Here is a 144,179-nt window from a genome sequence, read left to right on the forward strand (position 1 = left end):
ATTGTTAAACCTGCTATTGTTTTCTCTTTTTCTGTTTTCACAACTGTGATGATAAGAGCATATTAGGAGATGAATGCAAGTAAATTTGTAAAATATGTTTTACTAGAAATAACGGTAAATATATTTAGAAAAATAAATTATAAAAAATATTTAAACCTAGGCCAGAAGGAAACTCCAGGAGGAAAGTGGTCAGGTGGATTTACGCAGTTCGTGTGTCCAGCGGTGCATCACTCTGCTGGTCACTTCCACGTGGATCAATGCCATTGGTTGTTCACACTCTCAAATCAATGCTGCCGTCTCTCTAATGGCCCTTTTCGTTTTCTCATTGACCACGTCACTACGTACGGTTACTACCTTTTCGTGTCTAAGAAGCACCACGCCCTCGCGTACACGAACCCCAGTTACTCGCCACCAGTAGCTCATGCAACTCACAGTCCAGTGGTCACAGTCCTGCGCCATCCACGTGCCATTCTCCCAGAGCGAGTTCAGAGGCTACCCATACTCGAGCGAGTGGTCACGGATTTCCACAATGGCGCGACACGACTCAAAAGCCGAATGGCATTTCCGATATTTCACAGCATTCCAGGGTCAATTTCAAAACCCATAAAAGGAAAAGCTGAATAAAAGCTTTTCTGTCAAAAATAGCTCTTTGGCAAACTTACTTCGAATCTCATCCGTCCACGTCATCAAGTTCTCAATCTCCACCGTCCATTTTCTGTTTCCGGATCACGAAACCATGACCCAAATTTATTAGTCATAGGGCCGCAACCAGAGAAGCGAAATCTCCACCACAGATTTCTAATCAGACGGCCCAGATCATCCTCAGTAGTTTCACATTATTTTCATTTCATTATTTATTTATTTTTATTTTTATTTTTTGTTTTACAATCTAAACCCTTCTCGCTCTCGTGAAACCAAAGAAACCCTAGCATTCTCTCTCATCTCTTTCTCTCTCTATTTTTTTTTTTAAATAAAAAATAAAAAATTATTCAAAAATCGACTTAGGGTTTCGGTTCCCAATCTCAGATTCGAACCCTAATTTTGTTCGGTGTTGTGATCTTGGCGGTTTGGTGGAGAAATCGATGTTTCGTGTTCGATGTTTACGCTTTGATCCAGGTGCGAGCTTGTATGTTTTTTTTTTTGTTTGAATTTTGGTGAATTAATTAAAGTTTGTTTTTTGGGAATGATTTAATTTTCTGTGTAAAATGAGGCTTGATCGGTGACAATCGTTTAATTTTGTTTTTTGGGGGGTTTTTGGGCGATTTTTTGGTGCTTCAGATCTGGATTCTGTGTAGAAATATGTATGATGGAATATAAAAGTTGGTGGTTTGGGTTTGGGCTGTTTGGTTTGAGGGATTGTTGATGGAACATAGCGTAGAAAACTCAGGTGGTAGTGAAATTTCGAAGAAATCGAGATCTTTAGATCTTCAGAGCATATATAGATCTAAGGTTTCACAAGAGGGTGATAATAAGATCTTGAAGCGAAAACATAGTTCAGAAAATGATGGGGAGGTTGAGTCGGGACAGGGGAAGAAGAAAAGTAACAGTAGAAAAGCCGTATCTCTGAGTAGTCTGAAATCCCTTCTTAAAAACAGTCACAAGAGTTTAGATGAAGTGTACGCTGATGGGTTGGGATCGGGCTCAAGTTCAGGTTTGCCTGATTCAAAGAAGAAAGAATTGGGGCTGAGTCAGAAATTGGATGACAATAGTGGGTTAAATAGCATTTCGCGTAATTTGGATAATAATGTTATTCGAATTCCAAAACGCCCACGTGGCTTTGTACGGCGGAGGAGATTTGATGGTAATCAGATGTTGCAGCCAGGGAGGTCATCACCAGCTAGTAGTAAAGATGTGTTTGTTGATCAGATAACTAAGTTAAGTGATGATTCGGCCACTCGGGTTGTCCCTTTGAAAGTTAAGCGCAAAAAGGGTTTTGATGATTTTAAGGAAAATAGGTCTAGTGGGTCTAGTTCAGCTCCACACTACAAGGAGGGTGATGAGGTCAAGGTTGTAGACAATGGCAATTCATCTTTGAGAAAGAGAATGCCACGGAAGAAGCAGGTGAAAAGGAAGAATTTGTCATCAGAAGGTAAAAGTATTGTGAAGGAGGAGGCGGTGCCTTTAGTTGATAATCCTATTAAAAATTGTGATGAAGAGGATGAGGAGAATCTTGAAGAGAATGCAGCAAGGATGCTTTCATCTCGCTTTGATCCAAACTGTACTGGGTTTTCGTCAAATGGCAAAGCTTCAACACCTCAATCAACAAATGGACTGTCCTTTTTGTTATCTCCTGATCGGGATTGTATGATTCACAGGATGAATTCTCTTGCTGGTTCTGAATCTGCATCTGTTGATACTGCTGGCAGAGTATTACGACCACGAAAACAGCACAAGCAGAAGGGTCTCTCAAGGAAAAGGCGTCATTTCTACGAAATTTTCTCCAGGAACTTGGATGCCTACTGGGTATTGAACCGAAGGATCAAAGTCTTTTGGCCATTGGACCAGAGTTGGTATTTTGGTCTTGTGAAAGACTATGACCCAGAAAGAAAGCTTCATCATGTGAAGTATGATGACCGAGATGAAGAATGGATTGACCTGCGACATGAGAGATTCAAGCTCTTGCTACTTCCTAGTGAGGTTCCTGGTAAGGCTGACAGGAAAAAAATGGAAATGGGAGATAAATGTCCTGATGATGAAAATGAAGAAAGAAAGCGCAGAAAAAGAGGAGGAAAGAGAGACTTGCCTATGGAGGATGATAGCTGCATAGGCGGATACATGGACTCAGAACCCATCATCTCATGGTTGGCTCGATCTTCCCGTCGGATTAAGTCTTCCCCTTTTCACGTTATGAAGAAACAGAAAACATCTTGCCCATCTTCAAATGCCGTGCCATCACTGTTATCTGATAATACTGACAGCAATGCACAAGGGTGCCTTGATGGCAGCTCCCTGAAAAGGGATAAAGATAGATTAAATAATTCTGCAATGCCTGATGAATTTACTGATGCTGAAAAAATTGAGAAGTCTGTTCCTGGAAGCACCATTTGCTACAAAGATGAAAAAGTTCCAATTGTTTATTTCAGGAGGCGATTGAAGAGGTTCCAGGGACTGCATTATGTTTCTGAGGTTCACAATGTATGCGGAAGTGCATCTGAACTGGTTCCTTCACCTGTTCCTGTAATTGATAGGTTGGGGACATTGGAAGAATTCCTTCTTTCCTTGAGACAGTCTGATCAATTTGCGTTATTGTGGTCCAGTGATGGTGCTGGGTTACTAAAATTATCTATCCCAATGATAAATTCTAGGCATTTCAGATTTGAATTTAGTCTCCCTGCACTTCCAGTTCTCAATTGTGCATTTGGAGCAGAGAACTTTTGGTTGTTTCACACTGTGTTGTTACATCAGTATGGTGTGGTGATGCCTAAGTGGCCAAAGGTTCGTTTGGAGATGCTTTTTGTTGATAATCTTGTTGGGTTGAGGTTTCTCTTGTTTGAAGGTTGCTTGAAGCAGGCTGTGGCCTTTGTTTGTCTGGTCCTGACAATATTCAATCAACCTAATGAACAGGGGAGGTATGTTGACCTGCAATTTCCAGTAACTTCAATCAAGTTCAAGTTGTCTTGCGTTCAAGATCTTCAAAAGCAGCTTGTATTTGCCTTCTATAATTTCTCTAAAGTGAAAGACTCTAAGTGGTTCTACCTAGACTGTAAGCTTAAAAGATATTGCTTGCTCACCAAACAACTACCTTTGTCGGAGTGCACATATGATAACATTATGGCGCTTCAAAGTGGAACAAATCCGTTGTTTCTTACTTCTGCCTGGGGTGAGCCAGCCTCAACTGAGGTATGCTTTTTATTTTTATTCCCTTTGCAAATTTGTTTCTCTGTGATCTCTGTTTTTTTGAGTCCTATCTTAATTTATTTATTTTTTGTTTGATCTTTGTCCTATCAACTGTATGCATCCTTCTTGCTTTCATATTCTTAATGAGTTTACATATCAACTAAATAGAAAAATTATCCTTGCTGTTGCGTATTTAGGCATTGAAATTTTTGTAATGCAATCAATTGTATTTGTTTCATATTTGTTATTGACTTTTGTTGGTTGTTTTACTACACAGTGTCTGCGGAAGAGGTCTAGGCTGGGTGTTATCCACATGGGGGTCTCCAGAGAGTCCACTTTTGTGAATATGAGCCAGTCATCTTCTAGTTTGGATGTGAATCAAGGAAAACTTCCTCCATTTGCCCTATCCTTTAATGCTGCACCTACTTTTTTCCTGGGCCTCCATCTCAAGCTGCTCATGGAACACAGAGTTGATAGTACATGCTTGCATGATCACAATCCAACATCCCCAAAGCAAAATCTGGAGAGTCTGACAGAGGATGTTACTTGGTCTGGACAGTTTTCTGGTGCTAACCCTCAGATTGCTAAGCAGGCTCAATCTGCATGCAATGATGATGATCGGATAAATTCCTCCCAGAAATATGAAAACAGCAACCTTAATGTTGCTGGAACCTCTGCCTGTTCTGAAGATACTGGAGAAACCGGAATAGATGCCATTTTCCAATTGCAGGAGCAGCAAGGGTACCATTCAGAAGCAGAACAATGCATTCTATCTCCCCAGCCTTTGCTTCTCAATGGCCATTCTTCTACTGGGAAGTCCAATGTTGGGTGCTATTCCCGTTTGAATGGTATCAGTGTTCAAATTCCAACATTTGACCAAGTTGAGAAATCTTTTGATAGGGGAGCAGATATCAGTATCAGCCAACAGTCTGTTGATTTGAATTGGAATGTGAATGATGGTGTCATTCGTAGCCCAAACCCCACTGCTCCCAGGAGTATGTGGCACCGGAATAGAAATAGTTTTTCTTCATCGTTTGGATACCCCTCGCATATGTGGTCCGATGGAAAGGGTGACTTTTTCGGCAATGGTTTTGGTAATGGACCTAAGAAACCACGTACCCAGGTCTCATACACACTGCCTGTAGGAGGTTTTGATTTTAGCTCAAAGCAGAGAAGCCATCACCAGAAAGGGCTTCCTAACAAAAGAATCAGGCGGGCTAATGAGAAGAGGTTATCAGATGGTTCTAGAAGCTCTCAACGAAACCTAGAATCATTATCTTGTGAGGCAAATGTATTGATCACATTTGGGGACAGAGGATGGAGAGAATCTGGAGCCCAAGTTATATTAGAGCTTGGTGATCATAATGAATGGAAACTTGCTGTAAAAGTTTCTGGGGCTACAAAGTATTCATACAAGGCACATCAATTTCTGCAGCCTGGGACAGCAAATCGATTCACACATGCTATGATGTGGAAAGGGGGAAAAGATTGGATTTTGGAGTTTCCAGACCGAAACCAGTGGGCGCTTTTTAAGGAGATGCATGAAGAGTGCTACAACCGGAATGTTCGTGCTGCGTCAGTCAAAAACATACCTATTCCTGGTGTTCGCCTCATAGAGGAAATTGATGATAATGGAACTGAAGTACCATTTGTTCGCAATTCTCCTAAGTACTTCCGGCAGATTGAAACTGATGTTGATATGGCTTTGGATCCATCTCGTATCTTATATGACATGGATAGTGATGATGAACATTGGATTTCAAAAATTCAAAATTCTACAGAAGTTAACGAGGGTACCTGGGAAGAGTTCTCTGAGGATATGTTTGAGAAGGTGATGGATATGTTTGAGAAGGCTGCACACGTTCAACAGTGTGATGAGTTCACATTTGATGAATTAGACGAGCTCATGGTTGGATTTGCCCCAACAAAATTAGTCAGAATCATCCACGAGTATTGGCAACAAAAGAGGCAGAAAAAGGGAATGCCATTAATACGACATCTCCAGGTACCTTTTGAAGCTGTCATTATTCTTTATTTATTTATTTATTTTTTATGCTTTTTGAGTTTAATATGTGCATATGCTTAATTTTAAAGCTCCAATTTTGTTGAGATGGCACATACTTAGTATTTGCTTTGTGGAAATGATCTCGATGTTATTTACTTCTAGTTGAAATTGTTTATAGCCTTCTCTGCCACATCCTATCTTTGGTTACAGAAATGCTTCCTAGATGTTTCTTTCTTGAATAATTATGGTTTTTAAGTTCTCTTTGATGAATCCAATACTTTCTCCCTTGTCTCTCCAATTGCGTTATAGCTTGATGTAGGATAACTCTCAAATTTAGGAGAAGGTAAATGGTGGGATAGATTTGAAATTACAGAGTAGACTCTAAAGAATTTTGGTTATGATGACTTATTAATTCATAGAGGGTGCAGACAACAATGGGAAACGCTGTTGACAATAGAAAATGAGAGGGAAAGGTTATTTGGAAAACGAGGATTGGGGGATTTAATCTCTAGGTTTGCTTCCTAAGTCTAGTGCCATTGTGCTCCTGAGTTACCAAAAGACCCAAAATACTTTCGAACAAGGAGATGATTTCATTTCAAATCACTGTTAATTAAGCTATTGTTCAAATAAGCATCTGAGAAACAAGATTGTTAAACAGATCGTTGAACAATAGATTAAAATTTAGAACTGAAAGATTCTTGGGAATGGAAAAATAATTTAAGAGTGGATAGAGGAGTGACATAAAAAAAATCATAAATGTTATCAAGAATGGATAGAAATTAGACAAATACAAAACAAAAACTTGAAGCATATGGCCTTTTATTTGCCCAAGGAAATTGGAATCTAGATTGTATATAGATCTAAACCTCATCTAGGAATGGATTCAACAAATAAATGAAACCCTGTATGGTCATGGTCAAGCAAAATAAGTGAAACATTAAGGAGGAATCAACAATTCTTAATCTTAGAAGTTTATTAGGATTTCAAGTACATAGATTGGTAGGCATCATTGTCACCAAACTTGGAATTCAATCAAGCACCCCACTTCCATGATGGTTTATTTATTTTTTGCCCTTTGACAAGATTGTTTATTTGGGTTCTAAAGATAAATCACCTTCCTGACATTTATTCACCACTACAGTAATCATTAATGCTGCAATCACAATGGCCCACCATAGAAGCACTGCTCCACTCCCAATCACAACCATTGGTCTTATGATACTAACATACACATTATCTTATACACCAAAACCACCATCACTACCTTCCTCTTCATGAGCTAGAATGATTAACAGAAAGGCTTACACTCTCTATTCAGTTGTCATATGGTTGATGATAACATCAGAAGTGTCCTAGAATTTAGCTTTTTGTTGAGCAAATCAGTAAGTTGATCATTAGATCTTAGCCATGGCAGGTGGATCTTGACTTTGTTTAAGATTGACAGTGGGAAATTTTATTTAGGGACCAGTGGATGATATCTTGGAAGTTTGATTGTTTTAATGTTTGGGGTTAGGTTTATTTGAGGGGTTAGTGAGTGATTTTGAATATAAATATAGTTATAGCGTTCTTGCTAGAATATCTTGCCTAAAGCTTCCAGTGTGTGACATTGTTTCTGACAGGCAATAATGATTTTATTTATTGAAAATGGCCTAACAAGATGGGACACACCCTACATACACATGAGTAATACAGTGAGCATCTAAGACACAAAAGGAACCTTAAACCCCACTTAAATAGTTGACTAAGGGGGTGTTTGGTAAAACCTAATACTTATTATTTAATGACTTAAGTTGACTTTAAGTTAAATTATACCTAAGTTGTCGATTTAAATTTTATTACTTAATTTTTACTTTAAATATTAAGGTTGTTTGATAAAATTAATTTAAAACTAATTCAAATTGACATATTTATCCTCATAAATTATAACTAGGGTAAAGGAGGTTGAGTAATAGTGGAGGTTGTGGAGTAGCAAAGGAGATCATGGAGTTAAACTAGGGCAAATGAGTGAAAAAATAAAATGAAGATTTGAATTTAAGAATAAGTTAATCGTGTTTACTTATTACTTAAAGTTGCTTTTGACTTTAAGTCATACCATTAAGTTATTTTACCAAACACTTAATTTAAGTAAATGACTAAATTAAGTTATTAAGTTGGTTTACCAAACACCCACTAAGTCTCGGAAATTTCATAGTTACAATCTGATACCATGTTTAGACCATGACAGAAGAATTCTTGCAAAAGATTTTTCATCGTCACTGCTGAGCTCTCCACAACCTCAAAACATCTTTTGCATGCCCTCTCCAAATGAACCAAATTAGATAGAGAGGGATGTAACATAGTATATTGTCATGCTTTTTCAGTATCACTTCCAGTTTTAAACATTCTGCCTAAGGTGTGCTGGAGTGTAACATGGAATTTTGTCCATCAAGTGTATGGATGAAAATTTTCAAAAGCATGAAATTTCTGTAATTGATCATTTGCTTCAGTCCTAATTCTGAACTAATGGGAAGTGCTGAACAATTTTTTTCTAATCAAATAGTAAAAGCAGTGTTAGTAACATTTATGTTAATGCATTGTTGCTCCGCCTGCCCTTGGTTGTTTCTTTCTGGTTTATTGTTGTCTAATTTTGACATTTTTATGCAATCTAATTATTAGATTGTCCCTCGCCTGTCTCATACACACACACGCTACACAGGTTACTACAAGGTTGTAGCTGATTGTGCAAATTGTCTAATTTAATTAAATCTGATGTTGAATTAATGGATTATTGAAGGATCTAGTTTTATTTTTATTTTGTTTAACTTATCCACCATATGGAGACAATGATTTCTCTATGTTACTCTTTACTGAACTGCAACTCCATGCCATGATTGGTAATTTGGTGATGAGCTTCACTCTTATGTCAATTGGTGATGCCATTATACCTCTGATTCAAAAGGGTGCTTTAAAATTATTGAACAATTCCACTTCATTATTTTTGTCTCTCTTCGATTGTAAACCTATGATACCCAGATTCTCTACATGAGCCCACCTGCACTGAACCCTACCATGCAACATAGATGTAACTAAATCTTACTTTGGAACAGGATCTATGCTGTATACAATGTGTCATTTCTTTAATTTTCAGCTTTATGTTTTTCCCTCAGATGATAAGAGTTTTCTGTTTAGCCATATTTGGTTTGTGTTACTCTGAAGGTTGTGGTCCTTGCTGTGCTCAAACTGAAAAAAGGCATTTGGAAATATAAATCTCCCATTTTTTTGTGTATATGGTCTTTTTTCTGGTTATTGAATTTATTTTCAGCAAATAAAAATGAAGCCTGCCCTATTTGCATATTTTTTAGAACCATTTATGTTTTGCATACTTATGATTAGTCTGATGGATTTCAAAAATTTTAACATGGATTAAATTTGGATTTCTTGTTTCATGTTAACTTCAGTCTGTCTTCTAATTTTAAGACTTTGTGGGAGAAAAAAAAGGTCAATTCTTTGGCTCTTACCAAATTCCTGTGTTATTTATTTGTTATGTTTCTTTCCCTGAATTTTATGTTTTCTTGTTTGCTATTTTGCTTTTGTTTTATTTAATTTAAACCAGAGTAATGTTGTCTAGCACATATCTAAATTTCTTGTGCTTGATTCAGCCTCCACTATGGGAAATGTATCAACAACAACTGAAAGAATGGGAGCAAGCAATGATAAAAAACAACACCGTCTCCTCCCATGGAAGCCAGGAGAAAGTTGCATCTATTGAGAAACCAGCCATGTTTGCTTTCTGTCTGAAACCACGGGGTTTGGAAGTACTCAACAAGGGGTCAAAACAAAGGTCACACAGGAAATTTCCAGTTGCAGGACAAAGCAATGCCAATTTGGGAGATCAGGATGGTTTCCATGCATTTGGTAACTCCATCCTTTTACATATTCCATTTGCTTATTGTCACAGTCCATTGTTTTAGTTCTAAATACCTTTTGCTTATTTGGATTTGTTCTGTTGTGCCAGGAAGAAGATTAAATGGGTATGCTGTTGGAGAGGAGAAAGCTATGTTTCCGGGTCATTACCATGAATCTTCAGATGCTTCCCAATTAATTCAGTCATCAACAAGGGTATTTTCACCACGGGATGCAGGTAGCACAGGCTATTTCTCATTAAGCAGTGATGGATCTGAGTGGAGTCATCACCCAAGACTTCACAGGAACAAGTCAAAGAAGATGGGGGCATTTCTACCCTCTAGTGATATCCAGATGGGGGCCTCATACAGTCATAGAACTATAGGTAAGAGAAATGGGGTTCATGGATGGAACATGGGCTTACCTGAGTGGCCAAGTCAGAAGCATTACCAATTGGAAGTATCACAGAGGCACAATAGTGAGTTGTTGGATGGATCGGATCTTGATGAGTTCAGGTTACGTGATGCATCTGGTGCAGCTCAGCATGCACTTAACATGGCTAAACTGAAGAGAGAAAAAGCTCAGAGATTTCTATACAGAGCAGATCTGGCCATCCACAAGGCTGTGGTTGCTCTCATGACTGCTGAGGCAATCAAAGCGTCTTCTGAGGACTTAAATGGTGATGGGTAGGACCAATGGGAGGGAGTATGAGAAGTGGAGAGGCAATGAAGTTGGCCAGCTCCTTAACCTGCACTGTTCTGCAGCAGTCACATAAAGATTTGACATTGAAATTGATCTGGTTTTTCCTTTGCCAATGGTGGTGGGCGCTTGTATGTAGATTCTGAAGGAACTTCCAACTTGATGGCTGTGGGTGGTAAGGTTGGAGAAGAAACTACTGGGTCTGCCCCATTAGTTTTCTATGGTCATGGTAGTTTGGTGCACAGCTTCCCAGATCTTCTACCGACTAGGTTTTTTCCCAGCAGCAGGTTTTCCCAGGTCAATGCAACTGTTGTACTGCTCCTGCAGGTAAGGGGTGTATGGAATTTTGGTTGCCGACCTTTGTACAGAATTTTTTTTCCCCTCTTCTTGTTCCTTTATCTTTTGACCTCAGTTTTAAGGTGTTTGATATTAAAGGTGCAATTGGCCCAAATAATACGCTACACCCCTTGGAATCGAATCACAAATTCTTCTCTGATTGAACTTTGGAGCAATTACTGGATATGTACTGATCAGAGCTCTCCATTCCAATACAAAAGAAAAAAAAGGAAAAAAAGAAAAAGAAAAGAAAGAAAAGCCTGTAAGTAATTATCTTATAATATTATAGAGTTTCATCAGAGGCTTAAGATTTTGTTGCTGCTTCATTTTATGCTTGAATGCTTGCTTTTACCTATTAAACGGAGTCCTTCAATGGTCTCAAACTGCCTCTTTCTGTGGAATGCATGATGTTTGTCTACAGCTGAAGCAGATGTGAATCAACCTTGAAGATTGAAAAACCTGAAAAAAGATCTAAAAAAACAATAGGTGAAAGAATATGTCTTTCTAAATGTGGTTAAGTCTGTGGGTGAAATGAGAGTAGTTTTGTGGTGGCAATGGCAGTAGGGGCACGGTGTAGAACAGAAAAAAGCATGACGCCCAGTGGCAGGGATGGGATGGTAGGCTGTGTTGCAGTTGAGATTTTATGAATTAGGTGTTAGACATTTAAGAAAAGGAAGGAGCAGGGAAGGTCTATGGGAGCAGCTCTGAACTGAAACAGGCAGATCTTATTACTAGTGTATTCCATTGTCCTATTCCTCTGCTATTTTCCAGAAAAGGGTTTATATCCAAAATAACAGAATACGCCACACAAAATTTTGTAATATGTGCCTCGACTAAAGTTCAAATTAAAATAGGAAGATCTCACGATACAATACCGCTATGAACCATGAGCTCTTCAAGAAAGAAAAATCAGAAGAGCTCTACCTGCAAAGACTTATAAACTCCACAAACATATTTGTTCAAGATCCCAGAAAGCCTGTACATACAAAAGCAATAATATCACATAGAAAAAGAATAAAACCATCCTTTTGCCTGCTCCGGGTTCAATGCCATAGTTCACTGCAGAAACCATTACGGGTCCTCTTGCTTTTCACAATGTCTGAGAATGAATCGATCAACTGGCCTGCCAAGCTACTTGGGTCTTCGATTAGGGTTTGGATAAATGCATGCACAACCCTCCGCTCCTGCTCGGTTGATCTCAAGCTAAACCAAGTTAAGAACTTCATCCTAAATTCCTGTCCTATGTGCCCTTCACACTCTAGCCATCGAATGATCTTCACACAATACTCATAGCTCCTGTCCAAATGGCCTGATCCAGCACAGACTTGCAATGGGGAACCATTAATTAGAGTGCTAACGCAATCATATGCCTCACTCTTTGAGCTCAGAGTCTGTTTCCTGCATAACTCTGTTCTGGATTCAACAGCAGGAACTTCTCTGATTGCCCTGATTTTGCAAGTTTGTGAGTCATGGCTACCACTTGATCTTGATTGATCATTCTTTTCCAAGCCATGTGATACTGCATCATCCTCAGCCTCAACCACCTGCTCCAAGGTGCACTCATTGTCTTCATCTCTGGAGGACTCTAGTGGAGGTGTTAGTTCTGCATTCAAATCAGGCACAGAAACAACATTTAAGTCAAGCTCACGCGAATTTGGCATTGGTTTTTCATCTTCTGGGGTTTCATATCTCATTGCACTGCTCCCACCACTGCATTCTTCCACATCAGCACTGCATAATCCCTCCAGAGAGCCTTGTTCTTCTGCTGAAGTAAGGTAGAGAACCTTTCCTAGGTCCTGAACCTTAAAACTGGAAGTCCTTGGCACTGTTTCATTCCTGGTATCTAGTCTTTCATTATCAGGACTAATTTCATTTTGTGGAACGACGACTTCAGATTCAGAATTCTTGTGGTTTATCTCCACATTCCTAGTGAAACACTTTGCCTCAAAATGACCCAAGCTGCCAGAATCAGTATAAGGAATTATCCGGAAACGATATTCAATGCCAGGTTGCAAATTTGATATTAGAACCCTTTTCTGAGTCCTTGGGAAGATGCGCATAGGCTCCTTGGAGGATGGTTCTTCCCTGCTTGGGCAATACCAGAGCATGTACCCTTTAACTGCATCAGAAGGTGAAGCATCTGGTTCATCCAAAACAAGAACAAGAGAAGAAGCTGTTACTTCTTCAAATAGGAATATGCAAGCAGCACCAAGTGAGTTTTCTGCAACAGCAAGAGGAAACAGATTAATTAATTTAGGATCACTTATTTAAGCAGAAAAAGGAAAGAGAGAGAGAGAGCGAGAGAGAGAGAGAGAGAGAGAAGAGTATCAATGTTGGATGAAGGATTTATGATTCTGATGTTATTGTTATCATTGGAATAAATGCATCATTCATGGGGTCCCATTCTCTGAAAAATGATTTCTAAATGAAGAAGGGAAGAAGATAGTTTCACTTTGGGGGAAAATTGAATTGCTTCTGTTGAAGACAAACAAATACCAGGAAATTGTTATACTCGTTGCCAATCTGTGATATGGCATATATTTAATATTGGATTGCACTGTCTATTCATTAGGATTAAATTCAGAAGTAGGTTTGGTGGGTATCTTTAAATTAGGAAGAATGTTTGGTGGGTATCTTTAAACTATTTTACCTCTTATTCTCTTTATCTTTAATTTGCCCCACTTGGATTAAAGTTATTGCAATTCAGTCCCTTCTTTACTTGGTACTGCAATACCTGCATCTTCAATGGTTTTGAGACCCAACCCTTCAATTGGACTCACACTCTCCCACCTCAGAGCTTAAGCATTCAGCAGACACTGGAAAAGGTTTTTTTTTTTCTTCCATTGAGGCTTTCTCTTCTTGCTTTTCTTCCTTTAGAAGACAAATAAATTATTCATCTTATCTTCTATATCTGTAGTCTATTTAAACCTGGTTGTTGTTTATGTTAATATAGTTAGATTTTTCTATGGTTTTATATCATGTAAGTACCAACATGTCTAAACTACAAATCAAGAGTTCTGAAAATTTGAACAGTCGCTCTGTGCTACTTCTTCTAAAGTATAGAGACAACCTTAAAGCAGATAATCATGATATGATCATGATTATGATCATGATAATCAATATCAGAAAAGAATAGAGAGCTGCTACAGAATCTAACCTCGGTGATTGAAGTTAGCAGTAGAAATGGAGTTGAGCCTTGCATCTACTTTCTCAATAGCAAGAGAGCAGAGATTCTGCACATCTGCAGCAACTGAGAGTCTGCTCACGATGCCACGTGCCATTTTGGCAGAATCCCCACTAATTGGACCCACCTCTGTTTCGAGCTTGGCCTTGGCATCACTTACAACTTTATGTAGCTCTTTAAATCTGGATGTCCCAACCAAAAGCCTATAACACAATGATATCCTATAGCAGAGAACATCAACCCGCCTAGCTTCCTTCGCTATGATAAACTGCTTCTTCCAACATCTGCAGGAGATTTTCAAGGCCCCAACAACTAATTCAGTCTAGGAGATGCTATCAAGATAATCACAATACTAATGGAAAGTACTAGAAGGGCAAGAAGAGATAAAAAACCTTTGCCACTAAGTGAAGGACAAGGACATTAGAGAATTAATCCCCCAATCTTAACTGGCTGGTCATGTTTTGATCTTAAAATATACAATCTCGCTCTTATCCAAGACTGCAAATTAATCCAAAAAACTCCAACTTCCAGACTCGAGTTAAAACATCATTTTAATATTGTTGGCAATTCAAGATGTTTAACATGACTATTACACATCTCTAAAAAGTTTTACACAGCAGTGCAAGGCTCCTCATTTTTTGAGCAACCATCCCAAGTCATACTACATTTTTTGAACCTATGGCTTGCACAAAAAGAAAAATTAAGTATATTTAACAATATTTTAAGCTCAAAATAGAAGCTGGTGGGTATAACTGTCATGAAAAAAAAGTGACCTTGAGGCCTAATTCAAGTGCAAGTGGTTCAGGTGGAACCCAAGGACACAAAAAAGGAAAATGTTACCTATCAAAACAAACAAAAAAAAACCTGTCATGGGAAAGGAGTAATTTTATAAGGAAATTTATAGAATGCTGTACTGGCCAAAAACTTTGTTGCATCTATTTTTTAATTACCCTTATATTACATTTATTTCATTTACTATTTTTGCAGTTCAGCCCAAGCCAAGAGTTTCTACAGTCAGAACTTATCAACCACCTATTTTAAGTAAATGAAATCGAGTTTCATAGCATGCCAAGTAGTTTTCTGATCATGATTTATGTGAAAATATTACTAACCCAAGAATTTCTGTGACTTTTCCACAAGAAGCACAGCAGTAGGTCCCATCTAGCTGCATCAATTGCCCCAGATCAACCACCCCAACTTTCTGCCTTAGAATTGCACATTCAATGTGGCAAGACAGCCCACAAGTGTCACCCTTATCAAACTCAGATGTGCAGACTAACCATAGGCTAGGGTCCTTGTTGTCATCAAATGAGTGGCAGATACAGCAAGAGCACCTCTTGCAGAATATGTCATCTAAAGATAGCACAGCTCGACAAGCTGAGTTTTTACATATCCTTGTGTTTGAAGACTCATCATCTTGAGTAAGCCCAGCAGCTGATGGAAGCCGGACTGGGTTCCCCCCCTTTCTTGGCTGCTTCCTAGATGGCTGAGTGCCTGTTGTCTGACTGGGATGTCTCCTCTGCTCCTGGTTCCTGTTGCTCATCTTCACAAACTGTTCAGTCATTCTTTATTTTTATGAAGCTGAAGGCTTATTTTCCTTGTCAAAGCACGATTAAAGAAATCTCTTCTTTGGAACAGATACTCTTGCAGAAGCTCCTGATCTCTAGAAAGCATTGTCTAAATGCTCATTCTTCTTTTGGGTGCAAAAGAAAGACCGTATAACAAGCTGGAAGGAATTGAAGTAGCATAACAATAAGAGAGAACTTATCGACACATAACAAAAGAAAACATAAGATCTAAGCAATGTCGTCATGGAACCTTGGTTGAGCCACCAGCTCAACCCATAAAACTTGTCATTTGTCTCAACCTGGTAACATATGCAATACAATAGAGGTATCATGTTGCATCTAAAAATGGTTCATCCAAAGCATTACTTACTTAACTGTATTGCAAATTTGCAATTATGTTTAAATTTTTCAATCACGTAGTCTTATTTTTTTACTTTGGTTTTATATCCACCAGAAGAAATTGTTCTGGGTTTTAAGGACAATGGTTGACAACTCCATAAGAGAAACGACAAAACGGTAGAATACCCCCGTTTGAAGAAATGCCAAGTAATGTTCTAAAACAATGCTTGGCAATACCATTTTTTGCTTCTTTATTTCCTTCCAGCTTTGGTTTTGCGCAAGCTTGATGGGTGAAGCATCTGCATGACGAAGGATATTTATCTTTGGTGGAAAGATTCTTATCCTTCAGGAGAAAAAATTTTCCAAGTGATTTTTGAACTAGCCAATAAACACCCAGAACAGGTCAACATAGATTACTAGTAAAATTGTACCTGAGTTGCAACATGATGTGCTCCTCAACTCCCCTCAAAAGAGGGGAGGAAGAAGGTGACTCACCCAGGCTATAAGATGAAGCACACAACTAATTGAGTAACTCATAGTTCAAAGTCACGATCAAGAATGAAAATATCGGTAATCACGGATATATCGGTACTTCGATTTTACGGATATATCGGCGGATATTTTGGAAAAAAAATATCGATAGCCTAAAATTGATCAAAATTTATAAAAATATAATAAAAACTTCATAAAAATGCAATTAGAAGTATAATGATATTTTTAAGTTGTTTTATTAAATAATTTGATATATGTATTATGTGATTTATCATATTTGATAATAATGCCATATGCATCGATAAAAATATGAATTTTATAAGTGTACATTTATTATTAAATTACATAAAATATTATGATATTTGATTATAATGTGTCTAATTTTCAAATATATATTAATATTAAAATTATGATCCATTTAATTCAATTGTATTAAATAATATAAAATAAATTGTGATATATGTACAATTTTTTAATATTTAATTAATTATTAATGATATTAAAAACACTATGAAGAAAATTATCATGATAATTTTTATATTTTTGGTAATCAGTTAAAAGAAATTTTTGCATTTAATTATAAAATAATTATAATTAATTTGGTCTTTAAAATATTCTTTTAATATTTTCTTTATACAATGACTTTAAATATATATATGTTTAGTGCATAATATTTAACAAGGGGCAAGCTTGCCCTAATGGTAAGTGAGTTGAACCCCAAACCTTTTGGTTTGGGGTTCGAATCCCCTCAACAACAAAAGGGCATTTGTGAGGTACTGTAGTGGGGGCACTGTAGCACGTTTGACTTCACTGTAGTGTGTTTGACCGTGTTGACCATATGATATATCGGGAAAAATCGGCGATTTATAGCCAAATTGCCGATATAGATATCGCCAATTTTTAGGGATTTCTCCTGAAATTTCACTGGATCGATATTTCTCCATGAAATATCATATCGATACCTTCCGATACACGATATATCAACGATATATCGCCGACATATCGCGATATTTTCTTCCATGGTCACGGTATTGATCATTGATTCGGAAGACAAGAGGCATATATTTTCTTCCATGGTCATGGTATTGATCATTGACTCGGAAGGCAAGAGGCATATCGGTCTCGATGTCTCGGCTCAGTATCGAGCGATACACAAAATAAGATGGTTGAAAAGTTTAAAAAAATTTTTAAAAAAATATTATAATTTTTTTAAAAAATTAATACAATTAAATAAGCTTAAAAATTAATAAAATAAAATTCTCACATTTAACATTATTTAAATAGTTATAAAGTCTCCGTAGAATATAATTTATGATAGTGTTAAGAATTGAAAATTATTTTCAAATATAATGATATTTTACTAAAAGAATACAATTTAATCATCAATTCGATTTTTAGTTTCGATTAAATGATTACAAAGCTTTATATTTAAATATAAATATAAAATACATTTATCAAATAAAGTACAATATATTGTTAATTAAATGATTTTAATATATTAAAATATTAATAAATTAAATGGTTTCAACATATTGTTAAAAATAATTAATACATCATATATGCTACCATTACCATATAAAATAATACATTACTTAAACTAATATAATTCATATCGCACGATTAACATATAAAATAATAAGCTATTGTCATATAAAATAATAGATTATAAAATCTTACCTTAAATCATGATATAAAATGGCACATGACTACCTTTTTTAAAATTCCCAATTCACACACAATGCACACCTACTCACCCACATCATGGGGAGAGAGAGGAGGGTAAAAGGGAAAATGTTGTTAGCCAATTACATACCCATAACCGTGACACTGAGACCAAAAACAAAGAGGGAAGGCCAAATTCAAGGATCATCACGCACGACAATGAAGGAAATCGGTATGATGTTTCTCAACCTCCTCTTCTTATACACCTCCAAGACTCAGTCATGGGTAAGACTGATGTCTTTCTTCCTCTTCATCATCAGTTATGGGCTTTGATTCTTGAAAAGTTTTTTCTTTTGAAGAGAATATCTGATTTTTCAGACATTTTCCAAAGATTTCTTAGGTTTGGATCTTGTATGTTATTCATTTGTTTTGATTTGAAGCGAGAAAAAAAAAATTTCTTTGGTAACTCAGATGATTTAATCGAGTCAACTTGGAATCTCAGTCAAATCAACCGACTTTAAATGAGTCATGATCGAGTCTGAGTTTGAGATGGTATTAGGTATTGGTCTCGACACCAAATGGGCCAAGGTGAATACGACTCAGCTGAGTCGTATTGGACTCGACCGATACTTTGAACCATGTTAACCCTAGTTCCAACTCACAAATCAAAAATGGTCCACAAGGCACTCTAATTAGGAAAAGCCTTAGAGAGGCTTTTATAGGACTGTTTCATTAAGGCGCCTTGTGGAGGGAGGATGCTATGTATACATCCCATGGATGATGCCAAGTGGGCCCCATCTTAGTGGTTCTTGCTCATCAAATTTGCACCAGGGCACACATTTTCATGTCATGCATTTTTCCTCTTGCTTCATGCCATTAAATGCCTTTTTATTTCTCTCTTGCCAAATTATCCAAAATAAACACAAAGGGACAATTCATGCTCTCTTCCACCTCTTCCCAACATAGGACCCATAACAACTAAATAACATCAACCTTATAGAGGAGTGGAGTGGATCACCCACCAAATCCCAAACATGGAGAAGACTAGATGCAACAACATTCTTGTAGAGTCACAATGTAACAAAATGTAATGAATAGACTTTTCTTCCCTTTTAGACATGAAACATTTGTTCCTTAAAGATAAACCTCTCCTTTTCAACTTATCCAAAGTCCAAGTCTTTCCCCATATAGCTTCCCATGCAAAAAAAAACCCCACTCTTTGTTGGAATTCATAGGTTCCAAACAACAATGGGGAAAGGATTTGATTTTTTTGGTTCCAAAAAGGAATAGAAAGCTTTAACACAAAATTACCATTCTTAGTATCCATCCAGGTCATCTTATCCTCAACATCCTATCTCACTACTTGCTCTTGAATTTTTTATAGAAAAGCCTCCATTTTCCCTAATTCCTAGTCGTGGAACTGTCTAAGGCTACAACTTGAAAAAGTTAGAAGGCTAACCTAAGCCAAATCAGCTTATCAATATGTCTAACTCACGTCAAACCCAACCCGAGGTTAGATTGGGAATTCTCAACTAGCACAAGACCCACGGGTAACTCAAGTTCCCACAAGTTTTCACGGGTTATCAAACAAAAGTTCTATAATGGAATCTCCTAATAAATAAAAAACTTATTTCTAAGTTATATATATATATATATATATTTTTGATAAGTAAAGAGAGATATATATATTAAAAAGAGGCGCTGAAACGACGACTCAAAGTATACAAGATAGATACACCCACCCCCACTCAACTAGAACAAAAACAGTTGTCAAAAAAAATATTTGAAAAGCCAACTATGTCTCAAAACCGTAAAATATATTATTAGTTAATAATTTAATATAAATGAAAACTCTCAATTCAAGTTTCAATATTTAAAAATATTTTAATGATTAAAGAACAAAGATAAATTTATTAGTCTAATATCATTGAAAAAATAGAAAATCCATAAAGGTTAGAGTTGTTTTATTATTATTATTTTTTATATTTTTTTCATATTTTAAATAAGCTAATAAATAATATAATTAAAATAAATAAATAATATATGGGTTCAAGTTTTGCAAAGTTACCTGCACCTTCAACCTATGTCATCCCGAATATCTTCAGATTGATATTTTTCTAACTCAAACTTGAACCTAACTCATTCACACCTTGCCCATGCCAACTCAAACCTTGGGTTGGACATTCAAATTGCAACCCTAGAAGTGTCTTGACAAGCACAAGCTCCAGTGTTCCCTCTCCCCAACCTGCTCCCAAGCATTTTCTAGATCTTTTGAACTAACTATGGCAAATAAGGTGGGGAAAAAGTCCCTTAAAGGTAATTCTTTGTACCACATGTCTAACCAAAATTCTACTCTTCTCTCATCCCTAACAATAGAGATGGTTTTACTTTTAAAAATTCTCCTTATTACCTTCCACATTCCTATGTCAAAATCTTCCCTTGACACACTAGAGCACCAACAACCCATTTCTTCCCCAAACATCCCAATGATAACCCACTTCCAAAGAAACTCTTTTTTTTTAAAGCAAATCTCCAATTCCACTTGCCCAGAAGAGCGGTATTGAGAACCAAAAGGTTTTTTATGCCAAGACCCTCCACTTTTTTGGTCGTACACACCATAGACCAGTTAATCCAATGGAGTTCTCTCTTAAGAGCACCACCCCACTAGGACATCTCTTTGAATCTTCTCCAACCTTAAGCTCTCCCTCCTTGAAACCACTAGTAAGGACATGCAGTAAATCAACATGCTAGGCAAAGTGCTTTTAATTAGATTGAGCTTCCCCCATTTGGACAAAATATTGACTCTTTTGTAACATCACCTCTTTTGAAACCTCTTGTTGATAACAACAATATTTAGCTTTCAACCAGGGAACAATCCTCTTCTAATTCCTTGGGGCAGAGTCTCTGAGTCTCCTTCTAGCCTCCATATTCTTCAATAAGGACAGCATCTCATTTTTTAACCCATCAACATGCATACCCAATAACTAGTTGAACATAACCAGTTTGTTAACACAACATCAGCCATTGAATTCCTCCCATCCAAACCTACATTAGAGTTCCCCTTGTTAACCCACCTCCTCTCTTCACATCCCTCTTCCGAATCCCTTGGTCCGCTCACTAAATTTTCTAGGAAATCCACCAAACTCCCATCATGAAAAGTCATCCAGAATGGTCCCTAGACAGGACACAGAAGCCCTTTTGAAGACCTGAAGTAATCTTATCACAACTGACTCTCTTTGAACTCCCCATAGCAATCAAACCACTCAAAGAAGAACAAGGAGAAGAGCACCCACCTCTCAGATAAATAGGAGAAAGAAAAAGAAGTAACCTAGAACCATGTCACCTTTGCCCAAAGAGCTTTTTTCACAGCTGACAAAGACACAAAAATCCCCTGAATGGTCTTTGAAGAACCATCAATGTCCTCATTGATCAACAAAGGCGTCTGAAATAAGAGAGAAGTGTTTGAACTTGTAGGCCTACAACAGCCATTGCAGAACTCCCATCTCCTTTTATAGTCAATGTTGGACCTTCATGCGATGCTTGTTTTGCTCCTTTTATGAGCAGCTCTACTCCCTTGCCCATGCTTCCCTTCGTGTGTGATGAAGATTCCTTGCCTTTTTCAACCTCAAACTCCTTGTACATGGGTCACAAAACTACATGCTCCACTCATGGTAAAATCTCCTACTATAGCTGAACCGAAAGCCTGATCAACCCTCCATCGCTTGCAAAATCCCTGAAACCTTTCTACCATTTGTTTGTACAAGAATCCTAGCCCACTTCAAACTCCAATGGAACGCAATATCTTTGTCAACTGCCACAAGGCCCCCACAAGCATCCCCTAATTGCGTAATCAAATTCCTATTCATAATGCACTGGTAAACACATAACTCTCACCCAAGCCTCTCTAGCATGTGCATCACTCTGAAAATAGCCCACTAGAGGAGACCATCTATCCAAGAAGACGGGTTTGCCCTTAAAAATTCTTCGCTCATTTTGGAGGGCTTTCTTTGCATCCGATGCTACCTTAAACTCAAACAAAATTAGAGAACCCTCTAACTGCACCAAAATGGATGTTCCCCTCTAAATGTCAACCATCCATTGCCCACCTCATCAAAGAAGGAAATATAGGGGGGGCTTCCACTTTCCCATTCACTTATGTTCCCCTACTTGAATCCACATGACATCACCAAGCTTTGCCTAAAAAAAATACAAATAGTTTCAGCATAGGACTTGCCCAAAATAAGGGTCTATGGACCACCCACCACAGCTATAGAATTCCCCTCTAGAGGAGAAGCAACCGAACTATGATTGAGAGTAACCCCAAGGCTTCTTATTTTCCTAACTAGAGTTCTCCATCCCCTTAGAAACCCCCGCCCTTCTGGAAAGACCAAGGAGAAACATTTTCGCCTTCACTGAACTAATAGAGCACGACAAGAAGTGCCTTGCAGCATTACCGCAAAGCTCTAGCTTCTAGCTCCTTCCAAACCTTCTTAAAGGGCTTTCCTACCTCCAAAAGACAGCATCCCTCCACCCCTTCAAGCACAGGTACCAAACTCTTTTCTCTGAACCCAATCCAACTGGAGAATCTCTATTCCTCTCCAGGATCTTTCCAACCACCCTCCCTTTCAGAACCGTAACTGAGATTTGGAAGGATTTTGATTCAATTTCAAACCAACCTTTATAGCACAATTCCACTAGTCATCATAATCACAAAAACAGTTACCTAAACACGAGTTTTGGCACTATCATGACATCAGTTCATATACTTGACCCAACAAAACCTTATCCTAATTTCTTGGGCTTGGCTACACAAGTCCCATTTTACCATTTGATTCTATTTAGAGAGATATTAAATGGGATTTCTGTACATTATAACAATAAGAACCCCCCGAGCCTTGTATATGTCAGTATCATTGAATAAAATAATCTGTGGCTAGCTGATCATTTGCTAAATTTAGCACAAAAAGACAATAACTTGTGCACTCACCTCATAGCACCACTAGAAGCTGATTGAGAAGATATTCCAACCACACACTACTCTTGCAAACTCAATCACAATTTCCTCTTCCACATAGAGAAAAACCATGTGTGCTGTAGATACTCAATTCCTCATTTAGAAACATCTTAAAGAATAAAATAAAATAAAGCAAATGACTGATACACATGTGCCCCATCTGATAATTTCAAGTTATCACACTTCTAGATGAGCAAAAATCAACTGATCAAAATACAAATGAAATCCAAATCAAATGACACATAATAAATATTTACACTCATTCCAGTTCAATTAAAAAAATTTCCCATAAATGATATGAACATATAAACAAGAATACAAATGTAAACGTCAAAATGGAATGGAGATGAAGGAAACTAAATAAGGGATCTGACTTGGAAATAGAGTATGAAGAACAAAAAATTAAAAATTGCAGATTAATACTAATGAAAAGATTAATGGGAAAACTACCCGGAAAAATGGCGATGAAAAATGAAAGTTAGGGTTTTGATCGACCAAGCCCTAGAGATGGCACTGTCCCCATGGCGCTGTATTGCCTTTTTGTTCTTCCAGTGGAAGTTGAGGGATTTGGGTGACATTGAGTTCACGGATTGTTGGTACAACACATTTTAGATTCAGACACGTTAATAACAAAATTTAAAACAAGTTTTAATGTTAATTCTATTTTATATGCTATTAAATTATTAATTCATTAAAAAAAAGGTGAAAAATTATTAAATGCTAAGTAAAATCCTCAACCATTTGCAAATTTAGGTTATGTTTGATTACTGAAAAGTATGAAGTAAAAGAAAATAGAGAAAAAAATATAAGATAAAAAAAAAAATTAAAATCAATAAATTATTTTTATATATAAATATTAAGTAATTTAAAAAATAAAATAATTTTAATTACATTTAATTTTCTTGGTAATAAAATTAAACATGAGTAAAAATATGATGAAAAAGAATATTTTAAGTTAGTAATAGCAAAATATAATCTAGAACCCGAGTTTGTCAATTTCAAATTTACAATGCTATATCCATAAATATTTTGATTATGTTTAGTTCCGAAAATTTTGAGAGAAATGTAAGAAAAAGAAAATAAAATGAAAAAAAAAATTTAAAATGAAGAAAAATAAAAATAAATTTAAATTTGATAAATATTTTTATATATTTATTTAAACTCATTTTTACTTATTTATATAAATTTAAATTATTTAAATATATTTAAAATTTAATCATATTTAATTTTCTTTTATATATGTGAAATGAAAAATGAGAAAATCATTTTCCTTTTATCACATTTTTTTATTTCCTTACTACTTTTTGGATCCAAAATAGCCTTTGTGTTTCATGCACTTTGGCCTGAGCTGTTTTTTAATGCCCAACATGCTCTCCTCATTCTGCCAGGTCAGCCTCCACATGTGAAAAAAAAAACAAAAAAAGCAAAAATAAAAGAGACTTAATAGCAGTGGCCTTCTTGATTTACTTTCTCTGTGTTCAAACCCTCCGTTCACTTTCTGTTCTCATCTCCTTTATTTTCCCCCTCCCTTTGTACATATCTAACTGGTATAAATCCTAATGGAAAACCACAGTCCTCGTCTTCATTTCTCCCCTTCATCTCTACAGTACAAAACCTAATTAAAAACCACAACTATGAGGCTGCTGAAGAAAACAAGATTAGCATCAGCGGTTTCCGACACCTTGGCTTTCAGGTTTTTCTTGAATAGTGTTGAAAGATTCTTGTCTTTTTCATGACCCTATTTAAAAATTTGGGTTCTTTTTTTTTTTTTCTCTCGATTCTGCTTCTTTCCATTTGTTATTTCTAATTTTCATATTTTAAGTTTGAGGAAAAACCTTGCAATTGCAGAATAATTTCTTCTGGATTGGGTTATTTGTGCAATGTGTGGCTCTAATCAACACTCATTTACAGCAACTTTCACTTGTATAGCAATTTCAAGTTTCTTGTTAAAGCAATTTTTATTTATAGCAACTTCCACTTATAGCAACTTCAAGTGTCTTGAGATATCTTTAACCTTATGGCAATAGTGAGTACAGTGTTCATTATATTAGGGAAGAGAATTTGGGAGCAGATTTGGTGATTTTTATGATTACTTTTGCATTTTTGGCTATCTTTGGGTTTATGACTTGCAACACTTTGCTTGCTCTTACCCTTGTCAATTTGGCTATCTTTGGGCTTATGATTTGCAACATTTTGCTTGCTATTACCCTTGTCAATTTGGCTATCTTTGGGCTTATGATTTGCAACATTTTGTTATTAGGATGAATCCTGCAATTTGGGTTTGATTCTGCATAGAATCATACTCTCTTCACCTCCCAGGCATTATTTGTGGGTGGGTATGCTTTGCCTTTTGTGCCAATAAGGCAAAGGAGAAATTAGGATTTTGTGATAAACTATATCTTATAACAACAAATACATAATAATCTATAATAGTTTATAGTTATAATATTTCTTAATTAATCGTTATTATTTATAATGAATGATATTTTCATGACAAATATTAGAAAAACATACTTATAAAGCTATTATTTAATAGTTATTAAATTTGTTTAGATCACCGTATAAATGAAACCTTAGGTACTACCTTTTCACTGCTTAGGTACTATCTTTTTTATGCTTAGGTACAACCTTTTTAACCTTAGGTACTACCTTTTTAAACCTTCGATACTACCTTTTTTAATTAATGCTTCTTACTTATTGATTATTTCCAACTAACCTACACTTTTGATGATGAGAATTTTGCTGGTCATTGTGATATATGATATTTGTGTCATTGATTGGCAATATTGCTTGAACTTTTGTTGTTTTTTCAGGTTCAATATGGGTGTGGATCAAAACAATCATGATACGGAGGAGGGAACTCTGTTGGTTGGCATGGGTAAGCTGTATAGTCTGTAAAATATACACTCTCAAGTGCTAGCACACACATTCAACTTTATAAAGCCTGAAGCCCAACTCTAGTGATTGGTGGACTTGAAATGCTGTTCAAGTATGCTTGATCCTCACCCAAACCCCTAGAAGATTCAATTTTAGGAAGGGCATAAATTGAGTTATAATGATGGCTAAGATCCATGAGCATGAGATGCATTCTAGCTCCAAATTTTTTTGTTGCCTTGTCTCAATGACCTGTAAAGTGGAAAAGATGGGAAGTATTCACAGATGGCATTAGGATGGCTTGCTAAAGTTGAGAATTGGAGTATCTTCTCAAGCTATTGTCAGCCCTTTTTCTTCCCCTCATCATTTTTGAGATCTGAACAGAATGTAAAATTTCTATAAAGAAAATTTTAGCTCAGCGCAAATGTTGGCCACGCTGAAATGGCATATCTTCCTATAACATAGGTGTGATGTTATGAAGATTTTGAGATGGATTATTAACTTATTTATAAACATATTGAAGATAAAAAAAAAAATAGAAATGAGCTTGAAGGCCCAGTAGTACTATTGGATTTTGAGATAAGCACTATGTTCAAACATGTATTAATAAAAATAAAGGCAGCACTGGTGAAGAGATGTGGGGTAGTGTAGATTGAAGATACCAAATAAGTGGGATGAAGGCTTTTTGATATATACTTGGTATCCTATGCTGCTGTTATCACTTATTATCTTGTCCAAATGCTCAAAAAGTTGTTGAGAATCTCTTCTTTCTTGTTATAGGTAGGTAGAAGGTATTGCAGTATGAAAGAGGCTTTGTTAAACACAGTTGGGGTTCTATATAATACTGACTGGAATCTTCCTCCTTTATGCGCACATCACAAAGTACAGAACAATCTCTGGAGTTGCTGGGCCATTGGTTATCCTCGATAAAGTCAAGGTATTCCTCGCTTCACCCATTATCTAGTATTTTTATTTATTCCCTTTTCACTCATATGATTTTCATCTGTTCAGAATCTAGCGATCAATAATTTACTTTCTAATTGCACCAGGGACCCAAGTATCAAGAGATTGTCAATATTGGTTTGGGAGATGGAACAACTCGATGTGGTCAAGTCCTAGAAGTTTATGGTGACAACGCAGTTGTGCAGGTGATTACTGTTTGGCATTCTCCATTATGTGCTCATGTTTATGAAGTTCATGATTATACATTCTTTAATGGTTTCATATTTTTAAACACCTATCACATTAAGTAAATAATATTGGATACATATGCATTTTATTTGAAAGTTTAAATGCTGAAAGCTTTTTGTGATATGACTTACATTACTTATGGACAAAATATCTTAAGAAATTATCTGTTGGGCATGGTTTGGTAGATTGAGATCAACTTCTTTCTTTCTATGGATGTTTCATTCTGTCCCTTTCTTCCCCCTTTATGCAGGTTTTGAAAACTCCTTAGACTTGAGTTATGCTTTAGGGATTCATGGAGCTGAGTTGATAAAGCTACTCCGCCACTGCAGGAAATTTCAATGACTGTGGGTACTAACTTTTAACCTAACTATTGTCTCTGAAAATCAATGCTCTTTCTTTATTGAGATGCATGACAAGTTCCCATGATTTATGCAGATACTGGATTGCACTGGAGACAAAGGACTAGGAGTTGTAGCTTCTACTTCTGTGGACTTTGTAGATGCAGTCTGGGTCTTCCAAATATTTATTGTTTCTAGTAGTTGTACATTGTTTAGGTGAATTGATTACTGGATTTTTAGTTAATGCAGATTTAGGAGTATGTTGTTTAATTTACCAGAGATCTCTTGTTTGTAATTCGTGTTATCATATTTAGATCTTTGTTAAGATTTGCCAATTTCCTCAGCAACAATATCAGTTATCAGTGGAATGAATCTTGTGTAACATGTGGCATCATCATTTTTGGTTATGAATTGGCTGCTTTGTTCTGGAAGGATGAATTAGATATATGAACTTGATTGCTAGCAGTTGTCGAGTTTGTTTTGATCTCAGGTAGGGGATATTTGCCTTGCTGGAAGGATATAGAATTTGGGTCCAAAGAACTGAATTGATGAGCTTAAGCAAGACATAGATTTTATCCTGCAAGGAGAACCACAACCCTAACTAGTGTTCCTATAGCAACCACATAATAGCAGAAAATTGATGAGCTTTTCTCTGCTCCGTGCTATGCAAGTGTTATAGAAAATTGATAGCAATTTGGTCCGCAAAGAACACAAAAGAAATTGACAAATTTAAAATACATCAAGTGATTCTTTGTATCCCAAGCATAGAATTTAGACACTTCTCCAATTATATTTTTTGTATGTTGCATAAGCTTCAAGAGCTACTACCAGGGCAACCACCATGAAGCCACTCACAACCATCTTTTTTCATCCATTTTCAACCTTGAAACACTCTTCCACCCTAGTTCGTTTCTTGTATGGAACCTATAATGCAGTCCAAAACCCGGAATTCTCATATAGACTTGCGCAGACAATGAGGTCTTCGTCAATATACATATAATAAAGTACTCTAATTGTAATAATAAAAAAAAATAATACCTTGTACACTCATCAACCGACCCTCTGTACTCTCTTTTTCCATTTATTTATTTATTCATTTATTTTATTTTTATTTTTTTATGTTTGCCAACAAGATGGTTAAAACCCATTAAAATAATGTTTGTTTTCTGGGTGAATAGAAAACGTCAAAATATTTGGCTTTTTCTATTTAATTAAAAGTAACATATTGACATCATCTAACATAATTAAACTAAACCTATTGATAACAAATTCACTTTAATTATATTGAATGATATTAACAAGTTACTTTTAACCGAATATAAAAAGTCAAATATTTTTTATTTTTTTTATTCAACCAAAAAAACAAACATCACTAAGTCTGAGTGGCAGATCAAGGAACTAAATCTTGCAAAGAGACGATATTGAACCTTCAAATCATGCACATACATGAAAGAGGCAATAGTTGTTTCATCGCGGAGACAGTTTCCATCCTTGGCCGCTCTATGCTTTCATGATTCAACCACATGTCTTTTCCTCTTTGCTCCCCATTTTCAGTTTCAGCTCATTCAACCATCTGGGAGCAGGGGAAAGAATCACATGACCTTGCATGGAAGCCACAGGTCCATTACCCTGCACCTCAACCGTCTGGACTAAATACATTCCTGATTGATCATCCAACAATCAACCTTTCCAACCCAACTGGAAATTCACTGTCTCGCAGACTCCATCTGAAATTCTATATAGAGTGGCCAAATCTGGCTTTTCCCTCTGGTTTGATCCCTAAGTCAACTATTTAAAATAGGATCGATGGATTTCTCTCACAAGAATGACAATCTACCACCCAGTGACCCCTGCTTCACAAGGATCATATTCATTCATTTCAAACAGACAAATTGATTCAGAATCTGACTATATTATTAATATATTAAAATTAAACTAAAAACCACTTCTACAAAAGCATCACCACTTCGTTCCAATAAACCAGCACATTAAAAAACCTGGATAAGCAAAAAATCTAATTTTCATCTTCATAAAGCATCTCAACCAATATATTTTGCACAGACTATATAAGTTCTGGCTGGTATACTAAGAAACTCAAGGGTTTTCAACACAAAATGAAACATATCAGAGGATTCTGTCCTCAATATCTGACATTAAAGTTGATGCCAGGGAGCTGAGTTCCCTCCCGGTCTAATATGTAATACTTTTGAGACAAGACTAAGCTTTTTTTGTGCCTGTGAAGAGAAGAGCATCAGCAATATCAATCCATACATAGTGCCTTAACCAAATATAATTTAAAAAATAACAATAAAAATTATTTTTTTTTAAAAAAAATTAAATTTCCATGTGACCACACCATTCTTTGAAACTCTTCCTTGTTAATCATAAAATGGAAACATAATAAATCTGCAGAGTTACCTGGAAAGCAAGACGATTGATCAAATTACAGGCACAAATATGAAGAGAGGATTAATCTGGGACACAAACATGAATAGATACCTCTGGAAGAATATGAATACTTTGACAATCCAGTAGAAAACAAGTATTTAAGCTTATATCACTAATCAATGAATCTATGGTCCAATATTTTGGTAACCTTCTTGCCAGTGGAAAAAAACATATGGTCCAATTCATTAAGAATATTCCCTTAGCTAAAACAAATACTGAGGATGCATTTTGGTCCAACATTGTGTGGAGGCATAACTATTATGAAATTGGTAACTAGGCCTTACAAAGGGAAGCTTAAAACAAGACAACTAAAGTAAAAAATAACTAAACAGATTAGTTCATGGGAGTAGGTACTGAAATTAAAATCTGCTCCTAAAGCTAGTTCCTGTACATGGATGTTTTTATGTAATGAATACCAAGTGTATCCATATCCTAGTTTTTTGTGTTTTGTCTCTCTCTTGTATCTATTGTGTTCTGTGTCATGTCTCTGTGTTGTATCAATATCCATGTTATATATATATATATTCTACACAAACTTCATTTCTGAAGCATAAGAACAGGTTTAAAAAATAAAAAATAGTAGATTACTCAGTCATCAGATTACTAATATTAATGAATAGGTGACTTCTGACATAATAAAATTTTCTTGCTTCTTAGCAAGAGCAGAGCAAGGCTCATCAGAAGAACCTGTTGACACTTCAACACTTGGCATAACCACCAACTTTACTAGCTACATCCTTTTTTTGATAGGAAACCACGCATGAATATATTGATAGAAAAAAATAGTACATAAGGAGGATGAGAAATCCTCCCGCCAAAGGTAAAACTAAACAACACAAAAAAATAACATGACACTACACCGTCCCATTGGAACTACACATTGCTAGCCAATCTAGTTGTAAAACGTTAAGGAGAATGCCCTTAAAACCCGCTGAGCAAAAAGCCCAAAACGAAGCGAGGAAATGAATGGAGTCCCAAAGATTCTCTAAATTCCTAACTTTGTCCTCAAATATCCTAGCATTTCTTTCCCGCCACACAACCCAAATTAAAACTATGCACGCGTTTTGCCACAAAACCAACCCTCTCTTGGACTTGCCAAAACCTTTATAATTGATGAACATCATGTCTGAAATGCTTTTCGGAGGAACCCAATCCATCTTGACTAGCTGAAATAGTCTGTGCCACAACCCCAACGTCACGGAACAATTAAGGAAGAGATGATCTGCCGATTCTCCTTGCTCCATACACAACTTACAAATGTCAGGGCTAAGAGCTTTGTGGGGTCTCCTCAATTATAGCAAGTCATTGGTATTTACCTTCTTGTGTGCCACAAGCCAGACAAAGGCCTTAACTTTAAAGGGGACTTGAGATTTCCATACAAACTTAGTGGGGAAAAAAGGAGATGAATCAGGCATTTGGGACAAGGCTGTAAAGAAAGACTTGACTATAAACAATCCTGAAGACAATAAGGACCAAGATCTCACATCTGAAGTGGAAGTGGATAGATTCATACAATCAAGAGAGCGCATGAGGCGTTCTAGATCTTTTATCTCAGAATCGGTTAGATTACGACGGAAATTAAAGTTCCATGAGAAAGGGCGAGCCGAACCAAGAATTGAAGATATAGGAATATTTTTATCCGTTACTACTCTAAATAGTCTTGGATATTGATCCTTGAAGATTTGGTCCCCCTACCACAAATCTTCCCAAAAGCGAATTCTTTCCTCATCTCCTACGACAAACCAAGTATACTTGGAAAAATCCTGAAAGACTTGTGCAATGGCCTTCCAAGGACAATGATGTGACCGACTAGAGTGTTGGCATCCCAACCATTTGAGTGTGTCCCGTAGATGCTAAGAGTGACCTGATGCCACAGAGTTGTACTCTCCCTAGGAAACCTCCACAACCATTTCCCTAAAAGAACGCGATTCCTTAAAGGAATCTTCCCAATCCCCAAACCCCGTTTTACCCTCGGCTTACACACCGCATCCCAACTAACAAGATGGTCTCTTTTACCTTCCCCAACCCCTGAGCAAAGAAAGTCCCTTTGCATCCTCTCAATTTTTGCAGCCACTGAAGTAGTAATCTTAAACAAAGAAAGAAAGTAGCTAGGGATATGGGATAGGCATGAGTTTAGGAGAGTTATCCTATCACCGAAAGATAAGTAAGCCTTTTGCCACCCGTCTAATCTCCTAGAGATTCTCTCAATCACTGAATCCCAGAATCCACAAGCAGTTGGATTCCCTCCCAAAGGAAGACCCAGATAAAGTATAGGCCAATTTGAAGCCTTGCAGTCAAGCAACAAGGCTAACCTAGAGAGATGATTCTGATCAAAGTTGATGCCAAAAAGATTACTCTTGTCAAGATTGACCTTAAGCCTAGAAACTTGACCAAACACTAACAATAAACTCTTAAGAGTTTGCAGTTCTTCCTCACTAGAGCTAGCAAAGAGGATGGTATTGTCTGCGAATTGTAGATGAGACACCCTACAACTATTTCTACCTACCCTGAAGCCCTCTAGCAAACTTCTTTCCTCAGCTTTCAACAACATTCTACTCAACACATCTGCAACAATAGTGAACAGGAAATGAGATAAAGGGTCACCTTGCCTTAAACCTCTAGATGCCTTGACCCACCCTTTAGCATTACCATTCACTAGAATAGCATAAGAGACTGACGATAGACAACCTCTCATCCATTTCCTCCATTTAGAACTAAATCCCTTCTTCTCCAACACATGATCCAAAAAATCCCATTTAACATGGTCATAAGCCTTTTCAAAGTCTATCTTGAATACAACTCCTTCCTCCCTTGATTGCCTTTTCTCGTCCACAATCTCATTGGCTATAAGAACTGCATCCAGAATTTGTCTCCCTTTAACAAAAGCACCTTGAGTGGAATGGATGGTCTCCTGTAGTACTCCTCTTAGTCGCCCTGACAAGACTTTTGTTATTACCTTATAGAGACAAGTGATCAGGCTGATAGGTCTAAAATCCGAAATCTTCTTTGACTGACTCTTTTTGGGCAACAAAACTATGAAGGAGGCATTGGTGTTTTGATTAATAATCCCGCTATTGTGAAACTCTGCAAACACCCTCACTAAGTCATCCTTGATCACATCCCAACAATCCTGAAACACTGCTATTGTGAAACCATCAGGGCGTAATAATCCCGCTATTGTGAAACTCTGCAAACACCCTCACTAAGTCATCCTTGATCACATCCCAACAATCCTGAAACACTGCTATTGTGAAACCATCAGGCCCCAACGCCTTATCCCTATCTAACTGAAAGATGGCATTATAGATCTCTACTTCGGAGAAAGGGGAATCCAGCCTAGAAGCACTCTCTTCTGATATAAGGGACCAATCAATACCTTCTACTCTCCAAGACTCACCAGGAGGACTCGAGTAGAGCTTTTTGAAATAAAGTAATATCTCCTCTGTGATGCACTCGGAATTGTCCAACACCAAACCACTTTCATTCTCCAAGAATTTGATGAAATTCTTGTTTCGTCTCCCGTTAGCCACTTTGTGAAACAACTTTGAGTTGCAATCCCCGTCCTTAACCCATTTTACCTTAGCTTTTTGTCTCCAATGAATTTCTTCCCTCATAATTATTTCCTTTAGCTCCCTTTTTCTTACAACTCTTTGAACAGGGAGATCAGAAGAGAGAGCCCCTTCTTGTTCATTGGCATCAATGTTAGCTATTTCATCCAAGATGGTTTTTTTTCCTTTCCTTAAGCATTCTTATTCCAATCTTTCAATTTTGCCTTAACAAATTGTAACTTTCTCATGAACTTGTGACCTTCCCAACCATTTCCTTCAAATTCTCTCCACCAACTGCTAAAGCACTCTTTGAAACTATGATGTTACAACCACATATTATCAAACCTAAAAGGTGTTGGACCCCACTTGAAAGGATTGGTATCCAATACAATCGGCTAATGATCTGATGTCCATCTAGGAAGAACTTCTTGAAGGCTTTGAGGGAATGAAAGTTCCCACTCATTTGAATAAAGAAACCGATCCAATCTCTTACACATCGGTGACTCTTGCATATTTGACCAAGTAAAAAAGGCATTTCGTAATGGGGGATCATGTAACTCACATTCTCTTATAAAGCCATCAAAATCCCTCATGCTAGAAGTGAATCTAGAGCCACCCAGTTTTTCTGATCTTCTCCTTATAACATTGAAGTCACCTCCCACACACCATGAAGGAAAATAAGGCCAAAAAGATCTAACAGTTCCACCAATAAATCCTTCCTAGTTAAGGGGTTGTTTGGACCATAAACTACGGACAACCACAAAGGTCCACATCCATCCAATAAGAACTTGATTGAGACAATAAAAGATCCAATTACCACGTCCTCGCTGCTCATTTTCTTTGAGTCCCAAATGATTAAAATCCCTTCTGAAGCCCCGCATGTCGGGAGAGCAGCCCACTTCTTATTCCTAACCGACTAGACACTTCCTACAAACCTTCTGTCGCACCCCACTCTTTTTGTTTCCTGAAACATCACTACATCCGGATTCTGAAGTCGCAAAAAATCCTTAACCACCCTTCTCTTTTTCCTAGATCCCAACCCCCTGATATTCCAGCTTATGATCTTCATAAAACACCTCACTGACCCTATACCTCCTAACCAATGCCAACAAAACTCAAATGTCTGTGGCGATTCTATTCTTTCGCCTTGAATACACCTTAATATCCAAGGAGCTTAAGACCTCACAAACTTTAGCCATTTTGCTAGGAGAAAGACCTTCAATTTGGAACCCACCCATCTAGGAGAACTCAGTGTCTCCCTGGCTAACTGTACCGAGAATAGGGGCCCCATGAGGCAAGCTTGGTTTGGTTTTATCATAATTAAAGCTTTCAGACAAAAGATTCAATCTAGCTAGCTGGGGCACCACATCATCATGGTTAGGAATGCTAACAAACCTTAGATGATAAGCCCCAACGTCATCTTTTTTTGAAAAAAATTCAGAAAACACTCGATTTTTCGTAGGAAACTGGGATTGAAAGGCTGGAATGGAGAGATCGATAGTAGAAGAACTCGGGTGTGGAGGAGCCACGCCAGAGAAAGGAGAATGAAAAGGCAGAGAAGGCTGAGAAAAATGATGAGAAGATACCTCGAAAATTTCCACTTCCGTCATTCCACAGTACCCCTCAAAGTTGAGCCCTTTTTTTCTGGTTGTGGGATAAGAAAGATGATCCGTGACTGAAGATCCACTATGAGCACAACCCACAAAACCCTTAAAACCTACTCCGTCTCATCCTTTAGCAGTATTGCGCATTTTCTCCTTCCCTTTTGACTGAAAATGAGCCCTAAGAAGATTCCTTTGCTCTGCGTTTTCCTTCGTCGGCGTCGTTTCTTCCTCGGAACACCCTTGAACCAACTGTGTTCCCGCTTCAGCGACGTCTTCCAATGGAAGATTATCACTAACTGGCATCGATCTCTTAGTCGTGATTGGCTCGCTTCGGCTTCGATCCCCTTGTCGGCATACAGAGCTTGATGGAAACAGAGCATTCCACAGCTTCCTTGAACTGCACTTCATCGCGGAGCCCCTCTGTTGATTTTCAGGATCCTCGTGGCCTATCTTCGTCTTCCCCTTTGCAGAAAGAATAGCTCTGTGTAAATGGCCCTTCGAATATTTGTCTTGATTATCTCCCATCTCTTGGCCCAACAACTGAATCGGGCCTTTCCCATGGACTTCCTTCTTCTAGCCCACGACAATTTCAGACCGTGGGCTGGGCTCTTGTTATATATTTGGAGGCCCGAAACCCATCCTGGAGAGTTGACTAGGCTTTGACCCCTCCAGCCTGCTTTGGCCCAGCAGATCCAGCTCTCTGCCTTTTTGAATTCGAATGCAGTGGAGGTTGGGACCAACTGTTTCCCACTGACGTCCTGTTCTTTCCACGTGCCCTCCCAGGAGCATTCTCCGCCTTTTGACCACCTCTCCACTCCATTGTTCTGCTAACTGCCCTAACCGAAGACCCCTTTCCAGTCGTTGATCTATCTTCCTCTTCCCTCTTTCTGCCAACTGTTCCTGTGTGAGCCTCAGCCAATTGCTGAGTTGACTCACCCATCTCTCTAACTTGCCTACCGTCTTCCTTCCCGGCCACTGTGACTGAAACTGTGAAGTCCCAACCCCCATCTAACACCTCAATCAAAGTCGGGAGAACCAATCGTTCTTTCATTACCACTTTCACCCTCGCTTTGCTTAGATAAAAAAGTTTCAATGTTCGCCAATCGATCTCTGTCACTGTCCCCCACTGCTCCATAATTTTCTTCATGTGAACCTCAGACCATAAATGAAATGGTAAACCCCTTAAATCTATCCAACCTTCCTTGAATTTCCCCTCTACTTTTGAATTTTCCTTTGGCGACCATCTTCTCAACAAGACTGTAATTCCGCCCTTAATCCTGATGAACCTTGAATCGTGTAGTGATAAAGCTTCCTCTAAGGTTTCTATGAAAAACAATCCTTTTCCTCCGGCGAATGGGACGATTGTCACCACGCCTTTGTGCCCTAGCCTTCTCGCCATGGCTCGGCCGACCTCAGCCCAGTTAACAACACCATCTTGACATTCGCACACCACAGCCCTCGCCCATCTCCCAACTGGAACAAGGCCGCCTTTCCTCGGACCTTCGTTTCTGACTACATTCGCAAAGGACCGTTGCAAGGGACCCTCATTTTTGTGCAAAATCCTTCCTTCCCTGCTCTGCCTTCCTTTTTCATCAAAACTCGAGGAGGGGACCACCAACATTGAATACAACGCAGACTTTAAAAGTTCCCATCCCCTACCGTTCTCACCCTCAGGTATTACCAAAAAAGTTGACTTCCTATTGGAGGCGAACTCTGATAATCTTATAAACCTGCCATGAACATTGAAGCAAACCTCCAGTAGATGTACTCTGGTCTTTCCTCTAAATTTTCTGTTGAAACCCATAAAAATCTTCATCTCAATGGCCTTTGTCAATTGTTCTATCAACCAACTAACCTCCTCCTTCTCAAAGCCTAAGACGAAAACAGAGCCTTTACTGTGCTTTGTTATCGAACACCATTTTCCTCCGACCTCACCCTCGAACCTAACCCAGAAGGTCTTCCTCTCCACAGAGACCTTCAAGGTCCTTACCATTCTCTCTCGCAATCAATAAATAACTTTACTAGCTACATCTTGCACCAGAGTCACAACCTGCTTTGCATTTGTAACTAAACCTATCACACTTCTCCAGTCTTCTTTCTCCAAGACAGTCATCCTGAGAAAAAAAAAACAAAAAAGAAATTTGATAACATTATTGCAACAAGTTTACCTTTTAGATTCATAAATGGAAATATGCAACCCACAATTTGTGATTACAGGAAATATACTTAGTCTGCTGAGAGTGTCCTGAAATTAGAGCAAGAAAGACTACAGAAGTACAAGGAGTTTGCTTATGACTTACTGATGAGGATGAATCTTCAAGATATATATCAAGAAAGGGAATTAGTATTAGTTGTAATTAAAATAGGATTAATATTACTTGGAATTAAATTAGGATTAATATTTATTGGAGTCTAATTAGGATTAGCTAGTTGAGTTATAATATAATTAGAATTTGAGTCATGATAGGTTATTAGAGTCCTAGTAGACTTTGGATGTTATAATTATAATTAGAATCATAATAGGTTATTAGAGTCCTAATAAACTTTGGATTTCTTAGAGAAGCCTATAAATAGGTTAATCAATGTAAATCAAAGGAATGAATTTTGATGAATAATATTATACTTTCTTTCATTGCAAGGTTGCAACCCTCAATGGTGAGACTCCATTGATTTTCTTCTAGGTGAGACTCCTAGAAGGCCTTAGTGAGACTCTAAGGTTTTCCTTCTTTTCTTCATTGTTTCTTCTTTCTCTCAATTTCTTATCTTATAATTTTCTCTACCATAAAGTTTATTCCTTGTTCCTCTCCTTACACCCTAAAAAATAAAACCCTAGCCCACCTACCCTTGAGTGTAGGCAACCATCCTAGGGTTGTCCTACATCACTTATCCAGGCACTAGGACTAAGTTCCAATAAGGTAATACCATAAATATTGCTTTTGTGATTTATAATTTATATGCTTAGCCTTTTGGTTGTTTTGGTTATTCTTCTACAATTTATAGCATTATCAGTCTGCATTAATTTTTTTTTTTTAAATTACTCAATTTGTAATTTCCGTGGTGTTCAAACTGTAGCCTTGTCGTGGAATATTCTAATGCATTCTGAGGTAGTTTGTATTCATGCTTTTGTGATACTTCTTCTGTAATTACTTTTTGTGGGGACTCTTTAATGAATGTAATAAACTTAGTTCCTTTAGAACATTTATCAAATGGCAATCCCCAAAAAATGGATTAGACATAATGGGCCTTTTATCGAATGAGATTGGAGTAGCTAGAGTGCAGTTGTCCACTTTCGATTAGTATATTTTTCTTCAATTTCTTTGGGGAGGGGGAAGTACGGAAAGAAAAATCCATCTTATCAATTGGGAGGTGGTGTGCACCCAAAAGGAGAGTGGGGGTCTTGGCATTCGGAAAATTGACCTCTTGAATAAGGCCCTGTTGGGGAAATGGATTTGGCGTTTTGCCTTTGAGGGAGAAAGCTTCTGGAGGAAGGTGATTGGGGTGAAGTATGGTAAGTTGGGCTTTGGGTGGAGAACTAAGGAGGCCCGCGGAACGTTTGGGGTGGGGGTATGGAGGGATATTCTGAAGGAGTCATCTTGGTGTTGGGAGAATATAGAATTCAAAGTGGGCAAGGGGACTAAGGTAAGGTTCTGGACTGATCTGTGGTGCGGCAACGAGGCGTTGTCCCAAGCTTTTCCCCAGTTGTTTGCTCTGGCGGTTCACAGGTATGCTTCGGTAAATGAGATGTGGGACTCGAGCCTAGGTCAAGGAGGGTGGAACATAAGACTCTCAAGAAATTCCAATGATTGGGAATTGGACGCCTTGGGAGAGATGTTGCATTTGTTGAGGGACTTGAGGATCACTAGTGAAGAGGACGCTGTGATTTGGAAAGGAGAGGGACACGGTCGCTTTCGGATTAGAGATGCCTACAAGTTGTTGACAGGGCCTAATGATATTACCTTCCCGAAAAAGAGCATTTGGGTGGACAAGGTTCCAACCAAAGTTGCTTTTTTCGCTTGGGAGGCTTCTTGGGAGAAGGTCCTAACTTTGGATAACCTTCAAAGACGGGGATGGCAGCTTCCAAACCGGTGTTTTTTGTGTGGTTGTGAAGAGGAATCTGTAAATCATATTCTTTTACACTGTACAGTTGTAAAGACTCTGTGGGAGATTGCCTTGGCCTTGTTTGGGGCCAATTGGGTGTTCCCAGAGAAAGTTAAAGAGATGTTAGAAAGTTGGAGGGGCCCTTTTGTGGGGAAAAAGAGGAAAAGGATTTGGACTTCCATTCCATTGTGTATTTTTTGGACGGTTTGGAAGGAGAGAAATAGATTAGCATTTAGGGGGGATCTCTAGCTATTCAGAAATTAAAGAATTCGTTTGTTTGTAATTTGTGGAGTTGGGCTAGGGTGTATATGGGAGAGGAGTCCTCTTCGCTTTTAGGCTTCTTGGAATGGCTTGCCACTCCCTAAGGGATGGTGAGTTTTGTTTTTGTTTTGGCGTAAGCTTCTATGTATACTCCCTGTATGCTTTGGGGCTTTTTGCCTAATTTTATATATATATGCGCTCATTTATCAAAAAATATTTTTCTTCAATTTGGAAAAGTTGGGTTCTAAAATCCTAATTGTTTTGAAATCAGCAGCCCATAACATACTTTTCCCAAAACAAAATGTGATCAAATAGTACTCTTTCCAAACATGTTTTTATCTTTTCTGACAGCAAAATCCAATATTATATCCAAATATGAAATAAGTGTTAGCATTTTTATATAACTTCTGCAGATTCATAATTAGATTTAAATTTATTCTTTTAGAAATGTATATAAGAAAACTGGTAGGAGAATGAAAATCTAAGTAGATAAGGTGATAAACAGCAGACTTTGTTCAACACAATAACCAAGCACTCACAGGCAGCAGCAGAATACATATATGCAATCCACAACTGCAGACCCACTCCCCCAACCAAGTCATGCATATATGCAGACACTTTTTCTTAGAGGCAATTCTTCAAACATGTAATATCCCCATTTTTTCTATCAAGTCTTGAAGTATCAAACAAAACCTTAAAACTCTTGTTTCTGAAATCAAATGGAAGCACAGATATGATACCAAATGTTTGATATGGCTAACTCCAATTTGGGTGATGCAAGGATATGGGATAGGTCATATGTTCAAGTTTCTGGAATGAAACTGGGAACTTTAAGCATGGAGTGGAACTTTAACCCTGCTTACAAATATTTGAAGACAAACAATAATCTTCACTAATTGCCAAGAGGAAAAAGATCAAACATTTGCCATCCCACTCCAATCATAGCTAAATAAACAGCAATAGAACTGTACATTCAAGAAGCCCTAGAACAGGTTCAAATTTTTGCCAATCTTCCCATGATAACATCCACAAGTCCCTAAAAGCTTCAGGCACCTTGTAACCTCACTAACATGCATCTCATAATCCCTTCTACAGGATGCTCAAAGATATTTTAGTACAATAAGACACCTCAGGAGGAGTAGAAAGTTGCCACAACCCAAGGCTTTATAGGAAGGCAAAGTAAGCTATTGTACAAACTTCTTAAAGGGCAAGAGGGCCGATTGTGTCAAGGAGAACATCGAGATACCATCCTTTTGGAATGGAAGGTAAATTTCTCTAGAATTTACAAACTTCTTAAAGGGCAAGAGGGCCGATTTTGGAATGGAAGGCAAATTTCTCTGGAATAAGTAGGATATTCTCTAGATGAAATAAGGAGTTCTACTTCTAGCAGCAGCATGACATTGGATGGTGCTCCTACTTATGGGATCAAATCACACAATAGGAAGCATCAAATCCCATCATCCACTTAAGCCCTTAGATGAGAACATGAGTTGTGATCTAATTAAATCGGCCTGACCAATCAAGAAAAAGTAAAAATAAAAAATAAAAAATTTTGTATAAAGATTAAATATATTAACAGTGGTTACCAAAAGGGTACACAAAAGCATACATGATGTATACGGGGGGGACTAAAAGACCAAAACAAGGTGAGTGGGTACCCAAAAAACATCAACCATGCCTTGGAGCTTAACCATTCAAGAAAGTCCATCATTGATAGGGAGCATTCTTCTATATACACTCTCACCCACTCCAAAATAACTTTTACAAGGGAGAAATGCTTCCATTAAACCTACAGGGGGAACCATCACCAAACAACCCCTAAGCTCGTGTAGTATTCAGGGTGCCCTTCAAGTCTCCATCAAGTTACTTTAGAAGAGTTACAGCAAGAGAATCACTTGAAGGGCAAAGGTTTTCTTCGGAGTTAAAGGAAAAGTTTGAGGCACTTCAAGAATCCACTAACCAAAATTAATGCCTTATGTTAACTGATTTAAAACATCACTTGAAGAACAAGTATGACTTTAAGGTTATGTTTGGTTCCGGAAAGTACAAAGGAAAGAAAAAAAATGCTAAGGAAAATGATTTTCTCATGTTTGGTTGTCCTATAAAATATTCCAAAGAAAATTAAATATAATTAAAATTAGTTTGAAATTTATGCATTTTAAAATTATTTAATCTTTATATTAATGAGTTAAATAAATAAAATGAGTTTGAAGCAGCAAATAAAAATAATTTATCATCTTTAACTCTATTTTTTTATTTTCTTTCACTTTTTCTTTTCTTTTACTTTTCCTCTCTATTTTCTTTCCTTTGCATTTTCCCTCAAATTTTCCGAGAACCAAACATAGTCTAAGAGTTTTAAGGAAATAAATAGGGCATTACAAATTGTCCACAATCACAAAATCAGGATGGTCCCAGAAGGCAGACATACTTGATAGAATGGGAAAAAAATCACAGGAGAAAGGTAATGAAAAAAAAAAAAGATATGATCAATTAAAACAAACCACTTCAGGAGCAATATGCAATAATTATAATGATGGTTTCCATTACAACTTACACAATGAATGACTTCACAGAATACAGAATTATGACTTGCTCAGTTAAAGATAGATAAGGTACCAGCCCAATCTTCAATGTACTCACCAAAAGAAAAAAGAATATTTCAATTTGCCGAAGCAAATTATTAGGATACTAATAATATTCAAAAGCAACTTGCATTTGCAAGATTTTATACAATGTGATGTAATCCTTTCCAACCATTCATACAAGTTGTTCAATTTTAAACCATGGAGAACATTGTTCAACTTTATATTGACATGCAAATTCATACAAAAATAAGAAGGAATCTTAAGATATGCTTTTATCAGCCTAGCATGACACATATCTCCAAAAACAATTATTAATTGTAATATCAGAGTTCAGAAATTTATAGCCTATTTGTTTCCAAATGTGCACTACTCAAAACCTAAATCAAATCACAATACCTGGATTCCAAAACTGTTGTAGCCTTACATAATCTCCCCTGCATCAATGTGAAAATAAACCAACACAAATAAACCATAAATAAATCAACACAAAAAATACATCAACAAAAACAGAAAACGAGGGAGAGAAACATGATTCAAACGACTAGTCAAGAAGATAATCACCTGATGATGGTGATGAAGATAGAGATTTGGAGCTGGATCTTTAGACAGAGAGGAAGAGAGCAGCTACAATTTCCCCACATTCTCTGATCTACATTGTTGACTCATGAAGAAGAGGTTAGGGTTGGTTTCTGGGGATTCTAGAGATTTCGGGGATATATAGGAAAATAACAGGTTAGGCTTCACGGGATTTAGGTTTTTCAGATTGAGAGGAAGACCAGGCGGAGGTTAAGGTTTCAGAAATGGTGGGTTTTGAGAGGGAGATGAACAGATGTAGTCTTTGAGTTCAGTGCCGGTGGAGAGAAAGTTAAGTCAGAGAGAGAAATGTGAGGAGGGATGTATTGTTTTTTGGTTCTTTGTTTTTTTAGTTTATCAGATGTGGACGCTGACATGGCCGAATGGGGAGGGCAATTTGGGTATGAAATCACACCTCAACCCGAAGTGCACAAAATCCAAATTATTTTTGGGATCATTGTACTTAACTTGAAAATAGTAAACTTGGGTTCTGAAATCCTAATTATTTGCATATCAAACCCATAACATACTTTTCCCCAAAACAAAAGGCTTACTAGTAGCTCTATCTTCATCACAACCCTATGCTACAACTGGCCAAATATAACCAGGAAAATTATAGAGATACTCCATCAATTATGATCCTAGTAGTAATAATAGATTAGTTGAGCGACAAGAGAATATTATATTATTTAATATCCATTACATCACCTTCTTTCCTCCAAAAGTAATTTCGCATTAGATTATATGGTCAGAATATTCAATATAAAAAAACAAAATGCCCCATTAGATGAACTGGATTTTCCAAATAAATATCCTCTTTTTCAACTGAGTAGAACATGGGAACCATATTCCTTTTTCTCTTCTTTACTCTGAGGGGGTGTGGGATAAGAAAAAAAATGTCTTCCTAGTAAAGATAAAGGAAATAAAGGAAAAAAAGGGTTCATCTCTGTATTCTTTCATGCTTCGCAATGTTGCACCTGCCTCATCCCTTTTAATTCTACATTTGCCTCTCCATGTCTTTTGTTTGAATTAGGAGGGCAGTGATCAGTATAGATACCTATATGTCGCTTTGGTTTGATCATAACTCATCATGGGCATCTGCTTCTGCTTCCTCGTTGGGCTTGCCATCTGAATCCCCTGCAGCTGATTGATCGTTTTGGGAGGAGGGAGTCTTTTCTGATGTTGAGTTGGAAGCATTTGCCTTCTCCTCACTGCTAGCCCCATTGTTCTCAGTTTCATTCTTTGGAGGCTTCTCAATTTTTGGCTTTGGCTTAGGAATTCGGTTGATGCTGGCAACCTAGAGAAATACATATCAATTCAGTCCAAGAGGGTATCACAAATCCATATAATGAACTGCAAATCACATCTCCATTTACTCAAGGAAGAAACTGCAATTATACCTTCTCTTGAAATTTGAAAATCTTCTCATACACCTCATCTGAGGTAAATGCAGGAGTGCTGAATCCAGAACTCCTGTAAAAAGAAAAAAAAAATGTGAATAAGAACAGCAGGCATAACTCCATATAGGGATTAATCAAGCATTTTTTGAGTATGTCAAAAATTGTACATGAATTCAAACAAAAACTAAAAATATGATTTAAAGCTAAAGGCATCCTTCTCATCATTATACATATGATACTGCAGCACAGAGAGTACAATTAAAAATAGAAGACAAAGTCCTTGCATTAGAATATTCAAAGCAAAATCAAGCAGGAAGCACAAAAAGCACCCTAGTGTGCGGTATCCTGCTCAACTTATAACACCCAACTTCTACTATAAATGTGCAGAACAAACAAAAAATCTTTATAAATGAGGTGTTTCAAAGCAAATAGAAAAATAACCAAAATAATCATAAGCAGACTATGAATCCTAGGTACCAATCCAAAACTAATCCAACCATGTTCAGTTCCCAAAATTTTGAACCAAAACTGAAACATGATATATTAGAACAGAACCAAACCAACATTCATTTAGTTTGATTCTCAGGTTAAGCACATAACGAGAGCAGATGACTCAATATCTGTTGTCTCAACAAAAATGAAAAGCTTGTTTGGTAATGTTTTCATAAAACACATCTCCAAAATTAAGTTTTTTAAACAAGTTCTTAAAATATTTTTCAATTGTTTTCAAGAAAAAAAAAATTCAGTTTTGAGAATTCAAATATGGGAAACAGTTTTTTCACCTTATTTTTTATGAAGACACTGTTTACTCATGTATAATGCAAGAGTTCCTGGCCTATTTTCCATGTTTACAATTGTTTATAGAACACTCCACAAAAAATACCTGAAAATACCTCAAATTTTGTTCTAAAAACCTACCCCATTCTCAGAACAAATTTTGTCAAACATGTTTTTTGAGGTTAGAAACCTGTTTTCTGATTTAAAGAACAAAAATTTATTTCAATAACAGTTTCTAAACAGCCCTTAAAAGATTCCGTATTCTTTTCCATTTCTTTTCCTAGATAGTTGAAGGTGACCGTACCAAGATTAAATTTGTCTTTATGAAGTAAATTTACGTTTGTAGAAGATGATCCCTGTTAAAAGAACTAGGTCCCAGTTATATGCATTAGAATCTATTTTTTTAACAACCTTGAAAATGGGTTAGTCATGGAACACTCTGCTAGGGCAACAGCCAAGTCTAGATATCATCAATGCTTCAGCTCATTCATTAGTTACCACTTTGTCCCACATAAGGATCCTAGAGAAGCAGTTTGTTTAGGTATCAGACATCACCTGGCACACCAACAAAATGTACAAACCAACTTACTTTTTCTGCTCAGCCTCTTTCTCTTCCAACCAATTTTTGACCTTGTCACCATCACTCAGGACCTGAAAATAAAAAATTGTGCTTACCTATATATCTCATAAAACATAACACAATACTAATTCAAATATATTCAAATTCATTTAAGCATAACCAAGTGAAATTAAATGGGATCCAAATCAAAGAAAATGTGATCAAGCACCTCATCTATTTTATCTTTCAGAAGCCAAGGTTTCTTTGTCTCCCACTCTTGTACAATCTACAGACACTCAGAAGAGAAAAAGTCAATCATTGTTTTAAATAACTCAAGAAGTACTGCAAAAGTGCACTAATGTACAGATAAGAAGGTGAATTTATCTTATCAATACTATTTTGTCTTCTTTAACTCTTCAATAACCACCATCTATCCCACCCATGTATCATGCAGAACTGCAGCCAGTGCATTCATGCATGTATACATATAAAGACATAACGTCCAGAAATGATAACAAGAACTGTAAGCCACCAAAGTCTTACAACTCAGACATCTAAAATACCTGATTCAGCTGACCAAGGTATTTGCAAGCATCTTCCATTGCTGCTGGCCGTGCAGTAAGCTCAGTCAATCTACAATCAGTATTTCATCAGCTAGAATGAGTCTTGGACTTAACAAAGTATAGGTTTTCTAAGTTTTCTGATAGGCTAGGTCTTCTAAGTTGTTACTGAGAATTGGGCCAGACCTGAAAAATATTGGGTCACCAATAGATTTTAACAAATCTAGACGTTCTTGAAATTCAGCAGCTGTAGCATCTTCACCATCAGTATACAACCATTCTTGCACCTGAAAATATAACATGATGACCAAGTCAAAACATTAAGTTGAATGTGTGTATGTAAATATATAACAAACTCTGAACTTGGGATAAAACCTCATCAAGCTTTTCAAAAAAGGACTGGCGTTCCTGGGTGGTTGATATCTTCTCTAACTCCTCAGATGATTCAAGCTGGTATAATCAATCATGTCATCAGCAAGATGGGGGAAAAGTTATACATGTTATCCAGTTATAATATGGGGGAAAAAAGAAACATTAGATATGAGAGGGAATAATGCAAAGAATGAGAACATAATAGGAAACAACCCATTTCCCCTCAATAAATTCAAGATGAATTCATCAAAAGCTTCAAACCTTTTCTTTAGTGGTATAGATGTATCCTTCCAGATTATTTTTTAACTCAGCAGTTCTTCGCCGCTCTGCATCCTTTTTGTCTAATGCTTCCAACTTGTGTTTAGCTTCAGCAATCGACTCTTTTGAAAGGGGCATTCCAGGTCCCACTGTCTTCTCAACTACCTATGATCATTAATAACAGCAATCATTAATAGAAGGGCATGCAAGATACAGATTCTGATAAAGATACCGCATGTTTGTCTCTTTCATGTGGGGATAAGTTTTAAGCTAATTTGTACCTTCAGTGGAACCCTAAATGTTCGCTTTTTCAGTTTTTTTTTCTGTGCCAAGATCCTTGTCACTTTGATTTTCAGTGGAGTTGGATGTGTTATTAATCCCACCATCACCATGCAAGTTTTCATTGCTGTCTTCTGAAGCGTTATGAGGACTCACTTCAACTGATATATTGGGGGATGCAGCAGTTGAATTCTCCAGAGTCACATTCACTTTGGGAACTTCAACCCATTCTGTTATTTCAATAACAGCATCTGCTCGATCCAGCAAAAGTATTCCACTTCTACTGAGAGAGAAATGCAGATTTGCCTTAATGGGAGAGGACAGGTTCCGAGAAGAATATCTGCAAACAAAAATAAGGACTTAGAATTCGACCAATTTATTTGAAGGTTTCATGCAGAATAGATCATCAGTGTTTAAAAAGCATTAAAGAAAACTGAAATCTCCATGGCATCTAGAAGTTGTTGATCCTTACTTTGCACTAGCATCTGCCAAACCAGACACAGCATACTGAGCAAATCTAGGAGAGGAAACACCAGGTGGTAGAAGATCTTCATTCTCATATGAAAGTGAAACATCAAAATCTTTGTCATGGATAATGGATCTGAACATCTGCTACAAACGAAGACACAAAAATGACTAACTAGAACTAAAAATGCAGAATCAATAGCTCGAAATTCTGTTCTACTATTTTTCCTCTCGAATAGAATTGGTTCAATACCTTGCTGGGGAGTTTTTTCATTCTTGGGACAATTAACTGTCTAGTGCTCTCGTCTTTCAAAAGACCAGGGCCATCTAACTCAACCACAAGTCCATATAAAGAACCATCAACCATTCCTAGCTTGCGATTCAATTTGATTCCATCACTTAAATTTGCAGCATGTAGTGCAGCACCAAGAACTATAGCTTCATCAGCATCCAGATGTCTGTCCAGATCCTTCCTTCCAAGAAATTCCTGGAGCTTTGCCTGTAAAAAGGAAGAAAAACAATGAATTTTACTTCAACAAGCACATCATCAATTGATACAGCTGAGATAATACAAGGGACACTAATGCAGAACACACACATAATGCTTTGATACAGAATACAGAGAAGGCCAAAAACCAGTAAAAGCTTCAAAAAACAGTTGTGCAAATAAATAAGGATCTAAAATCATATATGGGAATTAAGTGGCAATGAATTGATACACAAATGCAGAGTGCATTATAAGTATGAGCAAGCCTCCTGACACCAACAGTCAAAACCCACAATACCGGCATTTGTGAAATCCAAAATATTGTCATGCACTTTGTTTTTTTTTGATAGGAAACGACAATGGAATATATTGATAAAAAGAAGGTACAAATAGAAGGATGAGGAATCCTCCCAACAAAGAAAACAAGACTACAAGTAATCAATTATAAGAAAGTACAAAAAGGGAAAAGTAGACACTCTAGTTACATGCTGCTAACCAATCAAGTTGTAATATGTTAAGAGGAATCCCCTTAAAAACCTTAGAACAAAAAGCCCAAAAAGAAGTAAGAAAACAAATAGAATCCCAAAGATACTTGGCATTCCTTGCTTTGTCCTCAAAGGTCCTTGCATTTCTTTCCCGCCACACCACCCACATTAACGCGATGCACGCGTTTTTCCATAAGACAATCCCTCTCTTAGAAGATCCAAAACCATTAAAATTACTAGATAACATGTCAGAGATGCTCCTTAGGGAAACCCAATCCATCTTTGCTGATTGGAATAATCTGTGCCACAACCCCATCGTCAAAGAGCAATGAAGGAAAAGGTGATCTACTGTTTCTCCATTCTTCATACACAACTTACATATGTCAGGGCTAAGTGCTTTGTAGGGTCTTCTCAATTGTAGCAAGTCATTAGTATTAACCTTCTTGTGAGCCACCAACCAGACAAAGGACTTGACTTTAAAAGGGACTTGAGCATTCCAGACAAACTTGGAAGGGAAAACTGGAGGCGACTCAGAATATTGGGATAAGGCCAAAAAGAAAGATTTGACTGTAAAGAGACCTGAAGGAGATAAGGACCAGGATCTCTTATCTGGAACGGAAGGTGATATGCGAAGACGATCCAAAGACTGCATAAGGCCCTCTAAATCATCTATCTCAGAATCAGAAAGATTTCGGCGAAAATTGAAGTTCCAAGAGAATGGGCGGGTATATCCAAGAATTGATGAAATAAGAGCATTTTTATCCGTGACTACGCTAAGTAATCTTGGATATTGGACTCCCAAAGGTTGCTCCCCCCACCACAAGTCATCCCAAAACCGAATTCTATCCCCATTACCTACCACAAACCGAGTAAACTTGGAAAACTCTTGGTAGACTAGTGCAATGGCCTTCCAAGGACAACGATGAGACCATCTAACTGTGTTGTTAACATCCCAGCCATTGGAGTGTGATCCATAAATGCTTAAAATAACCTGATGCCACAGAGCTGAATCCTCCCTAGGATATCTCCACAACCACTTCCCTAAAAGAGCGACATTCCTTGTAGATATCTTTCCAAAACCCAATCCCCCTCTCGATTTCGGCTTACACACTACGTCCCAATTAACCAAATGGTCTCTTTTGCCTTCCCCTACGCCTGACCATAAAAAATCTCTTTGCATTCTCTCAATTTTTGCTGCCACAGAGGCGGGAATCTTAAACAAGGAAAGAAAGTAACATGGCATATGGGTGAGACAAGATTGAATGAGGGTTATTCTACCTCCAAAAGATAAATATGCCTTCTGCCACCCATCTAATCTCCTTGATATCCTCTCAATCACAGGATCCCAAAAGCCACACGCCTTAGGATTCCCTCCCAGAGGAAGACCCAGGTAAAGTATAGGCCACCCGGAAGCCTTGCAGTTAAGCATCTCGGCCAACCTAGAAAGGTGATTCTGCTCAAGATTAATACCATAGATATTGCTTTTGTCAAGATTAACTTTCAAACCGGAAATATGCCCAAACACAAGCAGGACATTCTTAAGGGTCATCATATCCTCCTCCCGAGAGCTGGAAAAGAAAATGGTATCATCTGCAAATTGAAGGTGTGAAACCCTTGTTCTGTTCCTACCCACCCTGAAACCCTCCAAGACGTTTCTCTCCTCAGCTTTCAATAACATCCTACTCAAAACATCTGCCACTATGGTGAACAAGAACGGTGATAAAGGGTCTCCTTGTCTTAAACCTCTAGATGCCTTTACCCACCCTTTCACATTACCATTCACCAAGACTGCAAAAGAAACCGAGGACAAGCAACCTCTCATCCATTTCCTCCATCTAAGACCAAACCCTTTCATCTCCAACACATGATCCAAAAAATCCCAACTTACATGATCATAGGCCTTTTCAAAGTCAATTTTGAATACTACTCCTTCCTCCCCTGATCTTCTTTTCTCATCCACTATCTCATTGGCTATGAGAACTGCATCCAAAATTTGTCTCCCTTGAACAAAGGCTCCTTGAGTAGAATGGATGGTCTCGTGAAGCACCCCTCTTATGCGCCCTGCTAACACCTTGGCTATTATCTTGTATAGACTAGTGATCAAGCTAATAGGTCTAAAGTCTGAGATTCTCCTTGACATGCTTTTTTTAGGCAACAGAACTATAAAGGAAGCATTGGTACTTTGATTAATAATTCCGCTCCTATGAAATTCTGCAAACACTTTCACTAGATCCTCTTTTATCACTTCCAACAATCTTGAAACACTGCAATGGTAAATCCATCCGGCCCCGGAGCCTTATCCCTGTCCATTTGAAAAATAGCCTTAAAAATCTCTTCTTCAGTAAAGGGGGATTCCAACCTAAGCGCACTCTCTCCAGATATAGGGGACCAATCTAAGCCTTCCACTCTCCAAGGCTCTCCAGGAGGACTCGCATAGAGCTTTTCAAAATACCTTAAAATCTCCTCTTTTATGCTCTCTGAATCATTTATCATTAGGCCATTTTCATTCTCCAATTCCTTAATATATTTCCTATTTCTCCTGCCATTGGCCACCTTATGAAAAAATTTTGAGTTGCAATCCCCTTCTTTTACCCATTTCACCCTAGCTTTTTGTCTCCAATGTATTTCTTCCCTCAAAATCAACTCCTCTAGTTCCCCTTTTCTTACAACTCTTTGGGCTAAAAGTTCATGGGATAGGCCCCCTTCTTGCTCCAACGAATCAAAGTTAACTAAATCAGATAAGATATCTTTTTCCTTTTACTTAGCTCTCCAAAAGAAGCCTTATTCCACTCTTTCAATTTGGCTTTAATAAACTGTAATTTCCTCATGAACTTGTGCCCTTCCCACCCATTTCCTTGAAACTCCCTCCACCATCTTCCAAAACTCTCCTTAAAACTAGGATGTTGCAACCACATATTCTCAAACCTGAACGGCGTTGGACCCCACTTGAACGGATTAGTTTCTAAGACAATCGGCCAATGATCCGATGTCCATCTTGGCAATACTCCTTGAATACTTTGAGGAAATACTTGTTCCCACTCATTTGAGTACAGGAAACGATCTAATCTCTTGCAAACTGGATTTTCTTGCATGTTTGACCATGTAAATGATGCACTCCTTAATGGTAAATCTATCAATTCGCATTCTCTTATGAAATCATCAAAATCCTTCATGCTTGGGGTTAATCTAGAACCGCCCAATTTTTCTGAACTTCTCCTTATGACATTAAAGTCCCCGCCCACACACCAGCGCGGATAAGCAAGCCCACCAATGTCTGAAAGCTCCATCCAAAAATCCTTCCTGAGAGCTGAGTTGTTTGGCCCATAAACTGCAGATAGCCATACAGATTCGCAACCGTCCAATGCGAACTTGATTGAGACCGAAAAAGAACTTAACACTACCTCCTCCCTGCACAATTTTTTGGCGTCCCATATGATCAAAATCCCACCCGAAGCCCCACATGCCGGAAGGGCTGCCCAATCCTTATTTTTGACTGTCCAAACACTACCCACGAATCTTCTATCACACTCCTCCTTTTTTGTTTCCTGAATCATCACTACATCCGGCTTTTCTGATCTCAAAAAATCCTTAACCACCCTTCTCTTTTTCTTTGAACCCAAACCCCTGGTATTCCAACTGATTATCTTCATGTGAAACTCTCTGACCCTAATCTCCAAACCGAAACCAATTAGTCTCACAAACCTGTAGAGCATCTGCTCTTCCTCCTGGAATATACTTTGATATCCAGAGTCTTTAAAACCTCTTGTACTTTTGCCATTTTCCTAGGGGACAGTCCTTCTATTTGGAACTCGCCCGAAGGAGAGCCCGCAATACCTCCCAAGTTACCTGTATCCTTACTGGACTCCCTAACAGGTGATCTTAAATTTGCTGAGAGAGAATTGACACCCTCAGGCATCTGGTAAGGACAAGCAGACTGGATCACCTCCATTTCCATTTCTAAATTAGGGATATCAACAGGAGTTTGGCCATCATCGTTGGTTTTTTTGAAAAAAAATTCAGAGTTTACTCGGTTTTCCATAAGTACCAGAGGTTGAGGAACTGAATCGGGATGCAAGGGGGTAGGGGGACTCAAAATGTGGACGGAAGGATTCAAGAGGGATTTAATGGAGCCACTAGAAGGGGGTATATATGGATGGGTGGAATTAAAAAGTGAAGGCGTTACCTCCAGAATTTCCGCAACCATCGAATCACTGTTCCCCTCAAGCTAAGCCCTTTACCTCTGGTTTCTGGCGAAGATGGCTTAACCATGACTGCTGAGCCACGAGAATCAGACCCCCCTCGGCCCAAAAAACCTTCCATATCTTCGTCGGATGAAAGAATGTTCAGATCAGCTTCCTTTCTCGGCGACGCATCCCTTTCCCCTAATATCTTCTTGCGAAACCTTGGAAAACACGGAGAAAAGAGAGGGCTTGCAGTTGATCTTCTGTTTGCCTGAGATTCGGCGCCTAAATCATCTGTCTTTGGGTCTTCGTTGCTGTCCACCTTGATTTTTCCCCGCAAAATGGGCTCGCTGCTGCTTCGGATACCTTGTCGATGCTCTGAGCTTGGGGGAAAGAAAGTTGACCACAGCTTCCTTGAACCGTAACACACCTTCTTCTCCGCTGACCTGCTCGACTGAAACTCAAGGAGTCCAGGAGCTGATTTTCCCTTTTCGATTGCAGAAGAAGAGTCTTCTTCTTCCTTACGTAATGGCGCCACTGTCTCAACTGGGGTAGCCTCTTCTGGGCTTAGGCCCAAGCCCAACGAGCCTTTAAGCTTGCAGCCCATTGTAACTACACTTGGATTTGCCAGCGACTGGGCCTTCCTCTCACGGGCCCGACAGCCCACATCAGCGATGGCCTCATCTTCACCGGCCCAATCTCCTCCTTCTTCACCAATCCCGTCCATCCCATCTAGTGACTTCAGACAAGACTGCGACGGGAGTTGGCAGCCCTTACCCCTTTCTCCTTCCTTCCAATGTCTGTTATCTTCCCCGACACGGTACCTTCCCTCCACCGTTGATCTACCGCACTCCCTCGTCTTACACAACAAGATTGGTCTATTGCATCTATGAGACAGAGCAAGTTAAATATGGGTGCTTCGCTCAAAGTGGATATCACTGATAATGACAGCAGCAGCTTTACAATTAAATGCATGCTTGAGACTTGTGCAAGGTTCATTTATACTATATGTAATGTTGATTTAACAGTCATCAAGGAGTCCTTGAGAATTTTTTTTTTATTACATTCAATATATAGCCATTTTGTTTAGTACTCTTCCACCTTGAAGTTCAAAATATAAATATTTTACCCAAAACAGGTTCTCAAGCAGAGGATATGAGGAATGCAAAAGCCTTGACACAACAGCCCTACAAGGACAAGAAACAAAGCCTTAAAGTAAAAAAATGAATTTAAGATAATTTTATCCAGCTCCACATTTACAACTATCTAGTGCATTGGGAGAGTTAATTAAACTAAAGTCAGTGCTGCTTCTATGCACAGAAAGGGCAATATAAAAAACTGGAGAAAGGTAATGCAAACCTGCAACTTTGGCACTCGAGTGGCACCTCCTATCAGCTCCACTGCATATATCTCATCAACCTTCAAACCTGAATTCTTAAGCACTTCCTTCACAGGAATAAGAGATCTCTCCCACAAATCTTCACAGAGCTCCTCAAACTTCTCACGAGTTATGGTACTCCTGGCAGAGAAAAGGCCAATCTCTGATAAGCAAGATTAATAATGTTTAGTTTATCTACCTAAGCCAACCATCAAACGCATAACTCCAAGGTAAAGAAAGTAAAATATAACCTATATCTACGATATTTGTCCTATCTAGGGTATATGTAGATAGGCAATAGAACCTGAAAAATAAAACCCATATCTGTCATAGAGAGTTAAAGCAGTACATTTTTATCAAACTAACAGGTCCTCTCCTATTTAACCCCTTCATTCTATGCCACCTACTTAGAATGAAGTTTAGTTCCGAAGTTTTATTTTATGGAATAGATACTTCCAAAATAATGGATTTCCTTAACAGAAAACCCACTATCGCTCTTATGAGCAGATCCTAACAACACTTTACATGGTTTGAATAACTTCCTACAACAAACTGATAAAGATTAATTTCAAACATCTATGACTACTTTCTACTCTGTCCTTTTTCAGGAACCATTCACATAAATGCATGGGATGTGAATAATGAAACAAGAAAATAAAATTAGGCTTTCCAAGTGATTCCTCTCGTTACTTGGTTAATGATGGACCAACTTAAAATGTATGGTCAAACAGAAGTTATACTATCAATTATTTTTTAACACCCATTCACCTCATTGCAATAAAAAATAGGCATTTTGAGCTCATTCTAGAATTACTTTGGTGATTGTCCACCGTAGACTCATTTATCAACACTTGGACCAGAATTAAAAGCATATTCAGACTGCAAACTTTTTTTTTATAGACAAAAGCTTGTATTAAGAAGCGCCAAAAAAGGGGATGCACCCAATGTATACAAGCAGTATACACAAAAAACAACCAGACTGCAAACTTATTTCACTATGTCCCTACAGTTCTAACCCTCTTTCTGCACTAAACAAAGAGTAACCAAAAACTGATGTTGGACAGAAAGGACTAGCAAAGATGTATATGATTTGACATACCTGAAGTCTCGATCATCATAGAGGGATTCTACTGATATTGGAGCAACTGTATTCGCACTTAGAATTTCTTTTGTCCGCTTAACCTGTTTCTTCAATTTAGCCATTGCCTTGGGGAACTTCCTCACATCAACTCCATTCCCAACTTGTTTGTTGAACTCATCTGCAAAATACTCCACCAAACGAATTTCCATATTTTGGCCACCAAGCTCTGGATCCCAGATAACATCCTTAACCTACAATTGTTTTCACAGGTAGATAGAACACCAAGTTGATTAGAAGTTACAAAGATATGCACAACATCAAGCAAAATATTGGATAGGAATGAAGCTGCATATAAAATGAGGATGGTGACACATGAAAAATGATTTAAAGGGGGGTTACAATTACCCAGTCAACAATGTAAATACATATGCACAGATTGAAACAATAGCACAGACAATAGTGGCAAAAAACTAAAAATTAAAAACAAGTTAACAGAACCATTAATCATTGGGGCCTTGTATATCAATATTCTGTAATATAATCTCAATCAACAGCTATATAACCACCCAATTAGAGAGACAAGTGATTCCCAGAAGACTGAATCTTCACAAATTAATTAATATTTACACAAAATTAAGTAGAAAAAATAACTAAATCCTCAACCAACAACTTTCTACAAAGGAACCTAAGTACCACAAACTAAAACAGAGTTTGATAAAACTGAAAGTTTAGCATAATTTTTTTTTTTTTTAATGTTGAATATCTTGTACTTAAGGATTCAAGCAGCTAAAAGGATAAACAATGATTAGGATAATAAAAAAGAAGCCCCAGTTTGTAGCATTTGATTTTATAGTTCAAATTCACACTTCTAGATTATATCACCGTGGAAATTTTCAACATTAGATCTTGTTATCAAACAGTTGATACATTATTGCAGTAAACTAGTCATCATGAAAAATTGTTAAGCTTCAAGTACAAGGCTCTATACAAAACACATGTCTAGCAATTAACCCAAACAATCTTTAATCAATAAAAGTTTACCTGAAATTGGTTAACCGAGACTGTCTTTCCATACTCCTTGGCATTATAAGCAGAAAAATACACAAGTGCAGCATAAGTACTACTTGATCCCATATCATAAAACACAACATGCCTTGATCCATTCGAGAAATCCTTATCGATCCCATATTGCAATGCCACACCCGAATGCTCATTGATCAGCGCAAGCACATTAACACCCGCCAATTGTGCAGCAGTAAGCAACCCCCTGCGTTCTGCCTGCCCGAGATATGGAGGCACCGCAATCACTGCATCCTTAACTGGAACCTTAGAGTGAAACTCTGCTAATTTTATAGCGTAACTTAAAATCATAGCTTCCAGCTCCTCCAGAGAATAAACAGTACCATCATCAACTCTAATCGCGGCCGTGCCTCTATAATCTTCCACTATATTATATGGTAAGTAAATTTTCGCGAGAAAATCTTGAATTTTGTTGTAGGGTTTTCCAATCATATCCCGGATAAAGGAATAAACTTTGTCGGGATAGCGGGCGACTATCCCGGCCGCTTCTTCACCGATTAGGCGGTTTCCAGATTGAAATGCGACCAATGCCGGGGATTTGCGTTTAGACATTTCGTTGATCGCTACCGAGATTGGGCTCTGCCCGGGTTTTAGGTTTACTACGGCGACTTTGACCCATTCTGAACCTAGATCTATGCTTGAAACCGCTGATTGAGACGGGGTTGGGATTAGCAGAAGTAGGGATAGAAAAATCCCCAAGCTGAAAAAAGGGCTCATTCTAAACCAAACCTGATTCCTACACGCTACAGACAAATCAAAAGCACGTATGAAGTTTCAACTAAGTTACCAGCGGTGGAAGGGCGGCGAAAGTGCCCATGGAAAGAGCAATCAGAGGACAAAACACGAAGAACCCTAACTCTTAAGTCGCTATCGGTGGATTGTTGGCGGCGACTTGCTTCGGCGCAGGTAGATTAGGCACCTTCTTGTTACTTCGACATGAACTCCAGGTATGGTCCTCGACTCTTCCCTCCTCCCTCTCGTCGTTCTCTGTTCTTTCCAAATTATTATTTTAAAAAAAATTAAAAAAAATATATATATATATATATATATATATATATATTCCGTTCGTTACATTATTAAATTATTTATTTAACTTTATTTTATTAAGTTACTAAAAAAACTAAAATAATAATTTAATTACATCCTCTAAGTATATTTCAAATATTATCCACGTGGATTTATTATTTAATTAAATCAAAATTTTGACCTGTTATTAAAATAATATTCAAGCTGAATGCTACCTTAGTGGTATAAAAAACTTAAATTAAAAGAATATAAAATAGTTAAAAAATATAAAATAATATTTTGTAGAAAACAAAAATATTTTCGTTTGACTTAAAAAAATATTAATATATAAAAAAAATAAAATTTTATATCATGGAGGTTCCGAAATGGGTTCCATGCCTCAATAACTTTACACGTGGCTTGTGGGTATTGGTCCAAATTTGTGGGTATGGTACCAAAAAGGAGAAGTCGGTACCATAGCATAACCCTTATTATTATTATTATTTATTTTAAGAAAAAAAAAAGCTTTAAAAAAGGTCCACGTAGCAACGTCAGGCATAACTGTAATTTTACAGTTGTTTGAGCTCAACGGTCATCTTTGCAAACACCGGTACCCTCACCGTTGAAACCGGCGATTTTTTCTCTCCTTTGACCCCCCTCTCTCGTTCTCTCTCTACCATCGATTTTCACTTCCTCATGTCGGTTTCCAAACATCTGCAAATTCCACATGTTCACTTCCCTCCATTTCTAGGGTTTCTCCGCACATTTTCCAATGCAGATTTAATTTTGTTTATTCCATTCAGGTCCTTTGTTTAAACCTTCAATCCCTTTTTTCTCTATCTGAATGTAGATTTCTGTTTGGTTGCTGGGAAAAGAAAAGAAAAGAAAAGAAATGAAATGGAATGCGTATTTGGAATTTTTTATGTTTATTTGTTTTGGTTTAGACGTACTGCAAAATTACCTAATTGTTTTTTATCATTTCGGGAGTGAAGAAACCGAGAAAGGAAAAGAAAAGAAAATTAAAAGTCTTTTGTTTCCTAAGAAAATATAATTTTTTTTAATATTTATTTATTTGTAAAATGTTTATGTTGTTTTTTTGGTTTAAAAATAAAATAGGACCTCAATTAACAAAAGTTGACGTATTTCTCTAAATAGTTCATCATTTGTTTGGTTTCTGAGAAAACTGAGGAAAGAATAGAAAAGAGAAAAGAGGATTTGGAATTTTAAGCTTCTATTGTTTTTGGATTGAAAACAAATTGCAAGCCCTAAGCAAAAAGGGGTTGATAATCTGCATGGCTGCTGAAAAAAATTGGAGAGCAAAAAATATATGTATATACAAAAAGAGAAAAAGAAGAAGAAGAGAAAAGAAAAGAAAAGAAATAGTGTTGTCATTTAATGTTTTTTAGATGAAAGAATCATTTGTTTAAAACAGTGTTTTTTGTTTGTCATAGAATTTCTTGTTTTGATGATAATATTTGTACCAGGAATTTGTACAAATGGGGAATAAGGTGAAGGAGGAAGAGAAAATCGAGAGGACAATTCGGGGCCTTTTGAAGCTTGCTGAGAACCGGAGATGTATCAATTGCAACAGTTTGGTATGATTTTGCTTCAACATATCTTTTATTAACCAAACTGTTTGGTTTTTTCTATTTAAAATTCTGAGAGGTTACTATAGGGCGTGTTTGTTTACTGCATTGTTTTATGCATCAAACAAGTGCATCAATTTAAATATCATACAAGAAAATGAGGAATTTGTTCTTGAGCTAACAATCAGATAATTTTAATTTGAGCTCTGTTGAAATGTCACTTTGTTGTGTTGTATAGGGAATCTGCACTTGGACAAGGACTAAGATGTCAAAAGTGTCTAAAGAACTATCAAGAAATATCTCGTCAATTATCAATGAGGAAAATTTTTCATTGCATAGCCAATTTGCACTGTGCACAAAATTTTAGTAACACTGGTCTTCTGAAGAGAAACAAGCTTTTCTTTTCCGGGTTTTTTCCTGTTAGGGTGTTGGGGTTTGTGTTGTAGTGGTTTATTTTTATGGTGAAGATAAAGTTTAGCGGTCTCCACTTGTTAAGCATGTGCAAAACAAATGGAACTGAAACTTATTTTCTTCATTCCCTTGTGTGATAGTGATACACTTCACTTGTGGGCCAAGTGCCCGCATACATATGCCTGGGAACTGAAAGTGGGAGTTTTCTTTGGCAACATTCAGGGTTGTTCTCTACTTTTTACCTTTATCAAGTATGATTTCAAGGCTAACATGTCTTCTTCAATCAGGGGCCACAATATGTTTGCGCGACTTTCTTGACATTTGTTTGCACAAACTGCAGTGGAATTCAGTAAGTCTTAGTATGAGTTGCTACACCCATTGTCTTTATGTGAATGTTACTTACTTTGTTTTTGAAGTCAAGACACTGTACTCTTCTTGTTCATGTCATCATGATGCATGATGAGGTTCTATATGACATTTGTGGGAGTTTTTATAAATAGTACCAAGTTGTTTGAATATTAAGTTATTCAACTCTTGTTAAGAGGCACCTACCTGTTATGACTGATTATGTATTTTAAAACAATTCCAGTCGAGAGTTCACACATCGGATAAAATCTGTATCGATGGCTAAATTTACTACAGAAGAAGTCACTGCTCTTCAAGCAGGGGGAAATGAGGTTTTCATGCAGACTCCAAAACCATGACCTGGTTATTTTTATCTTCCTTCTGCTAATCAATTTCTCTGTTTCTAAATTCTAATTCACATGCATTGTGTTTAATTTTGACAGCGAGCAAGGGAAATTTATCTCAAAGATTGGGATCCACAACGACATTCCCTCCCTGACAGCAGGTTGTTATTATTATTATTATTATTTGACGTTATTTCAGAATCACTCTATAAATTTGCTCTGATTCCCGTGTCTGCTTCCAGTAACCTTCTCAAACTCCGGGAATTTATTAAGCATGTCTATGTGGATAGAAAATATACTGGCGAGAGGAATGTCGACAAGCTCCCAATGGTGAAAGTGGTATACTTCCACCCAGTAGTATGCGCTTACAAAACACACACAGGTTCACCATTTTTTAGAAGTGGTAAACTTCCACCTGGTAGCATGCACTTACAAAACACACACAGAGGTTCACCATTGTTTATTCGATGGACTAAACGGCCCACATAAAGTATCAGCAAAAGCCAATCTAATACATCTGGATCTCATTAATTTCATAGTGATGCTATCTGTTATAAGTTATGTCAAACTTCTCCCTGTTAATGCTATTGCTATTTGTTAAAGACGTCTCGTTTTTTGGGGGTGCCATACAGGGTAACAGTGGATCTAGGAACTCAAGTCTTGAGGTTGCATGTGAATGGCGTAACAGTGAAAGATCTAGTCCTAGCGGAAGAAGTGGTGACAATAGTATCAGATATTACTATGATGAAAGAAGAAGCCCTCGATTTTCCCACGAACATTCAAGATCTGGTGGTTTCAGGAGAAATCCTGTCCGTTTTGAGGTAGTTGATGACAGGGTTCGAGATGATAGACTTGGAGGTGGCAGACGAACTGAAAGCAACAGATTTTCTAATGGAGAATCAAGGCAAATTAGTAGATTGCCTGACTCTCAAAGGAAGGTGGATGTATCCAGTTCCCCAGAGGTACGCCCTGTAAGCAATATTCTGGGGGAAAATGTTTCTCCTCTACATGCGGGTGAACTTCCTAATACAAATGACAAGAAGGATGCCAATGCCTCAGCTCATCCGAAGGTCAGTTACATGCTGAACTATGCGGGGAATTTGTTTTATGTATGAGAAAATTGCCTAAGAAATGTGTTTGTTTTCTTTTCTACTAATTTGAATTGTATTTTCTCAATGTTGTTCTTTTTTCTGAGGCCTGTCATTTTCTACATCTTTTCTTGATTGACTTTGAGAAATATAATTGTTATCATAATTTTCTTATGAGGAATCAGATAATTTGCATTAAACAAGCCATGGTTGGCTTGGCTTATAAGAAGCCCAATGGTCCTTTTCTAACCTCAATAAGAGTTTATGAACATGTTGGCGGAATTTTATTAATGACCTTTCAACTTAAAAAGGAGCTTAATGCGGAAGCAACAACAGTGTTGTCGCTTTGCCAAGAAGCTCTTTTTTGACTTATGCAAGAAGTTGTTTCATATTTGATAAAAGTTTCATAATACCAAGATTGTCTCTTTGCAATTATGGCTTTGGCTTAATGTTCAACTTCTATTTAAAGCCACAAACAAGAAGCTGTCCCATGAGGTCTAACTTGCTTATGCTTTTAGTCTGGCGTGCATATTTGTTCATACCCTTGATGTGCATATTGATAAGCCAGTTGCTTTTCCAGATTTACTGACTTCATAATGAGGAACAAACCACCCCTCTCAGGAAAGAAAAATAAAAATCCCTCAGGAAACTACATGAAACCTTTCAACAAAGATATGGCCAGGGGATTGAGGGGAAGTAGGATTTTAAAATAAAACTTGCAAATTAATGGATTCACAAATGCACTTAGTTGGCAAGTTGTCCTTAGCTCTCCACACCTTGTTGCATTTGAGAGGGTCAAAGATTTGTATTCCAATAGTTGAGATTATTGAGAGACTTGGAAGTTTGTGAAGAAGGTTGACATGACATGGAAGCCTTATTCCACATTTTAGTTCATAGGATGCTTGTCCTTCAATGCCAAAAGTCATTTTTTAATGTTGGCAAATACTAATGAATTTAATGGTGCTTACTTGGGTGGATAATTTGGACGTGGCAACTCTCTCTCTCTCTCTCACCCCCCCACAACCGCCCGCCCCCCCCCCCCCCCCCCCGCGTTATCACAAGCAATCACACACCACAATGATAGCAAGCATGATTAGGAAACCCTGCATGAGCCCATGCAAGAATTTTGATTACTTGCTATTCTTTAATGCAGCTTGAACTTTATTAATATAGTGCATGAGTTTGGAAACCTAAGTTTCTAAAATGCAACATGAGCTTATTCTTTGAAATGTCATCATTGCAGAAGATTGCATCTTCCAGTAGCATAAGATCTATTGATCGGAACCCTACAGAACCTAAAATGGCAAACTCAGGAAGCCTGATTGATTTGAGTTCCAATCCTGGTCCTGCTGATGCTGCAGCTGTCTCACAAACACAGCCAGCACCTTCATCTACCGATATTGGAAACTTGGCCTCCGGGGAAGTATCATCAAAAAATAAAGCCTCTGATTCTCCAAGTACAAATTTTTTGGAATCTTTGCTGTCAGAATTATCAGTGCCGGCAGTTGTACCTGGCGGTAACATCTCTGAAGGACCGAGTAGTGGTAACATGCTAACAACCCACATTGTTGGTGTTTCTTCAACTTCACCTCCAGTGAACATGCTGGAATTACCTGATAACAGCGGTGCTTCTATATCCACATCAATGATCAACAAATCAATGCTAATCCCTAGTGAAGGTGCTCCAGCAGCTTCACAAGTGGGGAAGATGCCAATGTTGGCTGGTGACAGTGGTGATTTCATTGATGAAGTTCCTGAACAGCTGCAGTTACGAGACATGCAGAAATGCTCACCTTCTGCATCCCCTTCTGCGGCTAGTAGCTCAACCAGTCAACAGACTTCTCAATTGGGTGGAATTCTATGCGGTCAGGTAAGATGCAGAATGTGGCCATTTTCATATCAAGCCTCGAACTGCAGTTTCCCCATTAATCCTCAGATGGTTGCTGATACAGAACCATTAGAATTCCACTGATAATGGGATTTTGACATAATTTGCATCAAAGTCGAATTTTTTTTGAAATGTTTCACTTCTGGGAGTGCTTGAAAATAATATTGAATGTAATAAGTACTTGAAATGTAGAACCCTGCTATCTCTTGTTATGTTTTCTTTAGATTCATTGGGGGACTAAATCTGTTTCTTCCTGTGCATATGTATAGCCACAGACTTCATCATTTCTGTCAAACACAAGAGGACCTTTTAGCACCTCTGAAAAATCTTCTCAATCTGTCTCAGAACTGGGACAAGGTATAAGTTCTCCAGTTGGATCACAGCCTCCTCAAATGGAAGCAAAGCCCAGTGGAAGAAAGGAACTTCCAGCGGTAATATCATTTCTGCATATATTTTCAGCTTCTACTTCTTCGTCATCTTCTTCAATTTTTTCTTAATAGTATATTGAACTTTCTGCAGGACCTTTTCACTGCAACCTATTCACCAACCCCATCACCATTCCCAGGTTGGCAAACTGGTTCACCTTATGGCATGGGATTTAGGATGCAGTATCATCCTGTTGCAATGGTATCTTCACTCTGAGATAATGAAGTCAAATTAATTCTGTGCTAATTCTTAGGCCTAAGTACCACACATGGATTATTAATCTGTGAAAATGAATTTTTTATTACAGACTACACCAGCCTTTCCCAGCTCTGTAAAATCAACAAACCCATTCGATTTCAATGATGAAACAACTCAAGTTCAAGCCCCAGTGGTACGCACATTTGGACTGCTTTTTCTTACTCAAGTCAATGGTTCCTTTTCCCCCTTATCTGAGTGTATCTTAAATTTGTGAGCAGTATAAGCTACAGGTTTGTACATATCCTTGTATTATTGAGTGTCTGCAATAGGTCAGGAGTGATGTCAAAATTTTACTTTGATTTTTGAATAAAATAATGAGGATTGTAGATTGATGAAGTGTACACTTGTAGTCACATGCCTGTAGTGAGATATTCTCATGAGTTGATTATCATGATCATAGAATGCTCATTTGTGTTCAAGACCCAACAGTATGGAAAATTTTAATTTTCTCTAAAATAATTCTGGTTCAATTTGTTGCTGGCTGTTTTCGCCCAGTATCATGCTGAATAGCAAAATATGCTGTTCAGTTTTGCCATTCAGGTATGGGAGAATGTTATTGAATCTTTATTCACTAGAATGAGTAGAGATGAAGAAACAATAAAGTGAAGCAGGAACATTGGTTTAATAGAGTATGAGACATGATGCGCGGGTATTTGGTATGATAGTTGCATGATTTGTACTTCATTATAAACTCATACATGAAGAACAAGCTAGATGTTGCAATAATATCTGATTTGTCCTTACAGTCTTAGAAATTTAAGGAGATATCTTGAGCAAAAAACTTGAGCATTGTTCATGTACTAATTCAGATGGAGCCTCTGGAATAGAAGCTTCTATTCTCAGCATACTTAGACTGGGAATATTGATATGTTACTCCTGCTTGCATATATAAATTAAACATGACTACACAAACTTAAATGAATTATTTATGTCTAAATCGATCAAGCAGTTGGGATGGAGACATGTTGAGTTGAGTTGATTCTCATCTAATCATTCATTTACATAATCTGCTTAAGTTAAATGTTCCTAAACTTGTATTTTATTATTATTCTTGTGGGGATTTATTCCTTGTAAATTAGAAAAAGCATCAAAATTTTGTTTCATTGATGTAGTTCCCTTCCATGGCATCTTTGCAAGGAGCATTACCGAGTGTGTCAGCTCCTGTGGGCATATCACATGCTTCCAGTCTTGGTGTTCTTCCGCAGATGATGCAGCCTCAGTCACCATCTCATGTATCTACAATGCCACCACAATCACCTTATGCATTGGCCCTGTCTACAAGTAAAATCAAATTGTTGTCTTTTTGTCTTTTTTCAACTTCCATTCATTCATCTAAAACTTAGTCATTTACTTTTTGCCTTATGTCTAATTCAATAATCTCAGGTCCATATGCAAGACCGCAAGTACCCCATACAATGTTGCCCTCCAGGTAACTTCTTGTTTTTGACAGTTCTTTTTAACATTTCCCTTGAAGATATTCTTTCAAGAAAAAATAAAAAAAAAAAAAAAAAAGGAATCTTTGGGGATAGCTCTTAGACATCACAAAACTGTCTCAACTATTCAGTGTATTCTTCTAATGCTAGTGGTTTGGGTTCTTCCTTTTTCACGTAGGGACAACACTATTTTTTAATAAAGCATTGAAAATTTATAATTACTCTTCATTGTTTGAAACAAAAATATCCAATAGAGGGGTAGTACTAAATTTTCAACACGTTGACAAAGCAAGGGTGAACAGAAAACAGGTGCTCCCTGCATTGAAAATAGTGGTACCCGAATTAAAAGGCCACCAACAATGCGCTTCCTTGATAATGCTCTGATAAGCTTTAAATGAAACAAAGCTACATAGTGTATAAACTCTTATTTATCAAAGCCACATGAATATTAAACTGAAGTTAATGTTTTTCAGGAATAGACTGTTTCCATTTCCCTCACATACACTAAAAATGACACGACATATTTCACCATAAAGAGGTAACTTCAACTCTTCTTAATTCTCATTGCAGACATCAAGGAATTGGTAGCATCACCAGTAATGCTGCTGTTTTTGGTTCTGCAAATACAAATCAGCTGCCAGCAGGCAGATACTCGGTACCTTCTACACCGGATTCTCATTCTTTTTCTTCATTAGGGGGAAACCCATTTGGGTAGATTCAAGAACGTAAGGGTTTTCTTTATCTCATCTTGGCTTCATAATCTTCCTGTCTGGCCTCCAAAGACATTGGGATGAAGTTCAGTTCCTTTCTGGTTGAAGATTAAACGTAATAATTTTTCAGAATGAGGTGGTTTGTCTTCTGCACCATGGAAAGAAGATTGGATGTAGAACCAGAAGGAGCATCTACACATTCATCAGGTATCAAGGTATTTTTTTTGAGGTCATGACATTTTCTGTAAAATCTAATACACTGGTTACCATCATTCTCCCTTTCTTGCTGGTTTAGGATCTTTAGTGCTTGGTACGAACTTGTTGTCTTAGTCCTCTTCAAGAATGATTTGTAATTGTGCATTTGGCTGCTGTTACTATTTTTATTTCTTCAACCGTGGCTAGAGTGCTTTGTGTCCATAATAATTTGAAATGCCAAGCAAAAGAATTAAATTATTTTGCCTTCTATTCAGCAGTAATCTCATTTTAGGCTATACTCTCTATATGGATGTTTGAAGCCTTCTTTCTTGCAAGGATTGACTAAGCAAGAAAATTTGCTTGGAGATGAAATACTTTGCAGTTGCTGATTGTTGTTGAATGTAATGAAAAGTTCATCATGACCCTTTTCAGTGTTATATCGGTGTGGCGCATGTTATAACAAACCATGTCTCATTTGCCCTTCCTAGCAAAATTAAACTTCAGTCTCCAAACTACTAATGGTGGTAGGGGAAGGCTTATATTATTTTTTAGTGGGTTTGAAAGCAAGCTCTTACTCAAAAGGGGAAATGGGAGCTACCATTAAGCTAGGGCCAAATTCATTGCTTTTATGTAATTCTGCCCCCTCTAAATATATATCTTCTCCTTGTCTTGCCCTCCATGATAATTTTTTGGCTTTATTACTGCTCCAAACACTAGACCCCATTTTGTGAAGTTTTGATGAACTTACAACAAATCTCTTGTAATGATCCACTCCTTATACAGATGTTATCCCTTATGACTTTAAAACATGCCTACTCAATTAAGGGGAGCCCACTACATAACTAGTGCCATTTGTTAAGTTCACGAAGTGCATGAGCATGAGTAGCACTTGTATATTGTTTTGAAAATTCAAGAAGTGCATGAGCATGAATAGGACTTGTATATTGTTTTGCAAACATTGAGAAACCACCATCTCTTTGCTAAGTTCGATAAATGTGAATTTTGGCTTGACAAAGTTTTTCTCCTCAATCATATGGTTTCCAATGATGGGATTTCCATGGACCCTAGTCAAGAAGAAACATACCACAATGGCTAAGATCAAGAGTTTTTTGGGTTAGTTTTACATATGTTTTATAAAGGGGGTTCTCTAAGATTGCTTTGAAACCATTATGTAGCAACCACTCCTTGTATAGAATATAGATATTCTTGGTTCTCAACCCAATTGACCCTCACAGCTTTAAAATGTGTTTACCTAGTTAAGAACTATATGGGACCAAACAAACATGCATCTCTTATAGGGTTGTCTGGATAGAGTCCTATACTGGGGTTGGAGATTGACTTTGATACCATCTGTAGTGACCCACTCCCTCATGTGTAGACATTCTCTAAGATTGCTTTGAAATCATTATGTAACAACTCACTCCCTATTCCATAGATATTGTAGGCCCTCATGGATTTAAAATGTATCTACCCAGTAAGAGAAGCCTACTATGGGGGGCCCAATAAATAGACATCCCTTATGGGGCTTTCTAAATAGAGCCCTACTACACCAGGGTTGTAGATAGGATTTGATACTATCTATAATGACCCACTCCCTCTTGTGTAAATATTATTAGCTCTAAGCCCAATGGGCCCTCAGATCTTTAAATGTGTCTATCCAATTAAGAGGAACCTGCCACATATATAGTGTAAGGAACTTTTTCCCTTAACCGGTGTGGAATATTATATCACATATATACTCTTTGCTTTTCATCCTTATCAAACTTGGTGAGGCCACTTGCCAACTTAGGGTAAAATTCATTAACTAGAACACAATATTTTGAGGGACAAGAAGCAATTAGTTTCTTAAACTTCACCTTATAACTACACAATAGTTGCCAAGTATCAGAAACAAAGGAGATGTAACTGAAAATGGAGTTTGGGAAGTGGAATGAGAATGTTTATGGGAGGACACGTGGAAAGAACAGGACGTCAGTGGGAAACAGCTGGTCCCAACCTCCACTGTATTCGAATTCAAAAAGGCAGAGAGCAGGATCTGCTGGGCCAAAGCAGGCTAGAGGGGTCAAAGCCCAGTCAACTCTCCAGGATGGGATTCTGGCCTCCAAATATATGACAAGGGCCCATTCTTTTAGTAAGCCCAGCCCATAGTCTGAAATTGACGTGGACTGGAAGAGGGAAGTCCATGGGAAATGCCCGATTCAGTTGTTGGGCCAAGAGCTGGGAGACAATCAAGACAGATATTCGAAGGGCCCTTTACACAGAGCTATTCTTTCTGCAAAGGGGAAGGCGAAGGCAGGCCACGAAGATTATGAAAATCAACAAAGGGGCTCCGCGTTGAAGTGCGGTTCAAAGAAGCTGTGGAATGCTCTGTTTTCTTCAAGCTCTGTATGCCGACAAGGGGATCAAAGCCGAAGCGAGCCACTCACGACTGAGAGATCGATGCCAGTTAGTGATACTCTTCCATTGGAAGACGTCTCCGTAGCGGGAACACAGTTGGTTCAAGGGTGTTCTGAGGAAGGAACGACATCGACGAAGGAAAACGCGGAGCAAAGGAATCTTCTTAGGGCTCCTTTTCAATCAAAAGGGAAGGAGAAAATGCGCAATATTGCTAAAGGAGAAGACGGAGCAGGTTTTACGGGTTTTGTGGGTTGTTCTCATAGTGAATCTTTAGTCACGGATCATATTTCTTATCCCGCAACTAGAGAAAAAGGACTCAACTTTGAGGGGTACTGTGGAATTACGAAAGTGGAAATTTTCGAGGTATCTTCTCATCATTTTTCTCAGCCTTCTCTGCCTTTTCATTCTCCTTTCTCTGGTCTGGCTCCTCCATACCCGAGTCCTTTTGCTCTCGATCTCTCCATTTCAGCATTTCAATCCCAGTTTCCTACGAAAAATCGAGTGTTATCTGAAATTTAAAAAAAAAAAATGACGTTGGGGCTTATCGTCTTGGGTCTGTTGGCATTCCTAACCATGATGATGAGGTGCCCCAGCTGGCTAGATTGAATCTTTTGTCTGAAAGCTTTAATTATGATAAGACCAAACCCAGCTCGCCTCATGGGGCCCCTATTCTGGGTACAGTTAGCCAGGGAGACACAGAGTTCTCCCAGATGGGTGGGTTCCAAACTGAAGGTCTTTCCCCTAGCAAAATGGCTAAAGTTTGTTAGGTCTTAAGCTCCTTGGATATTAAGGTGTATTCAAGGCGAAAGAACATAATTGCCACAGACATTTGAGTTCTGTTGGCGTTGGTTTGGAGGTATAGGGTCAGTGAGGTGTTTTTATGAAGATCATAAGCTGGAATATCAGGGGGTTGGGATCTAGGAAAAAGAGAAGGGTGGTTAAGGATTTCTTGCGACTTCAGAATCCGGATGTAGTGGTGTTCCAGGAAACAAAAAGAGAGGTGTGCGACAGAAGGTTTGTAGGAAGTGTCTGGTCGGTTAGGAATAAGGAGTGGGCTGCTCTCCTGGCGTGCGGGGCTTTAGGAGGGATTTTGATCATTTGGGACTCAAAGAAAATGAGCAGTGAGGACGTGGTAATTGGATCTTTTTCTATCTCAGTCAAGTTCTTGTTGGATGGATGTGGATCATTGTGGTTGTCTGCAATTTATGGTCCAAACAACCCCTTAACTAGGAAGGATTTTTGGGTGGAGCTGTTAGACCTTTTTGGCCTTACTTTTCCTTCATGGTGTGTGGGAGGTGACTCCAATGTTATAAGGAAAAGATCAGAAAAACTGGGTGGCTCTAGATTCACTTTTAGCATGAGGGATTTTGATGGCTTTATAAGAGAATGTGAATTACATGATCCCCCATTACGGAATGCCTCTTTTACTTGGTCAAATATGCAAGAGTCACCGGTGTGTAAGAGATTGGATCGGTTTCTCTATTCAAATGAGTGGGAGTTTTCCTTTCCTCAAAGCCTTCAAGAAGTTCTTCCTAGATGGACATCGGATCATTGGCCGATTGTATTGGATATCAATCATTTCAAGTGGGGTCCAACACCTTTTAGGTTTAAGAATATGTAGTTGCAACATCATAGTTTCAAAGAGTGTTTTAGCAGTTGGTGGAGAGAATTTGAAGGAAATGGTTGGGAAGGTCACAAGTTCATGAGAAAGTTACAATTTGTTAAGGCAAAATTGAAAGATTGGAATAAAAATACTTTTGGAATGCTTAAGGAAAGGAAAAAAACCATCTTGGATGAAATAGCTAACATTGATGCCAAATGAACAAGAAAGGGCTCTCTCTTCTGATCTTACTGTTCAAAAGAGCAGTAAGAAAAAGGGAGCTAGAGGAAATAATTTTGAGGGAAGAAATTCATTGGAGACAAAAAGCTAAGATAAAATGGGTTAAGAATGGGGATTGCAACTCAAAGCTGTTTCACAAAGTGGCTAACGGGAGACAAAACAGGAATTTCATCAAATTATTGGAGAATCAAAGAGGTTTGGTGTTGGACAATTCCGAGAGCATCACAGAGGAGATATTACTTTATTTCAAAAAGCTCTACTCGAGTCCTCCTGGTGAGTCTTGGAGAGTAGAAGGTATTGATTGGTCCCCTATATCAGAAAAGAGTGCTTCTAAGCTGGATTCCCCTTTCTCCGAAGTAGAGATCTTTAATGTCATCTTTCGGTTAGATAGGGATAAGGTGCCGGGGCCTGATGGTTTCACCATAACAGTGTTTTAGGATTGTTGGGATGTGATCAAGGATGACTTAGTGAGGGTGCTTGCAGAGTTTCACAACAGCGGGATTATTAATCAAAACACCAATGCCTCCTTCATAGTTCTTTTGCCCAAAAAGAGTCAGTCAAAGAAGATTTCGGATTTTAGACCTATCAGTCTAATCACTTGTCTCTATAAGGTAATAGCAAAAGTCTTGTCAGGGTAACTTAGAGGAGTACTACAGGAGACCATCCACTCCACTCAAGGTGCTTTTGTTCAAGGGAGACAAATTCTGGATGCAGTTCTTATAGCCAATGAGATTGTGGACGAGAAAAGCTGATCAGGGGAGGAAGGAGTTGTATTCAAGATAGACTTTGAAAAGGCTTATGACCATGTTAAATGAGATTTTTTGGATCATGTGTTGGAGAAGAAGGGATTTAGTTCTAAATGGAGGAATTGGATGAGAGATTGTCTGTCGTCGGTCTCTTATGCTATTCTAGTGAATGGTAATGCTAAAGGGTGGGTCAAGGCATCTAGAGGTTTAAGGCAAGGTGACTTTTTATCCTCTTTCCTGTTCACTATTGTTGCAGATGTGTTGAATAGAATGTTGTTGAAAGCTGAGGAAAAAAGTTTTATGGAGGGCTTCAAGGTAGGTAGAAATAGGTGTAGGGTGTCCCATCTGCAATTCGCAGACGATACCATCCTCTTTGCTAGCTCTAGTGAGGAAGAACTGCAAACTCTTAAGTGTTTATTGTTAGTGTTTGGTCAAGTTTTTTGGCTTAAGGTCAATCTTGACAAGAGTAATCTTTTTGGCATCAACCTTGATCAGAATCATCTCTCTAGGTTAGCCTTGTTGTTTGACTGCAAGGCTTTAGATTGACCTATACTTTATCTGGGTCTTCCTTTGGGAGGGAATCCAACTGCTTGTGGATTCTGGGATCCAGTGATTGAGAGAATCTCTAGGAGATTAGACGGGTGACAAAAGCCTTATTTATCTTTCGGTGGTAGGATAACTCTCCTACACTCATGCCTATCCCACATCCCTAGCTACTTTATTTTTCTGTTTAAGATTCCTGCTTCAGTGGCTGCAAAAGTTGAGAGAATGCAAAGGGACTTTCTTTGGTCAAGGGTTAAGGAAAGTAAAAGAGACCATCTTGTTAGTTGGTATGCAATGTGTAAGTCGAGGGTAAAAGGGGGTTTGAGGATTGGGAATATTCCTTTAAGGAATTGCGCTCTTTTAGGGAAATGGTTGTGGAGGTTTCCTAGAGAGAGTACAACTCTATGGCATTAGGTCATTCTTAGCATCTACGGGACACACTCAAATGGTTGGGATGTCAACACTTTAGTCAGGTGGTCACATCGTTGTCCTTGGAAGGACATTGCACAAATCTTTCAGGATTTTTCCAAGTATACTCGATTTGTCGTAGGAAATGGGGAAAGAATTTGCTTTTAGAAAGATTTGTGGTGGGAGGACCAAATCTTCAAAGACCAATATCCAAGACTATTTAGAGTAGTAACGGATAAAAATATTCTTATATCTTCAATTCTCGGTTTTGCTCACCCTTTCTCATGGAACTTTAATTTCCGTCGTAATCTAACCGATTATGAGATAAAAGATCTAGAACGCCTCATGCGCTCTCTTGATTGTATGAATTTATCCACTTCCGCTTCAGATGCGAGATCTTGGTCCTTATTGTCTTCAGGATTGTTTACAGTCAAGTCTTTTTTTACAGCCTTGTCTCAAATGCTTGATTCATCTCCATTTTTCCCCACTAAGTTTGTATGGAAATCTCAAGTCCCTTTCAAAGTTAAGGCCCTTGTCTGGCTTGTGGCACACAAGAAGGTAAATACCAATGACTTGCTACAATTGAGGAGACCCTACAAAGCTTTTAGCCCTGACATTTGTAAGTTGTGTATGAAGCAAGGAAAATCAGCAGATCATCTCTTCTTTCATTGTTCTATGACGTTGGGGTTGTGGCATAGACTATTTCAGCTAGCCAAGATGGATTGGGTTCCTCCGAAAAGCATTTCAAACATGATGTTCATCAATTATAAAGGTTTTGGCAAGTCCAAGAGAGGGTTAGTTTTATGGCAAAACACGTGCATAGCTTTAATTTGGGTTGTGTGGCGGGAAAGAAATGCTAGGATATTTGAGGACAAAGCCAGGAATTCAAAGAATCTTTGGGACTCCATTCATTTCCTCGCTTCTTTTTGGGCTTTTTGTTCCACGGATTTTAAGGGCATCCCCCTTAATGTATTACAACTAGATTGGCTAGCAGTGTGTAGTTCCAATGGGACGGTGTAATGTCTTGTTATTTTTTGTGTTGTTTAGTTTTACCTTTGGCGGGAGGATTTCTCATCCTCCTTTTGTACTATTTTTTCTATCAATATATTCATGCGTGGTTTCCTATCAAAAAAAAAAAATTGTGTTATTCCTGCACTTATCACTTGTTCATTAGCATTTTCAATTGTTTCCCTACGCCCTCAAATGTAACTTGATTTGAACCATGTTAGTTGTTGAGCTGCTTATGGGCACATCCCATTTAAATTCTTATGAGTACACCTAAGATGTTTTTTCAATTCATATTAATTCAGGCTTGTTTTAACCCCCACCTAGTAACCATCCTGCTTGTTTCTTCCTTCCTTTACTTCTTCATGGTTGAACAACTTCATTTCACACACAGCATGCCAACTTATAGTACTTTAGAAGTATAGGAATACGGTTCCATTACCAAAACATTTACAGCTACTACTTGTGCTATTTTAACTTTTCCTAGATATCCTATTCAGGGAGAAGTCCTTGTTTTTTGGTGTGAATTATTAATAAGAGTAAATATATTTATAAATAGTTTCAATGAGTTATTGCAATTTTCCCGTTTAAATCTCTTGCATCCCAATCAGATAAGGCCACAAAAGTGCAGTGGTTAGCTCATTTAAGAATATCCTGACTCTCTGCCCAGATTAATTAATTGGGTTACATATTATAGGTGCACTTACCTTGTATCAGAATAACCTGATTTAATGAGCAGTTGATGAGCTTGGCCTATAAAATCAGCCCTTACTTTGAGGTAAAACTAATTTAAGAGATATACTCAAAAGGAAAGAAGGTAAGGAGGTGGGCATGGGAGCGAAAGGTGCTAAGGTTATGTGTGTGATGGTCATTTTGGTGGTTATGCTAGCCCCTCAAGTCACAGCAGGGATATATACCTGTTGGGGTGGGTGCTATAACCAGTGTGTTATCGAAATAGGTCATTCTCAGATACCAAATCTGCCATGTACTTGGAAATGCTTAAATGGCTGTCTTCCTTCTCTAGGTTCTGTTTCCAGTAAGTATTGCTACCTCGGTTGCTCTTTGGATAGGTGCATCGAATTCTCTGGTGGTAAGAGTCCTCTCCCCCTCTAGAAATGATTCATTGTTAGGATAAAAGCATGCGTTTAAACCAGTACAGTTCCTTCGTACTTTTATGTCACATCTTAATCCTAACAATAAACCCATAAACTGTTTCTCCTTGTTTTTTTGGTCTGTGAAAAGCCCTTTCATTCTTTAATAGCTAACAAGGAGTGTATTTTACATGCCAGATATACCGCAAATGGACGGCTGTGTAAGCAAATGCTCTGATCCATGCCAGTGAAGTCTCAATGTTTTGGCATTGTCTCCATGTTCAAGATTAGCCACCTTTATATATGATATAATGAATAAAGCCATGTTTCACTTCATCTATGAATCAGATTAGTATATAAAATGAAAGATTTCATTGTGGTGATCCGGATGCTCTGTTTTCTCTTTCTGCACTTTTGTTTTTATAACTAGGAAAAAGGAACATAGAGCGTAAACATAGCTAGAAGCCTTATTTGAAAGTCAGGAAAAGGTGGAATTGCTATGAAGTACTACTAGGCTTGGTTCCCAAATGCTATAGAACATGATTGACTCATATTTCTTAGCCCAAGAAGCAAATGCACAATAATCCCACACACAAACCCAATGGCTGCACTCGACCCCACCAGTGAAACCGCAGCGTACAAGATCATCACAAAGGACGACTCCTTGGAAGCCATGTCCCTAAAAGCCATGGCTAGTTCAATGCCTGCAAACAACAGCAGAACACCCAATACCCCAACAGGAAACTGGTTCAACAGCTTCGCCAAATAACACCCCAGAACCAATCCCAAAACCAGCTTGGCTGCGCCAAGAAGTGCCACACACCCACCACTCCTTCCCCCAAACTTGTACTGCCCAGGTGGCCCCCCTGCACCATGGCAGCATGGCATGGCTCCAAACGAGCACCCCACCAAATTATCAACCCAACAGTCACTGACACTGATGCCACTGTGCAGTTCTTCCCCGGGAAAAGATTGGATGATAGCTTACACACTGCAATCAGAGTTTAGCAATGATAAAGGCAATTGGGGGATTGCACCCTTGATGAACCCCTCCTTCCAAGCATGCTTGGATATCTTCACTACTTTGATGGAAGATGGCCCGACCTTCATCTCCTTCATCACATGAGGCCTTCTCACAATAGCCAAAACCACACCCAACAATAAAACAATAGCAGCAGAAGGAAGAAAAGATATGACTCTCCTCAACCTCCTCCTCCTCCTCCCCCAGGCCTCTCTTCCTCACCCCCCAAACCATCACCATCATCACTCCCTCCCCCTCCTCTGCTCTCTTCACCTGCACCAGTAACAACTACTATAAAACCAGCACATACAAGAACCAAAAGCAAGCCATCCCGCCCAATCCAATACCTCTCCCCACTAGACTTAGACTTGGAAAAGTCCTGCTCTTTACTAATATACTTCACTGTAGTCATAGCAAAAGACAGCCCCTGTGAGAGCTGAACTCCTCTCACAACAGGCAAGGGAATGAGCCTGTAAACGACCTCCATCAACCTAGTTACACCCAGAAGAAACAGAGCCCAGAAGTGCAGATTCCAGCAGCCATAACCTCAGGTATCCCAAAGCTTGATTCATTTGATATAGCCGCTGCAGCAATCGACTTCATGGGCTGCACCGGCATTGGAACACCACAAAGGGCGCCTGTGATAATGTTATAGATAGTGGTGAAGATGGGTGCAGTGTCGAGGTCGGGGTCCTTGGCTAGTGTCAAGGCCAAAACTAAGGGAATATGTGTGCCTAAATCCCTCATTGCTCCATTCAATTCAGACCATTTGGATCGAAACCCCAGATTGTTTTTCACGTTCCGGAGAGTGGCTGCAAAACCCGACAACGGTTTGGGGTTTTCCATGGTTTGGTGGGGTTGGGGTTCACTCTCCAGAAAGTGAAAAACAATCTGGCGTTCTCATATCATTTATGATACAAATACAAATTATTCTCATATCACAATTGGTGTCCTGATTTCTCCTTGCGAACAATAAGCACTTTGAATAAGTGTATGTTGTGAGATTTATTCAAATAAAATGTTGTTCTAAGTACTTTGAAGAAGTGAGTATTGTGGTACTTGTTAAAAGCTTAAAATAAAGTCTTGTTTCAAAAAGCAATTTTGACATCTTCTTCTTTAGAAAAGAGAAGTGTTGATATGAAGAGAAAAAAAAAAGACATGCAAAGCACTTTTGACATTCCACTCCTTAGAAAATCCCACTCCCTAAAAAAAGAGATGCTGATTTCTTTCAAAGCACTTTTGAGATCCTAATCCCCAAAAAGAAGTATGGATACGAAGAGAAAAAGAAATGTGTGGATATAAAGAGAAAAAGGGCATCCATTTTATATATGCGATCTCAATCATCAATGCTGGTTCAAGTGATTGAGCTTTATTGTTGCCTCCACCCACCCAATCATCAATGGTGGTTAAAGCGATTGAGCATTGTAGTCGCTTCCACCCACCAAAAAGATTTGATTGCGCACCATGATTTTTCATATTAGGATCATGTTGGGATGTAAAAAATATTTAGATTCTTTGATTAAAAGGGATGAAATATGTCAAAAATGGATTACCTGTTTAAAAATGAGGATTTCCCGACAAAAATCGTGGGATCTTCCTCCGATTGCTTATGAAAGTGATATTCAGTCCTCATGGAATTCGTTTCAGATTCCATTTGCTGCAGTATGGAGCAATGATGTGAAGAGAACTTGAAACATGACTCCATCTCCCACTCTCTCTTTCCCCACCTTTCCACATTTTCTTTCCATACGAACACCCTCACGGCCTGCTACAGCCGACTGCTCCCTTGCCGCCACAACTCCGTTCACACCACCATCGCTCCTCCCCGCGACGCCTTCCGGAGCTGCAAATCACCACGCGGCGCCGCGTGCGGCCTCCACCGTCCATGGCAAGCTCCCCCATTGCCGCCGTGTTGCCCACGCCATTTCCTCCACTCTCATCTCTTCTGCCACCTCATAGATCCACCAGTCGCTGCCATTCCTTAGTCTTCACGCTCCAGTCATGGCACTGTCTCCACCGCGCACCGCCACTAGTGGCAGCCCGCTGCCGCCGTCCATGGCCCCATGCATGTCCATTCTCCGCTTAGGCTTCTTCTTCAAAACACATGTAAACCTTCCCTTTCAATTTTTTTTTTTTTTTTTTCTTCATGCATTTAGATTCTGTTTGTGGCCTTGGCCTTTATACCATTCGACTTTTACATGGGTTTGGGCCTTCAAATAGGTCTAAAAAAAATCAGATATGGGCTTAATAGACATTATATTAGCCTTGGTATTTATTTAAGTGTGATATGAGTTGAGTTGTGGTTGTTGATTGATACTAAGCTTGGGCTTTATTGCTTGGGGTTGTTGCTTGGTTGGGCTTTTCATTTAAATCTTGATTTGGGTCTTAGACATTTGATATATTTGGGCTTGCTTTCATTTGCTAGATGGGGTTATTACACTGCCCACACTAGATGGGCTTATTCGGTTTTTTTAGCACACTGATTTGTTGTACGAGCTTTGATCTTTCAGGCTAAGTATGGTTTTAGAAAGTTTGAGGGAAAATGTGAAGGGGAGAAAACAGGAAGGAAAAGTAAAAAGAAAGAGATAGGGTGAAGGAAAACATAGATACAAGCCTTTTTCGAAAATTAGGAAAAAGGAAAATAGAAGGAAAACATAGCTAGAAGGCTTATTTAAGAAGTAGGAGAAGGTGGAATTGCTATGAAGTACTACTAGGCTTGGTTCCCAAATGTTGTAGAACATGTCTGATCCTTAGTCATATTTCTTAGCCTAAGAAGCAAATGCACAATAATCCCACACACAAACCCAATGGCTGCACTTGACCCCACCAGTGAAACCGCGGCGCACAAGAGCATCACAAAAGACTCCTCCTTGGAAGCCATGTCCCTAGAAGCCATGGCTAGTTCAATGCCTGCGAACAACAGCAGAACACCCAATACCCCAACAGGAAACTGGTTCAACAGCTTTGCCAAAGAACTCCCCAGAACCAATCCCAAAAACAGCTTGGCTACACCAAGAAGTGCCACACACCCACCACTCCTTCCCCCAAACTTGTACTGCCCAGCTAGCCCCCCTGCACCATGGCAGCATGGCATGGCTCCAAACCAGCACCCCACCAAATTCATCAACCCAACAGTCACTGACACTGATGTCACTGAGCAGTTCTTCTCTGGGAAAAGATCGGATGATAGCTTACATACTGCAATCACAGAGTTTAGCAACGATAAAGGCAATTGGGGGATTGCACCCTTGATGAACCCCTCCTTCCAAGCATGCTTGGATATCTTCACTACTTTGATAGGGGATGGCCCAATCTTCATCTCCTTCAGCACATGAGGCCTTCTCACAATAGCCAAAACCACACCCAACAAGAAAACAATAAAAGCAGAAGGAAGAGAAGATATGATTCTCCTCAACCTCCTCCTGCGCCTCGTCCCAGGCCTCTCTTCGTCACCCCCCAAACGACCATCATCATCACTCCCTCCTCCTCTGCTCTCTTCACCTGCCCCATTCACAACTACTATGAAAACAGCGCATACAAGAGCCAAAAGCAAGCCATCCAGCCCAACCCAATGCCTCTCCCCACCAGACTTAGACTTGGAAAAGTCCTGCTCTTTCCTAATATACTTCACCGCAGTCATAGCAAAAGACAACCCTTGTGAGAGCTGAACTCCTCTCACAACAGGCAAAGGAATGAGCCTGTACACCGTCTCCATCAACCCAGTTACACCCAGGAGAAACAGAGCCCCAGAAGCGCAGATTCCAGCGGCCATGACCTCAGGTATCCCAAAGCTTGACCCATTTGATATAGCCACTGCAGCAATCGACTTCATGGGCTGTACCGGCATTGGAAGGCCGTAAAGGGCGCCTGTGAGGATGTTGTAGATAGCTGTGAAGATGAGTGTAGTGCCGAGGTTGAGGTCCTTGGCTAGTGTCAGGGCCAAAACTATGGGAATATATGTGCCTAAATCCCCCATTGCACCATTCACTTCTAACCATTTGGATCGAAAAGCCAGATTGTTTCTCACTTTCTGGAGAGTGGTGGCTGCAAAGCCCGATAATGGTTTAGGGTTATCCATGGTTTGGCAGGGTTGGGGTTCCATGGAAGGGGACTGGCATATAATGTTGAGAATGAAGACAGATGAAGAGAATAAATAAGGAAAAAAAAATGAAGGATTTGGCGTCTGACAAACGCAATCACAGTTCACAGATGATATACAATTTGTAATCTCTAACCATTGAAAATCCCAATGAAATATAAACACCAAGAGGTACAGATATAAATATACAAGATTAGGTCAAAATCAAAATCTATACCATCTATAAAATTGGTAGTTGTTTGTCATTTTTTTAGTCCCACAAATACCCTTATTAATACTAATAATAAAACCTAAAACAATTGAAAGTTTAACCTTCTCTCAATTATTCTGCCTCCAAGTTCTATTTCATCAACTAATTTAACAGGATTTTAGTGTAATTTGTAGTACCATTTTTAATCTTCTCAATTAATTTTATAATTGTTTGACTACTACTATGATTAAATTTATATTCATAAGTTGTTATTTGATTTGTTTCATTTTTAAATATATCATGTATTTACTATGAAGGTTTATACTTTATAGTTTGTCCTCCTATTCATCCAATTTTATAATTTTTACTTTATAGTTTTTCCATTTCATAATTGTATTGTGGTTTATCCGATTTCATTGTCTTTATTGCATGCCCTTTTAATAGGCAAAAGATATGCATTAAAAGGTTTTCAAACATGAGATGCAGATTTTTAAATTTTTAACACCTAATTTATTCATTGAAATAGAAAAACGAGTATCTAAAAGGATATATTCAAAGTCTTTGGAAATGGATGATAAAAAGACTGAATAACTAATATTAACATGTTAAATGAAGTTATCATCCATAGAACAAAACAAAACCATTGTGTGTTTCTTATTCAAATTTTAACAAAATAGAAATTTGTATGAAATATTTTATCTTTATAATCTTCAATTTTTTTTTTTTAAAAAAAGGACTATTTTCAAGTTTGGAGATAGCTCACTTTATTGGGATGTTATTTTTTCAATATTATACCATACAAATCTTATGTTATTTTATTATTGTTGTATTTTGTTCTGAAATGGTTTATTACTGTTTTAAAGTTTTTTGATATATCTAAATTCAATTCGAGTGAATGGTTTGACCATTAATATATGTGTGTCTTTCTTTACGATCCAAGTTTTACAATTTTCAAAAATAAAATTCCTAAGAATCTTAGTAGCAATATTTAATTTTAGATTTTTATTAATTTCTTATTTAGTCTGTAAAACTAAAACGAAATTTAGTTACTCGTTCGAATGTTTGAAGTCATTTTGTCTATAATTTAACTCAAATAATTGTAAACTTAGTGCTCAATTTTGAATATTAAATTAAAGTTGTCTCAAGTCAATTTCAATATAAAATTCAAACCAATATTTTGTGATAATATTTTTATAAAACGTTCTATTGTAATAAATTAACAATGGTAAAATTTTTATCAATAGAATCATCCCATTTCACACTTACCAAGGATATGGCATTGATCATATTAAAATCAAATTTTGATTTATATTATTATTTATATTTTATTTTATAAATTATAAGAATATTAATTTTACGTATATTAATTTTATATTTAAACACATATAATTAATAAATTATATAACTATTATAAAGTATATAAATTTTTTTAAAATAATTTGAACAAGTAAAACAAGTAATATTTATATTTTTTTTCTTTTGTGATAATTATTATTGTTACCTACTATAAGCTCGAGGCTATGAACTAAAGAGGTTTGTAATAAAGATTTTATATAATTTTATTAACTTTATATTTTACACAGGATCCCATGGTTGATTACATCAAAAGTCTATCAAAAAGTATAAAACAAGTATAAAGCAATGAAATTAAATTATATATATGACATGTTATAGCTAAGTGTGGACCCCGCATTTCGGCTCAATGCGTTTCCCACTCGATGGAGAGCTCGATTTTACTTTGAAAATGATTTTATATTGGTTAAAAATGACTTGGAGTCGCCACTTATTTTTGTTTTATTTTTAAAAAGGGTAAACAAAATAAGAAAGAAAAATCCTAAGTGTGACTCCTTGTTTCGGAAAAGGTGGTCTGTGAAAAATCGGATTGGGTTCGGGGGTCAGGTTGCTTATCGAGAAGGTACGATAGCGACCGTAGCACCCCTCTAAGTCCCTAAAGTCGGGTCTCTACTAATAAAATGAAGCAATCATGGCAATCAACGGGAAAGTCAATGGATACCCACCTAAATCATGCACAATATGAGAATCAAAACACGCAATGTAGATTGACTAGAATGGGAGTGGATGCGTACCTCGGCCATGAGCCATAATGCGCTATCAAGAAACAGAATTAGTGCACAATTGATGAATACAAAATATAGCTCATGCATATCGGAGCGCAAAACGAAGCTCAAGCAAAATACACTAAGCACAACAGTTGACAAATCGAAAGAGATCGAACATGGGCCCCCCACCAAAGCCCGATTTATTACTCAGGAACCAGCCTCACAAATTCCATGTTTTAGGATTAAGAAGAATTCACTATTGCCTATGTAAAATCAAGAAGAACAGAAGATTATTTAGGAATCGAAATGGAATTAAAACTATTCGAGTGAAAATTGGATTTTTGGAGCTTATTGGAAAATTGGATTTTTGGAAATTAAATTTAAAATATTAGAGCTTCGATAATTAAAATGAAATTTGCCAGAGAAAATAAGAAATGAACTTTAGGGAATTAAACTACAAGGGTATGGATTATGAAAATTGAATTTGTAATAATAATAATAACAAGGAATGAACTTCGGGAAATTGAACTACGGGAATATAGATTTTTAATAATAATAAGAAATGAACTTTAGGAAATTAAATTGTGAGGATATAGATTTTTAATAATAACAATAATAAATATAACAATAATAATATTAGGAAATTGAACTGAGAGAGAGTATAGATTTTTAATAATAATACTAATAATAATGATAATGATAATAATAATAATAATAATAATAATAATAATAATAATAATAATAATAATAATAGCAATAATAAGAAATGAACTTTAAGAAATTGAACGGCTATAGTATAGATTTTTAATAATAGTAATAACAATATAATGAACTTTAGGAAATTAAATTAGGAGGATATAGATTTTTAATAATAACAACAATAAATATAAGAATAATAATATTAGGAAATTGAACTGAGAGAGAGTATAGATTTTTAATAATAATACTAATAATAATGATAATGATAATAATAATAATAATTATTATTTTAAAAGTTGAATTGATAATGACAATAATAATAAGATTTTAAAAGTTGAATTAATAATGGTAATAATAATAAGATTTTAAAAGTTGACTTAATAATGGTAATAATAATAAGATTTTAAAAGTTGACTTAATAATGGTAATAATAATAAGATTTTAAAAGTTGAATTAATAATGATAATAATAAGGTTTTGAGGGTTTGAACTAATAATAACGATAATAATAATAATAATAATAATAAGATTTTGAAAGACGAATTAATAATAATAATAAGATATTAATGATAAGATTTTAAAAGGTTAGATTAATAATAAAAATAAGAATGAGATTTTGAAAGTGGAATAATAATAGTAATGATAAGATTAATGATAAGATTTTAAAAGGTTGGATTAATAATAAAAATAAGCATAAGATATTGAAAGTGGTATTTATAATAATAGTAATGATAGGATTAATGATAAGATTTTAAAAGGTTGGATTAATAATAAAAATAAGAATCAGATTTTGAAAGTGGAATTAATAATAATAGTAATGATAAGATTAATGATAAGATTTTAAAAGGTTGGATTAATAATAAAAATAAGAATCAGATTTTGAAAGTGGAATTAATAATAATAGTAATAATAATATTAATGATAAGATTTTAAAAGGTTGGATTAATAATAAAAATAAGAATCAGATTTTGAAAGTGGAATTAATAATAATAGTAATGATAAGATTAATGATAAGATTTTAAAGGTTGGATTAATAATAAAAATAAGAATCAGATTTTGAAAGTGAAATTAATAATAATAGTAATAATAATATTAATGATAAGATTTTAAACGGTTGGATTAATAATAAAAATAAGAATCAGATTTTGAAAGTGGAATTAATAATAATAGTAATAATAATATTAATGATAAGATTTTAAAAGGTTGGATTAATAATAAAAATAAGAATCAAATTTTGAAAGTGGAATTAATAATAATAATGATAATAATAATAAGAATAATGATAATAACAATAATAATAATAGTAACAATGATAACCAATAATAATAACAATAGCAATAACAATAATAGGAATAATAATAATGATAATAACAATAATAATAATAACAATAATAAGGTTCGAGAAATTGAATTAATAATAATGATGACCATGGTGATAATAATAATAATAGGATTTTGAAAAGGTTGAATTAACGATAATAATAATAATAATAATAATAATAATAATAATAATAATAATAAGATTCGAAAAATTGAACAAATAATAATAATGACAATGATAGTAATAATAACAATAATAATAACTAATAAAGGTAATATCCGCTACTAATAATTATAACAATAATAATATCCGCTAACAATAATAATAATAATATCAGTTAATAATAATAATAGTGGTAATAATAATATCCGCCAACAATAATAATAATAATAATATTCGTTAATTATAATAATGATAATAATCCGTTAACAATAATAATAATAATAATGATATCCGCTAATAATAATAATAATAACAGTAATAATGATAATAATATCCGCTAACAACAATAATAATAATATTAATAATAATGATAATAATCCGTTAACAATAATAATAATAATAATGATATCCGTTAATAATAATAATAATACTAGTTAATAACAATAATAATAATAATAATAATTAAAATTAATAATAATGATATGAATTAAAAGGGCTTTGGGCTCCATCTCCATCATAAGCCCAAACTCACTAGGCAAAAATCACCCTCCATCTCCATCATAAGCCCAAGCCCATAATAATAATAAAATCACCCTAGCAACCAAGCCCATCAGCAAACTTCAAGCCCAAATCTAAGCCCATCATCAAAAAGGCTTTTCAGCCACTTCTTCCTTACCTCAGGAAGGCTATGACGGAGAAAGCGGAGGTGAGAGAGGCATCGCCGGAGTCGAAGTCGGTCCAAGCTACAGCCGCTCCGCGCCGTTTCGCTGTGTCGCGCCGCCTCCTCCGCCGTCGAACACGTCCAGCTGCAGCGGCTTGGTGTCGGTGTGGACTGTGGAGCCTGCTGCTGCAGCCTCCGTGGGAGCATGGAGAGCTTCGTCGGCCGGAATCTGGCCGTTGAGGAAGAGCTCATTTGCTGACAGCATCCTTGACGTCGCCACCGCGGAGCCCCCATAGCAGGCGAGCCGTGAGGAGGGTTCGAACCCGGCACCGGTGGACGACGAGGCTGCCACCGGGATTCCAGTTGGGGGTCTCGCCCTTCCAGGCGAAGACGACGGCGCCGTCGCGGGCGATGGCAGCGGTGGCGCGGTCCTGGGTGGAGAGGGTGACGATAAGGACGGCGGTCTAGATGGCCATGCGGAGCGAGCCAGTGACCTGAAGATCATTCCCCCCTTCTCCTCTGGCTATGACCCGTCTTTGAAGCCCCCCCAAGGACTCCTCCAGATCTCTTCCTCTCTGTGACAGCCCAAAAAAAATCAAAAAAATCTCCTTCCTCTCTGACAGCTTCTCTCCAAGCTATCTCTCTGGCCCCTTCAGCAGCTCCTCCATCCCATCCTATGTAGCTGCCCAAGAGCAGCCCACTTGAGAGGTCTTTCGGAAGCCACAAAAAAAATAATAATCCAAAAAGAGCTCCCTCCTCGGGGGGGTCTACAAATATGCCCCTCTTCGATAGAGTTCACGAGTGCAAGGAATATGAATACTGGAATGAAAAGAAAGTGTGAATAGTGAGTGGAATGAAGTGAACTCTACCGAAGAACCAAGGAGACCCCCATAGGGACACTGGTGGAGACACGAACTCACTCAGACCAGTAGGCAAACACGAGGACCCCAACCTTAAGAGAAAAGCAGATCTCTCAAAATGCCTCTAAAGCTAAACAGAGGACTCAGGCTCCCTCTAAGACGTCTCCAAAAGTGACTCGAAAGACCGTATCAAGGATGAGTAACGGTCGAACCACTCTGAAGTACGGGAAAGAATGTGTCAGAAGGAGACTACCCTAAGTGAACTATATGAAAATGGCAAGTGTAGGGCATCTAACAACATGACCGAAGTACGTGTCATGAACTCAAAGGACATCGTCATAAGCAGTGATATGAAAGGACAATGATGAATAGGCGATAAGCACGGGGTGACAAGGCGAGGAAAACGAGGATAAACGCAAATCCATGAAGGCAACATGCACAATGTAAGTGGATATGAATGTCGGGGTCTGTGACTTTGGATGATACAGATGAGAAGGAATGACTCTGAACGTCAAAACACGAAAAGGTGATGACTCAAGGTGTCTGAAGAGATATGTACAACGGCTCTGGATGCCAAACTAAAGAAAGATGGATTTGACTCGAATCCGGAAATGGTGATGGCTCTGAACGACGAACGGATGAGTGATGATGGCTCCGAACACCAAGACTGGAAATGCGATGATGGCTCTGAACGCCGAGCTGAAAATAGTGATGGCTATGAATGCCAAAACTGAGAAGTAATGATGGCTCTGAACGCCAAATGAAAAATGAACGATGACTCTGAATGCCAAAACTGAGAATGATGATGGCTCTGAACGCCAAACTGAAAATAGTGATGGTTCTGAACACCAAAACTGAGGAGTGGTGGTGGCTCTGAACGCTAAACTGAGTAGTGATGAAGGCTCTGAACGCCAACTAAGACGTGATGATGGCTCTGAACGCCAATTTGGAAATGTGACTCTGAACGTCAAACTAGGAAGTGATGATAAGATGTGATGATGGCTCTAAACGCCAATCTGGGAATGTGACTCTGAATGTCAAACGAGGAAGTGATGATGATGGCAATGATGGCTCTGAACGCCAATCTGGGAATGTGACTCTGAATGTCAAACGAGGAAGTGATGATGATGGCTCTGATACCGAGAATAGTGATGGAGGCTCTGAATGCCGAACTGAAAATAGTGATGGCTTTGAACGCCAAAACTGAAAAGTGACCCCAAATGTCAATCTGAAAACCGATGACTCTGAACGCCGAACTGAAAACATGGTGATGGCTCTAAACGCCGAAACTAAAAAGTGATAATGGCTCCGAACGCCGGAACCGAGAAAATAATAGCTCTGGAAGCCAAATCAAAAAGCTAACCCTAAAAGCTAAACTAGAAAGTAACAGCTCTGGAAGCTTAAACAAGACGACATAAATGGCTCTGGAAGCCTAAACGAGATGACGGAAATGGCTCTGGAAGCCTAAACAAGATGACAGAAATGGCTCTGGAAGCCTAAACAAGATAACAGTAATGGCTCTGGAAGCCTAAACAAGATGACAATAACGGCTCTGGAAGCCTAAACAAGACGACATAAATGGCTCTGGAAGCCTAAACGAGATGACGGAAATGGCTCTGGAAGCCTAAACAAGATGACAGAAATGGCTCTAGAAGCCTAAACAAGATAACAGTAATGGCTCTGGAAGCCTAAACAAGATGACAATAACGGCTCTGGAAGCCTAAACAAAACGACAGAAATGGCTCTGGAAGCCTAAACAAGATGACAGAAATGGCTCTGGAAGCCTAGACAAGATGACAGCAATGGCTCTGAAAGCCTAAACAAGATGACAGAAATGGCTCTGGAAGCCTAAACAAGACGACAGAAATGGCTCTGGAAGCCTAAACAAGACGACATAAATGGCTCTGGAAGCCTAAACAAGATGACAGAAATGGCTCTGGAAGCCTAAACAAGACGACATAAATGGCTCTGGGAGCCTAAACAAGGTGATGGTAGGGGGATGCTCTAGGTGATAACTCGTAAAGATCGACAAATGAGTCTGACAACCATGAAATCAAGACGAGACACAATAAACCCAAAGAGAGGGGGTATGCCCCAGTAGAAAAGCGCTGAAGGGGGTATGCCCCAGTATGACGACTCGCAAAGATCAAGAAATGGACTGAGTAATGAGAAGGATCTGTAAAATATCCGATGAACCCAAAGACGGGGGCATGCCCTAGTGTGGCATGCCGCTGCAAATCTCGATCCGCTGGAAATGGATGAAAGGGACTCTACGAGTCTCGAACGACGCTCCGCTGAGAGCTCATATCGATGAAGGGCTCAGGAGTGATGGTCAATGAGGCGAACACAATATATCTCGACCGAGTGATGGAAACTGTAACGGACATGTGAGAGAACGATCGCCTCCAGTGCTAAATGAGGGCAATATGCTCCAGTATGGCATCAGATGTACCCGATCTGTCCTGGTGACCCGAGAATAACACCAATAGGACACGTAACAGATCTGATATGTACCCCACTGAAATGATGACGCGGGAAATCCAGGCACCAGAGGCAACTCTATCCAGGAATCACGACTATATCAAAGGGTATGAATCCGGCTGAACGACTCAAGAGAGGCTCCTCGGAGTATCCGGACAAAATGAAATCAAACATTGACCTGGTGCGAATCTCATAACCGTGGATGATCATGTAAACCAGTGGGGATCTATAAATCTCGATCAAGATGGGGAATATGCCCCAGTGTGGCATCGAGAATGTAACATGTCGAAAAATCAAATGAGCCCAGGTCATCCATGCCTGCAACAGAGTCAAACCCACATATCCAAGAGGCTTCCCTCGGAAGGAAGCATGACGACATCTAAGCATCTAAAAGCGCGGGCCTGGCTAGATGGCTCTCGATGGGCTCCATTAAGGAATCATCGTGAGGATAGCGAATATATCATCATCTCTGCATACATCTCGCTAAATAAGGATAAGCACGCGACTCCCTCATGATCTGTAAATCTCATCCGAACCGAAATATGCCCCTGTATGGCATCGAAATGTATGATAGGTCGGAGATCAGATAGCATGGAATCATCTATCCTCGAGCACGTGACCTCCGTGAAGATCCATAAAGATCCTTCGAAATGGAAAATATGCCCCAGTATGGCCTCGGGTGCACGATAGGTCCGAAAAACAAATGACATGAAATCATCCATCGTCGCACATGTGACCTCCATGAAAGTCCGTAAATCTCATCTGAAAAGGAAAATATGCCCCAGTATGGCATCAGGTGCGCAACAAGCCCGAAGAACAACATGATATGAAATCATCCATCGTAGCACACGTAACCTCCGTGAAGATCTGTAAATCTCATCCAAAACGGAAATATGCCCCAGTATGGGCATCAGATGCACGACAGGTCAGAAATCGGGCGACATGAAGTCATCTGTCATCGAACATGTAACATTGGTCGTCCGAATCCATAACTGAATCATGCACATATATCCAAGATGTACCTCCCAGATGGAGAGGCATGATGGCATCCAAGTGTCGAGAAGTGCGGACCTAGCTGGGTGGATCTCGGGGGCTCCGTAAGGTAACGATCATGTCCACATCTCAGTGAGCATCCAGTAAGAGATAATGATCGTGCAAGTTTGTGAGGATCCATAAACCTCCAAATGAAACGGGATACGCCCCCAGTGTGGCACCAGAGGTATGATAGGTCAAAAATCAGGTGACACCAAGTCAATCATTGTCAAACTCACGACACCGGTAATCCGAACACGACTGAATCGGTCTTACACATCAAAGAGGCGTCTCCCAAAAGAAGAAGCATGACGATATCTAAATGCTAAACTGAGAAAAAATAAAAGCTCTGGAAGCCAAACCGAAAAGCTAATTCTAAAACTAAACTAGAAAATAATAGCTCTGGAAGCCAAACCAAAAAAACTAAACCTAAACACTAAACTAGAAGAATAATGGCTCTGGAAGCCAAACCAAAAAGCTAACCCTAAACGCTAAACTAGGAGACCAATAGGTGAAAACCTACGGTGGTGATAAATCTGAAACAAAGGGAGATGCCCTAAGCAAACTGACGGTTGGGGGATGCCCTAAACATAATAAAAATAGGGGGATGCCTTAAACAAGATGACGGTAGGGGGATGCCCTAAACAAAATGACCGTAGGGGGATGCCCTAAACGAGGTGATAACCCGTAAAGATCAACAAATGGGTCCAACGACCATGAAATCAACACGGGATGTGCTAAACTCAAAGAGGGGGGGGAATGCTCCAGTAGGAAAGCGCTAAAAGGGGGGATGCCCCAGTATGACGACTCGCAAAGATCCAGAAGTAGATCGAACAGTGAGAAAGTCCGCAAAAGATCTGATGGACTCAAGGATGGGGGTATGCTCCAGTGTGAAATAGTAACCAAGATAAGACACAGACTGTCACCAAACAAGACACTATGGGATATGCTCAATGATGATGCAATGAAAAAACACATACATAGGCTCAATGAACAAATGCTAAAACAAGTCCAAGCATCATCGAAACTATGCTGACGAAGCAAAACTAAAATAATGGATCAAACAAATACTGACCAAAACTCTAAGTTTGAAATGTAAGCGAATCAAGACACAATATGTCAACTATCATGGTGAGTACATCATCACAAATATATCAACAATCTAGCAGACCCTACTATCATGGAAGATGTTGAACCTAATGTCCAAAGGCGTGTGAAAACTCAACCAGAAAACCCGAGACTGGTCTGCATCCTCCTCTGATCAAGATAAAGGGATAAGGTCATGTGAGACGATGAAATATGTGGGCTCAAAAGATGTGAGGCTCTGATAGGATGGATACAGGTATAACGGCGTCAAAATGTGGGATGTATGGATGTGTAACAAAGGAAAGTGGGTACCCAAGTCGGACCAAGTACGTCGAGAAGATTGAACCCAGGGTGCCAATGACTCTATAATCCATCGAGAGCAGCGATCATAAACAGGAAGTGGAGTCTCAACGTCAAAATCAGCAAGGTAGGTATGCTCCAGTATGAATGCATCATCTCAAAATGGGTACGTCCTCAGTGCAAGATAAACCCTGGGAAGTATGTGTCTGGCATAAACTGTCATCTCACAAAATCATCATCGATGAGTAAGCTATGCCCCAATGTAAGCATCTCTGAATCAAACATCAATGAGAGGAGTACAAGCCAATCATACATCATATGGTCAAAATGAATCTCCGCTCCTCGAAGTCATCATGGTAATGTGAAGAAAGTATCTGACCTCCTCTAAAGAAATAGCATGTCTCAACGTGAAAAAGATCAAGCAAGGTGGCTATGCCTCAACAAAAATATGCCCAGACATGATCATGCCCCGATGTAAGTTGGTATCTCTAAGACCAAACGCCAATGAAAGGGTTATGCCCCAATATAGGGCAAACCCTGAAATGACTAAGCTTCACTGCAAGCTCTCATAAGTGTCTGTGTCCGTGTCCTGATCCAATCATCTCAAAAATATGTCAACAATGATGAGAAGGCTATGCTCCTGTGATCACATCAAATATATCACCCAATCATATCTCGTACTCCGATGTGAAATGAATCTAATCGCCTCCAAGGAACAACTATGCCTAAAAACCATCATGGACCGAAAGGGAGATGCCCCTGTGTAAAGTACACCAGATGAAACGCGTCAATCATGTCTCATGCTCCAATGTGAAAAAGGACATCTGATATCCTCCCAAGAAGGGACATGGCTCAAAAATCTGTCATCGATTGAGAAGAGTATGCCTCGACATAATGGTCATCCGATAATAAAACTCTCTGAGATGGCTATGCCCCAGTGTAAGGTCATACCATAACTCCCGGTCCATCACAATCAGAATGCTCTCGAATCAATCCCAAGTACTGCTCACATAAGAGCTATCAAACACAATGCATGATGGGTTAAAAGAACCAGATGAGCTCAGATCACCCGTCATTGAATGCACGATCCAAGTCATCCACGTGTACAACCGAATCAGACTCATAGATCAAAAGGGCGTCTCTCGGAAGGAAAGCATGATGACATCGAAGCGTCGCGAGGTGTAGGCCTAACTGGGTAACTTCCGAGAGGCTCCACGGAGAAAACATCATGTCAATGTGTATCTCGTAAGTGGGAATGAGCGTGCAGCTCCATGAAAATCCATGAACCTCCAAATGAAATGGGATATGCCCCAGTGCGGCACCAGAGGTATGATATGTCAAAAATCAGGTGACACCAAATCAATCATCATCAAACTCACGATCCTGGTAATCCGAACACAACTGAATCAGACCTACACATCAAAGAGGCGACTCCCAGAAGAAGAAGCATGACGATATCTAAATATCAACCAGATCTCAATCACCTGTCCAAGTAGAGGCTGTCGAAGACGACATCTGATCCCATGGCCTCAGGGTGGTCTTAAGACACGGGACGTAACGTAGGCCAAGGTGATAGGGTGATAGAAACGAAAGGAAACTAGGCTTAAATACCCAATGATCAAAACTCATGCCCTCATATGTGAAATGCAACATGTATAGTGAACCCCATGAGCCATGGACCTGAGGATGCCTAACGTGAATATGATGTCGATAAGGAAACAAATGAAGCAACATGAACTGATAGTGGTATGTGTAATGATGATGCGAAATGAGTATCGAACCCGAGATGGGTCGCTGTAAGGAGGGAATAAGATGTGAAGGGAATGAGATGAATCCCAAGCAACGATAAAAACGACAGCGAAACAATGAATATGTGAAGAAATGTGGTGATCGACTCAGATCAAACATGAAGTGAAGCCACATCAATAATGAATGTAATGATGGAAAGGACAATGACTCGGAGTCCTTAGGAGAAGGTCACTTATCTCTCTCACAAATAGATATGACGAAACAATACAAACAACATGGGATCTCAGAGAGCTCACATACGAACTCCCAATAACGAACATACTCGATAAAAATGACCCCCAAACATCAATATACATACTCAATGATAAAAAATAATACACACCTGCGTTTTTTTTTTTCTTTCTTTCTTTTTTCATTTTTCATCAATTTTTTTTATTTTTATTTTTATTTTTATTTTTTTTTACATATATACAAACACGCGTACCCTGAACATGAACAAATGAACCCCAAAGATGATATCAGTAACAAATGGACACACTCCCAAGTGCTAAGGTAACAAACAAACTCTCTCTGACAAGATGACCTTCTCAAACTAAAGATCTCTAAACTAGTGTCCGCGAGATAGATGATGGAGATGATGTGACTATCCTCCATGTGATGAACTGAGGAGGCTCACCACTCGGGGTGGAGAGAATATGAGACAAACAAATAGTAGATAAGATAAGGAAGAAGTGATGAATAACACAACCAATAAGATGAGATGAAAATGCAGAGGTGCAGTGATAGGAAAAGATGATGAGAAAAACATACCCCTAGGTCCAAGGCTCATGAAACTCCCAAACAATGCATGCATACATTAAAGGGCCCCTGTCCCGGTGTGAAAATGTGAGCAAGGCGATAAGAAAGAAAGGCTATAATACGCATGTGAGGCTCAATGGGCTAGCAACGGACTATGTATCACAAAGGAATAACAAGGTAATGGCTAATCGAAATGATGGCCACCCATCCTACGACCATGGTCTCAAACATAGTACCTCTTTAGCTGATCCACATTGGTTGGTTCTGAGTATCGGTTTTCATCTAAATCCATCAACCATGCAGCGCCTTCTGGGGTCAACTCCCTGATGAAATAAGGTCCGCTTCAGTTGGGTCTGAACTTCCCTCTAGGATCATGTATCAACCGTACTCTGAATGCTCCATAATAACCTCAAAGATGATCCTCTCAAAGCAAAGTGAATGGTGATCTCATCAGGCACGACTGCCCATCATAAGCCAACTCTCGTCATACAATATCAACCTCTGTACTCACGGAGAAATAAGTGACAGTCTCATCAAGCGATCGACCAATCCTCACATCGTAAGCCACCAAAAGGTCGTAAGCCATCCATCATCATGCAAGATCAACCTTGGGCTCAAACTTCTCACACTCTACCTGGTCGAATCAGAGAGGGGATATGAAAAGCTAGGAAAGCCAATGATGGAAAGGTCATATAATGGTCTCAATGGTGATGCTGTGCAAAGCTCACAATGGATGGATGTAGGTCAAAACAAGAGTCAAGGTGTGGGAAGTGAGCAAGGTATGACTCGGATCATAAGAAGATGTGTCACAGTCTCAAACTCCCTAGGACATCTCTGATTCTAGGCTAATAGGCTCAATATCCTCCACGATAGGTCAGGCCTCAAGACCATAATGTGCAAGTGAAAAGACGCCTCAAGTCAAAAATACAACACATCATTTGATATATGGTCCTGTGATGTCAATCTAAAACTGGAAATATGACAGAAACTCTAAGGCCATAAAGGTGTCCACTGTGAGATGGCTACGAATGTGACTAAAGAATTTCTATCAACGGTCCAAAAAAATGAATGAGGTGTGAAAAACAACACTATCATGAGATCAATACTCCATCTATAACAAAATATCCTTGATTCGACCTTCAACTCAAGCTCCATAATAGAAAAAAGGAATGATAAGGTGATCTAGGCGAATCTCTCGAAAAATGTGTGAATATGAAAATATGTTTTTCACCTTTCTGTAATGAAAATATGAGCATCAAGTTGAAAATCGAACCAAGGATCAAACGAAGAATGAGGTACTGAGCCCGTGATGGGTGGACAATGTAAAAAGACGATCAATGAACATATCCCAAAGTATCGAGTGAGTGGCAACAAAGTGAAAGGAGTGTGCCGAGCCAAGAAATGAGAACGAAAACTCTAGGGAGAAAACATGCTAAACTCATCAAGCGAAGAACACAAACTAAGGCGACAAGATGGAAGGTGATCCAACCGATACTCAAACTCACTCCGATCTCCGAGCACTCCCAACTGGAGACTAAAAAGAGGGAGTGTCCAGTCCGAAGTGTAACCACAGAGGCTCTAAGAGCCCTCAGATGCACCTACGTGTAGGTAGGGAGTCCTAATAGAAGGATCTACGGCTCAACCTATGAGGTCAAGGTGGCTCTAAATGGATATGGGTGGATTTTAAAAGATCCCTAGCAGAAGCGATCATACCCTCCGGCAATACGCAACCCTCTACATGCCTCCGAAGAGACGGGGCGCTTCCATGCAAGGTGGTCATCACCTCCACACATGCACTACATCGACATCCCGAGGGGGTTCCTATGGTGAAACCTCTCAAACTCTCAACGCTCAACGGTCAACTAGAGTGCACAGTGATGGTGTGGGTGCATCCGAAAACCCTATGAATCTAGAGCAGAAGAGGAAACACACTGGTCACACGACTATCCATGAAACCTAGCTCGGGGCTATACAGGTCTTCAATGATCGGACTCCAATCAGCATCGATATGTCGGTCTCCTCCAGAACACTCCCGTACATCGATATAGCCCGTCGCTAGACCCTGCTCCTAATCTCTGGCTCGGTCAGAGAACAAGCGCACAGAAGGTCTCACACTTGCAAAAATGAGAACCAAAATGAAGGAAATGACCGAGACCAAGAGATTTGGAGGTAAGGGGATAGAAGTGCGGCCCACATGGACAAGCGACATGCAATCAAGCAGAAGAAGGGCAGTCATGTGACATACAGTCAAGCAGAGTACAGGATATATCACTCATGTATACATACCAGCCGTGACAATCAAGATGAAAAAAATGATAAGAACACCATGCTCAAAGATGATCAAGAGAATATATAATCCAGAGAATCGACATGTCAAATCAGACGATGTATAACAATGAATCCATATGTGCAAGGCGATCAAAACAATCATGACAGATATCATAATCACTATGCTAAGCGAAATAAGATAGGCAATCAATACAATCAACATGTCAATAGCTCCAACGAATATGGCAATGAATCACAGAGAAAATAGCTATCTCGGGATCCTCAATTAAGAAGAATCAATCATCATAATCAGAATGTCAAATATCTCAAACAAATATATCAATGAAGCATGAAGAAACTGGCTATATTAGAATCCCTAATCAAAATAATCAGCCAACATGATCAACATGTCAATGTCCCAAGTGAAAACTCGGGAACTCTCAATATGCAATCAAGAGATAGGCATCCACTAATCGACCAATCAAATGTCATGTTTGCTTCATCTTAAGTTCAAGCTTGACCCTCTAAATGATCCCCAGTGGAGTCGCCATTTTGTGGACCCCGTATTTCGGCTCAATGCGTTTCCCACTCGATGGAGAGCTCGATTTTACTTTGAAAATGATTTTATATTGGTTAAAAATGATTTGGAATCGCCACTTATTTTTGTTTTATTTTTAAAAAGGGTAAACAAAATAAGAAATAAAAACCCTAAGTGTGACTCCTTGTTTCGGAAAAGGTGGTCTGTGAAAAACCGGATCGGGTTCGGGGGTCAGGTTGCTTATCGGGAAGGTACGGTAGCGACCGTAGCACCCCTCTAAGTCCCTAAAGTCGGGTCTCTACTAATAAAATGAAGCAATCATGGCAATCAATGGGAAAGTCAATGGATACCCACCTAAATCATGCACAATATGAGAATCAAAACACGCAATGTAGATTGACTAGAATGGGAGTGGATGCGTACCTCGGCCATGAGCCATAATGCGCTATCAAGAAACAGAATTAGTGCACAATTGATGAATACAAAATATAGCTCATGCATATCGGAGCGCAAAACGAAGCTCAAGCAAAATACACTAAGCACAACAGTTGACAAATCGAAAGAGATCGAACATGGGCCCCCCACCAAAGCCCGATTTATTACTCAGGAACCAGCCTCACAAATTCCATGTTTTAGGATTAAGAAGAATTCACTATTGCCTATGTAAAATCAAGAAGAACAGAAGATTATTTAGGAATCGAAATGGAATTAAAACTATTCGAGTGAAAATTGGATTTTTGGAGCTTATTGGAAAATTGGATTTTTGGAAATTAAATTTAAAATATTAGAGCTTCGATAATTAAAATGAAATTTGCCAGAGAAAATAAGAAATGAACTTTAGGGAATTAAACTACAAGGGTATGGATTATGAAAATTGAATTTGTAATAATAATAATAACAAGGAATGAACTTCGGGAAATTGAACTGCGGGAATATAGATTTTTAATAATAATAAGAAATGAACTTTAGGAAATTAAATTGTGAGGATATAGATTTTTAATAATAACAATAATAAATATAACAATAATAATATTAGGAAATTGAACTGAGAGAGAGTATAGATTTTTAATAATAATACTAATAATAATGATAATGATAATAATAATAATAATAATAATAATAATAATAGCAATAATAAGAAATGAACTTTAAGAAATTGAACGGCTATAGTATAGATTTTTAATAATAGTAATAACAATATAATGAACTTTAGGAAATTAAATTAGGAGGATATAGATTTTTAATAATAACAACAATAAATATAAGAATAATAATATTAGGAAATTGAACTGAGAGAGAGTATAGATTTTTAATAATAATACTAATAATAATGATAATGATAATAATAATAATAATAATTATTTTAAAAGTTGAATTGATAATGACAATAATAATAAGATTTTAAAAGTTGAATTAATAATGGTAATAATAATAAGATTTTAAAAGTTGACTTAATAATGGTAATAATAATAAGATTTTAAAAGTTGACTTAATAATGGTAATAATAATAAGATTTTAAAAGTTGAATTAATAATGATAATAATAAGGTTTTGAGGGTTTGAACTAATAATAACGATAATAATAATAATAATAATAATAAGATTTTGAAAGACGAATTAATAATAATAATAATAATAATAAGATATTAATGATAAGATTTTAAAAGGTTAGATTAATAATAAAAATAAGAATGAGATTTTGAAAGTGGAATAATAATAGTAATGATAAGATTAATGATAAGATTTTAAAAGGTTGGATTAATAATAAAAATAAGCATAAGATATTGAAAGTGGTATTTATAATAATAGTAATGATAGGATTAATAATAAGATTTTAAAAGGTTGGATTAATAATAAAAATAAGAATCAGATTTTGAAAGTGGAATTAATAATAATAGTAATGATAAGATTAATGATAAGATTTTAAAAGGTTGGATTAATAATAAAATAAGAATCAGATTTTGAAAGTGAAATTAATAATAATAGTAATAATAATATTAATGATAAGATTTTAAAAGGTTGGATTAATAATAAAAATAAGAATCAGATTTTGAAAGTGGAATTAATAATAATAGTAATGATAAGATTAATGATAAGATTTTAAAAGGTTGGATTAATAATAAAAATAAGAATCAGATTTTGAAAGTGAAATTAATAATAATAGTAATAATAATATTAATGATAAGATTTTAAAAGGTTGGATTAATAATAAAAATAAGAATCAGATTTTGAAAGTGGAATTAATAATAATAGTAATAATAATATTAATGATAAGATTTTAAAAGGTTGGATTAATAATAAAAATAAGAATCAAATTTTGAAAGTGGAATTAATAATAATAATGATAATAATAATAAGAATAATGATAATAACAATAATAATAATAGTAACAATGATAACCAATAATAATAACAATAGCAATAACAATAATAGGAATAATAATAATGATAATAACAATAATAATAATAACAATAATAAGGTTCGAGAAATTGAATTAATAATAATGATGACCATGGTGATAATAATAATAATAGGATTTTGAAAAGGTTGAATTAACGATAATAATAATAATAATAATAATAATAATAATAATAATAATAATAAGATTCGAAAAATTGAACAAATAATAATAATGACAATGATAGTAATAATAACAATAATAATAACTAATAAAGGTAATATCCGCTACTAATAATTATAACAATAATAATATCCGCTAACAGTAATAATAATAATATCAGTTAATAATAATAATAGTGGTAATAATAATATCCGCCAACAATAATAATAATAATAATATTCGTTAATTATAATAATGATAATAATCCGTTAACAATAATAATAATAATAATGATATCCGCTAATAATAATAATAATAACAGTAATAATGATAATAATATCCGCTAACAACAATAATAATAATATTAATAATAATGATAATAATCCGTTAACAATAATAATAATAATAATGATATCCGTTAATAATAATAATAATACTAGTTAATAACAATAATAATAATAATAATTAAAATTAATAATAATGATATGAATTAAAAGGGCTTTGGGCTCCATCTCCATCATAAGCCCAAACTCACTAGGCAAAAATCACCCTTCATCTCCATCATAAGCCCAAGCCCATAATAATAATAAAATCACCCTAGCAACCAAGCCCATCAGCAAACCTCAAGCCCAAATCTAAGCCCATCATCAAAAAGGCTTTTCAGCCACGTGCTCTTCTTCCTTACCTCAGGAAGGCTATGACGGAGAAAGCGGAGGTGAGAGAGGCATCGCCGGAGTCGAAGTCGGTCCAAGCTACAGCCGCTCCGCGCCGTTTCGCCGTGTCGCGCCGCCTCCTCCGCCGTCGAACACGTCCAGCTGCAGCGGCTTGGTGTCGGTGTGGACTGTGGAGCCTGCTGCTGCAGCCTCCGTGGGAGCATGGAGAGCTTCGTCGGCCGGAATCTGGCCGTTGAGGAAGAGCTCATTTGCTGACAGCATCCTCGACGTCGCCACCGCGGAGCCCCCATAGCAGGCGAGCCGTGCGGAGGGTTCGAACCCGGCGCCGGTGGACGACGAGGCTGCCACCGGGATTCCAGCTGGGGGTCTCGCCCTTCCAGGCGAAGACGACGGCGCCGTCGCGGGCGATGGCAGCGGTGGCGCGGTCCTGGGTGGAGAGGGTGACGATAAGGACGGCGGTCTAGATGGCCATGCGGAGCGAGCCAGTGACCTGAAGATCGTTCCCCTCTTCTCCTCTGGCTATGACCCGTCTTTGAAGCTCCCCCAAGGACTCCTCCAGATCTCTTCCTCTCTGTGACAGCCCAAAAAAAATCAAAAAAATCTACTTCCTCTCTAACAGCTTCTCCTCCAAGCTATCTCTCTGGCCCCTTCAGCAGCTCCTCCATCCCATCCTATGTAGCTGCCCAAGAGCAGCCCACTTGAGAGGTCTTTCGGAAGCCACAAAAAAAAAATAATAATCCAAAAAGAGCTCCCTCCTCGGGGGGGTCTACACTAAGTTAACCATTATATCGGGACTTTCAAGGGTGGCTTTTAATTTATTGTGTCTTATACTCCTATCATATATATATATTAAATAAATAATTTCTATATAAAATTTCAACATCTTATTGAAACAAATATGGATTTATCTTATATAATTAAAAATCACTTTTAAAAAAATTTAAGGTAGCAGGAATTTTTTTGATACCTCAATTTTTTTAAAAATCATTATTTTCTTATTTAAAAATAGAAAATAGAAAATATATTGAAATTGACGTTTAATAATTTACAATAGAAATTGAGATCATTCTTACATACACTTGTATTGTTGATTTCTGTTTGTGAATGATAAAAAGTGAGTCATTTTTTTTAAAAAAATATATATATATTTAAACTATCAAGAATTAAAGTGCGTTTTACAATAATTTTAAAAAATATTTATGCTATTTTTAAAACTTAAAATTTTTTATCTTTCAAGTATTAAAATGGTAAAAAATACTTCCTTAAAATAAAATAAAAAAATATGCTATAATTTAATATATGTTAGGATAGTGAAATAGATGCTTAGACTCTAAATGTCTCTTGAATGGCTGAAAGGTTGTTTTAACAATGCAAATATATTAAAAAGCAATAGTATAAAGTTGACCTCCAATCAAAAAAAGAAAAGAAAAGAATGTTAATATTTCATATGCAAGTTGGAAAGATGTGATTCTTTATATATATATATATATATATATATATATATATATATATATATATATATATATATATATATATTCATTCATTCCAAGTTAAGAATATATGTCTGTGGACCCTGTATTTCGGTTCATGCTATTTCCACTCGATGACGAGCTTGAATTTTATTCGAAAATGATTTTATTTATTAAAAAATTATGACTTGGAGTCGCCACTTATTTTTGTTTTAATTTTTTAAAAGGGTGAATACAATAAGAAAGAAAACCCTAACTGTGACTCCTTATTTTAGAAAAGGTGATATGTGAAAAATCGGATCAGGCTTGGGAGTCAAGTTACTTATCGGGAAGGTACGGTAAAGACCGTAGCACCCCTCTAAGTCCTTAAAGTCAGGTCTCTACTAATAAAATGAAGCTAGCGTGACAATCAATAGGAAAATCAATGGATACTCAAATCGATCATGCACACATGAGAATCAAAACACTCAATAAATAACGATCGAAGTGGGAGCGGGGCATACCTTGGCATCAAACGATCAATGCGCTATCAAGAGAGCGAGTTAGTTCACAATTAAGAAATAATCTCATGTATGTCATAGAGCAGAATAAATCAATAATGTATGACCATCGAATCAATCAAGCATAAAATCACATATGTTGGGTTCCCACCAAAACTCATTTATTTTGCATGAATTAATATCACAGATTCCATTATTATGGAATTATGAAAAATTCATTCATGCTTATTAAAATCAAGAGGAGCAAAAGATTGTTTGAAAACCAGAGTGGAATTAAAACTATTTGAGAGAAAATTGGATTTTTGAAATTTATTTGAAAAATTGGAGTTTTAGAGTTTATTTGAAAATCAGACTTTTAGAAATTAAATGTAAGAATGAGAATTTTAGAAATTAAATTTGAAAAATATTGGAATTTTGAAAATGATTTGAGAGTTCGGGATTTTTTTAAAAAAAATTAAATTACGAAAATTGGGACCTTGGAAATTAAATTTTGAAAGAAATCATAATTGAAAGTTATTTGAGAAGCAGAAACTATGGAAATTGAATTATAAAAATTGGAAATCTTGGAAATCATTCAAAGGCAGAATTTTTAGAAATAAACGAATAAAATGGTAATAATCATGATAATAATAATAACTAATGGAATAAATGCGAGAATTGACATATTGGAAATTGAAAATTAAGTTCAAAAATTGGAAAATTGGAATTTCAAAGAACTAAATTTGGAAATCGAAATTTTGAAAAATTATTTAAAGACGGAATTTTAAATAAATGAATAAGTGAATAAATAAATGAATGGAATAATAATAATGACAAAATAATAATGATTGGATAAATAATTGCAAAAGTTAGGATTTCGGAAATTGGAAATTGAACTTAGGGATTGGAAATTTAAATAATTATTTAGGGATGTAATTTTAAATAAATGAACAAGTGAATGAATAAATGAATAGAATAACGAAAATAATAATGATAGGATAAATAATTACGAAGATGGGAATTTTGGAAATTGGAATCGAATTTAGAGATTGGAAATTTGAAGAATTATTTAGAGATGGAATTTTAAATAAATGAATAAGTGAATAAATAAATAAATGAAATAATAATAATAACGAAATAATAAAGATTAGGTAAATAATTACGAAAAATAGAATTTTAGATATCGGAAATCGAATTTGGAGATTGGAAGTTTGAAGAATTATTAAGGGATGGAATTTTAAATAAATAAATAAGTGAATGGAATAGTGATAATAACGAAAAGAATAATGGTTGGATAAATAATCACAAATTTTGGAATTTTAAGAAATTATATTTAGAGATTGAAAATTGGGAGAATTATTAAAAAAAGAAATTGGAATTTTAAATAAATGAATAAGTGAATAAATAAATGAATGGAATAGTGATAATAACGAAAATAATAATGCTTAGATAAATAATTGAGGAATTTGGAATTTTGGGAATTAGCAATTAAATTTAGAGATTGAAAATCGGAAGAATTGTTATTTTTAAAAAAGAAATTAGAATTTTAAATAAATGAATGAGTGAATAAATAAATTGATGGAATGGTGATAATAACGAAAATAATACTGCTTAGATAACTAATTGCGAAAATTGGAATTGTAGATTTAGAAATTCGAAGAATTATTTAGGGATGGAATTTAAAATAATAATAATAATAATAATACTAATAATAATGAAAATAGCGATGATTAAATAAATAAATATGGAAATTTGGGATTTTGGAAATTGGGAGATGGAATTTAGGGCCTAAAAAATTTTAAAGATGAAAGAAAAAAATGTGAACTTGAATTATTTAGAAGCCTTTCAATAATCAATTTTTAAAGTTTGTGGGCTTTGAAGATGAGCCAAGGAGGATGACCATGCAAGGTGGGGTATTTGGATATGGGCCCAAGGTTGGATATGGGTCCAACCAACATTCATTTTCGTGGGCCTTGAGTACCCTGGCAGTCATTGCCCAACTTTGGCCCAATAAACATTCATCTTCATGGGCCTTTGATATATGTACACCAAGATTTAAGGATGTCCGGTTTGGTTAAGGTGTCATTCACATGGGTATTCCATATTCATCACAATAGCTTCCAAAAAACCCAAGAAACCTGCGGCATGAACCAACTGCAAAAGTATGGTATTGGGTATAGAGACGAAGAGAAGGTCGGGGCTTGGTGATGGGCATGGGTGGTAAAATAGAGAGAGAAAAGGTGGTGAGAAAGATGTTTGACGAGTATGAGAGGGTTTAGAGAGGATTGATGACATATATGGGTGTGGAAGATGTGCATGGGTAGGGAACGGGTATGGGGATTAACATGGCCATGCATGGCCATGCAAAAGTGAAGGGAATGAGTTGGAAGTGTCCATGGACACGGGACTAGGAAGGGTGGTGAGAAAACGGGTATGGAGAGTGGAGGGTTAGAGAGAGAAGTGAATATATGTGGTTCGGTGGGTATGAGGGGTATGTGCATGGGAATGAGAATGAGTTTGCATGGGAATGAGAATGGGTTTGCATGGGAATGGGAATGGGAATGGGAATGGGCTTGCATGGACAGGAATGGGTTTGCATGGATGAGAGTTTAGAGAGAGAAATGGGTATGAGGGATATGAGGATATTTAAAGAAATCATATGCATGGATGGTTAGGATGGGTGGGGTGGTGAGAAAACGGGTATGAAGGGTGGGGTTGGAAATGGATGTGGTGTGGTGAACATTTGCATGGGAATAAAGATGAGGGTTATGGGTAGTGGGATGAGTGGTAGAAGGTAGAAAGAGAAAATGTGGTGGGGGGCATGTGAAGGTTTAGAGAGAGAAATGGTGGTGATGGGTATGTGGATATTTAAAGAAACCATATGCATGGATGGTTAGGATGGGTGGAGTGGTAAGAAAAACGAGTATGAAGGGTATAGGGAGAAGTGGGCAATCATGCATGCCATGCGTGCCATCCCCAGATGGTGGTTTAAGAGCTCAAGTGAAGGCGAATTCCTTCTTCTTATACTACTTTCAACATCATCAATTAAACATGTATACTTTCAACAACCAGAAATGATGCTGACCAAATCTCTTCTCCTTGCTCCCCTGGGCAAAGATGAGAGGAAATAATGCACTCCATGAACAGATGTCGGAAATAGAGGAAGATGAAAAAAAACAGAGCACAAAAGAAACGAGCAAATAAATAAATAAAAAAACTTCAGAGGCTTCACTTCATGGATCATTAGTGAGCTCTCTAATTAGGCGGAAAAAAAACCATATCAAATAAGCAACCAGTGGCCTCCATTATCCACCCCAAACAAACCAACAAAAATTCAAGTATCAACAGGAAACATAGCAGGATAATAAGAATCCAAATCAAACAATAAATCTGATGCATTCATACCTGAGGAAGCTTTCTTCCAGCAAGATTTTGTTTAGCTTCAAACACTTTAAATCCTCTTTCCCGGCGGCTTGCCTCCCCAGCCCAAAAGAAATACTCTAAAATATCTTTATATAACAACAACGAGAACCCCCTCCTCTGTAGCTTGCTCTCCTAAAAAACCCCCTCAAGACCTCTAACCTCTAGTCTGCAGCTCCTCAATCCTCTCCCAAAAACCCTGTTTTTTTTTTCTTCCTCCGCAAGCCAATATTTGCTTTCCTATGCACCCCTCAGCAATCTCCATCCTCACCCACCACCATGGCCAGTCGTCCTATCTTGCTACACGTCTCATGCAGCTGCTTTCATGCATAGGGAGGTCTCCCCCCTACTTAAAAAACGGATGGAAAATTTCCCCTCGGGTAGTCCAAAACAAATGAAAAAACCTTGGTCTTTGAAGGGGTCTACAATGTCGTATATTCTTTTAATTGATTTTATTTAGGATGTCTAATGTTTATGGTCAAACATTGTATTTCATTAAATATGTGTAAAAAATTGTAGTCATTGAATGAGATGCCAATGATGAAGAAGAATATGTGCCCCTAGTTGTGGAGTTGGGCATCTTCCAAGCACATGGCTTATCATCAAGTATGCAAACAGATATATTGAAATTGGCTTAGGCTTGTGGAACATGGAAATTGATGGGGTCGGGGCTATTGGCCAGATTGGGTCCCATAGCCGGAGCCCCACCCTTAGGAGAGCCCAAAAGCTGTAATTGACCCTCTATGACCAAGCAGGGATGCATTAGCAAATGGAAAACCATAGAATATATTCATACCCTAATTCTTAAGGAGTGCAACAACACCAAGAAGGCAAAAAAAAAACAAAAATAAAAATAAAAATTGACTAACACAATAGCCTAATTGAGATAATCATCTTTGAAATATCCAATTAACAAAAAAATGTATGACTAGAAAAGTTATTGATAATTACAAGTAAGAGCTGACTTCTCTCCTGTTGATACCCATAGGAGGTTCGCTCAATCTCTACTAATCGCCAACTATAACAATTTTGATCAACCCATGAGGGCCTACATGTTCACTAGTTACCCAAAAAGTCATAATTGTTTGGCTAATGACACGTCTAAGGAAGGCTTGCAAATCAACACAAGAACCACCAATTTGATCAAGGTAAGACAACATCTAACTAAGATTGGTGTTATCTATAAATGGCGGATTGGCTCTAGAAGAGGAGCTAGTATGTTCATTCCCACTTAAAAAGGGTTATCCTAAGCTTATTCACTTCATTTCTTGAGAAAGAAGATTATGTTCTTAGTACAATGTCAAATCCTTTTTTTTTTTTTTTTTTGGCATAAGACCTTTACTAACTTGAGCATTAGAGGGTAGTAGTTGGGCATTGTCGTATCCTTTGTCTACAAGCATTCAACTGGCAATGTCATTTGCATGGTCTCCAACCAATTGGGTGAGGAGTGTTGGACTCACATTCCTATCAATCTAATATGAGAATTTGTGCACCAAGGAAAATTAAATGGTTCTTTAATGTATCAATCTCCCTTGAAGTTTAGGGTAAATCTCAATTATCATCAAATTTATGAGGAAAAAATATAATGAAGAAATAAAAAGGAAAAAGGACAAAAAATAATAAAAACAAGTTCAAATTTAATAAATTCGTTATAATGTTTTTCAAAACTTTTTCTTGAATTTGAATTATTTAGGGCCCATTTAATCATATGTTTTTAAACTTATTTTAAAATTTTGCTTTTAAATTAAAAAAAAAACAAAAAGTAAAAATAAAAACAAAAGTTTTGGGCAAGTTATTTTTAAAATGCTTTTCAAAGACAAAAAGAAAAAAAAAACTTATTTGGTAAATGATTTTGATTAGTTTTTTTATTTTATAAAAAAATTGTAACTTCAATTTCTATAATATTGATTCAAGTCTTATTTTTAAAAAATAGTTTTCTAATTACAAATAAATTGAAAATAAATATTTTTTAATAAAAATACAAATACTAGTAGTAATATATTAGAGTAAAATTACAAATTATATTCTTATTAAAAGTAATATTGTTTTAGTATACATTATTAAAATATGAATACTAACATCTTTGTGAAACCAAGGTTTGGTTAATCTTAATTTTGATGATAACAAAATAAATTTTAGAACTAATGATTATATTTCAAGTGTGATTAGGCAAGACGATTTCCAAAGTGGCAATCGCAAAGACAAATCAAGCCAAGAAGAATTCATGAAGAAAAAAACCACCTCAAAGAGAAGTGTTTTTCAAGACCCAAGCTTCATAAGATCTCCTTGTAAGATTGTTGGTGCACTAGGATTTTCATGCATTACATTCTTTACTTATGCACCGAAATCATACAACAGTTATTTTGTTTTAAATATTTTTAAAATTGGATGATTTCATGTTTTCAACTAAAATCTTGCGTCAAATGTTTTTTCAAACTTGTTTAAAATGTTTTAAGTTGAAAAAATTGGTTGTTGAGCCAAAAACGGATCAACCGATTGAACTGGATGAGGAACCGATTGAACGGGATGAGGAACCGGTCAACCCCCAACTCAATCGGTCTAGGTCTGGGTCGACCCCCAGCTCAACCGGTCGAGGTCCGAATCAACCCCTAACTCAACAGGTCGAAGGTGCAAAAAACTTTTTCTTTCTTCCAGAACGGTTGTTCAACCGGTCAAGGTTGAACCTCAACCGATTAATGTCCAATTGAAGTCCAATCAAGGTCCAACGGTCACTTGCCAAACATTAAATGCTAACGGCTAGTTGACTGGTTGAACCCCCAACGGCTAGTTTGACTTTTTTTTCTTCTATAAAAATGCTCTAATCTTCATTGTTTCATGAGTTTAACCTTCCCAAACCTTTCTTAAATATATTTGAGCCTTGGAAGTGTGTTTTTTTTAGTATTGTTCTAAAATTTGCATATCTTTAGTGCACCATTCAATCCTAGTTTTCTTGTATCATTTGAGTTTAAAGTTTTTGTAGTAGGATTTTGTGAGATCATTTATTTATAAATATTTGAGAAGAGGTTTCTCAAGTGTGTGGTATCACTTGAGGGGTTGTTCAAGAGTGGGATATCTCTTGAGAAGTGCATAGGGTGCTTGGAGCCAAAAGTCTAAGATGGTGAATTGGAACCATAATCCAATTATATTGCTTGAAGACTTGGTTTGGAAGCCTTGAATTAGTGGAACCTCAAGCTTGGGATTGAAGTTAGAAGAGTGTGAATGTATGCCGAACCACTATAAAATCGTGTGTTTGCATTATCTCTTCTCTACTCTTTTAATTTATATGCAATTGTCTTTATATTGTTTATTATATATTTGCATATAATTGTCTCTTACATTCACATAGTTTAAATTTTTAAAAAGAGACCATCACCCTATTCAACCCCCCCTCCCCTCCTAATTTTTCTAACAATCTTTATAAAGACATAATTGATTTTTTTTTTTATCGAAAAAGAATAATAATAATTTAAAAGTAATAATGGTTAATAAGAGTTTATTTACACTAAAAACAAGTAAAATTTATTTTTTTTAATATGTAAATAAGCCAAAATTTTAATTATATATATAATTTTAGTACTTAATTATAGACATGGTACATGTTGAACTTATTTTTGAAAATTATTAATATATTTTTTAATATTACGTGTATAGTCATTTTTAGAAATTTCACTTCTAAATAATAAATTCATAGTATAAAAATGAATATATAAAGATATTTAAGATAAGTTATTTTCTTTAAATAATTTTAAACTAATTAAAATAATATATAAAATGACATAATATAACATCTATTATCACAATTGATAATATTGCATCTTTTATAACATACATAATGTGATATTATATCGTTTTATATTATTATACTATATATTATATTTTATACACCTCGATATTATATTGCATTTGTTTAATATTTCCAATTTTTTATTTTAAAATATTTTTAATAAAATATTATAATATATTTATAATTAATCACTAAATTATTTTAATATAAGAATATATTCATTTTATAATAATCTAGTATAATATATAAACAAAAATATTTGTAAGGTATATAATATTTACTTTCAAATATATATAAAATAATATTTATTTATATTAATATTTTTTCATATCAATAATATTTCTATTTTTTAAATTGTCATATGTAATATTATTATCCTATTGGTTTCAACTTTTTTGAATAGTTTAAATTAGATTTTGAAGCTTAAAAAAGTAGTTTGTTTAAAAGTTATTTAAAGCAACGTTACACTTTATGAAATATGTATAAAAAATTATAGTCAAATAAAGATTAAGATTGATTGAGATGCCAATATCAAAGAAGAAGATGGGCCCCTAGTTGTGGACTAGGGCATCTTTTGAGCACATGGTTTATCAACCATTAACTATGCAACCAGATGTATTGAAATTGACTTAGGCTTGTGGGACATGGAAATTCATGGGCTTGGGCCCTATTAGACGGTACCAAGCCCCATACCATGGCAAAAGCACTTAGGAGAGCCCAAACAACAACGCGGCTGAACCACAAAAAGAACTTGTCATGAGCTGGAGGTATCTTGTCTTGCTCGTAATCATAAGGTGCATGCTCAACCTCTCTTGGCCGTAGATTGTATTAGTCTTGATTAACCAATGAGGGCCCTAACATGTTCACGATGACACCTCCACGGAATGCCCGTAAATTGACACAATAACCACGACCCAACCAAGGTTAGACAATGTGTAAGAGCGCGTTTTGGAGTGATTCTAAAAAGTGTTTTTAGTATTCTTTAACATTTGAATGATAAATTTTTTTAAGTATTAGAAATATTAAAAACGCTTCCTAAAATCATTACCAAACGAGATCTAACTAAGATCAATGTTATCTATAAAAGGCGTTTTGGGCCTAGAAGACGGGTAAGTATATTCATTCCCACTTGAAGGGTTGTCGTAAGCTCATTCACTTCCTTCTTTGATAAAGAAGATTATATTCCTAGTCTAATGTCAAATCATTTTTTCGCCTTTATTAACTTGAACATTAGAGGGTAGTAGTTGAGCATCGCCTTCCTATCCTTTATGGACAAAAGAGTTCGGCCCAGAGAGAGGTAGGGTCATTTTTTTTATTATTTTAAAAACAGTACGTCCATGGAAAGTTATTTAAAAAAAAAAAAATCAAGGACAAAAAATAAAAAAACTTATTTTGATAAAATACTAATACTAACATCTTTATAAAGGCATAGTTATTATTATTTTTAAATCAATAATAATTTTAAAATAATAATGGTTAATAATATTTTATTAAAAATGAATTTAAAAATATTAAATTTTATTTTTTTAATATGTAAATAACACAAAATTTTATTTACATATTTAGTACTTAATTATAGATATGGTGCTTTGGACTACTTTTGATTCGGTGTAAATACTTAATTGAGTCAGTTTTTTTTTTTTTTAAATTACAAATCATTCTTAAAAATGAATAAATTCTTTAAAGAATTTATATATTAAGTCTTGATCTTACTTGATTAAAAATCTATTTATCTAATAAGAAAATTTAGAAAAATACTATTGTGTGCAAAGGAAAACAATAGAGTCATGACTTAGTTTAGATTAATTTAAATTTATTATTTGTTGGTATTATTCCTTCTATTTTTTAGTTTTAAATTATTTTTAAAAGTTAATAAACTCATCAATAAATCCACCCATCAAGTTTCACTTGATTTGAAATTTATTTATTATTAAGAAAATTCATAAAATTATAATTTTATGTAGAAGATAAACAACAAAGTTATTTTGAACTAGTTTTAGGTGGTGTTTGTTTTTCTATTGAATAGAAAAATAAAAAATATTTGATTTTTTCTATTAAGCTAAAAATACCTTGTTAATATTAATTGATATGACTAAAGTGAATTTGTTATCAATAAGTTTAGTTTAGTTATATTGATTGATGTCAATGAGTTATTTTTAACTGAATGGAAAAAGTTAAATGTTTTGATTTTTTCGATTTTGATAAAAAAAAAAACAAACACCATCTTAGTCTGTGAATTTTTAATGTGTTTGGATTATCTTTTGAATTTTAAATTATTTTTGAAAATTAATAAACTTACCAACGGAACTAACACATTAAGTTTTACTTAATCCGAAGTTTACTTATTTAGTAAAAAAATTTAAAACAAAAAAAGGTTTTATGCATAATAGAGTCATTTTTAGACTAATGTTTATTTTAATTGGGTCAATATTAGAGTTGTAAGTTATTTTTAAAAATCTGCTAGACTTGTCAAAAAAAATTCAAAGCATTGTGTTTTATTTGATTTAAAGTTTATTTTGTTGAAGATATTTTTTTAAAAATAAAATAGTTATGTGTAAAGAATAAACTAACAATGAGTTTTGGTGTATGATTTTTTTTTTTTATATTAGTTACATCGATTTACTAATTGAATATACTGAAATTAATTATATTGGTTTTTGAGTTTAAAATTATTTTAAAAAATTAATAAATCTTATTTATTAAGTGTTTTTTGATTTAGAATTTATTTTTCTAATAAAAATTTTAGAGAAATTAAACAAAATTAAGAAAATATATATTTGAATATTTTCAATATTGTTAGTGAAGAGAGAATAAGAAATGAAAGATTTTAAAAATTATTTTTTTATTTCACTTTGATTTTAAAAATTAATTCCTGATCATAATCAATAGTTCTCGATTTTAAATCAAATTATGAAGACTATAAGTCTATAAGTGAAGTTTAATACATATTAGATTTGGGCTTTAGCAAATAACATTAAGGTTAGGTTCGATTCTCAAAAAATATCAATGAAAGAAAAAAACAAAATGTAAAAGATACTTATTATTTTGTATTTTGAGGAAAATATGAAAGAAAAATCAAATATAATTAAAATTAATTAATATTTTTTAAAAAATATTTTTTAACCTAAAACTATTTTTTAAAAGTGTTTTCTAAAATCAATGTTAAATGCACTTTTAAATAAAATAAATATTAGAATTTAACTATAGGTTTGGCACGAGAGTTTCTATAAAAAGTTGTTAAATAATTAAAAAAATGAATTTTTTAGCAATAAAAAATAATTTAAAAAGAAAAATTGAATATTTTTTTAATTAGTCAGTGAATTGAATCTTGACAAACAATACCTATAAAATATACTAAAATGGAGGTGTTGCTCTAATCAAATGTTATATTTATTACAAAATTACAAATTATTATTTTTTAATCTACTGTAAAAAAAAAATATGCAAAGTCAAAAACAAAAGGATTTGGAAACTGTCTCCTTTTGTGTAATTTTTTTTTGTTTTTGTTTTTATTGTTTTCGGAAACACAAAATCACGTTTTCGAAGGTGAACCAAGCACGTCCTTGTGTTTCCAACAGGTGATCCGTAACACCGGGCACTGTTATCAGTGCGCACTGCGCATAGACCTCCCAAAACCCTCAGAAAAGGTATTTTTCTTTCGCTTTCTCACGTTTTCTCGGTTTATTTTTTAATTTTAATTATAATATCTTCTGGGGTTCTGATTGTTTGATTGGAGCTCTAATTTCATCATTCAATATTGTTCTTTTGTGGGTTTTGGTAATTTTCTCGTCTGGGTTTTGATTCCATTTTTTAATTCCAATTTCTGAATTTCCCTTTCTCACCGTTTCCGTTATTCACTGGGTTTCTTCCATTTTCCCCTTCGGCTCTCGTTTTCTTTTTCTACAAGCTCCATCTTGTTCATTCCGTTGTTTTTCTTCAGGGTTCCTTCGAGTTTTACTGTTCTTTGTTCAGTTCAAGAAATTATGTACAATGATTGGTTAATGGATTGTGTTTGATATTTCTCAAGCAGATCTGTTTCTGAATTTTGATTTTTAATTTCCTCATATGTTGATTTTTATCCTGCGTGGGTTTGGTTGCAGGCAAAGCTAAGGGTTTGACAAGAATTTGATTGTTTCAGCATTGAGAAGAAACATGAAGGGCCATGAATCAAAGGTATCATTCTTTATCCTAGTCAAAGATTGTGATTTGAGCAATTTTTATTTATTTATTTACAATGATATCATTTAAACTTCGAAGTCTTTGTTATTGTTAACTTTAATGCATTTGAATTTTGCATATGGTAAACAGACCAGTTTGATAATTAATTATTTGCTAGTTGAATTAACTAGTAAGACCACCTAAGGAAAAAAAATACTAAGGGAAATGATTTTTTCATGTTTTATTTTATTATGAAAAGTACGGAAAAAAACCAAATGTAATTAAAATTATTTAGAAATTTATGTATTTTCAAATGATTTAATCTTGATTAAAGAGCAAAAATAATGAATGAGCTTTGAAGTAAAACATAAAAACAATTTATTGATTTTTAACTGTATTTTCTATTTTCCTTTGTTTTTTCTTTCCTTTTATCTTTCCTCTTTATTTTATTTTCCTCACATTTTCCCTCAAGTTTTCCTCAACCCAAACATAACTTTCATGTTTATATGAGTGGGAATGGATATGGTTGTTGTCGAAGGATCCTTTCATGTCTATAATTGGCGAGAGTTTTAGCTTTGTCTGTCTTTGATATGTTCAACTGGTTTTGAGGCACCACTTTCACTGCCAAAGTATGAGAAAATGGGGGAACTTTTCCTCCTAGTATGCACTTCCATTCATTTGATGAGGTCTCTTTTCTTGTGTTTGGTTTGAGTTATCGTTCTATTGTTTGTTATAGCAGTGTTTTAAAATTGTAGTTGCTATCTTCTGAACAAAATTGACAAAGGAAAAGGGGGCTGAAATTAGTGCCATTTGTACTGTTTTTCTATGTCATGGTGATGAAATTGGAGTTTCCTATCTACAGCAGCAATAACTACAATAAAAGGCCTTAAATCACCACTATTTGGGGTTGGCTTTGTGAATCCTTGTCTGCCATTCAGCTCTATCAAGGACCTTGTTGTCTGTTAAACCGAAGACTACCATGTCTGTTCCCATGGCACATTTATTGGTTTCCATTGCATGGCTCTACTATTTTAAATGTTCTCCCTCTTCTTACCGTCAACTAGTGGTACCTCTATTTCTCCCACTGATAAACTTATTTCTTATTTTTCTTTTCTTGTTTTGCCCCTCATCATTGTTAGCATACTCTTGATGGCTCTTCTCCTGCACATGTTGTTTCTTGACTGCCTAACATTGTTGATCCAGGGAGCAGAGCAAGTTGCCTTGAATTTTTCTTTTTAACTTGATGTATATGCAATGATCAACTACACAAGAAGCATTCCTTCACCTTCTACATCCTGCTACACTTTTATTTGAAGAGTGTTTTCAATCCCCCCTCCATGATAAATTTTTGGCTTGAAGCAAGGAACAAAGTCATATTAGGCATCTCCTCACTATCAATTTCAACCATTCACTCATTGCTTCACATAATTTTTCTAAAGTTACATTCAATACTGTACATCTGAGTCTTACTTATCCTAAAATCCTTAGATACTAAGGGTTTCTGTCCTAGTTCTCTAACTTAAAATCGGCCTTGCTCTAGTTTCATCTACTAAAACAACGTCTACACAACATGCCCCATGAGATCTCATCTTGTATATGCCTAGTAAGTTCATCCATATGTGGTTAGAGCTTATGCTGAGGCATATGATGATTGAGGATTAACTTGTCTTTCTGCCAATTGTCCTCGCTTACTAGTCCATGTGCATTTCCTTGACCACGACAGTATATCTATTGACTACTTTTTTCTTTTCTAAATTGTACCACACTATCTTTTTAGGAAACAAGTTATAAGCTTTTGGTTAGTCAACATCATGTGGACATTTTTCTTCTATTTAAATGTTTCTGGCTATTGCCTTAGCTTTCTGGTATTTGTTCGACATGACATGATTTTCTTTTTTTAACTGCAGATGCCAAGAATGGAGGACATTCTTAACCTTCCTGTGCAAGATCCTCCTTGTGCGGAGTTCTCTGCAGCTCATATAAACTGGAAAAAGGTAGAAGGTGGTCGCCAAGGTGGTGATGATATTGCGTTAATCCCTTTTTCTAGAGTAGATGATTTTGTGAAAGGAGAGTCTACTAATGCAGAATGCCCTGCTAGCTTCCGCATTGAGTCCAGGAGGAAGAGACCTGAAGGGAGCATCAGCAAACCGAGGGTTGATGGCTATCTGGAATATACTCTGTATGTCTGTTCTTCATAATTTGGATTTTTTTGGATGTTTCTTGGATGACACCTTTTGACCTGCTTTCTAGACCTGGTTTTCCATGTAAAAAAATAGCAGATACTCGGTGCAGCTTAATGTCGCCTTTTTCTGAAATGTGTTTTCTGGCAACAGTGGATTAAATAAATCTTTCCCAGGATTGTTATTTGCCAGCACTTAAAGGTTGTGCATAGCATGAGTTGATTTCCTGTCTTCAATGAACCAACTTACTGGGGAAACACTTCTGAGAGAACACATTCTACAAGCACTAGTTTTCTGAAAATAATGCTTATAGAGTTATGAACCCTAATTTGCCTGAAGTTGCATATGAGTAATGTATTATTTTTATGGTGACTCTTTAGATACTGGTGTTCTTATGGTCCCGAAGACTACCGAGATAGCGAATCTGGTCTTGGGGACAGTTCAAATAATAAACCTGCATCAGGGAAGGGTAGCAGGCCAGGGAGGCGTCACATGATGAGGGGCTGTCTTTGCCACTTCACAGTAAAACGCTTATACACCCGCCCCTCCCTGGCCCTTATCATCTATAATCAAAGAAAACATGTAGATAAAACAGGGGCTCCATGTCATGGAATACTTGATCGGGATGCTGTGGGAACAAGAGCAATGTATGCTCCTCGGATTTCAGAAGAATTACGCCAGAAAGTGATGTCTATGCTTTATGTTGGAATATCTTTGGACAATATAATCCAGCATCACATGGAGGTGGTGCAGAACCATGGTGGGCCCCACAACCGTGATGATTTTCTCACTCGAAACGATGTTCGTAACATGGAAAGAGTAATCCGTAATTCATCACACATGTTACTTGACAATGATGAATGCAGTGTAAAAGCTTGGATGCAACGCCATCAGAAGCATGTTTTCTTTTTCCAAGCTAACTCTGGTTCAGAACCATTTATTTTGGGGATACAAACAGATTGGCAGCTGCAGCAAATGCTTCATTATGGGCACAATGGTTCAATAGCTTCTCATTCAACATTTGGCAGTAAGAAACTTAAGGTACTGTGCTGTTTTCTCTTTTAATATATATATATATATATATCTTTTTTTAATTTTACTGGTATTTGCATCATTTCCTCCATTTGTGCTTCCTCATCTAGCTGCATTTTATGCAGAACACATTGTTTGGGGCATAGGCAAATTTGGGATTGGGGAGTTAAGTCAGCATCTGATATAATGTATCAGGATTTGTAAATAATTTGAAGCATCACTAGTTACAAAAATGGTAATAATCTGTGGCACAATAAATAAAATTCTAGAATGCTTGAGTGAACAGATATGCATGTTGGAAAAAGAGAGCTTATATGGTTATTCAAGGGAAACAAATGGAATTGTACAATTTGTTAATATTTTGCAAACTGTTGAATTTTTTGGGACAGAATATGGTTACAATTTGTCATTATGATGTGGTGGGATGGGGGATGTGAACATTTTGGGTTTATTTAACCCTTACATGACTTAAAAACCTGTGAACAATATGATTGACAAAAATTTTGCATTTTGAAAATCACATTGGCTAATATGTGAAGAATAGTGGAGCTTATTCTATTTCATGGTACAAAATGCTAGCCAACAGTCATTAATAGTGGAGTTTTTATGCCTATTGTTTATGCATGATGATTTAATACCTGGTACCCTGTTTTTGCCTCTCTTGTTTTGACAGTATCCTTTGTGTTCTTTACTTGTTTTTGACTCGTCCCGGAATGCGATACCAGTTGCTTGGGTCATTACCTCTTCTTCTATTGGTCAAGGCATCCATAAATGGATGGGGATCTTTGTTGAAAGAATCCGAACAAAAGATCCCAGATGGAGACCCAATGCCTTCTTAGTAGACGATCCTTCTATTGAAATTGGTGTTATCAGGTATGTTTTTTGCTGCAGTCATTTGGCTTTGTTTGATACAAAAGAATGCTAAAACCATGCTCCTCAAATCCAGAGAGGTATTTCAGTGTCGGGTCCTTTTATGTCTCTGGCACGTTCGTCGTGCTTGGATGAGAAGCCTTCTGAAGAAATGCTGTAACTTGGATGTACAACAGGAGATGTTTAAGCACTTAGGTCAGATTCTGTACTGCACAAAAAACAGGCCAATCATTGTGGATGCTATCCAAGAGTTCATGCAAATATTTGTTGACCAATGCGCCTTCATGAATTATTTCAGGAGACGGTGGTTACCAAGGATAGGTATTTTTCTGCTCACTTGTCTTTATCTTCCACATAAAATAAGTCTTTGTCCACTCTTCCTTGTCTTCTTATTGTCATAACATAAATCTGCTGTTGCCTGAGATCGAGGAACCCCTTCACTCTTATAGATTTTAAGTATACTGTTATTTTTTCTGTCTTAAGATGTTTTTTAATATCATTCAAAGCACTTCTATTTCTACTACTGTTTTGAACGTTGGAACTGCTGTTATGTCCATTACAATGATAAAACATCTGTTGTAACGTTATTGTCATGTCTCACAGAACTGTGGGTGAATGGAATAAAGACTCTTCCCGTGGCAAGTCAAGAGCCTAATGCTGCAATTGAGTCCTATCATCTAAGGTTGAAAACAAAGCTTTTCAACGAGTTATATCCTAATCACTGGCCAAGAGTTGACTGGTTGATTCACATATTGACAACCGAAATTCACTCTTTTTATTGGCTTGAACAATACATAATAGAGACTGGATACTTTGAAAATCTGAGGGATGTGTCTTTCACAACCAACTCATGGTATCGGGCCCTGCATATCCCAGATGCAGATGTGTTACTGGATGAGCAAAATCTCCAGCTCGCAAAGGTCATTTCTCAAACAGAGAGAACCCTGGCATATACAATTTGGAACCCTGGGTCTGAGTTCTGTATCTGTGATTGCCCCTGGTCTAGGCTGGGAAATCTCTGCAAGCATGCCATAAAGGTGGCAATTTTATGTAAAAGTAGGCAGGTCGCAAGGCCGTTATTGTCGGCTCAAGTTTATCGGCAGGCCTTGCTTACCCTTCTGCAGAACCCCCCTGATGATCCCCTGGTCCTTGATCATGCCATTCTTCATGTGACTCGCTTGCAACAAGACATCAAAGGTCTAGAAGAGTTATCCAACAGTGGCCTGCTCCAGCCTTTACCCCCCGAGACAAACTCTCAGATGGTGGATAATATCCCAATTTTTCCTCGTCTGCACTGATTTCATCATTGAAGAGGACATCGATATTTCATCTGGAATTTGCTTTTTCACCCTTCTTCAGCAAGAGTTAGGAATTTTCGTCTGCATTGCTTGACAAATTTGAGTTTTGCCTCAATGAAACCCAAAATCTTTGCATGTCAAGGTATTTTTTTTTATCACTTTCATGCTTAGAATTTCATTTATCACTTCATCATTTGCATTCTCGAGAGAAAAAGGTTAATCGACTTCCCCTGTTGCAGTGAACTTGGAAAGCAGGATCCACTTCCTGAGCTGCAATTTTGGATGATAGGCAGGCTCTGCAAAAGGGTGAAAAAGTAATAGGGAGACATGAGGTTTTGAGGTGGCATTGTGATGGGTTTCCCTTGAAAGAATACCATGGCATAGGCCTTTTGACATCTTCCCAGAAGCATGTGAAATATTTGTAGGGTGCATACAGCTTTTGTTGACAACCCTGCAGAGAAAGGAAGCAAATTTTCTTTTCTTGAGAAAATAGCATCTTAGCTTGTTCTTTGTCTATAATTTCCTTCTTGTATTAAGAGCCTGTTTGGCATAATTTTCTATTTTTGACTTTGGTGGAAAGTTAAGGGCTTGTTTGGGAATGTTTTTTTAACATAGTTCTTAAAAACAGCTTTTGAAAATTCTTTTCAAAAGCATTTTTCTGGCTATTCCTATAATAAAAATCCATTTTGAGAACTTGAAATGTTCTCAATGTTATCAAATGTTTTTTAAAAATAAACTTTATAAAAAGTGTTTTATTTTTAATTATTTTTTCATTTCTGTTCCATCGTTTTTTAAAACATTCTTAAAAAATGAAGTGAAAATAATTAAAATATATTTTCTAAAAATAACTTGGCCTAAAGCTCTATTAACATGAAAGAACTTTTTGTATAATATCTATGGATGAAAATGTTGAGATGTTTGAAACAAAATGGACTAATTTTTTTTAAAAAAAAAAATCATTGATTTTCTTGGTGATTTTTTTTAAAAAAATGTCATTTTTTTTTAATATTTATCCATGTTTTTTAAATTTATCTTTTATTTTAAATTTATATATATAACCCTTTATTTCATAATATTTTTAAAATTATTTTTCATATTTATCTCATTAATGCTATTTTAAAAAATTACTATCACTTCATTTTTAATTTTTTTTATATTTATCATTTGAATTTTAAATGTTTTTATTTTAAAATATTAAAAATCTAAATTTATTCAAAAATTAAAAAAAAAAATTAAAGAAGTTTTAATATTTTATAAATCAAAATTAATTTGATAAGATAAATTATTGATATAATTTTTAATAATTTTAGTTATTTAAATAATTTAATATTAATAGCAAAAAATTGTCCCTCAATTTAATTTTTATTTAAAATATAATAAAACATGTTCAAATAAAAATAATTTCTATTTTTTAAAGGAATATAAATATATTGAAAAAATTAAATTAATATTTAAAAAAAAATTGATAAATATTATCTTGGATCATATGTCAATTATACTTCTATTTACAAAATAATTTTAATACTTGGATTTTTACTTATTTTATCATTTTTTTTAAGTATTTTCATGAGTTTTAAATAATTTTTATCATAACAATATTTTTATTAAAATATCTATTGATATTTGATCAATCGATTTTTTTATCATTAATAATATCTAATAATACATTTTTTTACTTTCATAATATTAAGTTTTTCATAATAAAATTAGTTGAATGGAAATAAAAAAAAAAATTATTGAGCTGAAAAAAAGGATTTTAGCATTTCAAATGCAATCCAAACTGAATTTAAGTGACACAAGTAAAAAGGAAAGAACTTGTTTGTCTCTTGGTATCATCAATTTTTACTTGTTTATAAATTAGAAAATTATTATTGGATAGACCCTGATTTGAAGAACCCAACTTGTATTTTGCCATTGTGTGACACCGTTTTCTACACGTGACGTGACTAATATTAATGAAAATCCAAATCTGTGCCCATCCAAACGTGTATGTCATGTGCCCTCCTCCCTCCCACGTGGCACGACCCTATTCCCTCTCTCCACCATCAAACCACCGCCCTCAGAATGTATTATACGCTAAATCCATGAAGAGTAATTACGTGATGGGTAATCATCATTAGATATTTTTTAATCACATTCTAATCCATCCATGTCATTTTTTTAGCCGTTTCCCATTTTCCAAGATTTACCACCACGCGTCAGATCCACACTCGCTTTCCGTTATTTTCGTTCGTTCTGAATTAAATCCTAATATTGCACATGACCTGTCATCGTTCCAGTTTGACGTGGACGTTTATATATCTTAGAATATCTCGCCTCCTTCGCTCAATTTTATACCACCGTCCAACCCCTTACGTTTCATTCTTTGATTGGCCATTTTTCGGCATTTTCGTCTTTTTATATTATAAGTGGTCATTTTCGTATTTTCAACTTTCTCTTCAAATTCTATCGAATCATTTTATGCCACGTCTCTTGCTGGCAGGGTTCCACCTACGCCCGAAGCTGCCCAGTGTAACCGACATTTTAACTGAGGGGCTCTATGCACCATGAGATTACATCGAAGATTTCATGAAGTTTCGTCTCAATTCGTTCGATCCAACGGGTGCCAAGTGCGAGCTCAGGTGGCTACCTTGGGTCCGTGTTTGTTCAAACGACTCTCATTATTAAATTGAATAATTCGTGATATTTTCGCAAGCCAAGCCCATTTCGGTAATTTTAGGCATGAAATCTATCACCAACGAGACATGTGGGCGCGGCCTACAGCTTTCACTTTCGTCTCCCACAATCGGAAGGCTCTGGAAGTCCGAACTCAGAGCTATAAAAGGCTACTCCGATTGACTCTTTCTTAAGAAAAGCCAACGCAAAGCAAGTTAAAAGGAGAATCGGAGTCTATTAGCGTCAGAGCTTCTAACATACCGTTTAGCTGGAATCGGATCGGCGATCACACTTCTCAGATCGAAGTTCGTTAATCAGTATTGTTTTTCTGAATCGTAATTTGTTTTTGCTGCTTTCATTTGAACCGTTTTTTGTTTCCGAAAAACATTTTTTGAGTTTTTAGGTAATTTTTTTGTTTTCTTCTTCTTCTTCTTCTTTTAATTTTTGTTTTGGTTTCTTTTTCTGCAATTTCTCTGTAAATTGCAGGAAGATTGTAACCATTTCAATGTATTACTCCTGTGAATTGGTTGGATTTGAAAAATTGCCTATCAGGAAGTTATATTTCGTCTTTTTCTCCTCCATTTGGTTAATAAGAAAACTGAGGAAAATGGAGGAAATTGAGATTTTGAATCATTTGATCCAGACTAATGATAATTCTAAGAGTAAACTTTGGTAGTTGCTCAGTTGAACGGAGGTGTTGATTTGTTTTTTGTTTTTGTCCAAAAATATTACCTTATTAATTTTAGTTTCTTCTTTTTCTCCTACATTTTTCAGCAACCAAACGGATTGTGGAATCTTTTAATTCTTAAAATTAATTGCTTGTAGTTTGTTTGTTTTAATTCATTATTGTTTGTTAATAGTATTCTATATTTGATTATGCTGATATTTTTTTTGAACTGCAAACATTACATTGTCCTGTGACATGGCTTTTTGTTTGTCTTTCTGGCTGAGAAGTGTTAAATCTGTTCATTTGTCAGTGATAGTGTTTTTTTTTTTTTTTTTTTTTTATGTGGAATTGTCATGCCCTTTACTCTTAACCGGATATTTGTATTTTTAGTGAATTCAGTTGATTGATCGATTACTTTACAAGTTTTGCACTTGTATTTTTTTTGTTAGTGTTTGATAACCATACACCTCCACTGATTCCTTACTTTACAAGTTCTGCATTTGAAAATTTTCAGCACTATGTTCACTGAAAATGGAAATTTCAGGATGTTGCTTTAGTTGTATCTTTTATTTTCTATCTGTGAGACCAACAGTAAACTCCACTCTTTAGATTCAGTTGAGCGACAAGGAATTTATATAGCTTAATATTCTGCCTCATTGGATTTTAATTCTAAGTAAATAAAGCATGGAGTTGAACTTGCTTGGGATGCCTCTTGAGGAATTTTAGTGCTATTTGGAAGACATAAGAACTGTTTTATGCTTATCTAATCCAGTGTCAGTTTCAAAACAACTTTGGTTACTGTTATAGTTAACATAGATATGAATTTGATAGGCAGGAAAAATAGATTTGTTGCATTGCAACAAAGAATTTGTATAACTTAATTGTCGGCGTTACTGTATTTTGATAATAAGTAAATAGAGCATGGGGTTTAAGTAACTTGCTTGGAATGCCTCTTGAGGATTTTTAGTGCCATTGGAACACATAAGAAATATAAGATTTCTAACTCCTATTTATTGTTGTGTATACTGGTAGAAATTTTATACTTATCGAGTTATCGAGTGGTTGGTTACTATTAAATTTAACATAGATATGAATTTGATAAGCAGGAAAAATAGGTGATTAAGAGATATCAAACTGAAATTAACATGTGAAGTGTTTGTAAGAAGGATCAGAACCATTTTATAAAAGATGTTGCAAGTTTAATGAACTGAACAGCTGATGGGCTTCTCATAGTTCTATTATTTCCTCTTCTTGTGCTTGATAGATTAAGAGAATGAGGGCAAAATTTGGTGACTGTGGCATCTACTAATCTTAGTTAAGTAGATGGTTAAGTTTACAACAAAAGTTCACTAACAAGAATATAAGGGAATGAAGACATCGTGTCGGTAAATGATATTGGTGATTGCCCTGCAGATTGCCACAATCTAATTGCATGCCCAAACTGTAAGAAATGATTAAGGGATTCTTTTCTCTCATTTCAGTAATCTTCCTTAGTTAAAAGGATAAAGGTGGTATTCTGTACAGGGATTTCCTATGCAGGTGTTCAGAAGGCTAAGGGACCTTAATAAACCAAGTAGAAATAGGTGGTTTATACATGTTGGTTTGTGATGCAGGGATATACTTAAAAAAAAAGGTTTGTTTCATACTTAAAAAAGTGTGTTTCAGACAGTTTAAATGTTGGTACTGTATTCATCTAAAGGTATAAAATTCTTGAAAAGATGATCCAGATTTCCACCATGGACATGCCTTCCTATGCCCAACATTTGGCTATTGTGTTTCCATCCTTTTTTTCATCTTTCCCTTCCCTCTGCAACCTCTAAATTGTCACAAACTCATTATATCCAAAACATGTGTTAGTGGATGCAAGAAGTGTGTGCAGGGTTTTGCATTTTGGACCAATGGTCAAATGCAGGCACCAGAAATAGGTATTATGACTTGTCTTATTCAAATTTTCCAAGTAAAATGAGCAATATATTCAAGTGGCTGAAATGGGGGTTCCATTGCTTCATGTTGGGCATACTTTCATAGGTGATATTCCTTTCTGTCATCAGGAACCCAGCAAAACTGGAACCGTGTTAGTTGAGATAATGTACACAAGTTTTCTGGGTAGGGGGCTTCTTTGTCTGGAAACCATGAACTCAGTATTTGACTGAGTAAAGGATATCCATTTTGTAAATAGGCCCCATAGGGATGAATTCTCCAGGTAATATGAAACCTAATATCAGTTAACAAGTGGAAACTGATCAAGGGTCAAGGAAGTGGAATATCCTGATTGAAGAGAAGAAATCCTGGAAACCAGATGACATAATGAAATTTAGTTTTTGGTAAGTTCAGTTCTGAAGAAGATTTGGTCCAGAAGCGCTGATTGAGGTAGGCTTGTCCATGATGGACAGTCAACACATACATTTCTGCAATCTCATGCACATTTCCCTTGTATTTTTTACTGCTACCTAGAACACATTTGATGTTGTGATCTATTGCTTTTACCATAGGTTGGGCGTCAATTCGTGGTGTCCAGTTTAGATGGATTTGATTTCGGACTTCAAGGAGTCGAGTGATCATGCAATGCTATTGGTTACTATCCCACTGCTGGAGGCTCGGGAGGTCCTCAATGCTGCATTATAATTATTATAGGGGATTCTTATAGATCTACTTGTTTTGATGAATCCTTCTCATAGTGCTGAGTGGAGCTGTTCAACCTTTCTTGGATTGTGTTCATGCTGATTTCAATTGGTTTGCAGCTAGAAGAAAGCAACAGTGTCATGCCGTGTTTGCCTGGTTTGATCGGGTGTTAGGTTTTAGAATGTTGCTAAATATATTCCTATATGCAGGTGCCTTTGGTTTATTGTCAGCTTCTAGATAGTCACAACTTTTGTCTGAAGATACTATGACAGAAATGATGGCCAATCATTCTGCCTCTCAACATTTTGAGCTGAAAAACCTGAAAGAAATGATTTTCAATGAGAATGAAAGAGACGTTGTTAAGTCATGTGCTCAGCATTCCAATGGAGAGTGTATGGAGATCAAAGAGCCAACTGATCATGTAGAGATCACAGAAAAGGAATTGCTAGAGAAAGGCTATATGCAGTACGGGTATGTCTTTTGTCTGTTTTCCATCCTGTTCAGTGCAGTTTTTCTCCAGTTTCTTTTGTTAATATGATGTGTTTTTTCTTTGACAGATGTCCACATTATCGGAGAAGGTGCCGCATTAGAGCTCCATGTTGCAATGAGATTTTTGATTGTCGCCATTGTCATAATGAAGCAAAGGCAAGTTACCCTCATTCTAGTTTCAAGTAAATTTCATAATTCTTAATTGATTGGTTCATTTATATTTTTATTTGCTCGTGTAAGATAGTTAAGGAGTATTTACCTCATTTACCATCATAACTCCCTGAAAGATTTATGTTAATGTGCAAGGGGTTTACAATATTTTGCATCGTCTTCAGATTATTGTGCAGTCTGGTATTAATGGAGTTCAGTGCTTGAATTATATAAATGCTTGCTATTAGAAGTCATTCCATGCCCGGAAAACTACTTTATTCAAAACTTGTAAATCTTTAGCTCCATTATATAGGTCTGATGTTAAAATTTAGCGGAATTCATTTTTTTCATAGTTCAAAGTGATAAAGATGAAAAATATCAATGTTTTAACAGTCACCAAATTGCAGCAGTTAAATAAATGTCTTATTAATCATAAGTTGATCTGATTGAAATGTGAAAGGACTTTATAATTAGCGATGGTTACTTCCAGGATGTCTGATTCATCATATTGTTACTTGTTTTGAGGTTGAAGCTTTGTCTTATCCTAGATGCAATATTCCCAGTCAAGCTTCACCTAGTGCAAAGCTGAACATAGAAGTTTGATCTGAGCCAAGGCTAGGCATGACTTTAAGTTAAATTTTTAGTTCCTTGCTTAACCTTTTTTTATTGAAAATTCCTCACTCATCCTGTATAAGAATCGTACTTTCCAGCTCAACATGACATCTTGTAGGAATGATAAAATTTAGTCATGTATGTGGAGTCATCATCATTGATAAGTTAACAGTTTTGTATAAGTAGTTTCTTTGTTTTTCTTTTTCCTTTTTTGTTTCATTGTGTATGTTCTAGTGCTTGGGGTTAGTTCCCTAGTTATGACAACTAATGATAAAATTCTATGTAGTATATTGAACAATGTTTCATCAAAGCTATTGTTTTCATTTTTTTTGCATGATGACTTAACATGTGACATTCATACTCATCATCAAATGCTGCTGATATCTTTTGATGTACAGAATAGTATTAAGGTTGACAAGGCACAGAGACATGACATTCCACGGCACCAAGTCCAGCAGGTAAGTTCGGTCATAAGTACTTTTTAAATTTGTTTCTCCCAATTTACAAAAGTAAATTATGGGAGCATAATCTTTATATTTCTCTGTTTCTTTTTTCAGGTGATATGTTCACTCTGTAACACTGAACAAGAGGTAAGTTACAACATTGGTGATGTCATATCTAGTCCTTTGCTAAAAATAATTTAAGTAACATGAACCATAAAGAATCTTAAAAGAATGTAGAGATAGGACCCAATAATAATTCATTCTCTTTTTTATCTTATTGACATCTTGGGAGTTAATATTTGCACATAACTCCATGGACTGACAATTTTTTTTTGTTATATATGGCAATACTCTTACCAGGTTCGTCAAGTTTGTATTAACTGTGGTGTATGTATGGGGAAATACTTCTGTGAGACCTGCAAACTATTCGATGATGATACATGTGAGTGGTCAAACCCTATCTCTTACCCATTCTGGTTTTCACTGTCTTATAATGGTGTGGACACGGTGGTACTTTGAAGAAAGTCAGAATGTTAAATTTTTTTTAAAGCTTTTTGCCATGAATCTCTCTTGTTGCTTTCATTCATCCAGAGTGCAAACTCATCTAATCATCTTGTTTCTGAAATCTGCAGACATCTAAGAAACAGTATCATTGCAATGGGTGTGGAATTTGCAGGTATGGTTATCCATGTCCCTGATTTAGATATCCAGATTTACATGTGTTGACTCAGAATGGCCTAGGATATGGTTTATACCTTTTCCTAGGTCATTGAAGAGGAGATACAAAAATAGAAAATGAGAAATAGCTTTTGACACGAATGTTTCCTATTTTTTAATAAGAAACAAACATTTATTACCAAAATAAGTAACTACAGAGAAGGATAACAAATCCTTCTTCCAAAAACAACTACTGTATATCTTTAATTAAAAGCAATCAAACATAAGAAGAACTATAAAGATCAATGGAAATGCATAGCTAAAGAGGGTTTCAACTACGATCTCAAAACTTAAAGGGCTAGAAAATCCCCTAGAAAAGAAATCTACTTATTGGCTTCCCATTTTGCTGACATATCTACCACTTGGTTAGCTGCCTGAAGAATCCAATAGGAGGACTACCTAACTCTAAAGCAACATAAAAAATTTGGCAAAGCCATCCATAAAGCCTCTACAAGTCTCTCTCCTTCTTATTTACCCAAGATAGGACTATGGCAAAATTCCTCTCTACCAGAAAGTTGGATAGAACCTCAGGTTTAGCTGTCTTTACGCCTTCCAGTAAGGCTAATATCCCTACCTCAATGGCTAGACTCATTTCAGCATTTTAGATCATTCTTTCACTAAACCCTTGAGGCCTAGCTCAAGTGGTAAAGGAATGGGGAGGATTTTGGAGAGGTTCCAAGTTCAAGTCCTAATGTGGACAAAAATTTCCCTATCAAAATAATAATATTAATAATAATGCCTTCACTAATGGTCCGTGATGATTCAAAAGGCTTTCTCCAATTCTTAACTACCTTAGATTACTTAAGGAGCACCCATCATCTAACTTGATGTAGCCCATTGAAGGAGGCATCAATGTATCTCCTCAATCAACTTGACAGATCTGCATGCTAGATACCAATATAGCAATAGAATGCTCAAATGGGTGCCCATGAATGTTGCACTAGCTGATGCCAAGAGAGGAGAAACTATAGTTTAAATCCCACATTGGTTTCAAAGTACTTTATTTGTCCTAAAAATCCTCACATTCCTCCCCCCCATATAGTCCAAATTAATGTGTGACTAGTTATACTCGACATTGACAAAACCCTAGTAAGCAGTAGTTCTCATCTTCACATACCTCTAAGTGGAAGTTAGTCAATCCCAGCAAGTCTAAACAACCTATGCCATAATTACTGCCGCTATCCATTTGTTCCCCTCTCCTCCTAAACATGACACCGATTCTAGCATAAGGGCTGTGTGAGATTTCCTCTTCTACAGCATTTTATTTGTATTGAACTTCATATTTGCCACCAGTCATAGGGCTTTAGATTTCCAAATGAAGTTTGTAGGAGTACAAGATCTCAGATTGTTAGAAATAGTGAAGGCTTTAAAAAATGAACTTGACTGAATACAGACTTGAGGATATCAAAGACCAAAACCTTTTATCTGGAAAAGTGGATGTTGAATACACATGGACTAAAGTCAACATAAGGAGATTAAGTTTCTCAATTTCGTGGTCAAAAAGATTTTGCTAGAAATTGAAATTCCAAGATCAAGAGGATGAGGAAGAAATTAGAACTGAAGAAAATAATCTCTTGACCTCACCATTTTATGGAAGTTTGGAAATTGGACACAAAATGTTAATTACTCCACCAAATATCCTTTCAGAACTGAATTTTAGTACCATCACCCATAGACTAATGAGTAAAACCAGAAAAGGCAGGAAACACTTGTGTGATGACCTTCCAAGGGCACCAATGAGACCACCTAATAACAATATTGGGGTGTGGTCCGTAGATACTCACCTATTAAAGTGGTCCATAGATACTTAAAATATCTATGTTTCACAGTTTATTCATTCTCTGCCTTCAAACATAAGCTTTTACACAAGTATTTGCACATGGTTAACTCAATGAATATATACGCATATAACCATTTTCCCCATCTCTAGAAGTCTTTGCAGAGTCAGCAAGCCCATGTTTGTGTGGAAACACTATTGTCCGTCTCCACATATACTAGTGCGTCAGATGATTAACAAATTCTTCTGGAATTCCCTTTTTCCCCCAAATGAAATAGAAGTAGTGTAGTGAAGAAACTGTTCTACATAATCTTGAACCATATTCAAAGGGGAAAATGAATATACTTCTTGAAGTTTGTTTCCTCCTTCCTTTGTTGTAGTATATTGAAGAGTTAGTATTCATTTCATGTTCATTCTAATTTACACCAAGATTTGCTCTGTTGCAGAATTGGAGGGCGAGAGAACTTCTTCCACTGTTACAAATGCCGTAAGTCACTTATTGCATTGTTATTCATTTATCATCAGCATGCTTGTTGCTAGCTTACAGGTGACTACAATATTAATCATCATAACCTTTTGTGCTTATTATGTTTGGTTTATTGTGAAGGTTGCTGCTACTCTGTTCTGCTAAAGAACAGCCATCCTTGTGTGGAAGGAGCAATGCATCATGACTGCCCTGTTTGCTTTGAGGTATAATACACTATTCTGCCCTCCTTTTTCTTGGCTCTCTAATTTACAATGTAACAGAAGTTCCATGGCCTTACATTATTGATACTCAATCACAATAACATAAAAATTTGCAGTATTTATTCGAGTCAACAGATGATGTGACTGTTATGCCATGTGGACATACGATTCACCAAAACTGTTTGAAGGAGATGAGGGAACATTTACAGTGAGTTGACTCAGCAACTCTTCCATTTTATCTGTTTATTCAGTTTGAAATTTGCCTTTATATTTCCACTAATTCATGTTGGTTACGGTGACAGATATGCGTGCCCTCTCTGCTCCAAGTCTGTTTGTGATATGTCCAAGGTTTGGGAAAAATTTGACATGGAGATTGCAGCTATACCAATGCCAGAACCTTATCAGAACAAAATGGTCGGTTAATCTCTTTCTTCTTCTTTTTTTTTCTCCATATATTCATGCCTAAGTGTGATCTCAATTTATTTGGCAGAAGCAGTTAGTTTACGTCATAGTTTTATGGAAATTTCAAGACCCTGATCTAGTTTAAGTAATGGGGAAAAGGAGATATTAGTATTAGACCATTGCAAATCATTTTCTGAAGCACCTCACATAAGTTAACTGAAATAGACCATTGATGGCAACATACTCCTTACAGGTTTGGATCCTTTGCAACGATTGTGGAAAAACCTCGAAAGTGCATTTCCATGTCCTGGCTCAGAAATGCCTAAATTGCAAGTCATACAACACTCGCCAAACCAGAGGCTGAGATAGTGGCAACAACCCTCAACCGGAGATCACAATGATGACCCACACTCAGTTTAAATGCGTCACGATCTGGATTTTGAGAACCTTTTTCAACCATTAGATTCACAGGTCGTGAATTACTGGAGACAAGGACTCATGGGTCCCGCGCAACTTGCTCTGTCGAGCCATTCTCAGGGCTATTCCGCCTTGAATAGTCTTAAGCTTTCGCTTTCTTCTCCATTTCATGTCCTTTTCTTGTATTCTGTTTTCTTATGTTGAATATTGAATGCACTCCCACCGCCCTTGGTTTTGTTGTAGATAAAGGAGTTAGGTTGTTTTTTCCCTTGAATCCTAGTGGCGTGGTGTACTTTGATCATATCACATACTAGTATATTATTACCATTTGGGAACAAAATATGCTGCTATACCCCTCTAGAAAACCCAACCAACACTGTTCATCTGTGGAAAAACAAACAGGGATAAAATAATAAAAATAAATAAAAAAAAAGAAAAAACCAATGGATGAGAAGAAAATGATGCCCTTTCTTAATGGGGGATTTATCAAACGAATATTTCCATCCAGCCTCTCTCGCGTCTCTATAGTGATGTGCGAGTGGTGACATTTTCATGTAATTTCAATGAAAAGCACCGAAAACGCTTTATCCTGGGACGCGTTTGCGTGTTGCGGCAACTTGCTCGAAGAAAGTGTTCAAAGTTGGAACAGACGCGTGCCGTGGCGATTTGTTCAAATGAAGTCTTGCTCCAAAAAGCGCTTTGACATCCCATTCCCTAGAAAAGAAAAGTGTTGATTTTAGGGGGAAAAGGGCAGCCATTTTGTCTATGCAATCTCCAATCACCAATGGTGGTCGAAAGTGATTGAGCTTTGCTGTTGTCATGACGAAAGAGATTTGCCCCCCGGGCAGGATTTTCCACATTTAGAATCGTGTCTGCGATATGAAAAATATTTTCTTTCCTTCGATGGTGTCATGGGATTGTGTTTTCGAGATTCCGATTGCTCAGTATGGAGCCATGATGTGAAGATAAGTCCCAATGGCTCCGAAACAAAATATTCGTACCATATCAAAATTTAAATATCAAATTAAAACTTGACATGAATAATATATCCTTAAAAAGTATGAATTCAATTAATATTATTAAATTAGTTAATATGATTTGTTTTTAATATAATATATTTATAACTCAATTAATCCATTCAATCAAAATCTAATTAATATAAATTAAATAAATCAATTTGAATCAAATTCATATATACAAATAATAACTTTATTTATGTATGTCGACATAAATTTGAATCTAGCACGGATATACTCAACCCAAACTTGCAAAGAAAAAAATTTATCGGGTTTGAATCGTTTTATGAATCGAATCAAACATCATATCAAGAATAAAACTTAATGTTGCAAAAATTTTCTTAATAAACAATAAGGGCGACTCCAGTGAACCAAATCAATTGCAAGATTTGGAAATCCACCCATGAAATCAGGCTTTAGGGTGAGAGCAAAAACAGTATCCAATTTGGCTCAACTCAAAGCAACCCAAGAATTCAAGCAACCCAATTATTGAGATTGATTGATGAGAAAAAAAAACCCTATTGTATTTGGACCTGTAACTTGTGTGTGTTGTGTTGTGTTGTTGTCGTTCCTGTTGGTTATTATTGCTCTCTTTCTGTTTGTAAACAAAAAGTATAGACTACAATGTCTTAATAGGAAATTTTGTTGTTGTTAGTCACAAGGGTGGGGCCTTCACCTTGCAGGTTCCATCATTCCCAAACAGAACGCTAGACTTGAAATTGGGACCCACTCCTCCATTCAATATGTATCATGGGTCTCAAATCTCAATGGTCTACTCATAAATAATTGTAAAGTTCTGATTATTTTGGAGCTGGGGTGGACCCAACGCCTAGCACTCAAAATGGGTATAGACCCATCTTGACTAACCATATCTTTTCCTCCATGGACCAGCTTGAATAAAAAATATTGTTTGGTTTTTTATTTTCTGCATTTGAAACAAACTCCTAATTTAAGTTAACATATGACTTTGGATTTTGAAGATCTTTGAAGCACAATCTGGTGGCTTAGTGAAAGGAGATGGTGGTATGAGTAGGACACAAAACAATAACTCGGAGCTGCCCCAATGTCTAAGGCAGAGCAAGCAGCATAGAACAATTTTCTTAAATAATTATACAAATAGGGGAAATAGGTTAAAAATATTTTAAATTCTCGAAGAAACTTTTGTTTTAAAACGCTTCCCCAACAAAGCCTTTAATAACTTATTATGAAAATAGATCATTTTAGAAAACAATTAGTTTTTTGGAATTATTTTTAAAAAATCGTATAAATATGGATAATAATTAAAAATAAAAATTTGAGAAAAAAAATTATTTTTAAGAAATATTTGAAAATACAAAAGAAAAAAGATGAGAGAACTATTTTCAAAAATATTCCCAAATGGGCCCTACATAACTACCAAAAATAAAAAATTATTCTTGTGGGGTGGCCCATGACATGGAGAGGCCAACCCAGGAAGCAATTCATCTTTACTATCCAATGAAGGAAACCAAGATGACACTACCCTACCACTTTCATTGCACTCCTTATTACATCAGCGGGATAGAGAGAAGAAAATGTGGTTGTATTTGTGAATGAATTGCAATCATGGATTGAAATATCGGTAAACATGGATATATCGGTACATAAATTTTACGAATATATCAGAAATATCGGAGAAATATCAATGGATATTTTTACACAAGTATCAATAAGACAAAATAAATGAAAAAATTAATGAAATTGCTTAGAAAAATCCAAAGAATAATAAAATAAACGAGAATATATATATTAAAGTTATTTTATAAGTGTAATTGACATAAATATGATAAAAAAAAATATTGATAAATAATTTATCATACTTGGATTTTAAGAATCGAAAATATGAATTTTGGAATTGTACACCTAAAAAATTATAATTGAGTTAAGAAATATTTAATTTTATTAAATAAAAATAATTTACACATAAACATATGACATTGCAATAGTCCTTAATACCAAAATGAAGATCGATGTGGTTCCATCATATTATTAGATAAAAGGAATCCATCTTGTTGAAAATAATATTTATACCAAGACATGGAATTTCGATAGTATTGGTTATAAGTACGAACATGTCATGCATAAATGATATAAATATAAAAAATAGTTAAAAATAAAATGATAATATAGATTTAAAATAAATAATTAAAATTTTTGTTAAAAATGATAAATATTTTAAAAAAAAAACTTTCAAAAAAATCTCCGATATTTCCCCAATATATTCGTCAATATATCTAATATTTTGACAGGCTCCCTCCGCTACTTCGCATGTCGCTTCACTCTCGATTTTTTCGCCAATTTATCGGTTCCAAACCAATATATCACCGATTGTGTTGATATTCCTCCCGTTCGATAATCGGTATTGAATTTCGTTTCGAGGCCGCCCGGTATCTGATATATCGACGAAATATCGCCGATAATAAAATCCAATTTTTCACTCCATGATTGCAACTTATGTTGGATGATATCTAACATTCCAAAGAGAGAGGATTGTCACTCACTGATAAAGCTCATAGCTCAGGCCTGTGCTAGAAAGAACACCATCAGAGATTTAAGTCATAACAAAACTGCTTGAATCCTTCCAATTTCCCAATCAAACATTAACATAACTGAAATTACAAGGCAAAAACAGGATTGTATATAGAGAAGTAAAATTTTAATTCATTAAAAGAAAACTCATTGAGTTTGGAGGCTTATACATCAACTCTTGCAAAGATAGGCATCAGAAGATAAAGGGGGAAAAATGGGGAGCCTGAAAACTTCGGCTTCCACCCTTTTAACAGAATCATAAGGGAAATTAAGGGTCTGAGATTATATATATTTATATATATATATATCCATCCATATGTTGGGAATTATATAGAAAGCAAAAATAGCTGTTTGTGACCATTACCCACCAAGACCATGAAAGCTGAAACAGAATAGGCAAACCAAACAATTTACATAGAAGGATCATCCATGGCTGCTGAAAGATGCACATAAACAGCTCTTAGTAAACAGATGATCACAGGCAGCCGGCTACCTTTCCGACCCATTTGTTTCATCAATCATGGGCATGGTGGCTATGGCATGAAGCAACCAATGCGCCTTTTTATGAAGTGATCAGCATGCCAACATGCCGGTTTCAAAAAGATCCTCGCCACATTTTGACACAGGAGACTTCTCAGATGAATCATCGGTTGTCTTCTCCATTTCCTCATCAATCAAAATCTCCTGTGAGCGGCAATTCAAACTGCAAAATGCTTTCTCACCCCTGAAACAAAACAAAGCAAATCCAGATCAAGTTCAAATTCTTTTCAAGTAGACGAGCAGTACATGAAATTGAGGCTACTGTAGATGTTTGTGGCAAACCTGTACATGTAGATATCTTTTCCCTCTTCCAATTTCTTCTTGCAAGAGTAACAGATGCTCAAGAAGTCATTAGAAGGATATGGGGTAGAATTATCCGAGCATTCGACTATCAGGGGAGAACCTATCTTATGTTCTTCATTCTTATTAAGATTGGCTAAGTCATTAGAGTGACATTCCAAAATGCAGTCACCATAAATATGAGTTGTTTTGGGGTTTGGACCATGAGAAATCACACATGTATAATCCTCAGAAAGCTCAATTTCACTTGCTGAGAGAGATCCGATCAATCCTTGGCCAGAGCCAACCGATGCTGGAATCGAATTCAGTTTCATAGGCAAAAAATTGTCCGGATTTGGGTTTCCTCCAAGCATTTGAGGAGGTGAACTAACTTGGGTAGTCATATTTCCTGGGCATAAATTCCCAGAACTCAAATTGGACTGGCGCTTGGTTAAATTAGTTAGGGACGAGAATGACCTGCTGGAATCCAACGAACAAGATCGAATCCTTCCAAATGCCTCGGGTTCTAATGGGGTCTCTTCAATTTCAAACACAACATCAGAATCCCGCTTCTGGGGTCGAGATTTGATCTGGGTATGAGGAAAACTTGCATAGTTTTTAGGCAGAGACTTTGAACCATCAAAAAAATTGATATGGGTTGGAGAATTAGGGGTTTTAATCCTCATCTGAGGTCCAAAAAGAATAGTCTTACTCTCCGATGATCGGAGAACTTTACCGGATAGTTTCCCACCATCATCAAGAGAATCTATGATGCTTAAACCTACTTTACTGCAATCCCAGCTCTTGTGCTGCCCATCTTGGGATGATCTTGGGGACCTAAATGGGCTGCCTAGATTTGAAAATACTCTAAAATCTAGAGGAGAGGTAGGGCTTCTAACTGAATCAGAATCTGATAAACCCTTATAATTCAATCCTACAAACAGGCCAGGGACACTGAAAAAGGAGTTGCTTTTGTGTTTCTGCCCCATAACATCAGACTGAAAATAGAGCTCAGAAACAGCATCAGCCATTGTTGGATGACCCATGTGTTGATCTTTCTGAAATGATCTGCTCCTCTTCCTCAGCATTATCTCAAAACCTCCCTTATCTGTATTAAAATTAACAGATTCATTGATTTATAAAAGGAAAAAAAAAATCAAATGGAAAATAATTGTGATCCAAATGAAATGGTAAAGAAAACACCATCAATCCATGAGCTTAAGAAATAAAACCCACTGCTAAACAGTAGTTTTAGAAAAAGATGAATGAGCTTGCATGTATAGAAGATCAAAAGAAATACATCATCCGTGATTGAAAGGGGTCTAATAAGGGCAGAGACATTCAGTACAAAGCATCCTTCAAATGCAGATAAAGATCAATAAGGACCATTTGTCACCGCCTGTTTGGCTGCTGAGAAAACGTAGGAAAAAGGAAGGAAAGCAAAATTTTGAATCTGGAAACTCCAAACACAAGCACTTGCCTTTATTCGTTTGTGTTACTGTTACCCTTTATCAAAAATCAAAGCAACAGAAAATATAACACTCCGATAGCCCTCCCTTTTTTTCCAGTTTTCCCAGCAACCAAACAGGCGCCAAGTACATTCCATACCCCATGTAAGAAAACCCTCGATCACATCACCACACACCATCCCAAGAAAAATGAGAAAGAAAAAAAAAATCATCAGAAGAAAAAATTAACATGAACACTCAAAAGATAACGAAACCCACCTCCAAATATTCATTGATGGACAAGAAAGCACTAAAAATGAGATACCCAGATGATGAAACTCCATGAATGAACAGAAAATGCTCCCAAAACAAAGAAAACAACTCCTACCAAGATGATCAACACACATCAAAGAAAAAGGATCAAACTTAATCTTTCTTGCTCATCACCATCAACCCAAAAGCCAAAAACCAGAAAAATCTATACCCAACAAAAAAAAATGTATGAATCCATCATGAGGTTCAGTGGAATCACTGAGATAAGGGAATGAGGAGCAGAGAATCATGAAGAAGATGGAAACCCACCTGGGTTTCTCCTCTGAAAACTTCACAGTGATGCTGAGGAGACCCCCAAATGCAGTAAAAAAAATATAGGTTTCACAAGGTGTATGTGTGTGTGTGAAACTTGTGTAGTACTCCTCACTCTCTCTCTCTCTCTCTCTCTCTCTATCTATCTCCTGCATCAAAATCAGAGCACCAGTGAGCTTCTGAAATACTCTTCTCTCTCCCCCCAGAGGAATATACGTATTCTATACCGTATTTTTCTTCTATACTGTAGAAATGATTTTCTTGCTCTGCAACCCCAATCTAAGAATTCATCCTTTTAATGGAAATAAATTTATCTGATGGCAACAAAGGAAATGATTTGCAGTGAACTCTTTCTTTTTTGCTTTTGAAACATCATCTCTGAATCAAAACCCAAAAATACAAAAAAAAAAATGGAAAATATTAATACCCACAAACCCATCTTTCTTACATATTTTCCTTTTTAATTTTGTCCAATTTTGGAAATTATTATTATAAAGGATAGATAAATACATGCCTGAAAATGACAAATTTCTCTTAATTTTTTTTGTAAAAAGAAAAAAAATTAATTTTTTTCTTTTTTAATCAATTTTATAAATTTTTAATAAAAAAAGTATAATTTATAAATTTTCTGAATTTTTTAATTAGCTTTCGGTCTAACAATTGGGAATTTTGTTATTTTTCCTTGTGACTCTATGCTTTATACCTATAAAATTCTATATTGGAGTACAAAAATAAGTATTTGTTGAATTTTTGGAAAATTTGGAAAGAAAAAATTCAGCATTTTGAAAAGGAATCCTTGAGTCTCTTCTTTACCTTTCTTAGGCTAGTCATCAGTCATCACTAAACGACAAAACTCACCTGTGGAAGTTTTAAAACTGTTACTCTCACGCCTGTTAACCATGGTTAGTTTCTGAGTTTCCGAGGCTAATATAAATCGGCCCCGAGTTTGTTAAAAACATGGTGCTTTGGAAGTAACTTTGGCAAATGACTAATGTACCCTGAGGCTTCGGAAAAATAACCCTCCAAAAAGGGTTATACGGTTAAAAAAGTCATTTAAAACCCAATTTTGAAAAAGATTATTTAATTAAATAGGTATTTAAAAATCCAAAATTTGAAATTTAACATTTTATCGTTCTTTTGTCTTATTTTAATAAAAATATTCTTATTATTTTTTATAAAAATAACATTTTCTTTAAAAATTTATGTGTAAATAGTTAAAATGATAAAAAATATTTATGTTAGAAATTGGTTGTTTTGAATATATATATATATATATATATATATATATATATATATATATATCAAATATTAGATGTCAATTTAGGTATTATTTTGTCCCTTTTAATCAAAAATTTATTTTAAAAATCAAACTCTTCATCAAGATATTTTTAAGTCTCATTTTGATAAAAATATCTTTTTTTTTTTTTTTTGCTTTTAAAATATATTGTAAATATTTAAATATTTATATAAAAAAATAGACTATCCTTCAAACCTAAAAAATAATAAATTCGTAAATATAAATATTATTTAATCCTTTTAAACATTTAATTCTTGTCAAAAAGAGTTCTCATCCATACTAAATTAATTTTTAATTATTTTCAAAAATCAATTTTATTTGAAAACTCATATGTAAAAAAAAAAATGTTCCTTCTCTATATTGTTACCAAAAATACTTTATCAAACTAATTTTAAAAATCTAAAATTTATTTTTCTTATATATATATATATATATATATATATATATATATATATATATATATAATTACATATTTTTAAATAATTTACCAAATGAATTTAATAAACAAATATTGTTGGATTGTAAAAGAAAGTAATTAGCACACCTTCTTGTATTATTAGTACTTTTGAAGAAGTTTAAAGTACCATTTTAGAAGATAACTATGATTTATTTTGATATATCTTATTAACATTAGTTTATTTATTTATTTATTTATTTTCTCTGACACTATTAATATTTTGTTTAAATTGATGGAGGGCATTATGGTCATTCCCGTCTTATGACTCGGGATTCAGAAACCCAAACTTCCAAATCGGCGAGTAATCTAGAATTTCATCCGTGCTCCGTACTCAATCACACCCACTTCACGGTCTTAAACCGGGGTTAAACAGTCAGACCATAACTGCCCTGTAACTTCCACAACACGACAGGAGACGGCAGAAAACGGCGTGAAGAGACCGTTAACAAAATAATTAGGGAGTCACTTTCAGGTGCCACGTCATCGCGTCAGAGTTAACCTAACCATGGTTAAAAAGTGGAAAGAAATAAAAAAGAAGTAAACCCAACCCCCAAGTTATCATTCTACCGAATCTACCCTCTGAGGCCCCTTTTTTTTCCTCTTTTTGGTACTGTCCTTTTTTTTTGTCGTTTTTCGTGACTCAGCTTTTGATGATTTCGGGTGACTGACATCACCTCCACGTGTCCCCTCCCTTCGCGCATCCACTCGCAATCCGACGGTTCTCCTTCCAAGATTCCCCTCTCCGGTCAGGCCATCGGACGGTTTCGCTGCCCTTTTTCGTACAATGAATTCTTACGCCCTCTCGCGGGGCCCACCGCACGAGTTCTAGGCACGTGGCGTTTTGGGATGGGATGAGCAAATGTTATTTCCACCTCCCCTTTTGGCTATTTAAACTCCGGATAATAAACCTAGCTTAAGGTGGAAGTAATGAAAAGGAGGGCGGATGCGTACGAGTTGGGCTAAAGGTCGGCCCATGATTTAGCCCAACGGGGGCCCATTTTCACGCTTTCCTTAAAATATATATATTTTTTATTTTCCTATAAAATAAAATTTTATCTATTTGTTTTTATAAAACAAATAAAATTATTAGGGGCTTTTGTTTGAGGTGGGATTTTGGAGTCTCATGTGAGGTGGGTAAGAATTTTCTTCCCACCTCATGCCACTCTTAAGGGAAAAGTGAATGACAATGTCTCTTAATCTTCTTTTTGATCCAATCTAAAAATTATGATTGGGACATATATTTTTTATGTTAAATTAAAAATTATAATTTTTAATTTATTTAAAAGTTTTTTAATTTTGAAATTTTAGTTTATTTAGATTCTCATTTTCACATATACAAATAATTGTATTTAAATTATTGAATGATATGATATACACATACACCCTGAGATCAAAATTTACAAACTTTAAGTTTAAGGGTTGTTTGATCAATATAATTAAAAATTCAAATTTTTAAATCTAAGTCTTCATTTTTTTTTGTCACATGTTGATAAAAATACTCTTATTTAAAAAAAAAAATATTATTTCTTTTAAAACCTTTGTGTAAAACATGAAAAACATTAAATTTAATTTTTGTAAATAATTACCATAAAACATTTATAAACACTCTTAATTTTTCAAAATCATTATCAAACAAACACTTAATTTAATTCTTATTTTTTTTAAAGAATTATTAATCTTAAACTATGTTCAAATATTTAATAGATTACATTTTTATAAAATTTTATTGAAAATTTATGGGAAAAAAAAAACATATGTAGCAAGTATGTGAACTAATTAATCATGCAAACAAATATTCAAAAAAATAAATAAATAAAAGCATTTCAAAAAAGGAAAAAGGAAGTATCTAAAGTGAAAAAGAGAACTCAACCACCCCTTTGTCTCATGCATTGAAGTGACTTCAATCACATGAGACCAAATTCTGAACAAGCATCAAGAGGAGTGGAATTAGTAATTTGGACCTCCCTTCCAGGATGTGAACACTCCCAACTGCTCCTCAGCTACCAGACATGGAATAAATGTCATTATTTTTTTTATTTTTTTTATTTTTTTTTCCAAATATATATGTATATGTTCCCCACTCTCCACTCACATCTACCAAAAAATTCCATTGGGTAAGGAATTTAGATATCTTATTTTATTTCATTTTGATCCACAGTGGTCTCCCCTAGAAGAAACAGTAGAGAGATCTTCCAGATTTGAATGACCTCAAAAATCATGTATATAAAACTTTATTTTAAAACTATATAGTATATATATTTTATTTATGGGTGATTGAAAATTTGGTTAAGATTGTGAAAGAGACACATTGAATTATGATTGGACATTGGACCTAACATGGTGAACTTATAGATTCTATAAAGTTTGCACTTTATATTATAAGTGTTTCAACTTGAAAATTTATTTTATTGATGTTGCTAAGTCTAATTTTCTTCTAATTATTTAAAAGAAATAAAATTATACATAGGATAAAATGATTGTTAAGTGTATGTGTGGATATTGTGTACCACCATGGTAGGTTAGATCATTCAACTTTGAAGTAGGGTGAGTTAATTATACGACATTTTGTATATCGATTATGTCACGTCGTGTTGAGACAAAGTTTTATATGATATCTCGTACTTAATATGTTATTAGCGGATTTCGATTGAATATAAATATATTTGATATACCCTTTTTGATCAATCTTTGTAACATAAATTTAACTTGAATTAATCTTTCTAATAATCATGTTAACTTCCTTTATTACAACTTTTTAAATTTGGTTAAATGTAGAAAAAGGTTAGATTTTATAAAAATTATCAAAAACATTTATTTAATTTTTTTTTAAATAGTAGAACAAAATCATTAAATTTTTTAACAATTTAAATATTTGTGTGTAGTAAAAAATATATATTCTTTTAAGAAAAAATAAAAATTTAAATGATTCAAAAAGTAATTAACGAGAGTTTTACATTTACGGGCTACAATTTAAAATATCTTATTAAGTCATATTAGCTTTATGACTAAAAATAAAATAAACTTCCTTATTGCAATAAATTAACTAAGTGAATGTTTGGTAAATCAATTTAACCTCTTAAAATAATTTATTAATTTAATTTAAATAATTAAATTTAAATTAAGTATGTTTAGTAAAATTACTTAATAACTTTAAGTAATAAGTAAAAATAGTTAACTTGTTATTAAGTCCATATTTTCATTTTATTTTTTTACCATAATTTATTATAGTTACCTTTATGATCTCTTTCACGGCTTCACGACCTCTATTAATACTTGACATTTTTTGTCCTACTTATAATTTGTTATGATAAATATATCAATTTGATAATTTATAATAAAATTGAAGTAAATTTTACCAAACAATTTTAATACTTAAAAAAAAATTAAGTAATAATTTTTAAGTTAACAACTTAAGTATAATTTAACTTAAAGTCAACTTAAGCCTAAGTAATAAATATTTAGTTTTACAAAGCACCTCCTATGACTAAATTATAAAAAAAATTAAAGATCATGATTTGATATTATCATATGGATAGTTATAAATTGGTCACTATTTAATTAAATCTAAAAAAAAAAAGGGAAAAATAAATATGAATATTAAATAACAATTAGTCACCAAACAAAGCCCTAATCTTCGTTCCCAAACGAATCCTCTTTTTCCAGTTTGAACCGGTCGAGATCCGGTCCGGAAATACTGACTAGGGGTGTTTTCGGCATTTTATCGCGCTCAAAACCCCCGAAACACCGCGCCAAGCTACTAGGTACTCTCTCAGTCTCTCTCCCTCTCTCTCTCTCTCTCGATTCTGCTAAATCTACAGTCTCAAATTGTGGTATGGAAGCTTCAAAATCTACGACAGCGGCGACGTCACCATCATCCACAGATCTTCAACTTCTTCCTCCTCCTCCAGAACTCGATTCGCAGCTCTCTTCTCTCATCTATGGTTCTCTCTCTTTCCCCTCTTCATATGCTTATATTCATACGCGCTTCTTTCAAATTATTCAAATGTGATCCGAAATCTGTTCTCTCTCGATTGCAACAGTGTTTGTTATTTTATTTTTTATTTTTTAAATTATGCATTCAATGATTGAGAATTGCGTGGTTTAACGTATCTCCATTGCTACCGTTAGGATTTTGTTCTTATCATTTTCTCAATTATTTGTACGTTTTCATAGAATCAGTAATCTCAATATTTTGTTTATAAATTTTATGAATCACATGAAATTTCGGGTGTTTCTGTCACTATTTTTTTTTTGGCATGCATGTGCTTCCTTGAAATGAATTAAAAACTTTTGGTTCTGATATAAGATTTGAATACTTGTTCTTGCATGATAATGTGATAATATGAATTGATCTTTGTTACTTCAACATACAATCTATTTTTGCAATATAATTTGAACTAAGTTAGGTGAGTTCTGTGATTTCTATTGCAATTAGGTTTTAATTGTCCACTTTTCACAATTATCTATGAATTTGCAGTATCAGAAAATTTTTGCCTTGTTTGGAAACTGTTATTGGAAACAAATTTCTACCTGAAAAAGCATGTTTGACAAGTATCTGACTGGAAACCGTTTTTTGAGACTTTCTTCCGACAAGAAGTTATCTCTTAAGCAAAATTTGATGTGATTCCATTTTTTTTTTCCAGAGTGTTCTGAATAAAGTGTTCTGAATAACAATTGAAAAAATAAAGAATATTTTGGGAACTTTTATATTGTACACACATGTATGGTACCTTCATGGCAAATAAGCCAAGAAAGCTGTTTTTCATGTTTGAGTTTCTGAACATAATTTTGTTATGAAAACAATTGAGAACCTGTATATAAGAAATCTTCTCAAAAATTGTTTTTCGAGAATAGTTTTCAAAAACATTGCCAAATGGGTCCCCTGTTTTTCATTCTCTTAGTATTTTCCATCCAATTGGGTGAAAGTTCTGTATTTCTGTCATGGTTAAGTAATTTCACAACCATTTCTGTAGTTTTTCTTTCTATATCAAAATTTTGAAGATTCAATGTTCATGGTATGATTTTCATAATGATTTATTACACAATCAAAACTGTGATCACCTGAATAGTTGGAGCTCTTCGGACAGTCAAGTAAACCTGATGATGACACATGTTAACCTCTTTAAACAATTATATATGCCTTTTCACCAGTTTTCCTAGGGTTTCCATTCTTTCTGTACTATTTCCTCTTGTTGTCAAACCTATAATCATCTCAAGTATTCTGGTCCTGTAGATAGTTTCTGAAATTTTTTTGTTGGTAATTGGACTTTGATTGCATATGCTGTATCATTTTGGTTTTGATGATCATTCGGTTTAAGGCAGTTCTATTTCTTTTTAACGAGTCCAGGTTTGTCACAGCAAGTGCAAGCAGCAATGGAGAACATGCTTAAGATGATAAAGTAAGCTGATAATACGCATCAACTTTAGAAATAGTTGCTTCTCAGCCTTGACTATGTAACCAGTAACCAATGGAGATAGGGCATGAGCCTTTGCTGAAAATGCTGCTCCTGTTTCAGAGGGGAAAAAAATCTTAAGTCTATATTCACTTTCTTATCCTGTTTCGCTGATCTTTATCTTCCATTATCCATCATCTCTTCCTTGATGATTCTTCACAGTGAAGTTGATCAAAATTCTGCTGAAGTAATGGAAGAGATAGAGAAGTGCAAGGACTCTGCTCTTGAGAAGAAGAAACTCTTAGAGGAAGAGAAGGAACACTTTGAGAAAGCTGCTTATACCGTTTTAGATATGCTCAACAACAGGGATAGCAGATAAAAGCTGTAAGAGCTTACTATTTTCTATTGCTAGTCATCACTGCTCTAACCAAATATGAGGCTTAGAGGATTATTCATAGTTCTTACAGACATGTAATAAGAGCTTATAATATTATCAAAATTTACAGCTAGTGATGTTTCCCGTAATATTAGTTATCATGCATCTTCAACTTTTAAAAGTGCAAATTATGAGTTGAACTAACCAGTGGAATATATAGGCTGACATCGCTTCAAATATCATTCCCATTCTCAAAAGATATACAAGTGGTCGTTCTCTCTTAGAGCATTCAATTCTTCCACTTGTGAGCCGTTTGCCATGAGAATTGTGTTTCCCCTTTTGCCAAACTTTTTCTCTGCATCCACCAATGTGACAAGTTTGAGAATTATTAACATTCTCCAATTCTTCCCGTGTTTTTTTTTCTTTCTACTCATTCAATGTAAAACTTGAAAGTGAAGCATAGAGGATTATATTCTCAGTGAAGAAGTAAATTTTCTGAAGGTTAGGGTTGAAAACTCTAATTCTAAAAGGAAATGCTTGCTAACTCGGTTATATCAGTAACTAATGTAAATTTGACAAACATTGGGTTCAATATAACTAGGCAATATTTGGAACTTCCGGGCCTTCTATAATCAACCTTGAAATCTTGGCCTTTTATTTTGTCTATCATTTGTTGTGTTAATGCCTCTTATTTTATAATAAAACAGAAAAGATAATAGACAGTGGTATTTGGTAGTTTGGAATCATTTGTTTAACTCCTTAGGGTCATATATATATGTGTGTGTGTGTGTGCATTTAAATTAGAAAGAAATGTTAAGAAACTTTTGGCGGTATCCCTCTAGCAATGGTGTAATACCTGCTAATTCCAAAAGGTCCTCTATCGAGTCGGTCAAATGTATCACTTTTCCCATTGTACTGCTGTCTGTTGTATTTTCATTTGGATGATGCCCATGGATTACCACCCTCATTGGGAGTGTGCTTGATAATGGATAAGAAGTTGGTGTTCCTGCAGAAAGATAGCATAAATTATCCCTATAAATTTGTCAAATAGCTAAATGATCTAGCACAAATTATCCTATAAATTTGACAAATAGCTAAATAATCCTCGTCTTTTGCGCAAGAAAATTTATATTCTGTGAAGTTGGCAGAAACAAGTGCAGGTGTAGAATATAGAGGTTTAAGAAGGAATAAGAACCAAAGAATACCAATTTGTAAAACATACTCATTCCTTTATTTTGGTTTTTCTTATGTCTTTTTGGGGGTGCATGCTCATGTGGTTTACCTTGAGTGTGTTCAAGTATTTTTGAATCATAGATGAAAATGGACTTCCCTTGTTAAGCAGCAAAGTAAAATACTGTAAATATAGGTAAATCAAATTATCTATGTTCATGATTGAAATCTAGGCCCTACACTTCGTTTCATTTGCTTGATCCAGGAAATTTCACTTCCATATATAACAGAGGATTTCAATTCCAACTAAACAGAGGAAAAATTCATTTGTTTTGGGGTTGGAACTATTGAAACAGTGAAAGTTGCTTTCTTTTTTTGGTCGTCATTGATCCAGGGGTAGTCAATTGGTCTGTTAAGGTTTTTACAAAAAAGAATGGCTTTGGCTGTATTTTTGAATTGTAATATGTGGTTATCTAATGTTGGGCCAAAATCACTTATTACTTTTATCTCACAAAATTTACCCAGTTAACCTATAAATATGTGTGTGTCAATAGAGGTTAGGCATGA

General features: G+C 36.2%; 9 protein-coding genes, 1 long non-coding RNA gene and 2 pseudogenes across 29 annotated transcripts in view; 6 read left to right on the plus strand and 6 right to left on the minus strand.

Moving 5' to 3' along the window:
- The first annotated feature begins 906 nt into the window (after positions 1-906).
- LOC117912449 lies at positions 907-10,929 on the plus strand. Of its 2 annotated transcripts, none has more exons than XM_034827023.1 (5): positions 907-1,126; positions 1,279-3,840; positions 4,115-5,842; positions 9,481-9,736; positions 9,837-10,929. In XM_034827023.1, the coding sequence occupies exons 2-5, from the start codon at positions 1,363-1,365 to the stop codon at positions 10,412-10,414; spliced, it is 5,040 nt and encodes a 1,679-aa protein (XP_034682914.1). In that variant the 5' UTR covers positions 907-1,126; positions 1,279-1,362; the 3' UTR covers positions 10,415-10,929. The 2 variants fall into 2 exon arrangements, with proteins under 2 accessions (XP_034682914.1, XP_034682913.1); XM_034827022.1 differs by having other exon boundaries at positions 907-1,116.
- Positions 10,930-11,571: 642 nt separating this feature from the next.
- On the minus strand, positions 11,572-23,578 carry LOC117912450 (VIN3-like protein 1). 3 transcript variants are annotated; one of them, XM_034827026.1, is made up of 4 exons: positions 23,469-23,578; positions 15,056-15,669; positions 13,917-14,227; positions 11,572-12,980 (listed from the first exon to the last, which is right to left on the minus strand). In XM_034827026.1, the coding sequence occupies exons 2-4, from the start codon at positions 15,505-15,507 to the stop codon at positions 11,803-11,805; spliced, it is 1,941 nt and encodes a 646-aa protein (XP_034682917.1). In that variant the 5' UTR covers positions 15,508-15,669; positions 23,469-23,578; the 3' UTR covers positions 11,572-11,802. The 3 variants fall into 3 exon arrangements, with proteins under 3 accessions (XP_034682917.1, XP_034682918.1, XP_034682915.1); XM_034827027.1 differs by lacking the exon at positions 23,469-23,578 and adding an exon at positions 22,992-23,462; XM_034827024.1 differs by lacking the exon at positions 23,469-23,578 and having other exon boundaries at positions 15,056-16,462.
- Positions 23,579-24,473: 895 nt separating this feature from the next.
- LOC117912341 lies at positions 24,474-27,855 on the plus strand. The gene is made up of 6 exons (XR_004651004.1): positions 24,474-24,711; positions 25,832-25,896; positions 26,673-26,829; positions 26,942-27,040; positions 27,334-27,431; positions 27,519-27,855. It is a non-coding gene; the product is annotated as an uncharacterized LOC117912341 (long non-coding RNA).
- A 15,345-nt stretch (positions 27,856-43,200) lies between these two features.
- LOC117912230 lies at positions 43,201-56,884 on the minus strand (annotated as a pseudogene).
- Positions 56,885-57,506: 622 nt separating this feature from the next.
- Positions 57,507-74,002, plus strand: LOC117912015 (probable ADP-ribosylation factor GTPase-activating protein AGD14). 8 transcript variants are annotated; one of them, XR_004650961.1, is made up of 15 exons: positions 57,507-57,708; positions 58,390-58,500; positions 59,190-59,251; positions 59,492-59,579; positions 59,691-59,752; positions 59,834-59,930; positions 60,224-60,661; positions 61,923-62,549; positions 62,837-62,998; positions 63,087-63,194; positions 63,301-63,384; positions 64,364-64,532; positions 64,635-64,680; positions 65,255-65,609; positions 73,818-74,002. XR_004650961.1 is itself a non-coding variant. In XM_034826428.1 (15 exons), the coding sequence occupies exons 2-14, from the start codon at positions 58,402-58,404 to the stop codon at positions 65,397-65,399; spliced, it is 2,187 nt and encodes a 728-aa protein (XP_034682319.1). In that variant the 5' UTR covers positions 57,507-57,708; positions 58,390-58,401; the 3' UTR covers positions 65,400-65,409; positions 65,525-65,786. The 8 variants fall into 8 exon arrangements, 5 of the variants coding, with proteins under 5 accessions (XP_034682319.1, XP_034682318.1, XP_034682320.1 ...); XR_004650962.1 differs by having other exon boundaries at positions 65,255-65,601; XM_034826428.1 differs by lacking the exon at positions 73,818-74,002 and having other exon boundaries at positions 65,255-65,409; positions 65,525-65,786.
- A 100-nt stretch (positions 74,003-74,102) lies between these two features.
- Positions 74,103-75,685, minus strand: LOC117912018 (annotated as a pseudogene).
- Positions 75,686-77,041: 1,356 nt separating this feature from the next.
- On the minus strand, positions 77,042-78,815 carry LOC117912016 (molybdate transporter 1-like). The gene has a single exon (XM_034826432.1). It carries the CDS (start codon positions 78,740-78,742, stop codon positions 77,351-77,353), a length of 1,392 nt encoding a protein of 463 aa, XP_034682323.1. The 5' UTR covers positions 78,743-78,815; the 3' UTR covers positions 77,042-77,350.
- A 32,047-nt stretch (positions 78,816-110,862) lies between these two features.
- Positions 110,863-117,476, plus strand: LOC117913043. Of its 5 annotated transcripts, none has more exons than XM_034827915.1 (8): positions 110,863-110,975; positions 111,429-111,501; positions 113,394-113,665; positions 114,047-114,707; positions 115,372-115,571; positions 115,645-115,889; positions 116,172-117,008; positions 117,106-117,476. In XM_034827915.1, exons 2-7 carry the CDS (start codon positions 111,481-111,483, stop codon positions 116,864-116,866), a joined length of 2,094 nt encoding a protein of 697 aa, XP_034683806.1. In that variant the 5' UTR covers positions 110,863-110,975; positions 111,429-111,480; the 3' UTR covers positions 116,867-117,008; positions 117,106-117,476. The 5 variants fall into 5 exon arrangements, with proteins under 5 accessions (XP_034683806.1, XP_034683807.1, XP_034683808.1 ...); XM_034827916.1 differs by lacking the exon at positions 110,863-110,975 and adding an exon at positions 111,019-111,105; XM_034827917.1 differs by lacking the exon at positions 110,863-110,975 and adding an exon at positions 111,122-111,313.
- A 2,817-nt stretch (positions 117,477-120,293) lies between these two features.
- Positions 120,294-128,844, plus strand: LOC117912965 (probable E3 ubiquitin-protein ligase RZFP34). Its single transcript, XM_034827789.1, has 11 exons — positions 120,294-123,281; positions 123,368-123,455; positions 124,460-124,519; positions 124,619-124,651; positions 124,865-124,944; positions 125,139-125,180; positions 127,445-127,485; positions 127,606-127,688; positions 127,802-127,893; positions 127,988-128,099; positions 128,341-128,844. The coding sequence occupies exons 1-11, from the start codon at positions 123,076-123,078 to the stop codon at positions 128,449-128,451; spliced, it is 948 nt and encodes a 315-aa protein (XP_034683680.1). The 5' UTR covers positions 120,294-123,075; the 3' UTR covers positions 128,452-128,844.
- A 3,328-nt stretch (positions 128,845-132,172) lies between these two features.
- LOC117913105 (FCS-Like Zinc finger 8) lies at positions 132,173-135,147 on the minus strand. 4 transcript variants are annotated; one of them, XM_034828028.1, is made up of 4 exons: positions 134,917-135,147; positions 134,614-134,718; positions 132,890-133,994; positions 132,173-132,791 (listed from the first exon to the last, which is right to left on the minus strand). In XM_034828028.1, exons 3-4 carry the CDS (start codon positions 133,972-133,974, stop codon positions 132,641-132,643), a joined length of 1,236 nt encoding a protein of 411 aa, XP_034683919.1. In that variant the 5' UTR covers positions 133,975-133,994; positions 134,614-134,718; positions 134,917-135,147; the 3' UTR covers positions 132,173-132,640. The 4 variants fall into 4 exon arrangements, with proteins under 4 accessions (XP_034683919.1, XP_034683918.1, XP_034683916.1 ...); XM_034828027.1 differs by lacking the exon at positions 134,614-134,718; XM_034828025.1 differs by having other exon boundaries at positions 134,614-135,147.
- Positions 135,148-140,417: 5,270 nt separating this feature from the next.
- LOC117913603 overlaps positions 140,418-144,179 on the plus strand; it is a 14,436-nt gene continuing 10,674 nt past the window's right edge. For 2 of the 3 annotated variants that reach the window (XR_004651119.1, XM_034828615.1), the window contains exons 1-3: positions 140,420-140,614; positions 142,021-142,072; positions 142,289-142,450. Coding sequence is in view for 2 of the 3 variants with exons in the window: in XM_034828615.1 (XP_034684506.1) it covers positions 140,506-140,614; positions 142,021-142,072; positions 142,289-142,445 (318 nt within the window). In the remaining variant the exon portion in view is untranslated. Of the gene's footprint in view, positions 140,615-142,020; positions 142,073-142,288; positions 142,606-144,179 lie in introns of those variants that run through there. The other variant, XM_034828616.1, reaches the window with a different exon arrangement.
- LOC117913602 (potassium channel KAT3) overlaps positions 142,539-144,179 on the minus strand; it is a 13,017-nt gene continuing 11,376 nt past the window's right edge. Inside the window, 2 exon segments of the mRNA XM_034828614.1 lie at positions 142,539-142,797; positions 143,299-143,448. Coding sequence (XP_034684505.1) covers positions 142,694-142,797; positions 143,299-143,448 — 254 coding nt within the window. The 3' untranslated portion in view covers positions 142,539-142,693.

The sequence above is a fragment of the Vitis riparia genome, chromosome 4 (genome assembly GCF_004353265.1).
Source record: "Vitis riparia cultivar Riparia Gloire de Montpellier isolate 1030 chromosome 4, EGFV_Vit.rip_1.0, whole genome shotgun sequence".
Classification (NCBI taxonomy): domain Eukaryota; kingdom Viridiplantae; phylum Streptophyta; class Magnoliopsida; order Vitales; family Vitaceae; genus Vitis; species Vitis riparia.

Coding starts and splice junctions, on each gene's coding strand:
- LOC117912015 (XM_034826427.1), top strand. CDS start 58,402: ATGGGGAATAAGGTGAAGGAGGAAGAGAAAATCGAGAGGACAATTCGG. Junction 58,501..59,189: donor GTATCAATTGCAACAGTTTG/GTATGATTTTGC, acceptor TTCTTCAATCAG/GGGCCACAATATGTTTGCGC. Junction 63,385..64,363: donor CTCAAGTTCAAGCCCCAGTG/GTACGCACATTT, acceptor TCATTGATGTAG/TTCCCTTCCATGGCATCTTT.
- LOC117913105 (XM_034828027.1), bottom strand. CDS start 133,974: ATGCTGAGGAAGAGGAGCAGATCATTTCAGAAAGATCAACACATGGGT. Junction 132,792..132,889: donor AAAGATATCTACATGTACAG/GTTTGCCACAAA, acceptor GTTTTGTTTCAG/GGGTGAGAAAGCATTTTGCA.
- LOC117913043 (XM_034827915.1), top strand. CDS start 111,481: ATGAAGGGCCATGAATCAAAG. Junction 114,708..115,371: donor TTGGCAGTAAGAAACTTAAG/GTACTGTGCTGT, acceptor TTGTTTTGACAG/TATCCTTTGTGTTCTTTACT. Junction 115,572..115,644: donor ATTGAAATTGGTGTTATCAG/GTATGTTTTTTG, acceptor CCTCAAATCCAG/AGAGGTATTTCAGTGTCGGG.
- LOC117912449 (XM_034827023.1), top strand. CDS start 1,363: ATGGAACATAGCGTAGAAAACTCAGGTGGTAGTGAAATTTCGAAGAAA. Junction 5,843..9,480: donor CATTAATACGACATCTCCAG/GTACCTTTTGAA, acceptor TGCTTGATTCAG/CCTCCACTATGGGAAATGTA. Junction 9,737..9,836: donor GGATGGTTTCCATGCATTTG/GTAACTCCATCC, acceptor CTGTTGTGCCAG/GAAGAAGATTAAATGGGTAT.
- LOC117912965 (XM_034827789.1), top strand. CDS start 123,076: ATGACAGAAATGATGGCCAATCATTCTGCCTCTCAACATTTTGAGCTG. Junction 123,282..123,367: donor AAAGGCTATATGCAGTACGG/GTATGTCTTTTG, acceptor TTTCTTTGACAG/ATGTCCACATTATCGGAGAA. Junction 127,894..127,987: donor GAGATGAGGGAACATTTACA/GTGAGTTGACTC, acceptor TTACGGTGACAG/ATATGCGTGCCCTCTCTGCT.
- LOC117912016 (XM_034826432.1), bottom strand. CDS start 78,742: ATGGAACCCCAACCCTGCCAAACCATGGATAACCCTAAACCATTATCG.
- LOC117912450 (XM_034827026.1), bottom strand. CDS start 15,507: ATGACTGAACAGTTTGTGAAGATGAGCAACAGGAACCAGGAGCAGAGG. Junction 14,228..15,055: donor AAAGTCACAGAAATTCTTGG/GTTAGTAATATT, acceptor AATCTCCTGCAG/ATGTTGGAAGAAGCAGTTTA. Junction 12,981..13,916: donor TGCTAACTTCAATCACCGAG/GTTAGATTCTGT, acceptor TTGCTGTTGCAG/AAAACTCACTTGGTGCTGCT.